General features: G+C 41.6%; 1 protein-coding gene across 3 annotated transcripts; it reads left to right on the top strand.

Annotated features, from left to right (window-relative positions):
* On the top strand, positions 27,463 to 142,906 carry ADRA1A (adrenoceptor alpha 1A). 3 transcript variants are annotated; one of them, XM_018052358.1, is made up of 4 exons: positions 27,463 to 28,785; positions 134,681 to 135,066; positions 136,956 to 137,017; positions 140,168 to 142,906. In XM_018052358.1, exons 1-3 carry the CDS (start codon positions 27,903 to 27,905, stop codon positions 136,983 to 136,985), a joined length of 1,299 nt encoding a protein of 432 aa, XP_017907847.1. In that variant the 5' UTR covers positions 27,463 to 27,902; the 3' UTR covers positions 136,986 to 137,017; positions 140,168 to 142,906. The 3 variants fall into 3 exon arrangements, with proteins under 3 accessions (XP_017907847.1, XP_017907848.1, XP_017907845.1); XM_018052359.1 differs by lacking the exon at positions 136,956 to 137,017; XM_018052356.1 differs by lacking the exons at positions 136,956 to 137,017; positions 140,168 to 142,906 and having other exon boundaries at positions 134,681 to 136,783.

Raw genomic sequence — 144,179 nt, 5'->3', positions numbered from 1 at the left:
AGCCTCTGATAGATGTTTCTACATCTTTTTTTTTTTTTTTGACCATACCACATAATCATGTAGGATCTTGGTTCTCAACCAGGGATCAAACCCACTCCCCCTGCAGTGAAATCAGAGAGTTTTAACCATCAGCCTTCCAGGGAAGTCCTTCTACATCTGTATTGACTGGAAGATAAAAGGTATCAAAAAAGTATACAGTGTGATTTATAGTAAGCATCGAAACATTTGGGCCTATCTCATAGGTTTTCACACATCACATGGACTTTCGTATTCAAATTTACAGTTAAATATCTTATGAATATCACCATCTTATTACTCTCCCTAAAGGAATTACAAATGTGACTCTGACAATATAGCTTACCTATGTCTTTTTAATAGCTGGGGATAACATTAGAATGGTTTGAGAAAGAGCTTAAATATCTTAACAGGTCCTAGAAATGTATCCAATATATGTAAGGTCTGAGAACTGTTGGTTGTAAAGTAATTTTTAAATTTATCCCCTTGGCTCTGAGGCTGAACTGGAAAGTGGCAGTTATTCTTCTATGACAATGAGATAGCTCTGCCCCTAAGCATGGGCTGGGGAGGGACAATGTTGGTAAATTGTAAACCAGCGTCTCACTGCAGTCCTTCAGTTATTAAGAGAGCATTTTTCTTGCAAAGTTGGGCTGTGAATGAAAAGTAAATAAAAAATAAACATTCCCAGAGTACAAGTATATTCCAAGACTGATAGCAATATTACTGAAAGAAGAGTATAAGAACTAAATTAAAAAATGATGATTCTTGAATATTTAAAATGATAATCAGGTGTTAAGAATATAAGGTTTATTGTTACATTTTATTCTGAAACCATTGGTTCAGTTCGCTATATGTAGAAATGGGAACGTGACTTTTAAATTTTTTCAAAGGTATTTATTTGTTTGCTTTGGGCTCTGGGTCTTCGTCGCTGCCCGCAGGCTTTCTCTCGCTGCGGTTCGCGGGCTCCTCGTTGTGTCGGCTTCTCCTGCTGCAGAGCGCAAGCTCCAGGTGCGCATGCTAGTTGCTCCGCAATATGTGGGATCTTCCCAGATCAGGAATCGAACTGCTGTCCTCTGTACTGTAAGGCATTCTTAACCACTGGACCACCCGGGAAGCCCTGGGGACGTCATTTTTAAATTTACACAAAGCCTGAAGAGTTTGCTTCTTAATTTTCTCAGCACATAAAGAATAGAATGAAATCATTTTTTATGTTGTTACTGAACTAGTTTTCATTGCTATGTTTTTTGTGTTTTTTTCTTTTTTTTTAATTTTAATTTTTTATTTTTTTTTAAATTTTAAAATCTTTAATTCTTACATGCGTTCCCAAACATGAACCCCCCTCCCACCTCCCTCCCCACAACATCCCTCTGGGTCATCCCCATGCACCAGCCCCAAGCAAGCTGCACCCTATATTTAGTTATGATGGCTTAGGTGAGTGGTTATATGGAAGTTGTCAGAGACCAGTATTCTGACCATTTACTGATCTCTAGATATTACACTAAAATGGCCATGTCACCTCAGCTTTGGGGAGAAAATATGGCAAAGCAGTAGAGCATAAAGAATATAATGTCAGATTTTTAGCTAGGAGAACAGCAATTTCTGCAATTTAATCTCAAACTGGTCTTTACCAGATCTGTAACTTTAAGAAATAACAAGTTATCTTTGTAGCAGATTTATATGTGTATGTCTCTGTGTATGTGTGTGCTGTGCTTAGTCACTCAGTACTGTCTGACTCTTTACGAGCCCATGGACTACAGTTTGCCAGACTCTTCTGTCCATGGGGATTCTCCAGGCAAGAATACTGGAGTTAGTTGCCATGCCTCCTCCAGAGGATCTTCCCAATCCAGGGATCAAACCCATGTCTCCCGCATTGCAGGTGGGTTCTTTATGAGCTGAGGTACCTGGGAAGTCCATATCTATCTTATGAAGAGAAAAATATATATTTACTACTTTTAAAAAACTAAAAAGAGTTAACATAGTAATGAATATACTTAAATTGACTGTTTATTGGATATAAAGAATAGCACTATGTTAGAAAATAGATTGCAAAGGGGACCAAGATAGTGGGTACCTGGGAAGCCCATATATATGCATATATATATGACAAATATATATTAACTACTTTAAAAAAACTAAAAACAGATAATATAGTAATGAATACACTTATTGATCATGTATTGGATATAAAGAGTAGCACTGTGTTACTTAAGAAAATAGATTGGAAAGGTGACCAAGACAGTGGAGTAGGAAGACCCTGAACTCCTCAACTCTGACAGGCACACCAAAATCACAACAATTTACAGAGCAACCATCTACAAGAACAACCTGAAGACTAGCAGCAAACATTTTCCCACAACTGAAGATATAAAGAAAGAGCCACAGTCAGATGTGAAAGGTGGGGGGCAAGGCGGTAGAGAAGTAATATGACGAAGACCTAGACCTCTGGGTAGGAATCCCACAAATGGGAGGATAATCACAGTTGCAAAGTTTCTCCCCAAGGAGGAAGAAGGTGTGGAGAAGGGGAACACTTGTGCATTGTTGGTGTGAATGTAAATCGGTGCAGCCACTATATAGTATAGAGAGTCCTCAAAAACTTGAAGATAGCAGTGCTATATGACCCAGTAGTTCACCCGTGGATATTACCTGAAGAAAGAGAAAACACCAATTTGAAAGATACGTGCATGCTAATGTTCACTGCAGCACTGTTCACAATAGCCAAGATATGGGAGTGACATAAGTGTCTGTGCGTGTGTGTGTGAACTCAGTCACTCAGTCTTGTCCAACTCTTTGTGACCCCATGGATTGTAGCCTGACAGACTCCTCTGTCCATGGGATTCTCCAGGCCAGAGTGCTACAGTGGGTAGCCATTCCCTTCTACAAGGGATCTTCCCAACACAGGGATGAACCCAGATTTCCTGAATTGCAAGGCAGATTCTTCACCATCTGAGCTACCAGGGAAGCCCCCACCCCCCGCCATTGTCCCTTTAATCCATGCACACCTGCTAGAATTTAAGCTTTGTCAAAGCAGGGAAAACCTCAGCACCTACAATGATACCCAGAGTACAGCAGCCAAAAAAAAAAAAAAAGTGTAGAGTAATTGAATGGATGGATAAATGTGAGATATTCTGAAGGACTAGAGGGCTCTCATTTGACAGTCTGAAAACAGAAAAAGTCCTTCTGGACGTAGTGATGTCTGTGGACAAAGGAACAATGACTAGTCAAGGGTACCCTGCACCTGGAATACACTGATCCACCTGGACAGTCTGGGACATGTCTGATGTTTGTGTGATCCATAAAATCCTGGAGGGTCAAGTCCACAGAAATCTTGTGATTTTTCTGATGCAGTTCCCTCAGAGGAGATAATTAAGATTTGAAAGCTGAAATGACTTGCTGAATTTACATAGCAATCAGGGGAGACAGTAGGCTTTCAGATTCCTGGTTCAGATATCTCCACATATATCCATATCCCCCAGCCTACTTGCTATGGACTAAAATTGTGTTCCCCCAAATTAATATGTTGAAGCCCTAAATCCAATGTGACTGTAATTGGAGACAGAGCCCCTAAGAATGTAATTCAAATAAAATGAGGCCATAGGCTGTTCTGATAAAATTTGTACCCTGATGAGAAGAGACTTTTGTGACCCCATGGACTATACCCCACCAGGCTCCTCTGTCCATGAGGAGTGTTCCAGGCAAGAATACTGGAGTGGGTTGCCATTCCCTTCTCCAGGGGATCTTTCTGACCCAGGGAGTGAACCCAGATCTCCTGCATTGCAGGCAGATTCTTAACCATCTGAACCACAACAGAAGCCCCTATATGAAGAGAGAGCAGAGAGCTTGTTCTCTTGCTCACTTCCCCATACACATTTCGCAAGGACCCTGTGACCACACAGTGAGATGGTGGCTGTCTCCACCAAGAGAGCCTTCACCAAGAACTGAACCCTGAGCACGTTGATCATAAAATTTCCCAGCCTCCAGAGCTCTGAGAAAATAGATTTCTGTCTCTTAAGCCACTCAATTTAGAGTATTCTGTCATGGCACTGAGCTAAGACACTGCCATCCTTTCTCAGTCAGTGCCTTTTGATAAAACCAGCATCAAACTGCTAATCTCCATCTCTAGGTGATTATGTCAATCACTTAGAGGGGAATAAGAAATAAACAGGGAAGTGGGTTATAAATAATATCTTTAGCCAGCTCACATTCTTAAACATAGTCTTCACAGGTGATTCACTCCAATAATTCAGTGGCTTCGACTTGATGTTTATAACAGCCATCAGAACTCTATCTACGTGAACATTTCAGAAGAGATTCAAACTGTCTTCTCCTATTGTCTTGTTCTTTGGGAACAAGCTGCATATGAAGCTGGGGGCCGGGACAGTCAGGGAAAGACAAGCTGCTATTTTCTTTTTCAGTCTATCAGTTTCCCTGGGTAATTCATCCAGCGTGAAAGCAATGAAGCATGGATTCCACTTGTAATGATATAGACCCAAGCATATTAACCCAATTATTTTATTAAATTACTTACAGAAAATTTCTCTTATCTGGTGCTCTAATATCACCTTTTTCTTCCTAGAACTCAAAAAGAAAACTGGAGACTTAAGTCTTATTTTAGAAGAATCCCTGCCAGCAAAAATATTGATATTTAAAGCCTGAGTTTGGAGGCAAGAAAGGGGGAGAAATTGAATTAGAATTCAATTCATTTCACCCATGGTTCATAAAATGTAAATGATATGCAAAGCACTGGTTATGGTGTTGAAAATGCAAGAAAATCTAAGACTTGCTCTGTGGTCTGGTTAGAGATATGTATAAGATTCAACAGAAAGCATTCAGAAGCAATGTGGAGACCAGACAAGATGAGATATGTGTACAAATATCAAATGGCTTCTCCCCAATTCCTATCTAAATGACCTAAATGATGATAAAGACTATGAAAAGATATTCAGTGCTGTAGTTCCAGGAATGATTTTATATACCAGAAACCTTGAGGAAATCATTCAGATATAGCAAGATAGGGAGATAGGATTAGATTAAAATAAAGACTCATCGGGCTTCCCTGGCAGCCCAGTGGTGTAAAGTCCATCTGGCAGTGCTGGAGACATGGGTTCCATCCCCGGTCCAGGAAGACCCCACATGCCACAAAGCAGTGAAGCCTGTGAGCCGTAACTGCTGAAACTTGTGTGTCTAGAGCCCATGCTCTGCAACAAGAGAAGCCAGCCTCAGTGAGAAGCCCACACACCACAGCTAGAGAGTAGTCCTCTCTTGCCACAACTAGAGAAGAGCCCACACAGCAACTGAGATCCAGGACAGCCCAAAATAAATAAATAAATTAATTTTTTTAAAAGCAAGAATCATTGACTACAACGCTGTCTGCCCAGAAAGTAAGAGGAAGAGAATCCAGCAAAACTGCCTTAATATCTTAGGATGCAAAGGAGCAAAGGAGTGAGGATTCATACCAACAGGCTGTAGGGTAATGTGGAGAGAGACAGTGATGTCTTATCACCGCCATTCAATATCCAATGTCATGTTGAAGAGCTGGGTGAATCATCTCCATTCTACCAGCACATGTGGAACATCCTTCTGATCTGGAACCAGGTAGAAGGTACATACTAGGGGCAAGCATCAGGGGATCGGGTTCTCTAGGGATTCAACACAGGGAAGGTTCCTGCTGAGATGCCTTCCAGGACCGGGTCAGGCTTCCACATGCTGTTTGGTGCCTGACATTGAAGAGGGAATGGAGATGTGTCAGCAGGCAACTGCTGCAAAGTAAACCAGAGAAAAGCTGAGTTCCCCTGTCTCCCTTCCACTAGACTGAGAGATTGAAGAAGAGATAGAGTCACCTAATCTTAGACAAAGCACGCACACACACACACACAAAATCATGAATTCCTAACTCTACGAGCTAATCTTGAGCAAATGTGGACCTCCCTCCTAAAGGAACAATAAACAGAAAAGCCATTTAAACCATCATATTTCATAGCAAGAGAAACAAATGTCAGCTTCTGAAATCCACAGGTATTATCAGAAGGAGGGACATTTTAAAGCAATTGAGGATTTTTTTTTCTGTTTCTTATGGTCTGTTTTGGCCCTGTGTCCAACTTTAGCATTTAATGCCCTCCACCCCCATCAGAGCTGATTCTTCTTGCATTTTTTCCTTCAATCAGTAATTCATGTGTTCATCTTCACTGATTTCCCAGGAAGCATTCCATAGTGGTTCAGCTCACAGTAGTAGTAACCTTTTTTATTCACATCAAAAGAATAGAAATGTTTAACCAAAGCATTTTATCAAAACAGAGCATTGCATATATGCACCTCTGGTGGTGTTGTCTTATTTCAAAGCAGTAGATGCCACAGGACTTCTTTTTAACAATGACTGAAAATAGAGTTGATTCCCACCTTCACAGCTTATTATTTTCATTGTGAAAAGTAATTAAATATTACATTGGAGATGAACAATGAAGTGTATAATAATATGATACTCCAAACTAATCTTAGTTGAAGATCAACACTGCCCCTTTCAGTTGGCATAAGATCTAAAACCCAGTGACAGAGCACTGAAATAACAAACCAAGTCAGATACTTAAATGCACTGGAATCACCAAACCATTGGATCACCTTCAAAGTCATCTTTAAGCCAAACCTCCCTAGGCAGTCTGCAATCTGCGGCTGATAAACGTTAGTAATTGTACATCCATTCCCTGTGCAGAGCCAGTTGAGGGCTATGCCAAGGTGGACAGCATTTAACAGATGAGAAAACTGAGGTTGAATAGCCTGTTGTTTCTCACACAGTTAATGAATGTTATGCTAGAATTGGGCTTTGTGTGTGTGAGTATACCTTCCCCCAGATCAGCTCTTCATATACCCTGATGGCAGCAAAACATTTTTTCACTTCGGTCAAAACTCTTAAAATATATTTTGTAAACTTTACAATATTCTACCATGCAAAGAGTCCATGATCTGCTCATGCATTCCTGAATCATTGGGTATTTGGTTTTCTAATGTTTTGCTATTAAGTAAATATTGGAAGCAACAGCCTATATAAAATATTTTGCCTGAACTCCCTTCTGGAAAGTAGGATCTGACTAAGGGTTGGCTTTCAGGAGCCAGGGAACAAAAATGAGAACAGTGTAGGGCTAGTCTTTAGCCACTGACCACGGAGTCAGGAGACTGCTGCCAGAGGCAAGCGAGCTTCAAGAACTGAACGGGCTGCCAAACCAAGCATCAGTCCAAAACAGACAGAAAATGTAAAACCACACCCATGACAATGGGGTTGTAAGTGGGAATGTGTGTGTTCTCACTCAGCCGTGTCCAGCTCTTTGGGACCCCATGGACTGTAACCCACCAGGCTGCTCTATCCATGGAATTCTCCAGGCAAGAATACTGGAGTAGATTGCCATTTCCTTCTCCAGGGGATCTTCCCGACTCAGAGACGGAACCTGGGTGAGACAAACCAAGCAGGTACAGGAGAGAGATACCAGGTGGATCCTTGAAACATTATACTGTCTGTAATACCACAGTGGCAGACAGAAGGAACTTGGCAAATCATGTACCTGATGTTAAGTTTCTGTCTGAAATGTCTCGTGCCTTCTCCTAAATTCAAAGGGCAAAGAACTGAAATTATACCCCATGTGGGAAAGGAGGAAAACCAGAAACACAGATCACAGATAATCTATTACAGTGCAGACACCTAGAGGTTTTCAATAGTAAATGTATGTATAAAACACTATACAGTCTTATATGTAAGAATCTCAAACAAGTGAAAATGAGAACAAATATGTTATCATTTTAACAGTAATAACTTAAGATGATCAGATTATTGGTGGCATTTTTCTGCTTCTTTATGTGTTACTAATTTTATATAACACGTCTGCTGCTGCTGCTGCTAAGTCGCTTCAGTCGTGTCCGACTCTGTGCGACCCCATAGACGGCAGCCCACCAGGCTCCCCAGTCCCTGGGATTCTCCAGGCAAGAACACTGGAGTGGGTGGCCATTTCCTTCTCCAATGCATGAAAGTGAAAAGTGGAAGTGAAGTTGCTCAGTTGTGTCTGACTTAGCAACCCCATGCACTGCAGCCTACCAGGCACCTCCGTCCATGGGATTTTCCAGGCAAGAGTACTGGAGTGGGGTGCCATCGCCTTCTCCGTATAACATGTCTAGGTTACTGTTAAAACGAGCAAGACTAATATTTATTGCTGTTTATGCCTAGCTATTTTAATCAAGTTTTAAAATTCTGTTAACCACAGCTTTTGCCTGGAAAATCCCATAGACAGAGGAGCCTGGTGGGCTGCAGTCCATGGAGTTGCTAAGAGTCGGACACGACTGAGCGACTTCACTTTTACTTTTCACTTTCATGCATTGGAGAAGGAAATGGCAACCCACTCCAGTGTTCTTGCCTGGAGAATCCCAGGGATGGGGGAGCCTGGTGGGCTGCCGTCTATGGGGTCGAACAGAGTCGGACACGCCTGAAGTGACTTAGCAAGCAAGCAAGCATGTGTTATTAATTTTATATAACATGTCTAGGTTACTGTTAAAATGAGCAAGACTAATATTTATTGCTGTTTATGCCTAGCTATTTTAATCAAGTTTTAAAATTCTATTAACCACAACTCTGGAAGGTCAGCTGTTTGGATGATGAAATCATAACCAGGGTACAACTAGTAGGGGAACAAAAAGGATATACAAATTGTAAGCAGAAAAACAAGTAAAAAGGTAAGCAGACTATGTATAGCTAGCATTAAAGATATGAATGTTCATTTTGAATTGATGAAACGAATAAAGGGAAAGAAAAACTTTTCTCTTTATTCTGTATATCCATATGACAAAATTAATATCTGCAGAGAGCTGAGTGGCAGGCAGGAGTAACAGTGAGTACAGTGGGTCTCATCAGGAACTTTGAGAAATGGGAAGGCAATTCCTGGGTGTTTCATTTATCTTAAATATAGATGTATTAACCTAAGTGTAAGCTTCCCCAATAAACTGATATATAAACAAAAAAAGATTTAAATGTTCAATTGATTGCAAATGTCAAAATATAGGAGTAACAATGCGTATTGCAAGTAACATCGTCATAAGATACTACTAATGAGACTCTTGTCTAATGAACAACCTATTTTCAAATTGTTTGATCAAAGTTTGAAGTCTTCCCCAAATCTCATCTTCTTCATGTTCAATAAAATCAAAAACATTATAGTCTTTGGTTAAAATATACTTAAGCATATCAAAAATCATAGCTTTTGTAGGGGAAAAAAGTAGCTGTTTTTAAAAATTCTCCTAAGACTGAAGAAAACTCTAAGCTTGTATCTAATAAACTATAAACTCATTTTAATGATATTGCAGATCTAATGTCCTCTGTTAAATTTTCCCCATTCAGCAAAGAAAACATTTTATTTCTGTCTCTTTTTGCAGTTATCAGTCACTGACCTTGCACCCCAGTCTGACTCCCTGAAGAACTGTGACCCCAAAGTCTGGGGATGGGAGCTGGCTGCTTTGAGTCATGCTGTCTGAGCCAAAGATGTCAGTTTTGTGCTGTTTTGTTTCTTACTGAGAATAGGGTTATTGGAGAGAGGATGTTGAGTTAAATGGGGCTTATAAACCAACCCAAGGCAGCATAATATTGTACTTCTGCTATTGAAGACAATGCAGGCTAATAGCTTATTTGCCATCAAGATTTTTATTTTCTTCAACAAATTAATGTCATTAAAAAAATGAAGGAGGTTTCTTGGTATTAAAGAGAATTTTAAAGCACAACCCAGTGAAATGTGTGGACTCCAAGTGCAGTAGAAAATATCTTGGATACACAGGGAAATTTAAAGGCTGAGTATTGCGTGCATGCTGCATACTCAGTCATTCAGTCATGTCCAACTCTTGGGCACATGACCCCATGGACTGTAGTCCAACAGGCTCCTCTGTCCATGGAATTCTCCAGGCAAGAATACTAGAGTGGGTTGCCATGCCCTCTTCCAGGGGATCTTTCCCACCCAGGGATCAAATCTGAGTCTCTTGCATTGCAGGCAGATTCTTTACCACTGAGTCACCAGGGAAGCCTGCGAGCATTTAGGCAGCTTATAAAATTACAAAATGTCTAAAATAGGAGCAATAACATAAAAGTCAAGACTCTGCGAAAGAAAGCCAAGTGTTCTTAGGCCCTTTATTGTTTCAGAGGAGGGTAAAGCGATCAATTAATATTAGACTTTAATATGTATACACGCTGAATTTCTAGAGTAACTACTAAAATAATAGTTTTAAAGTGCATATATTCCAAACTATGGGAAGAAATAAATGGAACAATATAGAGAAGACAAAAGTCAAGAAAAACATACTACCAGTGGGGCAAATGGGAAGTACACACTAAGATCTTTTGAAAATTCACCAACTTGAATGACTTGTCTAAACTCTGGGATTTCAGTAAAAGAAAAAAAAAATTTTTTTTCCTCTCTCTGTCATTTTTTGGTGAGATGTACTTAACTCTTTTTTTCATTTTTATTTTTACTTTATTTTACTTTACAATACTGTATTGTTTTTGCCATACAATGACATGAATCCATCATGAGTGTACATGAGTTCCCAAACATGAACCCCCCTTCCACCTCCCACCCCATATCATCTCTCTGGATCATCCCCGTGCACCAGCCCCAAGCATCCTGTATCCTGCATCAAACAAAAGAGACACAGATGCATAGAGCAGACTTTTGGACTCTGAGGGAGAGGGAGAAGGTGGGATGATTTGGGAGAATGGCATTGAAACATGTATACTACCATGTAAGAAACAAATCGCCAGTCTATGTTTGATGCAGGATAAAAGAAAAGTTTTTGTGACTCAATTTTGGTTGTCAAATGATCTGTGATTATGGGAGAGAAAGAAACAAAATCATCCGGTTATCTCAAGACTTGAACTTGAGGAGTCCTGATGCATTAGACCAAGGTGACCTCAACCAAGTTCTACTTAGCCAGGACAGTGAGGTCTCTGAAATACAATTTCATTGAGAAAAGTGGAGTACAGTCTCAGAAGGAAGATTCAAGATAAGAACCAAAGGTTCCATATAAAAGGATTCGTTTCTTCAGTGGGGCTGATCCTGGAAGATCCTTCAGATCAAATGCACTGTCATAGTGCTTCTAACCTTGGAAAACTAGCTGAGAATGAGAGCTTTATAGGAGCATCATGGAATGAACCTGGTACTCATCTGCCCTCAGAGGACTTTGACAGCATATGTATTAATAGTTATTGCTGGTTATGAATTACTCCCCAAAATTTGTGTCTGAAGGCAACAAATACTTCTTATCTGTTAGTATCTGTGATGAAATTAGGAGGTATGGCATTTGAGATTTAGAGGAGGTCATGCAGGCGGAGCCCTCGTGGTGGGATTCGTGTCCTTAAAAGGAGAGCAGAGCCTCTTCATCTCTTCACCACGTAAGGACACAGCAAGTAGGAGGCTGTGTGCAACTCAAGAAGCGGGGTCTTCCAAGACACTGAATCAGATGGCACTTTGATCTTGGACTTCCCACCCTCTAGAACTGTGAGAAATAAATGTCTGTTTAAACCGCACATCCACGGTGTTTTGTTACAGCAACCCAGACAGACTAAGACTTGTGAATTGACTCATTTGATCCTCACAATGACTCAGTGAAGACGTGTTACTGCTGTACGTTTCACCATGGAAGAAAAAAGAGGCACAGAGAGGTTAAATAACTTATCCAAGATCATAAAGCTAGTAAATAAACTTCCTGGGCATTCAAACCAACGAAGTCTGGTCACAAAGCCCAGGCTTTCATCCACTCATTCCACTGGGTGGACATCAGTGTGAGCAACTGAATGGACACCAGGATCCTCCCTTAAGATTGTATAAGCTGTTGGAGTTTTGGAAAATTTGGAGTGAAGCAAGAAGTCAGATTTATCTGACTTCCTTCCAATACAGCAGATGGGGGCTTGAGCAAGTGTTAACCTGAAAAACAAAAAGATCCAATAACATCTGTAACATCTGTTCCTATAAAGGCAAAGAGTAATGAAGTGCTTTGCTCTGGTTTTTCAGTGATTTGCTGACTCTAGGGGTGTTCATATTCTTTGGATTGAGCTGCAGATTTGGGTAGCTATGGTAGATTTCAGGGACCAGGGAGATTGAAAATCCCAGGAAAGGCATCTGTGGTTCTTACTGAACCCCACAAATACTAGCTCAAAGAAAGTCCTCAGAAGACAGCCGCTTTCCTTAATGGCTTTTGGTGGTGGCAGTTCATCCTTTTCCTGTACTCACCTTGAAAGTATGTAATAGACAAGCCTTGCCTTACACTGACAGCCTACCATAAAAATGAGTTGGGACCAACTGACTTGCGTTGACATAATCTAAAAGCAAAGATTTTTCACTTAGCACCTCTGAATCTCCTCCTCTTCAAAGAATATTGTCTTCCAGATGCCCCCACCCCTGAAGTCATGGTCCATCTGTCAGTGGCCATCGCTGTGTCTCCCCATAGTCCAAGCCGTTTGCAGCACAGCGTGGGATGAGCTTTCTCACAAACTGGGACTTTCTCACAAACTCAGATGGTAAAGAATCTGCCTACATTGCAGGAGATCCAGGTTCAATCCCTGGGTCAGGAAGATCCCCTAGACAAGGGGATGGCAACCCATTCCAGTATTCTTACCTGGAGATGGACAGAAGAGCCTGGTGGGCTACAGTCCATGGCGTCATGATCAGACACGACTGAGTGATTAACACAAGGGAGCCCTCCTCCAGATGCCTTCACATAAACCGAAGTTTTCATTGGCCTGAAAGGAGAATGACTATTTCCATTTGAGCTTGGCCTGGCATCAACACTTTTTGCTTCTCTGGTTTTAAGACCACTGCTTCCTCTGCCAATTTCTCATAATTCATCTGGAAGCCTGGGACAACTCAAAATGCCCTGATAGCCAAAGAAACTCTAGAGCGTGAGAGAGTAATTCTGTAAGCATCAGTCAGCAACATCCAGTTTAGAGGGAAGCAAATGCTCCTTCTGGAATCTCTGAGTACAGAGGGAAAACAAATTGCAATGGGTTGGGTTGGTATTGGTGATTCGTTTGCTCCAGGATAAAGTAGAAGATGTGCCATCTGAAAGGGAGTGAACAAAATGGGGAGGTGAAAAAGCAGAGGCAGTCTGTAATGGCAGGAAATAACACTTATTTTTCTTGGGCTCCAAAATCACTGCAGATGGTGATTGCAACCTTGAAATTAAAAGATGTTTGCTCCTTGAAAGAAAAGCTATGACCAACCTAGACAGCAGATTAAAAGACAGAGGCACTACTTTGCTGACAAAAGTCTATCTAAGTAAAGCTATGCTTTTTCCAGGAGTCATGTATGGATGTGAGAGTTGGACTATAAAGAAAGCTGAGCACCAAAGAATTGATGCTTTTGAACTGTGGTGTTGGAGAAGACTTTTGAGAGTCCCTTGCACTGCAAGGAGATCAAACTAGTCCATCTTAAAGGAAATCAGTCCTGAATATTCATTGGAAGGACTGATGCTGAAACTGAAACTCCAATACTTTGGCCACCTTATGAGAAGAACTGACTCATTGGAAGAGACCCTGATGCTGGGAAAACTGAAGGCAGGAGGAGAAGGGGAAGACAGAGGGTGACATGGTTGGATGGCATTACTGACTCAATGGACATGAGTTTGAGCAAGGTCCTGGAGTTTGTGATGGACAGGGAAGCCTGGGGTACTGCAGTCCATGGGGTCAAAAACATTTGGACACGACTGAACTGAACTGAACTGAAAACTTAGTTGCATGAGTCAGAATAAGGGGCAAAGAGGGGTGGGAGGAATTAGGAGATGGTGACTGACACATATACACTATTGATACCTCATATAAAACAGACAACTATTGAGAACCTACCATTTTGCATGGGAAACTCTACCCAGTGCTCAGTGGTGACCTAAAAGGAAAGGATATCCAAAAAAGAGGGGATATATGTACACATAAAGCTGATTCACTTGGCTGTATAGCAGAAACTAACACAACATTGCAAAACAACAATACTCCATGAAAAGTAATTTTTAAAAAACTAAAAAATTCTTAAGAGTGTATATGTGTGTATGTATAACAGATTCACTTTGTGAACACAACATTGTAAATCAGTTGTACACCAATAAAAATGCTAAAAACTATATTTCAAATAGAAGGAAACTTTTTCAGCCCCCTGATTCCCCCTGCATTCTTTCACACAATTGCTCAGGATGAGAATACGAAAATGAGAAAATGACCTGTTTCTATGTTCATTATTTTAAAATGCTCCTTCAGCTGCCACCATCATGTAGAGTTCTAAGCCAGACGTTTCAGAACATTATTGGATATTCAGAAATAAAGAATGACTCCAAAATTGCTCCTATCCTCACCCAAAAGCACACAGCCAACCTGCCCTTGAGGCAAAAGCCTAGGGAAAAGCTAGCCCCTATTCAGCTGGGGTCTAGTTCCTTAGCCAAGGAAGTTACACGGGTCCATTTCTGGAGACTTTCTGGGAAGTACAGGCCAGAGGGCCCTGAAAATACTCAAGACTATCCTTCTCCCAAATTCTTTTTTTTTTAATATAAATTTATTTATTTTAATTGGAGGCCAATTACTTTACAATATTGTATTGGTTTTGCCATACATCAACATGAATTCGCCACGGGTGTACACATGTTCCCCATCCTGAACCCCCCTCCCTCCTCCCTCCCCATACCATCCCTCTGGGTCATCCCAGTGCACCAGCCCTGAGCATCCTGTATCATGCATCGAACCTGGACTGGCAATTCATTTCACATATAATATACATGTTTCAGTGCCATTCTCCCAAATCATCCCACCCTCTCCCTCTCCCACAGAGTCCGAAAGACTGTTCTATACATCCGTGTCTCTTTTGCTGTCTCGCATACAGGGTTATCATTACCATCTTTCTAAATTCCGTATATATGCATTAGTATACTGTACTGGTGTTTTTCTTTCTGGCTTACTTCACTCAGTATAATAGGCTCCAGTTTCATCCATCTCATTAGAACTGATTCAAATGTATTCTTTTTAATGGCTGAGTAATACTCCATTGTGTATATGTACCACAACTTCCTTATCCATTCATCTGCTGACGGATATCTAGGTTATTTCCATGTCCTGGCTATTGTAAACAGTGCTGCAATGAACATTGGGGTACACATGTCTCTTTCAATTCTGGTTTCCTCGGTGTGTATGCCCAGCAGTGGGATTTCCGGGTCATATGGCAGTTCTATTTCCAGTTTTTTAAGGAATCTCCAAACTCTTCTCCATAGTGGCTGTACTAGTTTGCATTCCCACCAACAGCGTAAGAGGGTTCCCTTTTTCCACAACCTCTCCAGCATTTATTGCTTGTAGACTTTTTGATAGCAGCCATTCTGACTGGTGTGAAATGGTACCTCATTGTGATTTTGATTTGCATTTCTTTGATAATGAGTGATGTTGAGCATCTTTTCATGTGTTTGTTAGCCATCCGTATGTCTTCTTTGGAGAAATGTTTGTTTAGGTCTTTGGCCCATTTTTTGATTGAGTCATTTATTTTTCTGGAATTGAGCTGCAGGGGTTGCTTGTATATTTTTGAGATGTAATACATTCAAATTAAAAAATAAAAGCCATATGATTATCTCAACAGATGGAGAGAAAGCCTTTGACAAAATTCAACATCCATTTACAAAAAATCCTCCCAAACTCCAAACTCTTAAACCTAGAGAAACATTTGACAGAAAAGCAGGAGCCTCCGGGCATGTCTAATACCAACCATACCATAAAATAGGGATCAGCACAGTTTGTTGTAAAGGACCAAATAAATAGTTTAAGCTTTGCAGGTCACATAACAGTTGCAATTTTTTCTCTGATTACTTGTTTTTACAAACCTTAAAAATATAAAAACATTCTTAGCAGGAGGGCACCTACAAAAAATCAGTGTGGGAACAAGATGTAGGTCATGGGTCACAGTTCACCAGTCCTTGCAAAAGGTCAAATGGATGCTCTTTTACTTTGATGATACCTCCAAACCAACAGTAAGTTTATTTTTTGTGGACCTTTTCTTATTAAAATGTGTTAAGGATTTAGGTTCTGAAAACCTAGGTTTCTATTGCTAAGACACTGTGTGATTGGGTCAGCTCATTTGACTTCTTAAATTGCAGTTACATCATCTTAAAAATATGAGCAATAAATGAGTATCTTATATTTGGCTGTTCAGATTCCCCAGCGACAAAACATATGTCAAAGTTCTTTGTAAACTATAAACTCTATTTAAATTTTAGCTGTTATTACTCGATGTTATTGAACTCCTAGGAAACAGAATCACTCTGCTGACATTATGGTTTAGTTTGTATATATACAGCCCCAATGATAGAGTGTGGGAAAAGTCCCAAAAAAGTATTTGGTTTGAATCATAAATTATTAGAAAGCTTCAAACTTTTCTTAGAAGCTATTATTTTGTTTATGTGGGAAGTTACTTGTATAGAAAAGAAGCTGTGGTTTTTTAAACCTTCCACATTCAAAGGAGAAAAACCACAAAAGAAAAACAAAATATTTTTCTAAAAACTATTTGCAGAGATTTGTTTTCAAATGCCAAAAATTCTATCCTCCAGAAGTTAAAATGAGCAAGGATCTGTTTCTTTAGAAAAAGAGAAATTCAAAATTTTGCTACAAATTAATATAGTATATTATATGATATATAAGGAGACAAATAGACATATTATATATGAAGACATATATAAGGATGTAATGTATAAGGAGAAAAGACAGATTTAAGTAAATGGTGTTGGCTGATTGTAACCACAATGCTACCTTGTCTAATACATTGAGGAATTGAACAGCTAGTAAATGTTACCAAATTTGGCAACAAACAAAACAAAAAGTGAATTTATGTTCTACCCATGTGCCTCCTAAGGTATTTCTCCCCCAACAAAAGTTTTAAAAGAACATCAACAAACTCATAAATAGTGATAGCAAATAGTGTGTCCATTTACAAAATGTGTATAGCAGATGATCTGTAATGCTTCAGTCTTTCTTTTCAATTCTTTGTACTTGACTCTAGATCACACTTTAAAAAAAAAAAAAAGCCTCAAACTTTTGGTATTTTATTCTCCCAGCTCTTTGTTAGTTTCTAGCTCCTCTTCCATGTCCCACCTTGAAAACATGAGCATTTGCCAACATTTTTTGATTGACCCAACTGTCTTCTCAGCTCCATCCTCCAGACATCAAAATCACTCATAAATAGTTGCCTAAAACACTTATTCCTGTTAGATTATAAGGTCCATGAAGCAGGAACTTTCTTTCCTGCTAATATCTCTGTAAGGAATTTGGAACCCAGCTCATGATAATAACGTTCAGTGTTTTAATCACTGCTGTTAACCACTATACTCTGTAGAACTGTATTCTGCCACAAAGCTCACTAGCAACATCAACTTCATCATATTCAAACCACATTTCCAACATTTATCAGCCATCTCATAAATCTTCTCCTCCTGATTTCATAAATGTCACCAACTATTTTCTCAGTGACTTAGAGGTACTTCTTTTCATCAAGTGGCAATTTAATTGCTATGATATGGTTAATTCTGTCTTTTGCAGAGGACGCTTCTAATATGCATAGGGTGACCAAATAGTGCCACATATAAACTAGACAATGTTTCTATTAAAGTATTGTTGATTTACTCTGTTGTGTTAATTAATGCTGTACAGCAAAGTGAATCAATTATATACACATACACTCTTATTTTTTAGTATTCTCTTCCATTATGGAAATTTCTATTGTTGCAGAGGTTTATTGGAAAGCACTAGTCTAGAAGCTTGAGAAGAAATAAACTAATGCTATATGCAATAATAAGGTGACTCTCATAATGTACAATTGATATTAAATACAAATAAATATATATATATATATATATATATGCTTAGGACTCCAATCATATAAATATAAAAAATAGGCAAAATTAACTTCTGGTCTTAGAAGCCAGTATAGTTGTTAATTTTGGGAAGGAAAGAGATGATAATAATTGGGAGTGAGCATGAAAGGTCCTCCTGGGATTCATGCTATATATATATTTGTATCAGGGACGGAGGAGCCTGGTGGGCTGCCGTCTATGGGGTAGCACAGAGTTGGACACGACTGAAGCAACTTAGCAGCAGCAGCAGCATGAAAGGTCCTCCTGGGATTCTGGTAAGGATGGATTTCTTAATCAGGATGTTTCCTTTGTGAGTATTCTAGCTAGCTGTACAGTAATGATTTTATTGGTTTTCTTTTTCACATTTTATCCCTCAATGAAAAATTTATTTAAAAAATAACTAAGAAAACAATATCAGATAACTCAATAGGAATTTCAAAAACAGACCTGAACACTTCAAAAAAAAGATAGTCAACCAATAAATATATAAAAAGTTTCTCAAATTCATTAGTAATCAGGAAAAATGCAAACTAAAGCCACAATAAGCTATTTCTACATACACACCAAGGTGTTTAAAATTAAGAAGACTGACAATAGACATGCTTGTACCTCTGATAGGAATGTAACTGGTACAACTACTTTGCAAAAGTATGCATCAATATATACTAAAGTAGAACATCTTTAATTTATACTTTGACCTAAGATCCAGTAATTCCACTTCTAGGACATATATCCAATGGAAATTCTGGCCATGTGCACCAAAAATCTTCACACGAAGTTCATTGCAAGATTATTGATAATAGTTGAACACCTGTGGCAGATTCATGTTGATGTATGGCAAAACCAATACAATATTGTAAAGTAATTAGCCTCCAATTAAAATAAATAAATTTAAATTAAAAAAAGAAAAGATAATAAAATATTAGCTTATTTATACACTTAAATACTATTATATAAAGCAGCATCAATAAATGATCCATATGATATATATGAAAAGCATGATTGAATCCCATAAATGTAATCCTGAACTAAAGAAGCTAGACATGATTGAATATATATTGTATGATTTAAATAAAATTCAAAAATAGATATAAGCATAAAGTTAGACATTGAGATAGTGATTACCTTTAGGAAAGAATGTAATTACCGATGAAAGAGACTGTGAGGAATTGGAAGTGTTCTTGTTCAAAATCTGGGTGATTGTGATAATCCATCAAGTTGCCCATTTACAGTCGGTGCACTTTTCTGCACCTGTGTTTTATTTCAATTTTTAAATTTTAAATGAAGAATAACAGATGGAAATTGTTCAGAAATAATCACTCTGAAAAGACACCATAGTACTCAACAGAATGGAAACAAATTCACATTTTTATGAAAATGCAGAACATAAAAGGTAAAAATAAAAACTACTAGGGAGATAAAAGATTACACACAAATGCCAGTTAGACTGATAGCAAAATTATCAGCAGCAAAAAGTGAATAATAGCATAAAAGAATTAATCTTCTAAATACTAAAGAGAAAAATCAATGTTAACTTAGAATTTTATCACCAATAAAACTATCTTTCAATAGTAAATATAAAATAAAAATGTACGTGAATTCGCACAATCTTCAAATAACAGATTTTCTAATTTATTTATACTGTCCCAGAGAACAGAAAAAGAGGGAGAGCCAGATATCATTTTTTTGGTGAGTACAATTATAATTTCAAAGCAGAATAGATAAAATATTAGAAAAGAAAATCATAGTCCAATCTTACTGGTAAATAACACTAGAAAAAATTATAAATAAATTACCAAAAAATGGAATTTAAAGTATATAAAAGAAAGTATTATATTAGAACTAAGTAGTATTCATAAATTAAAAGCAGAAAAATATTCAATATAAATCAATCTATGTAATTCACCATATTAATAAATTAAAAATGAAAAATCATCAAACCTTAAAAGTGGGAAGAATTTTAAAAAGCCACTTAGCAAATTAGAAATAGATGGGAACCAATTTAACAAATTATTAACAAAAGATATACAGACATCATCCTAACTATTGGAAGTCTAGAAGCATTCCCATTAAAGTAAGTATTAAGGCAAGAATGTTTATAATTATCCCTAAAATTCAATATTATACTGGGGCTACAATTAAATGTAAAAGCGGTAAGAAGAGGTATAAGCATTTGAAAGAAAGACATAAAGTTGTTAACTAAATATAAATAATTGTCTTTGTAGGAAATACAAGATGATACAGAAATTTTAAAAATCAATATTAATTTTTGAAAGGAAAAAGAAATTAAAGAAATTCAGTACATAAGATCAGTGTACAAAAATTAAGGCCATTTCCATATATCAGCAAATCAAATAAGGAAAAAACATTATTTATAATAAGAACAAGAAATATAAGTTATCTAAAAATTACTAACCAAAGTCAGGCCAGATGCTTATGAAAAAAAATTTTTTTCAATTATTAAAAAATATATTTTGAGTAAGAGGAGAAATAGAACTATTATAAATATGTTAATTCTCTACAATCTAACTCTTGCAATTACAACTAAGATTCTGGTAAGATTTTTGTTGAAAATCAATGAACTCATTAAAATTCAAGTGACATTTCTAGCTTCTGGAAATAGTGGAGTATTTTGTCATAGCAATCCTGCATATAACAATTATAAATTCTGGATTATCTATATATACATGTGCATACGCACACTGTGTGTGTGTGTGTACAGACATACCCAGACAGACATACACAGTTTATTCACATTGATGGTAGTTATGTTCTATACAGTCACTGCAAACACTGAGTTAGTGAGTATGGAACCATTTCAGGGTCAGGAAATTCAGGGTTAGGTTCCTGCAAGCCTCTGGTCACATTTTCATCAGCTGACCAATGTGAATCAGCTGGAAAACAAAAACTATATATTATCTACAGTGACAAAATAATATAAATCTGTCTGACTTTTCAGAAACAACAAAGATTAGACAGTAGAACATATATACTCCAGAAAATAATTTGTGTTACACATTTTACAATATTTGCTCCCATTTAAAGTTATACTTTAATCTTGCCCTTTTGTATCTTTTATCAAACTGCAAAGTATTGAATATTGATGGAAATTTGTCAATTTTTTTCAAAAATTCTATTCTTTATGTTTTATTTAAGAATTCATGTGTATATAAAAATTCATGAGGTGTTTTCCTTTAAATATCTGTGACTGGAAGAAATGACAACATATATCACAAAGGGCTGCAACCTTAATATATATGTCAATTTTGTACCCAGTAAACAGACACCACAGTTCAAAAGCATCAGTTCTTCGGTGCTCAGCCTTCTTCACAGTCCAACTCTCACATCCGTACATGACCACTGGAAAAACCATAGCCTTGACTAGATGGACCTTTGTTGGCAAAGTAATGTCTCTGCTTTTGAATATGCTGTCTAGGTTGGTCATAACTTTCTTTCCAAGGAGTAAGGGTCTTTTAATTTCATGGCCGCAGTCACCATCTGCAGTGATTCTGGAGCCCAAAGAAATAAAGTCTGACACTGTTTCCACTGTTTCCCCATCTATTTCCCATGAAGTGATGGGACCAGATGCCATGATCTTCGCTTTCTGAATGTTGAACTTTAAGCCAACCTTTTAACTCTCCTCTTTCACTTTCATCAAGAGGCTTTTTAGTTCCTCTTCACTTTCTGCCATAAGGATAGTGTCATCTGCATATCTGAGGTTATTGATATTTCTCCTGGCAGTCTTGATTCCAGCTTGTGCTTCTTCCAGCCCAGTGTTTTCCATGATGTACTCGGCATAAAAGTTAAATAAGCAGGGTGACAATATGCAGTCTTGACGTACTCCTTTTCCTATTTGGAACCAGTCTGTTGTTCCATGTGCAGTTCTAACTGTTGCTTCCTGACCTGCATATGGGTTTCTCAAGAGGCAGGTCAGGTGGTCTGGTATTCCCATCTCTCTCAGAATTTTCCACAGTTTATTGTGATCCACACAGTCAAAGTCTTTGGCATAGTTCATAAAGCAGAAATGTTGGACTGTGAAGAAAGCTGAGCACCGAAGAATTGATGCTTTTGAACTGTGGCATTGGAGAAGACTCTTGAGAGTCCCTTGGACTGCAAGGAGATTCAACGAGTCCATCCTAAAGGAGGTCAGTCCTGGGTATTCACTGGAAGGACTGATGGTGAAGCTGAAACTCCAATGCTTTGGCCACCTCATTAGAAGAGTTGACTCATTGGAAAAGACCCTGATGCTGGGAGGGATTGAGGGCAAGAGGAGAAGGGGATGACAGAGGATGAGATGGCTGGATGGCATCACTGACTAGATGGACATGAGTTTGGGTAAACTCCAGGAGTTGGTGATGGACAGGGAGGCCTGGCGTGCTGCGATTCATGGAGTAGCAAAGAGTCGGACACGACTAAGCGACTGCACTGAACTGAACTGAAACAGACACAGAGACATGATTAACCATGCAAAAGATATAAGGGGGAAATTCTTATGAAGGAAAAAGGGAAAGTTGGAGAAAGAGAGCCTTCAAACTATGATCTAAGTCAGAATCCTGTGAAGAAGAGAGGAAGGAAGAAGTACTGGGAAAGAAATATATCAGACTGTTGCACAGTTAGAAGAAAGTTTTGGCCAGCCAATGAGGAGTGCATGAGACAAAGTCCCCCATTCAGGAAATCCCAGGTCTTATAGTAACAGGCTTGCAGTAGAACCTCTTCCATGCTTAGCCATTGGTTGGGAGTAGCCCATAGGAAGTATAGCATAAGCACAGGGATGGATCCAGAAGGACAAAATGTGGGACTGTCAGTCAGTTATGCATCAGGAGATCTTGATGGCACGTTCTCATGGCTGCCATAATATGTAAAGAGTACTTAAAACCAATAAGACAAAAAGGGGAAATACCACTATAAAAATACCAGTGGACATTATACCAAATTACCCATCAGCCACTTAGAATTATTTTCCCTTCTCTATGTTCCTCTCTGCATTCCAGTGGATGGAAGAATCTCTGCCAGCCATATTTGGGGTTATAATCTACCAATGAGAGGAATTCCTGTGGAAGTTCTGAAAGGAAAAGAAAAGCAGAAGGCATCGTGCACTGTGTACCACTGTTGCATAGGAATGAAGGCTTCAGCCCACAGCACATGTGAAGATTTGCGAGGAGATTTTTTTTTCTGGATATGCTGCACATTATTGATGCTTGAGGCAGCCAAATGCACTATTGCAATGTCCTGATATTCCTGTACTTACAGATTTCCTGTAAGCAAATAGCAGTTTTCCCTGATCTGTTTTCCAAACTTTCTTGTCTCCAGAGTGAAAAAGTGAAAGTGAGTTTCATCCTGGTCTCACAGGAGGGCAGGAACAGACCTTTACCACTTCACAGCCTACTCTGACCTCACTGCCCCTTCTCATGGATCTCACTGAACATCTTCTGGGGCATCCGTGTCAACCATTCTTTAAGGAGATGAATAGTTTCCTATTAGCCAGTCTGTGATTAGCTACGGAAAGATTGGTTCTGAGAGTTAGTTTAGCAAATGTTGATGTTCACAGGTTTAGAAGCAGATTTGAAAGACCTACCTGGCACCATCCGGGGGCCAAGCTGGAAATAAAGAGCTGGCTCGGGTTTCTCTTTTGAGGGGGCTGGGATTGTAAGTATGCTTGTTAGTTAGGGATGGGAGATGGAGAGTTTCAGAGTCTTTGTACATTTTGACTCTACAGAGTTGAGCAATTTTTACTTGCTCTTCTTGATTATTCTATTTCCTTATCTACCATGGAACAGATCTTACTAGAAAGCTTGTATTCATGCTAAAAAGTTAATGGATAAGAAACTAAAGAGTAATGTAGTCCTCTGGTGGGTGGGATTTCTGAAGAACAGACCTTGTATACATATTGGATGATAAGATGTAGGAGTCTCAGGGAACTAATACAGCCTTTCCAACCCAGGGGACTACATCTCAGAGCAAGTGACTTAAGGATGAGAGCAAACCCAGATTTCCTGCCTCCTCTCACGTCTGCTTCTCCTTCAACACAGAATTCAGTTTATGAATAAAAAAGCCATTTGTGTATTTATTTTTAAAATAATATTAAAGTCAAGTCAAAAAATTAATCAAATAGTATTGAAGTCTAATTAAACATGATAAGTGTCAATTGTTGTTTGTTGTTGTTGTTCAGCCTCTAAGTTGTGTCCAACTCTGCAACCTCATGGATTTTTAGTCCGCCAGGCTCCTCTGTCCATGGGATTCTCCAGGCAAGAATACTGGAGGGGGTTGCCGTTTCCTTCTCCAGCTAAGTGTCGGTACCACTCCTATAGATGTGGGGGTAGAATGGCATTGTTTTTAAGAAAGAGGTCATCTATACACTAGGTCTTGGATGAAGCAAAAAAATCCCTTCTCCCTGCTTCCTCCTCCCCTGATCTTCCTGAGGGCATTTCTATGAGATATTTTGAGGTATATTGCTATGATAAAAGCCTTCCAAACATTTCTCTTGAAAAAGGTAATAATAAACTTCTGTTAAGGGGAGGGAATTCAAGTACTTACCTCTCTGTTACTATTTAACAGAACCTACTATATTCTACAAACAGAGTGTTTTGCCTGAATCAATAAAAATGAAAGGAGGGGACTTAGGAGATGGGAATCAAGAATGGAGAAAATTCTGGCATTTCCCCAATATTCCAAAACACAGATGACATTTATTCAACTGTAAGGTAAAAAGCACATGGGATTTATCAAAAAAAAAAAAAAAGTAAATAAGACTGGCAATGTCAACTATTCAAGCTCTAATTATTCATTCATTAAGAAAATTAAAGAGAAGTAATACTCTTTTGTGGGGCGGGGGGGCACGGGGCGGAGGGGGGAGGGAGTGGAGGGGGTCATACTTCCCAGGTGACACCAGTGGTAAAGAATCTCCCTGCCAATACAGGAGACACAAGAGACATGGATTTGATTCCTGAGTCAGGAAGATCCCTTGGAGGAGGAGGAAATAGCAACCCACTTTAGCACTCTTGCCTGGGAAATCCTACGGACAGAGTAGCCTGTCAGGCTACAGTCCATGGAGTGACAAAAGAGACACCACTTAGTGACTAGACAACAGCACTCTTTTAAAGGATATATTTTCTTATGGAAACTGGAAAATAATAAATAGCGCTTTAAAAACACTAAGCTGTGTAAGAAACTGCAGTGGAACCAACATGCTTTCTTAATCCATTTATCTGCAGAAATGAGAAGTGAATCATATTTCAAAAGGTTTAGATATGCTCACTTTATTCTTCTGGAGTTATAATTTTATTACAATCAGATTTATTGAGACTTATCTGATTTTACATTCTTCTTAAAACATCTGCAAATAATATAATTCACCTGCATATTTGGCATAACAATATGCTTCTTTTCGATTTTAACAGAACCTAGTCCAAGCGTTAATTGAATCAAGCTGTTCAAAAGTAAATCTCCTGGGCATTTCTTTGAGCACATCATACGCACTGTAATACTTGTCTGGCAAATGTCTATTTTTCTTTATTTTTAAAATCAGGATCATGTAAAGAAGTTATTTACTACAAATAAAAAAATTCCTTCTCCCCGCTTCCTCCTCTCCTCTCACACACTTTCTTAAAGTAAAGCGAGAACCTAATTCACTCAAGGTAAAAGGCAAAAGCCAAAAATTAAAAAACAAAACAAAAAATCTAGTGGGCGCGTAGGGCCTATTACCGCCGAGTAATACGGTAACAGCAGGAGATTACGGTACTAGCCGGGGCTACTGACTGTGTTACGTCAGCGAGAGCCGCAAAGTTCCTTGCCAGTCTTTGCTGATGTAGGGGAGCTGAATATTAAAAGGGGGAAGGTGGAGTTACTGCTTGACTGTGTTTTTTTTTTTTCTTTTTCTGTTTTCTTTATTGTTAAAATCTCCAGGTAAAGCGTCTGTGAGCCAGGATCTTAAAGACGTCTCTGGTAAAGGGGTGAGTCAGAGGGTGCAAAACGACCGGGAACTGTTTGGTGGGAGAGACGGGCCCCTCTCCCCGCAGGGAGGAGGCAGCGGAGTTGCTCGGGGGACCGCGGGCCGCTCCACTTCTCTCGGCGCGCGCGCACCAGTGGCTCTGCATCCGCGCTCCAGGTGAGTGCGCTGCAGGGCCGGGCGGGTGAGGGCAAACCTCCCGGGGCCTTCAGGCGAGACCCTACTCCCACTTTCCCTAAGCTCCTGCTCCGTCTTTCACCCCCTTCCCCACCCGACCGCGTTTCCCTCTTGTATTCTGGGAACTTATCTCCTAGTTAACAAGTGTGTTTTTAACAGCGTATTTATCGCTCCGCGGGTAAGGGGAAACGGGTTTCTGCAGTTGCTTGCGTTCTGTTATCACCTGTGAGCTCTAGAACTTGGGATTTTCACAGAAGCCTTTGCTGAGGGAATCCCGCCTCGGGGCCCAGCCGCAAGGTGGGTCCCCACTCCCCCGCATTCCCACCGGAGTCCCTGTGGTCTGCTCGCAGCTATGGAAATCTATCTTTCTTACGCAGACGGTGACCCCCGGCTCGGAAAATAAATACGAGGCGCTCCTGGCCGCCGGCTCGCGGACTTGATTTTTACTCCTACAAAATCCGCAGTGACTGCCGCCAGCAAAGCCCCTTAGGCTTAGCCATGCTCCCTGCTCCCACTCCTCCCCGGAACCCTCAGGGCCCTCCTGGGCGTGGCTAGAGGCTCGAGTCCTCCGGGACCCCTGATCCTGTGGCTCGGAAAGGACTCTCGGACCTTTCCTAGAGTCGGGTTCAGCCCTCGTTGTGTCCCGAGGGCTTTGCTCTGGACCCGGCTTTCAGGCCGGCTTGGCTGGTCGACAGACCGGCGCGCTCCGCACGTTCAAGTGTGAATTCCTCTGGCGTGAGCTTGCGCGTGGCACTGCCTCTGCGGTCCCCGGGTCTAGGCGACTCCCTCTTCCCAGGCCGCCCCCTCCAGGTGACTGCGAAGCAACCTGTGCAAGTGGCCACCGGATAGATCCTCCGGGTTTCCATCAGCTTGGCTCGGCGCGGCATACCCTTCAGCCTCAAATCGCGCCACTCGAGCTAGATTTTAATTTCAAGCTAGGTTTAAATTAATTTATTTTCAGATTTTAATTTCACGCCTGCCGTGCTGGAGCTTGGGGTGTGTTTGCCTCGGTCCTTGAACACCGCCAGAGGCCGCGAGGAGGAGCGCTCCAGGGCAGGTGCCCAGCGGCTGGGCACGGCTCGCGGTCCCCTCCCGTGCGCTGGGCTGCGGCAGGACGGTCGCTTCGGGATCTGAGTCGGCGGGGCTCCCGGCCGGGTCAGACCCCGCATCTAGCACGGCCTTGCTCCCCGAGGCGGCTGGTTTACACTCTGCATTTCTTTGCGCTCTTTCAGGACAAAGCTGGCAAACTACGCTCCGCAGCCATCTCGCTCTTGGTGAACATTTCACATCCGCGTTTCCCCTTGGCCTGCGCGATCTGTCATGAATGCAGCCACACCGAGTGTAACTGCGGGTGGGGAGAAGCGCCCAGATGCCAACGGTCCCCGCCTTTGAGAGTCGACGGCAGACCAATACTTGCTTGTGGTTTGTTGAGGGGAGACTGAAGTTTTGAATTCCAATTATGTGCAGAATGCTCAAACTTCTCACTCGGACGGAGCGGACAGTGCAGGAAAGGGGACTCCCATAATTTCGGGATTGCATTTTGCATCGAGTCTCGCTGAGTTCCGTGCTAAAGCTCAGATAGGGAGGGAGCCGGGGCCCCGGGCCAGCGCTACTGGTGGAGAGGGTCGGCTGGCAGCTCCGCGCGCCCCTGGCCATGTCGCCTTTAAAGCCCTACCCCTTTGCGTGGCCTACTGAGGGTTTCCCGGGCTGGCCGGAGTTGCTTCCTCCCTGCACGTTCTCTCTTACCCCCAGACAACCCCAGCAGACGAGGCTCCTGGGAGCCGAGAGCTTTTGACTCCCCGCTCCCTCGCTCCCCTCCCCCGCGCCCGCCGAGGGGTGGCCCTCAAGAGCCGGACTTTGCCGGCCCCGGCCCCGGGGGGCTGGGACCATGGTGTTTCTCTCCGGAAATGCCTCCGACAGCTCCAACTGCACCCACCCGCCGCCACCGGTGAACATTTCCAAGGCCATTCTGCTCGGGGTGATCTTGGGGGGCCTCATCCTTTTCGGGGTGCTGGGGAACATCCTCGTGATCCTTTCCGTGGCCTGCCACCGGCACCTGCACTCGGTCACACACTACTACATCGTCAACCTGGCGGTGGCCGACCTTCTCCTCACTTCTACGGTGCTGCCCTTCTCCGCTATCTTCGAGATCTTGGGCTACTGGGCCTTCGGCAGGGTCTTCTGCAATGTCTGGGCGGCAGTGGACGTCCTGTGCTGCACGGCTTCCATCATGGGACTCTGTATCATCTCCATCGACCGCTACATCGGCGTGAGCTATCCTCTGCGCTACCCCACCATCGTCACCCAGAAGAGGGGCCTCATGGCCCTGCTCTGCGTCTGGGCGCTCTCTTTGGTCATCTCCATCGGGCCACTCTTCGGCTGGAGGCAGCCGGCCCCGGAGGACGAGACCATCTGCCAGATCAACGAGGAGCCGGGCTATGTGCTCTTTTCGGCCCTGGGGTCCTTCTACGTGCCGCTGACCATCATCCTGGTCATGTACTGCCGGGTCTACGTGGTGGCCAAGAGAGAGAGCCGGGGCCTCAAGTCGGGCCTCAAGACCGACAAGTCAGACTCGGAGCAGGTGACGCTCCGCATCCATCGCAAAAACGTCCCGGTAGGAGGCAGCGGGGTGACCAGCGCCAAGAACAAGACGCACTTCTCCGTGAGACTGCTCAAATTTTCGCGCGAGAAGAAAGCGGCCAAAACGCTGGGCATCGTGGTCGGCTGCTTCGTCCTCTGCTGGCTGCCTTTTTTCTTAGTGATGCCCATTGGTAAGTCTTTACATCAGCTCTTCCCCTTCTGCTATCCTAGACTCACAGTCATGGGTGGATGAGAAAGGATCTGCATTTCAAACGGCAAATCTAGGAGGGCAGTTAGGAAAGACTTCCCTGTAGAAAAGTAAAATTTCATTCCCTTTCTGCTCCAGTCTCACTTATATTCAGTCCTAGGGCACTTTTTCTCGACTACTGCAAAGTGGTTTCCCACCGATGCAGATTAATTGGTCTTCTTAATAAGAACATTAACTTCTGCTAATGCTTTTAAGCCTGTGTTTAACTTAAAAACATCCATCCTTGGATTTCGAGTCTCTGAGTCTCCTCCACCAGGCACTAGGCAGGGGCAATGGAATGTCACTTTCATCTCTGCTGCTGTGGACTGCAAATTCTCTTGGCCTAAAAATAAGCACGATGCTTATCCTGAACAAACTTGTGCAATTTGATTATTAGATTAGATTATTCCTAAGGGTTAGTGAAAATGGTCTGCTTGTGTTCTATATCTGTGTTCATGTTGTTTTCTGGATTCTGTGTGGAAGAAACTGTAACGAGCTACTGGCAAGAAAAAATATATCTCCAAAACAATTTAACCTTTAAAGAATTCAATATACTGTTTCCAATAAGTAAATACATTGCCCTTTATTTTAATGCTAAGTATTAAACCAAACAGTAATGTTACAGATCCAGTTTTCACAAATGCTGAATGAGCTGTTGTCAAAACTAATTAGTTCATTATAAGTGTCAGCAAGCTGATGCACTTGGATTCATCATTTACCTCCGGAAGGCCTTCCTGACAACCTAGAATGGTTGTTTACTATTTTTAGTTTGTGAGCTCAGATGTAGACCCACACACATTGGTTATCCACTAGCTCAAGCACACAAAAAATTACAATAAAAAGTCATAGACATCTGTACTTTAGGGTCAATTTACGTGGCATGTACTGAAAGTCCTTTTATTGGCAACACCGAGTGGTCATTGCAGCTATTATTTTTTGAGGGCTAACTATGTTTCAGACATTAACAATTTGATATCATTAGTCCTCTCAATAGCTAAGTGAGGTATATGTAATTATTCCAAAATCACAAGTCAGGGGAAGGAATTCTTCAAGTTCTAAAGCTTTGCTGTCTACTATCATAACCACTAGCCCCATGTGTCTATTGAATGTAAGTTAAAATTAAAGAAAATTAGTATTCAGTTGCTTAGTCCCACTGGACCATTTCAAGCGTTCGGCAGCCACATGTGGCCAGCGGCTACTGCCTTGTACAGCAGAGATATAGAGTATTTTGATCATTGCAGAAATTTCTACCCAACACGGCTGCTTGATAGGCCCTTCCAAATTCATTCCCTGGCCTTTCATCATTATTGCATTCTCTGCTTCTAGAACGACATCGCAGCTTTGATTGTATTTATACAACCTTCTTTACCTGAGCCACTGCCTCCTTACCTATCATCTGCATCCCATCCCTTCCTCTTGAAGTTTGCACATTTACCTATGCATCTGTTCACCTGTCAATTATTGTGTTTATTAAACACTTGTTCTAGACACTTAGGGTGAACAAGACAGAAAAGTCCTTGCACTGAGATGTTTGCAATCTTTGGGGGGAAATAGACAAAAACAAACAAATATACCTTTAAAAGTCAAGGATTAACAAGCACTATTTTAAAAGTAAACAGGATAATAAGATAGAGACTGGGATGATAATGTGATGAGTGGCATGGAAAGTCCTCTCTGAAGAGGTGATGTTTGAGCAGAGACCTGACTGAAGTGAGGAGCAAGCTTTGCAAATTCTAGGAGGAAGAGTTTTCTGGGCAGAGGCAATAGCCAGTGCAGAGCTGGCAAGGAACCTGACCTGTCTTTTAGGCCAAAGTCGAATTTGCATATTATTCTAATTGTGATGGGAAGTCATCCAATCAGAGAGGCTTTAGCACGTGAGTGGCTGGTCTTATATTTTTAAAGGATGCTTCTGGCAGCTGGGAGGAGTGAAGACTGTTTCCCAGATAAGAGTTGAAACAGGGAGACCACTTAGGTGACTGCTGGAGACATCAAGAAGGGAAAAGTGGGGAAGCCCTGTACTCAGGTAAAACAGGTGGACATGGTTCAAAGTGATCCCAGTTCAGTTCAGTTGGTCAGTCATGTCCGACTCTTTTTAACCCCATGAACTGCAGCACGCCAGGCCTCCCTGTCCATCACCAACCCCGAAACTCATGTCCATTGAGTCAGTGATGCCATTCAACCATCTCATCCTCTGTCATCCCCTTCTCCTCCTGCCCTCAATGTTTCCCAGCATCCGGGTCTTTTCAAATGAATCAGCTCTTCGCATCAGATGGCCAAAGTATTGGAGTTTCAGCTTCAACATCAGTCCTTCCAGTGAACAGGACTGATCTCCTTTAGGATGGACTGGTTGGATCTCCTTGCAGTCCAAGGCACTCTCAAGAGTCTTCTCCAACACCACAGTTCAAAAGCATCAATTCTTCAGCACTCAGCTTTCTTTACAGTCCAACTCTCACATCCATACATGACCACTGGAAAAACCATAGTCTTGACTAGACGGACCTTTGTTGACAAAGTAATGTCTCTGCTTTTTAATATGTTGTCTAGGTTGGTCATAACTTTCTTTCCAAGGAGTAAGCGTCTTTTAATTTCATGGCTGCAATCACCATCTGCAGTGATTTTGGAGCTAAAAAAAAATAGAGTCAGCCACTGTTTCCAGTGTTTCCCCATCTATTTGCCATGAAGTGATGGGACCAGATGCCATGATCTTAGTTTTCTGAATGTTTAGCTTTAAGCCAACATTAAATTTGGACATAGCGTATGAATAAAAGAGAGGAATAGAGATAACTTTTGGGTTTTAGGCCCTAACAACTGGGTAAATAGTAGTATTTTCTGAGATTGGAGAAACTAAAGAATCATGGAGTGGTAAGGGGCTGGCAAGAATGTGAAGCACAAGTGCTTATTTTATACAGTCCATGCTGAGAAGTGTCTATTAGATGCACAAGTAGGTATGTCAAGTAGGCAGTTACATGCATGTATTTGGAGCTAAGAGGGGAAGCTGTTTATGTTTATCCAAGTTTATGATATAAACTTGGGACACATCAACATATTTCCACAGAAATGGAAGGATATGCAAGTGAGAAAGTGTGGAGAGAAAAGAGAGATGAAGACTGAGCCTTGGACCCTGATATTTGAGGGTCAGGAGAAGGAAGAGAAATGATCTGCAAAAGAAACTGAGAAGGAGTGGCCAGGGAGGTAGAAGAAGGTGATGTCCCGGAAACTGAATGGAGATGTTTCATGAAGGCAGGAGTCACATGCAGTTGCTAGACCAAGTCAGAGGACTGGGAATCCACACTGGACTTGGCCTTGTAGAGGTCTTTGGTGATATGAGGAAGTCCTGAAGGAAATGGCAACCCACCCCAGTATTCTTGCCTGGTAAGAATCCCATGGACAGAGGAGCCTGGCGGGCTACAGTCCATTGGGTCGCAAAGAGTTGGACACAACTGAGCAACTAACACTTTCTCTGAGGACAGTAGTTTCAGTGGAGTTATGGAGACGAAAGCCTGATTGTGCACTTTTTTGAGAGAATGAAAGGTGACGTGGAAGGGTTTTACTAGACTGTGGGACAGGGAAAGGCAGTGTAGCTACAAGGATCTAGGGAAAATTTTCAAAGGTGGAGATAGGATATCATGTTTATTTTCTGATGGAAATTATGGCCTAGAGAGATCCTGATGGTACAGGCAAGGGAGGACACAAGAGGGTTTGAAAATGATGGGGAAGCCAGAGTGTGTGAGCACAGAGGCAGTAGGTAAGGAGGGGAAAGGTCAAGATCACTTCCAAATACGTGCATGTTCTCCATGAAATAAGACTCATGGTCATCTCAAAATTTGATGAAATTTATGTATTTTTAAAACTAAGCTGATTTTAATTTCAGAATGACTAAGAGAATAGAAAACATTCATTTTTAAAAAGCAAATGTTCCTACCAAGCCGAAAGCATCATTGTGAGAGTTAAATCTTAGATGTAGATAATGCTGATGGCTTCAGCCTGGCTTTATACATTAGGAGTAAATTGTAGTCAGATGAAAGTACACATCAGCTTAATTTCTCTTTCTTTGGGTTCCCTTCTATATAATTCTGCTCATCATTAAAAAGAAATGAACCAAATATCTAAGTGTTTATGAAAATGTCCTATGGCATCTCTATTCCCTATTTTTAATAAATTGAGTTGGAAAGAAAAAAATAATTAAGATCATCAACTAAAAGTGAGGAAGGAATAGGAAGTGATGGTAGTTTGAGGAGTAAAAGAAAATGTGAAAGATCAGTCTTCGAGGTGAGAGAGTAAATAGATGATGGAAATTTTCTAGAGTTACCAGAAGGTCCTGAGGACATGTTTGAGACTTAAGTTCATATATTTAAAGGAAGACCAATCAAGAAGGCTGAATGCTGGTCTTTCACAGCTAAGAGGCTGAGAATGATAGGGAATGTCGCTGATGACTGATTATATCTAGGGGCTGAAGTAAAGAAGGGGAGACTGTGAAGGAACATAGGCTAGATCAGATTGTGCTGTTTGTGTGCTCACTCAGTCGTGTCTGACTCTTTGTGACCCTGCAGACTGTGGCCCATTAGGATCCTCTGTCCATGGGATTATCCAAGAAAGAATACTGGAGTGAGTTGACATTTCCTCTTTCAGGATCTTTTCGACCCAGGAATTGAACCACATCTCCTGAGGCTCCTAGATTGGATTAGGGGTCATACAGAGCCAGATGGTGGGAACAGCTCAGATAAGGATGGGTGACTGGGAGTTTGAGACTTCCAATGGTGGCTTAGCTATCCAAGAAGAGGAGCGTGACAGACTGGCTCTTGAGTCCCTCTAGGGAAAAGGAGACTCTGGTCTTAGAGCTTCTCTTGTGGATCTGCTGTCTTGGGAAGCTGGTAACATTGAAGTGAAAATGGGCACAAGATCACCAAACCTACCAAATCTATGATCCACAGTTTCTTTTTGACACCAAACTAGAACCCATGCTCCACAACAAGAGAAGCCAATGCAAAGGGAAGCCCACTTACTGGAACTAGAGAAAGCCCCTGCACAGCAGAAAAGACCAAGCACAACCAAAAATAATAAAAATAAATATGCAAAAATAAATTTTAAAAAATTCACTCTAAGGTATAAATGACTGATTATTACATCAAGTGTGATCTCCCTCCCCTGAAGGGGTTCTTGGTTTCAGGAAAATATTTAGGATATGGGAAGAAGACAAGGCTTGTTTCTTCCCAGAGTGATTGGCTGTAGAATAAGTGCCAGGCACTGTGTTGGAACAAAAAGTTGACCAAAGCACAGACTCTGCCCTCAAGGGTCTCACAGTCTAGTTAAGGAGACAAATTGAAAACAATGGTCACAAATCTATGAGATTGGTCCTCAGAGTGATATTACAAATGCTAAGGAATAGAATAGTGAACAATGTCTGGAAATCACTACAGAAGCATCTAGACGTATCGCAGTTAACTAAGCAGAGGCTTGAAGACTGCACTACATCTCATGAGCCATCAGTGAGACGTTGTTTGTTTTTAGTAACTATCTTAAGTACATTTTTCATGCAAAATGTGGAGAGAAGAATAAATATGCCATTATGTTATTATACCCAAGGGACATGAGCTCTTAAGTAGGACAAGTAGTCTCTTGGGAAGAGAGCTTATGGGTTTGCCCTCAGCTGCCAGAGGACAGAGGGCTTGGAAACTGAAACCAAAGCAGGGGTGGGCGTACTGTGCAAAGCTGAGGGATGAAGTACCCACCTGTGCAGGAATCAGACCAGGATAATCAGGTGAGGGGGGACCTCCCATCTCATTGTGAAGGCCCCTCTGGATTTGTGAGAAGGCTCTGTCTCCCCATGGACTCCACACTTCACTCTCTCCCCGGTTCTTCCCCACCAGGGCTGGGTTGGTTGGTGGGCTGAATAGCCTGATTACAGGTAGAAATCTGACTTTTCTGCCTTCAAGTCTAAGTCTTGCTAGCCTTGTCTTCTTCCCATATCCTAAATATTTTCCTGAAACCGAGAACCCCTTCAGGGGAGGGAGATCACACTTGACGTAATGACCAGTCATTTATACCTTAGAGTGAATTTTTAAAATTTTATTTTTGCTTATTTGTTTTTATTATTTTTGGTTGTGCTTGGTCCTTTCTGCTGTGCAGGGTCTTTCTCTAGTTCCAGAAAGCGGGCTTCCCTTTGCATTCGCTTCTCTTTGTTGTGGAGCATGGGCTCTAGGGCATACAGTCTTCAGTAGTTGCAGCTCATCGGGTCTTGAGCAAGAGCTCAGTTGCTCCAAGGCGTGTGGGATCTTCCTGGACCAGTTTGAACCCATGTCCCCTGCATTGGCAGGTGGATTCTTAACCACTGAACCACCAGGGAAGTCCTAGAGTGAATGTTCTTAGAAAACAAGTTTTGATCAAGAAGCTAAATAAAGAGAATTTGAAGCTGTTAGATTTCAACATTGGAGAAGGCAATGGCACCCCACTCCAGTACTCTTGCCTGGAAAATCCCATGGATGGAGGAGCCTGGTAGACTGCAGTCCATGGGGTCGCAAAGAGTTGGACATGACTGAGCGACTTAACCTTCACTTTTCACTTTCATGCATTGGAGAAGGAAAATGGCAACCCACTCCAGTGTTCTTGCCTGGAGAATCCCAGGGACAGAGGAGCCTGATGGGCTGCCGTCTATGGGATCGCAGAGTCGGACACAACTGAAGTGACTTAGCAGCAGCAGCAGCCTTCAACATATGAAAGAAGGAAGGGTATAAACTGTGCCTCAAGGAACATTGGGACCTGGAGTGTGTGTTTCATCTTTGCCTATTACATTCTTTTGTCTAGAGCCGACTGGTACCAAAAGCAGTGTGCTGGATGGAGAAAGTATTGACCTGAGATTTCAACCTAGGCTTTCTTTTTTCATAAAATATGGGATGTTATATGGGTCAGCTGCCTAGTATAGCACCTAGCACAGAGCAAATGGCAATAAATGTTAATCTTATCTGAATTCATACGTTTCACAGATCATTACTGACATATGTTGATGTGGGATGTTGCCATGAAGAGTGGATGCCTTTGGAGGTCTGGGCAAAAGAAAGCATTAGAAAGAAGGGGATTGGGAGGAGGAAGCATTTACTGAACACTTGGTTATATGCATCAGAACTCTGGACACATCTGATTTACATTCAAAATAAGTATTATTATTGTACCGAGCCATTGCCATCATCTCTGAATGAAAGGAGAGAGCACTGGGCTGAGCTGTGGTTCAGATGGACATTACTACTTGAGAATTATTTTAAAATAAAAAAAGACAGCACAGCAACTTCCCTGGCAGTCCACTGGTTAAGATGCCTTGCTTCCACTGTAGAGTCTGTGGGTTTGATCCCTGGTCAGGGAACTAAGATCTCACATGCCACATGGTATGGCCAATTAAAAAATAATTTTTTAAAAAGTTTATAGATGTTTTTTAAAAAGACAGCACATGGTAAGGAGGGAGAATGTTTTAAGATGCAGTGTCCAGGAGAAGGCAATGCAGGCAAGATGATTACCAGGTGGAAGCAGTGAGGCATAGTCATTTATTCATTCAGCAAAATTTCATTGAGCATCTCCTATGTGCCAGGTAGCTAGAGACTCCCTGGAGATAAAGACAAATCCTTGCCCTCGTGGAGCTGAAAATCTGCACAATTCAATACATAGCAAGTTTCAGATGGTGATATGTGAAAAGTAGCAAGAAAAAGGGGTGAGTGCACATAATGACATAGAATGATGCTTGTGGATGCCCAGGCCAGTTAGAAATTGCATTTCTTTGCTGCAGGTACAAAAGAACAGGCCCCTGATTCTTATGGAAAAGGCTGACTTCTGAGAGATTATGGTGTGGAGAGAATCTAAGGACCACTTTGACTTTAAGATAAGAGACAGTTTTTCAGTTACTCTAGCTGCATCACATAGGTAGGTGTGTGTGTGAAGTCGTGTCCAACTCTTGCGACCTCGTAGACTGTGGCCCCCAGGCTCCTCTGTCCATGGGATTTCCCAGGCAAGAATACTGGAGTGAGTTGCTATTTGCTTCTCCAAGGATTATCATTTCCTTCTCCAGGGGATCTTCTTGACCCAGGGATTGAACCCACATCTCTTGCATCTCCTACATCGGCAGGCAGATTCTTTACCAGCTGACCCATGGGGGACGCCCCTTGCTACACCACAAATCATCTCAAAACTTGGTAACTTAAGGCAACAATCCTGCTAGGGCTTGCAATTGTAGGGCAGTTATGAGTCAAGGTCTAGTTTATTGGGCTTTCGGGATGTTAGACTTGGTGGCCGCTCTTCCCCCAGTAGTTGAAGCCAGCTCTCCTGCAGTGTGGCACTTCTCTTCAAGAGAATCGGGGCAGAAACTGCCAGGCTTCTGAAGCACAAGACCCAGACCTGGCCCAGGGTCACTTCTGCCTTGTTCTGCAGGAAAACCAAGTCACCAAGGCCAGTATACCTTCAAGGGGAGGAAAACAGACTCACCTCCTGGTGAGAGAGCAGATTCGCAAAGGGATAAGGGTATTATTGCAACCATCTCCCAGTACATTTTCCTCACAACTGTATCAGGCAGCATTTCTCATTCATCTTCCAGTTACTTATCGAGAATGTCCCATATATCAGGCTTTATGAAATGTAACCATGTAAAAACAACCTGGGTGTTTGCCTTCCTGCAGGCTTCTAATCTCCATGAGAAGATAGACATGAATCAGATAACCACATAAAAATGCCAGAACTGTGTACAAGGAAGAGGATGGAGTGGTACCTTGGAAACATGGCCTGTGGACAAGAGTGACCCTGGGCAAGAGGGTAGAATAGGCTTGCTGGGAAGGAGAGCTTGACTTTCTTGACCTTGATCTTTGGGGCTGAGATCTGTAGACCAAGGAGCTGTTCATTGGTTAAAAGGAGACTAGAGGGAATGAGATGGATAAAGACTCTGATAAGACTGGACTGAAGCTGGAGAAAAAGGGAGCTAACTGAATAAGCCTTTAGGGTCATTTTTATGAGTTTGTGTTTTTATTTGAAGATGACCAGGAATAAGAATGACATGATCAAGTTTATATTTTAAATTATCAGAGGCTTAACAAAAAGAAGACTGGCTTCACCAGTTGGGAGACATTGACCCAGGACAGGTGAGAGATACCTTGCCAAATAGGATCCTTCTCACTCGAGGCTGAAAATATTTATTTCCACGAGCTGCCACAGAGTTCTCAAATGCCTCTTGTTGTCATTGCCTCCAGAGCAGATTTATGAGAAAAGCTTTCCCTGATCACAAATAGTCTAACCAGACTTGGCTTTAAATTAATTGTGGCTCTTTCCACAAGACGAATCTGTCGTTGGAGATTTACCATCATATTCCAAAGAATGTGCCTCAGGCTCAGAAGACGTCTACAATGAGTTCTAACAAAGCTTTGAACAATAACTGACTCTTTTAAACCAGCTGCATACAGGCAAGTCAGTACTCTGAAAGAGACACCACTTAGTGACCCAGGTATTGCTGTGTTTTCTTAATTCGTGGTTTCAGGTTCAGGCGGGAGGATTTTTCCTAAGGCATTTTCCTCATTGGACAGGTTCACCGTCTTAGTCCTTTAACTTGGTTTTCCATCTGGACATGTGTATAGTGACTTTTCATCTTGAAACTGCATTTTTCTTTACTAATTGAAATCCCCTCCATATTTTTATATTTGAAATCCACTCCGCCCGTATCAGTCATTTCTATTTCAATTTTGTATTGTGAAATTGCTCATCTGTGCTCTTTGGCCACTTTTTTGTTAAGCCACTGAGTTTTACTTCTTTTCCATTTGTAAGTTTATTGTATACATTGAGCATATTAATCACTTATTACTGTATATCCTGGGTTGCCAGTTTTCTCATGCTGTATTCAGACATGCTGAGAAAATATAGCTTCTTTATTTTTCAAAAACTGATGTGATCTTTTTCATGAACTCCCAGGGGACACACACACACACACACACACACACACACACACACACACACACACACACACTTTTAGTTAAACCCAGTAAGTTCAGTCAAATCCAATCATTTAAGCAGAATCTTTATATACTCTGCATCTCTTAGATAACTCAGCATTGCAAGTTTGCCTGCTAAATTGTTAATCAGGGGCACACATTATGGTTATTGGGGTAGCGGATGATAGGAAATTATCAGGTCCTAGGTTGATCTCTCCAGAGAAAGGCAATGGCAACCCACTCCAGTATTCTTGCCTGGAGAATCCCAGGGACAGGGAAGCCTGGTGGGCTGCCATTTATGGGGTCACACAGAGTCAGACATGACTGAAGCGACTTAGCAGCAGCAGCAGCAGCAGGTTGATCTCTCATGGTGATTTTTAGTTTCTGGCTCTGGGGATGTTGTTTTAGTCTAGTGGCTGGCCCCAGGTGCCAGTCCCTAGCCATCACACAGCTGTCCCCGATGAGTCTGAGGGTACTCACCCATGGACAGTTGCCCCACTTGATGACCCAGCCCTCTTAAGTCACAATAGGTTTATCTGTTTTGCCTCCATTTGGTTCCTGGCTGGGGTAATACTTGTTCTATTGCCATTGGCCAAGGAGTCACTTCGTCTGTAACAGCCCACATGATCACTGTTCACAGGCTCCTGAGCTAAATTCTCGATGATGTTTCATCATTGTCTGAAGGCATAGAGAGCCCTATGGGTTCCTCCAAGTCCACACCACTCACACCACACCTCACCCTACCTCACCACACCACTCCACACCACACCAAACATTCGTGCCAATCCACACCTACTCTTCTGCACCCAGCCACACGGGCTGTCACTTTAGCAGATGTAATAGCCCTCTTGTGTCATCTCCCAGTTGCCAGGATGAAGAGTGGGAAAAGGACCTTCATTTCTACCTCTGCAGTGCTTGTCAAGAGGGCAGTTCGGGAACACCAGGCTTTCTCTTTTCACTTCCTCCTTCCCCGCTTCCCCCCACTGTCCACCTGTGGAGAGCAGATACAGAAAGCTTTCCCTTCCTTTTTCTGGCTAAAAGGGACCCTCCTTTGAACCACATTCTCCTCCTTCTCCATGCAGGCAGAGAGAGATATAGGTTTGCTAAAAAGGGAATAAAGATGAGGGATATTTAACAATTTTATAATCTTTATACATATTTAGCAACTATTCTTCTCATTGATTTTTTTTTTGCATTTTACCCTTTTTGTCCTTTTACAAATACATAGACTTTTAAAATTTTTATGTAGTCTCATATTTTAATGTTTCTTCATGGATTGTGCCTTCTAAGGGACCCTTGGAGAGATCTTCCCCCATGTAACTCAGATAACCTCTATTTTCTCCTAGTTCTTTTAGAGCATCATTTATCATCTCCCTGGAATTTAGTTTTGTATTTTGATAGGTGATGTCTAACTGTATTTATGTCGAAATGGCTAGCCAGATATTCTTTTTTTAAAAGATTTTTACATGGACCATTTTTAAAGTCTTTATTGAATTTGTTACAATATTGCTCCTGTCTATGTTTTGGTTTCTTGGCCCTGAGGTTTGTAGGATCATTGCTCCCGGGCCAGATTGAACCCACACCCCCTGCATTCAAAGGTGAAATCTTAACCACTGGACCGCCAAGGAAGTCCCTAGCTAGATACTCATGAAAGACTTTTTGAGTAATCTATCCTTTCCCATCTTCTTTGGGAAACTACCTTTGTTACATTACGAAGAATCTTGAATCTATTTTGGAACTCCCACTTCTGTTACATTTATCTGTCTCTCTGCTATTAGTGCTACATTATTTTAGTTTCTGTGGTTTCATAATGCACTTTCATATTTTAGGGGTGAAGGCACCTAGATGAATATTATTTTTCAACATTATTTTGTCTCTTTGGACGTTCATTCTTCCAGGAAAAGTCTGAGCTCATTTTGTCAAGTTACATCTCCTACTCCACCAATACCACTGTACACATACATGCTCTCACACATACATACACAAATCCTGTCACATGTTGTTCATAATTTTTGGATGCTGCTAAATCACTTCAGTCATGTCCAACTCTGTGCGACCCCATAGATGGCAGCCCACCAGGCTCCCCAGTCCCTGGGATTCTCTAGGCAAGAACACTGGAGTGGGCTGCCATTTCCTTCTCCAATGCATGAAAGTGAAAAGTGAAAGGGAAGTCGCTCAGTCATGTCCGACTCTTCGAGACCCCATGGACTGTAGCCTACCAGGCTCCTCTGTCCATGGGACTTTCCAGGTAAGAGTACTGAAGTGGGGTGCCATTGCCTTCTCTGGATTTTTGGATATATAGATCAATTTGAAAGGCACCCATCTTTATCACACTGAGACCTCCTGTTAAGAAATATGACTATGTAAGTCAACTGTACTTCAATAAAAAACATAACATTTCTCCATTTACTTCCCAAATTATTTTTTTTACTATTGTTTACACTTTCCTTTTAATCACACTTACTAACATGTTCTTGAAAAATGATTGTTACAAAGAAGTTGGGGAATGCTGCTTTGGTATTTCATCATTAGATATGACACTGTTGGTTGTTAGATCAATATCCTTCATCGTATCAAGGAATTATCTTTCTACAGTTTATAGAACAATTTTATCAAATGAATTTTTAATTTTATCAAATGTTGCCTTTTTTATATGCATCAATATACTATTTTTCATTGACATTGAGTTGATAAATTTTATTTCCTAATAATAACCAATCATGTATTCTTGGGTTAAATTCTAGCTGATCAGTGGTATTATTCTTTTTTATGTTGCCACATTCTACTAAATATTTTATTTCTGGTTTCCATCTATATTTCTATGTGAAATGAATATATTTTTTATTTTACAGTGGTGTTTTTGTTGCCTTTTTGGTTTCAAGATTATGTTAGCTTTATAAAATGAATTGCGACACTTTTCTTTTTTTTCCTACTATCTGTAACAATTTAAATAGCATAAGAATTATGTGTTCCTTGAAGGTCTGAAAGAACTTGCCCATAAAACATCTGGCTATAGCACCTTTTATGGAAGCAGCTCTTGGAGACTGTTTTCTATTTCTTCCATGGATAGTGGTCTATTCTGATTGTCAGATTTGATAATCTTTGTTTTCTTTTCTATTTTCCTTATTGAGGTCCTACATTTTAGCACAGAATTCTACATGAAATTCTGTTATTTTTTCATTTCTTTTCAATCTTTCTCATTTTGCACACCATCTACTTATGTTTTCTCACTTTTTGTCTTCACTGAGGTGTCTTGAAAGATTGTTCATTTCATTAGTTTTTTTCAGAGAACCCACATCCTGAATTTATTAATCATTTTTCTCTGTTTTCCAGGGCACTAATTTAAGCTCTAGACATTTCCTTTGTTTTTCTGGTTATATTTTGTTCTTTTATGTTAACGAGCAGAATGTTTGGTTCACGTATTTTAATTTTTCTTGTCTAAGATTAAAAATGACCAAAGTTGTTCATTTTCTTCCCTGCAACTTGAGTTTCTTGCCTTATAGTTTGCTAGGCAGTGCTCTCATCCAGTTTTTTTTTTTTTTTTTCCTGTTTGTAGCTCCTTAGTCCTATATGAACGGAAGAGGATTTCTTATATTTTTGTTGTTGTTGCTTGTTAATTTGAACAGTAATTGGTGCTTTTATCCCCTACTTTTTTGGTTGTTGTTGTATCATTTTTATCGCAAAATTTCACTTATGTGATTGTGATTATCAAAACTGTTATATTATTTATTGTCACTGTTTTTTAAAAAACATTAAAACAAACATTATCTAGAGTTCTATGTTTCAAAAGAGTAGAAACTATTTAGAAGATAAAAATATATAAATCTGTAGACTGTTTGAACAATAGACCTAAGGAGGATATTGTTTATTTTTTCTTCTTTTAAAGTTTATTTATTTTTAATTGGAGAATAATTTACAATATTATGTTGGTTTCTGCCATACATCAACATGAATCAGCCATAAGTATACATATGTCCCCTCCCTCTTGTACCTCCTTCCCACCTCCCACCCCATCCCACCCCTCTAGGTCATCACAGAGCACCAGGTTTGAGCTCCTTGTGTCATACAGCAAATTCCCACTGGTTATCTGTTTTGCATATGGGACTGTATATATCTCAGTGCTACTCTCTCAATTCATCCCACCCTCTCCTGCCCCCACTGTGTCCACAGATCTGTTCTCCATCTCTGCATAGAGAACAGATGCTGCTCCGCAAATAGGCTCATCAGTACCATCTTTCTAGATTCCATGTCTATGTGTTAGTATGCATTTGTTTATATATTCACTGTGTATAATAGGCTTTAGTTTCATCTACCTCATTAGAACTGACTCAAATGTGTTCGTTTTTATGGCTGAGTAATATTCCACTGTGTATATGTACCACAATTTCTTTATCCATTCATCTCTCAGTGGACATCCAGGTTGCTTCCATGTCCTAGCTATTGTAAATAGTTCTGCAGTGAACATTAGGGTACATGTTTCATTATCAGTCAATTATAATTGATAACAATACATGTACCCTAATGTAGTGGGATTGTTGGGTCATATAGTAGTTTTTTTATCCCCTACTTTTAAAAACCAATTTCAGATTTACTGCATTGTGGTCAAAGAAAGTAAACCCAATAATTTCTAGCTTATGAAATGTATTAGCTTTTTTGATTACTTGATATATGATCAATAATTAGCACATTAATAGATTGAATGTTGCTAAGATATATTTTAATGTTAGCAGTGGTGTTCTTGAGATCTTTATCCATTATTTATTATCTTTATCTCTATTTTGTCAGTCAAGAGAGGTGTGATAAACCTTCCTATTGCTACTGTGAATAATTCTTCCAATTCTTTCTTATATTTTTAACAAGTTTTGCTTTAAATATGTTGATGTAGATGCCTAATACTAGAAAGATTAATTCAATAATACCTTTATTTAAAGAGAGGCTTTTGTCCTGTTTATTTTTCCTTGATTTGTACATTTTTAAAAATTAACATTGAAGTCTCAAACATATCTTTGTTTGCATTGTCAACATACCTTTGCCCATATTTTTATATATCAGATTGTGTATCTTGCATCAAATGGATTTTTCAGAGTCTGCGTGTCTAATCTGGATGTTATTCTCTTAGTAAATATTTAACTAATTTCCATTGATTATAACAGATACATTTGGATTGATTTTGTCTTCTGCTTTGTCTTTTTGGCTTTATGCTTCCTTCTCTTGGTTTTCTGCCTCTTGAAAACTAGGGCCATTTTACTTGCTTTTTAAATTCTGCAGTATTTTGGAATTTTTAATTCTACTACCAGATCATCTGAGCTTTTGAAAAACATTTTTTAAGCCTTCATTTCTTAAACAGCCATTTCCATCACCCACATTTGCCCATATAAGGGAGGAAGCTTATCACCCCTATTTTCCCTTCTTCCAGAAACCTGCATACGATTTTGTGTTTTAAATGTAGTTTATTGCTACTAAATGTTTGCATTTTCTATCCGGTCTTTTGTATCTTTCTATAATTTAGTTTAGTAATACAAATAGTTCTCCTACTATACACTATGATTTACTCACTCAGAGCTCTGGATTTTGCTTTATCTACCATGTGGAACAGGGACCAGCAAACTATAGCCTATTTTTGTAAATAAAGCTTTATTGCAACACAGCCATGTACATTTGTTTACAAATCATCCATGTTGCTTCCATGCTATAGTGGCAGAGTTAAGTAGCTGCTGACGAGACTGCTTGGCCCACAGGGTTTAAAATACTTGCTGTTATATTAAAGAAGAGTATAAGGCCAAATAAATTTTGATCAATAAAGATGTTGGAGAAGGAAATGGTAACCCACTCCAGTATTCTTGCCTGGAAAATCCCAGGGACAAAGAACCCTGGTGGGCTACAGTCCATGGGGTCGCAAAAGAGTCGGACATAACTTAGCAACTGAATAATAAGGTTGTAAGCCAAACACATTTTTTAAGCCCATATATGTCTGAACCTAAACACATAAAAGACAACCACTCTGAGTACAGAACTTGAATTATGTATTTTTTTTAATTTCAAAATACTATTGTTTACTCTTTTGTCTCTTGGTATTCAGTGCTTTATAAGTAATTTGAGGCCAACTTGATTATTTGTTTTTTTTTCCTCAAGTGTTCTTTTTATTTATGTGTTTATTTTCTAACCAAGGTATTTATAGATTTTTTTCCCTAATCAAATTTATAAATGTCTCCTGGACATTTCTGGTACGGTGGTAACTTACTCATTGTTGTTGCCTGAATCCCCATGCTCTTTTTTTTTTTTTTTTTTTTTTTTTTAGGTTCTGAAGCTAAAGATAGAATCTTTTGGTGATTACTTCGTCTGCTTTATTCTTTCTCTTGGAGTGAATATTAGCTCTGTTTTGGATCTCCTCTGTCTGCCCCCTTTTCTTTTGCTTTTTTGCTCATCTTAGGCATCTTTTCGCTATTTTCCTCTGACTTCCAAGTTTCTCAAGTCTGTGCTCTATTATATCTAGTTAGCCTTAGTAACAAGCTACCTCTACCTCCTTCCCTCAAATTCAATCCATTTTATTGGCACATTGTTCCGTCTTCGTTATTGCCTACACTTGTAAACCCAATAGCTCCTTAAATCTCATTTCAGCACAGCACAGAGATTTCCTTCCCTATCACTGTTTTTTCCTTAATTTTTATTGGAATATAGTTGATTTACAGTGTTGTACTACTTTCTGCTGTACAGCAAAGTGAAACAGTTATACATGTATCCACTCTTTTTAAAATTCTTTTCTCATATAGGTCATTACAGAGTAATGAGTAGAGTTCTCTGTGCTATATAGTAGGTCCTTTTTAGTTATCCATTTTAAATATAGTAGTGGGTATGTGTTAATCCCAATCTCCCAGTTTATCCCTCTCCCACTTACTCCCTAGTAATCATATGTTATTTTCTACACCTGTAACTCTATTTTTGTTTTGTAGATAAGTTCATTGGTACCCTTTCTTTGATTCTACATATAAGTGATATCACATGATATTTGTCTTTGTCTGACTTAGTATAGCACTCTCTAGGTCTATCCACATTGCTGCAAATGGCATTATTTTGGTCTCTTAATGGCTGTGTAATATTCCATTGTATATATGTAGCACATCTTTATCCATTCCTTTGTTGATGGACATTTAGGTTGCTTCCATGCTGACTGAGCAACTAACACTTTCTTTCTGGGCTTCCTTGGTGGTGCAGATGGTGAAGAATCTGCCTGCAGTGCAGGAAACCCAGATTCTTGGGATTTCCCAGGCAAGAATAGTGAAGTGGGTTGCCATTCCCTTCTCCAGGGGATCTTCTCAACCCAGGGATCAAATCTGGGTCTCCTGCACTGCAGGCAGATTCTTTACCATCTGCACCACCAGGGAAGCCCAGAAAGAAAGAGTTAGTTGCTCAGTCAGCATGGAAGAAACCTAAATGTCCATCAACAAAGGAATGGATAAAGAAGATGTGGTACATATATACAATGGAATATTACACAGCCGTTAAAAGACCAAAATGATGCCATTTGCAGCAATGTGGATAGACCTAGAGATTGCTATACTAAGACAGAGAAAGACAAATATCATGTGATATCCCTTATATGTGGAATCTAAAAAAAGGGTACCAATGAACTTATATACAAAACAAAAATAGCTCCAGTCCATGGGATCTCAAAGAGTCAGACACGACTAAGCGACTACTAACTGGATATTGTAAATAGTGCTGCAGTGAACTTTGAGGTGCATGTATCTTTTTGAGTTATGGTTTTCTCAGGGTATATGCCCAGTAGTGGGATTGCTGGATCATATGATAACTCTATTTTCAGGCTTTTAAGGAACCTCCGTTCTGTTCTTCATAGTAACTATACTATTTTACATTCCCACCAGCAATGTAGGAAGATTCTCTTTCCTCCACACCCTCCCTAGCATTTATTATTTGTAGATTTCTTTGATGGTGACCATTCTGACCAATGTGAAGTGATACCTTATTGTGGTTTTGATTTGCACTTCTCTAATAATTAGTGATGTTGAGCATCATTTCCTGTGCTTTTTAACCATTTGTTTTCTTTGAAGAGATATCTATTTTGGTTCTTCTGCCCATTTCTTGATTGATTTGTTTGTTTTTGTGATATTGAGCTGCACAAGCTCTTTGTATATTTTGGCAATTAATCCCATGTTGGTTGCTTCATTTGCAAATATTTTCTCCCATTCTGAGAGTTGTCTTTTCATTTTGTTCCCTGTCAATGTTTTAAAAGTGAAGTTTTATACCTGAAAATCTCTGATTCCTCAGATCAATCTCATCTACTGAACAGCTGAATCTTTTCACATAAACAGTAATTCTCTTTTTGTTCAGCCTCACGAGGGTGAGGCTCTGTTTGGAATTGCTTGGGTCCCAGTCCAAACCTTTCAGACTCAGATTAAGGGACTTTCAGGTGGTGCTAGTGGTAAAGAACCTGCCTGCCAATACAGGAGACATAAGAAATAAAGTTCAATCCCTGGGTCAGGAAGATCCCCTGAAGGAAATGGCAGCCCACTCCAGTATTCTTGCCTGAAGAATCCTATGGACTGAGGAGCCTGGTGGGCTACAGTCCATGGGGTCACAGAGAGTCGGACATGACTGAAGCCACTCCACACGCACATGAGGGGCGAAGGAAAAGAATTGTCTTTGTTGTAGTTCACATTTGCCAGACTCTTGCTCTGTTTATCCACAGGGAGCAGAGGAGACAGAAGGGCCAGTGTTCACTTTTGCCCAGCAGAGGACAAGAGTCCTTGTCCTGTTTGGTTGACACAGTGAGTGCCATGGCCTCTCCTCCATGTGGCATGACCGGCTCCCTGGGATCAATGTCCCAAGAGCCTCCCTTTAGTTGTTGGCTGGCCTTGATGGGAAAACTGAGAGATTTCCCATCTTGTGTGGACCTCAGCATCAGTACTCTAATTAGACACTCAAGTGCAGTTGACATCTGTCTTTGAAAAGCTACCCTGACTCTGCCTAGGTCTCCAGGATCTACTATTCCAAGCTTCTGGGGTTGTCACCCAGCAGCAACTGGGAGCCATCTTCCCTTCAACCTGTTTTTTGAGATAAACTGAGGACTCCATCCTTCAGCAGGCTGATGGCGACCAAACTAGTTTCCAGAAATCTCTCAGAGGTTCTGCCTTATGTGTATGACCCTTTCTTAGTGTTTTCAGTAGTGATGCAAAAATTCACCCATTTGTGTATTGTTTTAGATTTTTTTAAATATTTATTTATTTGACTGCGTTGAATCTTAATTGTGCCACACAGGCTCTTGGATTTATAAAGAATTTAGAAAGGGGATCAGGAGGTTCATTGTGAGCCACACATCCCTGCCTCAGCCCTGGCACCTTTTCAGGTTGATATTGAATTGTGCAGCAGAAATGAAAATCAATGGACCTGTGATCATTTCCTTTGGTTTCATGTAAGTTTGTGGTTCAAGGCAGAGCAGTCAGAGGGAGATACCTATGGGGTCAGGCAGGGGCGGAGTCTGTGTAGGTCAGCAGGCTGAGCTTTCACTTTATCACAAGAGGAGGAGATGAAATCATGTGAAGGGCTCTTGTCTGTGTGTGTATGTGCTGTCAACTCAGTCGTGTCCAGTTCTTTGCAATCCCATGGACTGTAGCCCACCAGGTTCCTCTGTCCATGGAATTCTCCAGGCAAGAATAGTAAAGTGGGTTGCCATGTCCTTCTCCAGGAGATCTTCCCAACCCAGGGATCAAACCTATGTCTCCTACATTGTCAGGTGGATTCTGTAACACTAGCGCCACCTAGGAAGCAAGAAATGGAGTTTATGTAAGGGATATGAAGAGTGCTTGCCATAGGCAGTTCAAGCTGTTGAAATAGAACACCGTAGACCAGGTGTCTTAAACAACAGATATTTACATCTTACAGTTTTGAAGACTGGGAAATTCGAGATCAGGGTGCACCATAGTCAGGTTCTCCTGAGGGCTCTCATCCTGGTTCACTGATAGCCAGGTTCTTGCTCTGTGTCGCAGGACAGAGGGCGAGCTGGCTCCAGTCCCTTCAATTCCTTTTAAGAACCCGGATCCCGTCACAGGAGCTCTGCCCTCATGACCTCATCCAAACCTAGTTACTCCCAAAGCGGAGGCCCCACCTCCAAATGCCATCACAGTGAGGGTTAGGGCTTCAATAGATGAAGTTGAGGGGAGGGAAAAGGACACAAGGATTCAGTCCATGATAGAGGTGCTTGTGGCCACTTCCTGACTCTAGTTGAATTTCTAGAACAAGCCTGTAAGCTAGAAGCCACTGGGCTCATGTAGAGAAGTAGAAACCAAGGCATGGCAGGGAGGAAGTGACCTCTCACTGGAGTTGTCTGGCTGCCCTCCTGGAATAGAGGAAAGTGCTCTGGCCATGAGTTTAAAAGCCCTGGGTTCCATCTCCTCGTCTGTAGAAAATGGGGCTTGCATGGGACCAGTAGCTTTCTAGCTCCTCAGCTTCACAATTCCTGGTTCCAATGAAATCCTTCTCAGACACCCAAGATATAAAATGGTTAAAAGTGGCACTGAGCCCATGAAAGTGGTCAGGGGACCCCGAGTCCTGGACCCTGAACCCTCACCTTCCCACCAGGAGTGGCCGGTGGGGCGTCTGGAGCACTGATTGCTCTCTGTTCTAATGGATCTGATTCCAGGCTCAGTAAATGGTATCAGAAGAAGTTCTGGAAAGAGTTCAGTCTGCATTTTCAAACGAGCAGGAGGGAAAGTTGACAAAGGGCACATCAGCTGTCATTATTCTGGAATGCTGGCAGAGCCTTCGTCTTTGCCCAAAAAGGGTTTGAGAAGAGAACATTGCACGCTAACTTTGTTTCTTTTTTTTTTATGCTCTCCGCATTTAGCTTATCGTTGGGGCATTTAGTTGCCAGTGAGAAGCCTGCTGTTTACAAATTGGCTGTGTGGTTTGAGCCAATGTGATGAGAAATGTTTTAAAGGTTACCTGCCATCTGCAGTCATTCACTTTGTAAAATGATATCACTGTCATCATAACTGAACGACAATCTCAGAAATGGATTTTTTTCCCCAAAGGAAACTCTAGGAGCGGACAGAACCCCAGAGTAACAAATTACTCCTAAAGAAGTTATTGGAGAAGGAAATGTCAACCCATTCTAGTATTCTTGACTGGGAAATCCCATGGACAGAGGAACCTGGCAGGCTACAGTCCATGGGGTCCCAAAATAGTCAGATGTGACATAGCAGCTAAACAGCAGTGAAGTTACAGCAGTTGTTCTCAACCAGAGGTGATTTTGACTCCCAGGAAACGTTTGGCAATGTGTGGAGACATTTTTAATTGTCACAATGTCTCAGCTAGAGTGAGAGATGCTATTGGCATCTTCTGGATAGAGGCCAGGGATGCCGCTTAACATGGTACAATGTACAGGACAGCCCTACAACAAAAAGGTATCCAGCCCTAAATGAAAACGTTGCCAAGACTGATTAGTTCAGTTCAGTTCGTTTCAGTCACTCAGTTGTGTCCGACTCTTTGCGACCCCATGAATCGCAGCACACCATGCTTACCTGTCCATTACCAACTCCCGGAGTTTACCCAACTCATGTCCATCGCGTCAGTGATGCCATCCAGCCATCTTATCCTCTGTTGTCCCCTTCTCCTCCTGCCCCAATCCCTCCCAGCATCAGGGTCTTTTACAATGAGTCAACTCTTCTCATGAGGTGGCCAAAGTATTGAAGTTTCAGCTTCAGCATCAGTCCTTCCAATGAAAACCCAGGACTTATCTCTGTTAGGGTGGACTGGTTGGATCTCCTTGAAGTCCAAGGGACTCTCAAGAGTCTTCTCCAACACCACAGTTAAAAAACATCAATTCTTCAGCACTCAGCTTTCTTCACAGTCCAACTCTCACATCCATACATGACCACTGGAAAAACCATAGCCTTGACTAGATGGACCTTTGCTGACAAAGTAATGTCTCTGCTTTTCAATATGCTATCTAGGTTGGTCATAACTTTCCTTCCAAGGAGTAAGCGTCTTTTAATTTCATGGCTGCATTTACCATATGCAGTGATTTTGGAGCCCACAAAAATAAAGTCTGACACTATTTCCACTGTTTCCCCATCTGTTTCCCATGAAGTGATGGGACCAGATGCCATGATCTTCATTTTCTGAATGTTGAGCTTTAAGCCAACTTTTTCACTCTCCTCTTTCACTTTCATCAAGAGACTTTTTAGTTTTTCTTCACTTTCTGCCATAAGGGTGGTGTCATCTGCATATCTGAGGTTATTGATATTTCTCCCGGCAATCTTGATTCCAGCTTGTGCTTCTTCCAGCCCAGCGTTTTTCATGATGTACTCTGCATATAAGTTAAATAAGCAGAGTGACAATATACAGCCTTGACATACTCCTTTTCCTATATGGAACAAGTCGATTGTTCCATGTCCAGTTCTAACTGTTGCTTCCTGACCTGCATATAGGTTTCTCAAGAGGCAGGTAAGATGGTCTGGTATTCCCATCTCTTTCAGAATTTTCCACAGTTTATTGTGATCTACACAGTCAAAGGCTTTGGCATAGTCAATAAAGCAGAAGTAGATGTTTTTCCGGAGAAGGCAATGGCACCCCACTCCAGTACTCTTGCCTGGAAAATCCCATGGGTGGAGGAGCCTCATAGGCTGCAGTCCATGGGGTTGCGAAGTCGGGCACAACTGAGCGACTTAACTTTCACTTTTCACTTTCATGCATTGGAGAAGGAAATGGCAACCTACTCCAGTGTTCTTGCCTGGAGAATCCCAGGGATGGGGGAGCCTGGTGGGCTCCCGTCTCAGGTCGCACAGAGTCAGACACGACTGAAGTGACTTAGCAGCAGCAGCACCAGCAGATGTTTTTCTGGAATTCTCTTGCTTTTTCGATGATCCAGCAGATGTTGGCAGGTTGATCTCTGGTTCCTCTGCCTTTTCTAAAACCAGCTTGAACATCTGGAAGTTCACAGTTCATGTACTGTTGAAGCCTGGCTTGGAGAATTTTGAGCATTACTTTACTAGCGTGTGAAATGAGTGCAATTGTGCAGTAGTTTGAGCATTCTTTGGCATTGTCTTTCTTTGGGATTGGAATGAAAACTGACCTTTTCCAGTCCTGTGGCCACTGCTGAGTTTTCCAAATTTGCTGGCATATTGAGTGCAGCATTTTCACAGCATTATCTTTCAGGATCTGAAATAGCTCAACTGAAATTCCATCACCTCCACTAGCTTTGTTCGTAGTGATGCTTCCTAAGGCCCACTTGACTTCACATTCCAGGATGTCTGGCTCTAGGTGAGTGATCACAGCATCGTGATTATCTGGGTCGTGAAGATCTTTTTTGTACAGTTCTTCTGTGTATTCTTGCCACCTCTTAATATCTTCTGCTTCTGTTAGGTCCCTACCATTTCTGTCCTTTATTGAACCCATCTTTGCATGAAATGTCCTCTTGGTATCTCTAATTTTCTTGAAGACATCTCTAGTCCTTCCCATTCTATTGTTTTCCTCTTTCTTTGTATTGATCGCTGAGGAAGGCTTTCTTATCTCTCCTTGCTATTCTTTGGAACTCTGCATTCAGATGCTTATATCTTTCCTTTTCTCCTTTGCTTTTCACTTCTCTGCTTTTCATAGCTATCTGTAAGGCCTCCTCAGACAGCTATTTTGCTTTTTTGCATTTCTTTTCCATGGGCATGATCTTGATCCCTGTCTACTGTATAATGTCATGAACCTCCTTCCGTAGTTCATCAGACACTCTGTTTATCAGATCTAGGCCCTTAAATCTATTTCTCACTTCCACTGTATAATCATAAGGGATTTGATTGAGGTCATACCTGAATGGTCTAGTGGTTTTCCCTACTTTCTTCAATTTAAGTCTGAATTTGGCAATAAGGAGTTGATGATCTGAGCCACAGTCAGGTCCTGGTATTGTTTTTGCTGACTGTATAGAGCTTCTCCATCTTTGGCTGCAAAGAATATAATCAATCTGATCTCGGTGTTGACCATCTGGTGATGTCCATGTGTAGAGTCTTCTCTTGTGTTGTTGGAAGAGAGTGTTTGCTATGACCAGTGCATTCTCTTGGCAAAACTCTATTAGCCTTTGCCCTGCTTCATTCCGTACTCCGAGACCAAATTTGCCTGTTACTCCAGGTGTTTCTTGACTTTCTACTTTTTCATTCCAGTCCGCTGTAATGAAAAAGACATCTTTTTTGAGTGTTAGTTCTAAAAGGTCTTGTAGGTCTTCATAGAACCATTCAACTTCTTCATTGTTACCGGTTGGGGTATAGGCTTGGATTACCATGATATTGAATGGTTTACCTTGGAAAAAAACAGAGATCATTCTGTCATTTTTGAGATTGCATCCAAGTATTGCATTTCAGACTCTTTTGTTGACCATGATGGCTACTCCATTTCTTCTAAGGTATTCTTGCCCACAGTAGTAGATATAATGGACATCTGAGTTAAATTCACCCATTCCAGTCCATTTTAGTTCACTGATTCCTAGAATGTCGATGTTCACTCTTGCCATCTCCTGTTTGACCACTTCCAATTTGCCTTGATTCACGGACCCGACATTCCAAGTTCCTATGCAATATTGCTCTTTACAGCATCAGACCTTGCTTCTATCACCAGTCACATCCACAGCTGGGTATTGTTTTTGCTCTGGCTCCATCCCTTCATTCTTTCTGGAGTTATTTCTCCACTGATCTCCAGTAGCATATTGGGCACTTACCGACCTGGGGAGTTCCTCCTTCAGTATCCTATCATTTTGTCTTTTCATACTGTTCATGGGGTTCTCAAGGCAAGAATACTGAAGTGGTTTGCCATTCCCTTCTCCAGTGGACCACATTCTGTCAGACCGCTCCACCATGACCTGTCCAACTTGGGTGGCCCCACAGGGCACGGCTTATTTTCATTGAGTTAGACAAGGCTGTGGTCCATGTGATCAGATTGGCTAGTTTTCAGTGTGTCTGTCCTCTGATGCCCTCTCACAAACCCTACCATCTTACTTGGGTTTCTCTTACCTTGGACATGGAGTATCTCTTCACGGCTGCTCCAGCCAAGCGCAGCTGCTGCTTCTTACCTTGGATGAGGCCGCCCCTCCTGACCTTGAATGTGGAGTAGTTCTTCTTGGCCCTCCTGCTCCGGCGCAGCCACCGCTCCTCGGACGTGGGGTAGCTCGGCTCGGCCTCTGCCCCTGACCTTGGGCGTGGGGTAGCTCCTCTCGACTGTGCTTCTGCTGAGACTGATTAGTTTATATTAAAATAATTCCTAAATATCAATCAAAATCTTTAGAAACACTGCATTTAAAGCAAAAAATTTTTTTATTATGATTCAGACTTTTAATTATATTTCCAATATCTTGGCTAGTGATTTAAAACAAAGCAAGCAAAAAAGGTTTCATGTACCTACCAACAATATATGGAGCTTTCAATTTCTCTACATACTCACATTGGTAGGATTTCTCACATCCTTATATCCTTCTTTCCTTTTTTCAATCTTTTAATTATAACCATCCTAGTGGACACAAAGTAGTATCTCATTGTGGTTTTGATTTGCATTTCTCTAATGACAAAAGAAGTTGAACATCTTTTCATGTGCTTGTTGGCCATTTGTGTATATTCTTTGACATAAAGTCTATTCAAGTCCCTTGCCCATTTTTCAATTAGAATTTGTCTTTTTGTAGTTGAGTAGTAGGAATTCTTTATATATTTAGGATACTAGAATCTTATGAGATATATTTCTCTCATTCTGTAGGTTTTCCTTTCACTTTCTTGATAGTATCCTTTGATGCACAAATGTCTAATTTTTATGAAATCCAATTTGCCTAATTTTCCTTTTGTTGCTTGTGCTTTTAGTGCCATATCTAAGAAATCATTGTCTGATCCAGGTCACAAAGAATTATTCCTAACTTTCTAAGAGTTTCTCATTTTAGCACTTACAAGTAAGCCTTTGATCCATTTTGAGTTAATTTTTATGTATGGCATGAGATAAGGTTCCAGCTTTATTCTTTTGCATGTGGAAATCCAGTTGTCCAAGTACCACTTGCTGGAGAGACTATCCTTTTCCTAATGAAATGGTCTTGATGTCCTTGTTGAAATTCAATTGACTGTAGAATATGGGTCATTTCTGGACTCTGTTACATATTTCATGTGCCTGTTAATCTTATGCCAATACCAAACTGTTTTGATTACTGTATCTTTGTAATAGTTTTGAGATTGCTCAGTTCAGTTCAGTTCAGTCACTCAGTCATGTCCGACTATTTGCGAACCCATGGACTGCAGCCTGCTAGGCTTCCCTGTCTATCACCAACTCCCTGAATTTACTCAAACTCATGTCCATTGAGTTGGTGATGCAATCCAACCATCTCATCCTCTGTCATCCCCTTCTCCTCCTGCCTTCAATTGTTCCCAGAATCAGGATTTTTCCTAGTAAGTCAGTTCTTCACATCAGGTGACCAAAGTATTGGAGTTTCATCTTCAGCATCCGTCCTTCCAATGAATATTCAGGACTGATTTCCTTTAGGGTGGACTGGTTGGATCTCCTTGCTGTTCAAGCTGTCTAAGGGACTCTCAACAGTCTTCTCCAACACCACAGTTTAAAAGTATCAGTTCTTCAGTCCTCAGCTTTCTTCATAGTCCAGCTCTCACATCCATACATAACTACTGGAAAAACCATAGCTCTGAGTAGACAGACCTTGGTCAGCAAAGTAATGTCTCTGTTTTTTAATATACTGTCTAGGTTGGTCATAGCTTTTCTTCCAGGGAGCAAGCATCTTTTAATTTTATGGCTGCAGTCACCATCTGCAGTGATCTTGGAGCCCACAAAAATAAAGTCTGACACTGATTCCATTGTTTCTCCATCTATTTGCCATGAAGTGATGGGACAAGATGCCATGATCTTAGTTTTCTGAATGTTGAGCTTTAAGCCAACTTTTTCACTCTCCTCTTTCACTTTCATCAAGAAGCTTTCTAGTTCCTCTTCACTTTCTACCATAAGGGTGGTGTCATCTGCATATCTGAGGTTATTGATATTTCTCCCAGCAATCTTGATTCCAGCTTGTGATTCATCCAGCCCAGCATTTCTTATGATGTACTCTGCATATAAGTTAAATAAGCAGGGTGACAGTATACAACCTTGACGTACTCCTTTCCCTGTTTGGAACCAGTCTGTTGTTCCATGTCCAGTTCTAACTGTTGCTCCTGCATACAGATTTCTCAGGAGGCAGGTCAGGTGGTCTGGTATTCCCATCTCTTTGTGAATTTTCCGTAGTTTATCGTGATCCGCACAGTCAATAAAGCAGAAGTAGATGTTTTTTTCTGGAACTCTGTTGCTTTTTTGACAATCCAGCGGATGTTGGCAATTTGATCTCTGGTTCCTCTGCCTTCTCTAAAACCAGCTTGAACATCTGGAAGTTCACAGTTCATGTACTGTTGAAGCCTGACTTGGAGAATTTTGAGCATTACTTTGCTAGTGTGTGAGATGAGTGCAATTGTGCAGTAGTTTGCGCATTCTTTGGCATTGCCTTTCTTTGGGATTGGAATGAGAACTGACCTTGTCCAGTCCTATGGCCACTGCTGAGTTTTCCAGATTTGCTGGCATACTGAGTGCAGCACTTTTACAGCATCATCTTTTAAGATTTGAAATAGCCCAACTTGAATTCCATCACCTCCACTAGCTTTGTTTGTAGATATGCTTCCTAAAGCCCACTTGACTTCCCATTCTAGGATGTCTGGCTCTAGGTGATTGATCACACCATCGTGATTATCTTGGTTGTGAAGATCTTTTTTATATAGTTCTTCTGTGTATTCCTGCCACCTCTTCTTAATATCTTCTGCTTCTGTTAAGTCCATATCATTTGTGTCCTTTATTGTGCCCATCTTGGTATTTCTAATTTTCTGGAAGAGATTTCTAGTCTTTCCTGTTCTATTTTATTCCTCTATTTCTTTGCATTGATCACTGAGGAAGGCTTTCTTTTCTCTCCTTGCTATTCTTTGGAACTCTTCATTCAAATGGATATATCTTTCCTTTTCTCCTTTGCCTTTCACTTCTCTTCTTTTCACAGCTATTTGTAAGGCCTCCTCAGACAACCATTTTGCCTTTTTGCATTTCTTTTTCTTGGGGATGGTCTTGATCACTGCCTCCTGTACAATGTCACAAACCTCCATCCCTTGATCTACCCAAACTGAGATTGCTACCCAGTGTTTTTTACATTTCCTAAAGCTTAATGGAAGATTTAAAAGATACTACTTCTTTTTTTAAAATATTACATAGAATAGCATAGGTACATGATTTCTTAAATTCAAAAACTCTGAAGATTGAAACGTCTGTATTATTAATTTGAGGCTAAGACCTGACCTGATCAGAACTCACTTGGCAGTGAATACAATCTGAACTCACGGGGATCTATAGAAACCATAAGATGTATGAAAATATAGATTTCAGAATATAGAGTTTATAGAATATAAAAATCTATATTTTAAATAAATTTCATATAACATTTATATTTTATCTAGATTTTATATTCACATATCAAGTTGCAAAAAGATTTATCTGTTTGATTATGGGATGCTGCCCCATGCCTCTCTGGTGGTCTTATTTAATGCATAACATATGATCTGTGTTGCTTTTACAAAATCTGAGACATCCTAGGTTCCAAAATGTATAACTCCCAAAGTTTTGGGAAAAGAATGGTGGACCCATGCCATTCTATTAGAGCAACACTGTTTATCCCATGATGCTCAAAACTCTGATGATTTTCTATCTTTGGGTAGAAAAACACAAGGAGAAACAAATAATCACAATGTATTTTCTGTACTAACATTGATGGCACAAATGATCTGTGTTAGTCAATATTTACGTGTGCTATCTCATTTTATATCTTTCAAAACAGAGGTTCTGACAGTTCACTTTAGTTCAGTCACTTAGTCGTGCCTGACTCTTTGTTACCCCATGGACTGCAGCATGCCAGGCTTCCCTGTCCATCACCAACTCCCAGAGCTTACTGAAACTCATGTCCATCAAGTCAGTGATGCCATCCAACCATCTCATCCTTTGATTGTGGGGAAACATAATAAAGTGACCCTTATTAGTCAAAAGTTGGGAGTGATTTTTCTGAGCCTCTTTTAATATATCAAGAGAAACTGAAAAGGAAAACGCTTTCACAAATTTCAGTTCCTGCTTAGCTCCCCATGGGTGGGAAACCAAAAGCAAGTTTTCCTCCTGATGTCTGATCTGGCTCCTGTGTGGGGACTGTTCCTCTCCTGTTTACAGTCTGTTCTGCTTCATCACTCCTGAAAGGCAGCAGACCTGCCCAGATTCCCCTGCACCTCATCATGGGCTGTTGGTGATTTCTAGATGACTCTCCTTCTTCAGATTAGTTTACATAGCCTGGAATTTTGCACCTTTATGAGTTCTTTTAGCTTAAACATTGCCCTTCTGGAACATTCTTTTTTTTATATAAGTAATTTATTCTAAGATTTTTTGATGTGGACTATTTTTAAAAATCTTTATTGAATGTGTTACAATGTTTCATGTTTTTTGTTTTGATTTTTTGGCCATGAGACATGTGGGAATCCCCAACCAGGGATTGAACTCTCACTCCATGTATTGGAAGGTAAAGTTCCAACCACTGGACTATCAGGGAAGTCCCTTCTGGAGCATTCTTTAAAATGAAAATGCCCCAGCCAATCACAAGGCCTCTGGTACCTCCAAATCTATAGCCCATTATTAAAGTGTTATTTTACTTAACTACATGATTTCCCTATATAGTTGCAAGGAGATATTTTAATCCTTGTTTTACCTGCCTAAGAAATGCAACTCATAGGTGTTAAATAGTGTAACCAGTGCCACCAAGGTAGTAACAGAAGGGCCATTGTGATTTTTTCCTCTGCAGTGTGTTAACTTCCTCAGTAGAACCATGTCAATCATATGGCAAACAAGACCTTAGCTTTGGCCACCATCTCCAGGAGAAAACAGAAGACCCGACACTGTCTACCCTGACTCTGTTGAGATTAGCTCTTAAAATTTCCTGGATGAACAGTAGTTGTTATACAAGAGGAACTGAAGTTGGAGAAACCCAGGATAAGCAGGAGGATCAGCAGAAATGAGAGCGTGTGAGGACTAACTTATTTACATTGTGAGTCTAATGTTCGCTGAGTTCTCAGATGTTTTCACATCCAGTCCTTCTCCTAAACTTGCTTAGTAGTCAGAAGTGTTTACAGAGCATCCAGCGTCTGCTATGTGCTCAGTTCTAAGTCTAATGAAGGAGACTGGAGAAGGTGACCCACTGCCTCCAAGTCTGATTGGGAAGAAAAGGATAACATCCATAAAACAATAGTTATCAGGAAAAGCTCTAGGATTCAGAGGCAAGATAGGTCAGGCAGGGCTTAGATGCTCATGGAAATTTCTGTGGAGGGAGTTTTCAATTGGATCTTGAAAGGCAGGTATGAAAAGTCAAGCTGCAAGGCAGAAGTGAACATGGCATGGTTATGGGCTAGTGAATTCATCCTCTAGAGAGGGTGCTTGAGTGTGTGGGTATGAGCACATGTGTGTGCATGCAGGGGACAGCCATCAAGACAACACTGACCAGGTTTGGTTACACCATTCTCCTGGGTGTCTTTTTGAAAACCAGTCAAGGATTTTGATCTTAAAGTAAGAGAGCCTGGGGAGCCACTGTGGGTACAAAGAAGGTAGGTGACATAGTGTGATAGGTGACATCCTTCTCCTGTGAAGAAATGGAGTGGGGTAAACAAAAGACAGCATTTTGCTTTGAGTGTGAAGTGGAATGGTGGTGCCAAGGACTGATGCGGGGAGGAAGAATACCTTCTGGAAAGCTATCAGTTTTGACCATATTCCACCTGAAATCATGGTGCATAAGTGAAACTGTGAAAAACTGCTATTCAATGTGAATATGGTAAACTCTAGCCATATGTGGTGCATTAAAGTTAAAATTCATTGACATTGCAGTCACTCAGTCATGTCTGATTCTTTGTGACCCCATGAACAGCAGCATGCCAGGCTCCCCTGTCCTTCACCATCTCCCAGAGTTTGCTCAAACTCATATCTATGGAGTCAATGGACCAACCATCCATGGAGTCCATAGAGTCAACCATCCGACCATCTTGTCCTCTCTCATCCCCTATAACATTAAAAACTTAGTTCCTATAAAAAACATACATAACATTTTTCCTACGTGGTTCCACTGTAAATCCCACTTCATCTATCCCCTCTCCCCTAGGTTTCTCAATGCCCTGGAGATACCCCATACCAGTCAAAAATGCCATGTGGCTCACTGGGAAAGAATCTGCCTGCCAGCGCAGGAGACATGAGTTCAGTCCTTGATCTGGAAAGATCTTCTGGAGAAGGAAATGGCAACCCACTCCAGTATTCTTGCAGCTGCAAAAACAATTCTATCAAAATAAAAATTAAAGAAATAAAATAAAAACTTATCTCCTCATTCAAGCTCACCACGTTTCAAGCACTCACTAGTGACATATGGCTAATGGCTACCATACAGAAAAATTTGCATCATCTTGGGATGTTCAGTGGCACCAGATCTAGAAATCAGTAGCAAATATCAGCATTTTGGTAATGAAGGAGCTCCTGGGATGGAAATGAGAACTGGTGATGCTAAGTCAAGGGTCATCTCTCAAGGAGGAGACTGTAGGGGTGAATTTTAGGACATGCATGAAGTTTAGGGGAAAAGGCATAAGGAGAGCAAACAAAAATTTCCCTGAAGTTTTGAAAAAGTGGGAGACATAGGATAGCATAAATCCTGCAACAGAACAGGAAGAAAATGTCAATTAGGAGGGAGTGGAGTCAATATCAATTGCCAATGTCGAGGAGAAAGAGAACCAGAAAAGAAATTGTGTTTAGTAATTTGAGGTCATTGGTGACCTATCAGACTTGATGCTGATCTCTGAGACTGCGATAGGAGTTTGGGACTAGGAACAGTTTCAGGAGACTGGTGGGACCAGGGCTTGGTTCAGAGGATGGAGGTGGGGGAGGAAGTGGAGGTGGGGAGCAGAGCCAGACAGTAGGAGAAGCAAAAGAAAGAGAGGGAATTGTCACCACCCAGGGCAACCCAGTCAAGTATTCTTTCTTTTTCCAAGAAAAGGAAGCAAAAAGATGAGAGACTCTTCAAGGATTGTTTGAGAGGATTAGAAGATACTTGTGAAAAACAGATGGATGCCTTTATGGTTGGGATTGAATGAGAAAGGGGGCGCTGGGAGAGGGTTTAAACTTTCAGGGGGCCCGGGGGATGGGGGATCAGGAGAGTTATGGGTGGGCTTGTGGCCATTGTCCTCTGAGATCAGAAGACTTGTGTGAAGCCAGGGAATGCCTCTGCTTGGTCTGCTGGCTCTCCTGTCTTCCCCACTTCCCTTCCACTGGATTATTCCTTTAAATTGATTTAATTCTGATTTTTTTCTAATGCATTAGACCTTAACAGTTATGCCTAGTATGACTCCCTAGCTCTAGATTTCTCTAAAACTGTTGCAACTCTACATGCACACTGTGTCAGTGTCATCTGTCTTATTTATTTATTTACTTTTTAGCCACCCCATGTGGCACAGGAGATCTTAGTTCCCTGACCAGGGATCAAAACTGCACCCCTTCACATTGAAAGGCAGACTCTTAACCACTGGACCACCAGGGAAGTCCTAGCATCACTTGATTTAGATTGTAAGGATAAGGACAGGGTCTGTTTAACTCTTGTTATACAGGGTTCATCACACTACTGTGAACACAGAAGCAATTAATTCAATACCATTTACTTATAAAGTCAGTAATTACATTTAAATTTGAAGAGCTGCTTTTAAAAAAATAGATGTATACAGTTAATTAGGTATGCATGCATGCATACGTATGTGTTGACAACTCTATTGACCAGATAAAGATTATTTGTCCTCCTTGCCTTTAGGGTAAAGAGTTGTTAGAGACTGATTTAATTTTGGATTTTAGTTTATTGGGCACTGATGCTGAATGCTTTGTGGACATTATTTGATTGAGTCCTTGCAAACATGTGGAGCCATAGGTATTCTTAGTCTCATTTCAGAGATGAGGAAATTGTGGCAGAGGCTGGTTCTGTAACTTGCCCAGCGTCACACCATTAAGTACAAGTGGAAGAGTAGGAATTGGAACCTGGTTCTCCCTGGTGCCCAGTCTCATGCCCTTAACATCCTCTGTGTCCTCAGGCCAGCGCACTAAAGTGATGGGTCTATTCCTGCTATCATGACCGAGTTTGCCACAGCTGTGATCATGCCCACATAAGGATGTGTTTGTTCTCTAGAGCCATAATTCTCCTCTCATTACTGAGAGGCAGGAAAATGGTTATGGGGAAATAACAAAAATAACACCTCCTGGTGTCAACCCAGCCTCCACGGAGGACAGAATGCTTAGCAACTCTTTCAAAGTATCCAAGACAAAACTTGACCTTTCCATATTTTCTCCATTTAGAATTAAATTTGTCTTTAATGAATATGGTTTGAATAAATCAAGACATCCTGTTTTAGCTATGTAACTGGGAAGGTAATATTTTCAATCTGATTTAAAATTTTTCTTTTACCAAATTCCACAGGGCAAGGAGGGGGAATGTTAAAGTTAAGGATAAAGAGAAACTTCTCAGGAAGTGCACTGATACAAACCATATCTGTGGTCATTGTAAATATCTTTCCAAACTGAAGTCCAGGGTTCCCATGGTAACCGCTTTTACCCTAACTGGCTTGCATCATGTTTTTTTGTCTAGAAGCCAGTGGAGCAGGACCCAGCTGTGTCACAAAGTTCAGGTGTCAATAGCAGATGGATCTCCTGGGACAAACACCAGACAGGAAAATATTGCATGCACCCAGCCGCTACCTTCCCACACCCTTGCACTTTGCTACTGTGCTGACCAGGTGCCCAGAGCTCCCCAGGGTTGGCCGTCCTCTCAAAGTCAAACCATCAACTATATCCGAATGTGACTTTTCTCTTTCTCTAGTGAGCATTGGACAGAAATTAGAGCCACATGCTTTGATCTACCAGTGTTGCGTCCATCAGTGATCTTGAGCAATCGTGTTTCATAAGGGTCAGAACATGGATTCAATAATCCAGGCCAATTGCCAGCTGGAAAAATTGTGTCTTGGTTCCTATGACTCACTCCAGCCTCCAGATGGAAGTGATTTCCCAAGGTCACTGCAAAACCCAGTTCAAAGGTGTCTTGTGTGGAGAACGTACGGCATGACAGTACAAGGGAAATTGTACTGAGGGTCAGGAATGTCTTTCCTGTTCTTGCTCTTGACCTCGGCAGATCTGAGAACTTCCGCCCAATCATGAGAGCATCATAGGGACAGCGAATGACTTTCCTCTTCCCCACGCCCTTCTCACCACCCTGCCCTATGCCCTTTCTCCTATATTTTAGGCCAAATGAAGGGACCGAGGAAGAAATGTGCCTTCTTTCACCGAATCATTTCCATTTCTTAAAATAAATCCTTGTTTTCCTCCTTTGGGAAGCCACCCCAGGACTAGGATCTCAAAATATCTTGTATTTACTTTCTGTGAGAAACATATTGAGAGCCTACTAGGTGGCAGATACAGCAGACCCTGACTTCAAGGTGGAAACCAACATATAACTGAGCCTATTAAAGGGCTGTGATTATTACGTAGGCACTGTTAGAAGAGGTTGCTTTTCCAATTTTGGATATGTATGTGTGTGTGTGTTAGTTGCTCAGTCATGTCCAACTCTTTGAAACCCCACTGACTATAGCCCACCAGGCTCCTCTGTCCATGGAATTCTCCAGGTAAGAATACTTGAGTGGATAACCATTCCCTTCTCCAGGGGATCTTCCTGACCCGGGATCTTCTGCTTTACAGGTAGATTCTTTACCGTCTGAGCCAAGGAAGCCCAATTTGGGGGGCAGGGCAGAGTGTCAAAAGTCTTCATAAAAGAAGATTGGTGTGATCTTCATATAAGTAGCATTCACATTTCATGATTAGGACATAGGTTTAAATACACACATCAACATGCAAGGTTGTCTTGATGTCTCCTTGTTGTTGTTCAGTCATTCGGTTGTGTCCGACTCTTTGTGACCCCATGGACTGCAGTATGCCAGGCTTCCTTGTCCTCACCATCTCCCAGAGTTTGCCCAAGTTCATGTCCACTGCATTGGTGATTCCATCCAGCCATCTCATCCTCTGACTCCATCTTTTCCTTCTGCCCTCAATGTCTCCTTAGATCACAAAAATCTTCAATATGAAAACCTGGTCTTTCTTATTATAGGTGAAATATCTGACTTACCTAGAATAGAGCTGAGAAACCAATGAGGGTCATCGTGGCCTCCAAAACTGAGGTAACAGATTGGAGAATCTATAGGCTGTCTATGTGAATTGGGTGGCCTGTGCAGCTGAGTATACAGTGTCCAGTGGGAAATGGATTGATAAGCCCCAAAGCTATAGAGTGGCGCTAGTGGTAAAGAACCTGCCTGCCAATGCAGGAATCATAAGATCGAAACATAACATTTAATCCCTGGGTGGGGAGGACACCCCAGAGGAGGGCATGGCAACCCACTCCAGTTTTCTTGCCTGGAGAATCCCATGGACACAAGAGCCTGGTGGGCTACAGTCCATAGGGTCACACAGAGTCAGACACCACAGAAGCTACTTAGCATGCGTGCATGCACTACACTACTTTTATTATTTTCAACCACTTCTTTTACTTTTACCATTTCTTTTTTTTAAATCTCCTCCCTCTTGAGCCTCCCTCACCCCGCCCCACCCCCGCATCCTGCCCCTTTACATCTCACAGAGCGCCAGACTGGGCTCCCTATATTAACAGCAGCTTCCCACTAGCTAACTGTTTTACACATGGAGGCGTATATATTCTACCATTTCTTTAAAAGTAATGGCACCTACATTTTAATCATAACTTCATGCTTTGGATTACCTTGATTCAGGAGCACAACTTTTCTTTTAAATTAGAGTATACTTGTTTTTCAGTGTTGTGTTGGTTTCTACTGTACAGACAGCAAAGTGAATCAGCTGCATGTGGGCATATATCCCCTCTTTTTTGTATTTCCTTCCCATTTAGGTCACCACGGAGCATCGAGTAGAGTTCCTTGTGCTATAACAGTAGGTTCTCATTAGTTATCTGGTTTTTTTCCCTTTCCCCATTTTTATTTATTTATTACAATTTTATTGTACTGGGGTGTAGCCGATTAATAAACAATGTCGTGATGGTTTTAGGTGAACAGCAAAGGAACTCAGTTGTCCATATGCTGCGTACAGTCTCCCCCCAAGCCCCCTCCCATCCAGGCTGCCACATAACGTTAAGCGGAGTTCCCTGTGCTATACAGTAGGTCCTTGTTTGCTATCCACTTTATTTTTTTTTTAATTTTAAAATCTTTAATTCTTACATGCGTTCCCAAACATGAACCCCCCTCCCACCTCCCTCCCCACAACATCTATCTGGGTCATCCCCATGCACCAGCCCCAAGCAAGCTGCACCCTACGTCAGACATGGACTGGCGATTCAATTCTTACATGACAGTATACATGTTAGAATTCCCATTCTCCCAAATCATCCCACCCTCTCCCTCTCCCTCTGAGTCCAAAAGTCCGTTATACACATCTGTGTCTTTTTTCCTGTCTTGCATACAGGGTCGTCATTGCCATCTTCCTAAATTCCATATATATGTGTTAGTATACTGTATTGGTGTTTTTCTTTCTGGCTTACTTCACTCTGTATAATTGGCTCCAGTTTCATCCATCTCATCAGAACTGATTCAAATGAATTCTTTTTAACGGCTGAGTAATACTCCATTGTGTATATGTACCACAGCTTTCTTATCCATTCATCTGCTGATTGCTATCCACTTTAAATATAGCAGTGTGTACATGTCCATCCCAAACTACCTAACTATCCCTTCTCCTAGTCCTTCCTCCCAGCAAGTATACGCTCATAGTAGTGGATATATGTCAATCCCATCTCCCAATTCATCCCACCTCCCTATCCCCCTTTGCTGTCCATATGTTTTTTCTCCATGTCTGTAACTCTATTTCAGAAGCGTGACTTTTAAAGATTCACACTTGCTACTATGTGACTCTGGGAAGGTTCGTTCTCTCCAGGCCTCACTTCTTCTTTTAATTAATTAAGCTGTATTGAAGTATAGTTGATTTATAATGTTGTGTTAGTTTCAGTTGCATAGGAAAGTGATTCAGTTATACATATACATATATATTCTCCCTTATAGATAAGTACAAAATACTGAGCATATTCCCTTGTGCTATACTGTAGTAGGTCCTTGTTGGTTATCCATTTTATATATAGTAGTGTGTATCGGTTAATCCCAAACTCCTTATTTATCCCTCCCCCTACTTTCTGCTTTGGTAACCATGTTTGTTTCTATGTTGAGTGTGCATTCTCAGTCATGTCTGACTCTTTGTGACCCCATTGACTGTGATCCATCCTCTGTTCATGGGATTATCCTAGCAAGAATACTCGAGTTGGTTGCCATTTCCTCCTCCAGGGGATCTTCCCGACCCAGGGATCGAACCCAAGTCTTCTGCACTGAAGGTAGATTCTTTAACACTCAGCCACCTGCGAAGCCCATTGTTGCTATGTCTTTAGACCTCAATTGATGAGGTGATGTTTCTTAAGCTCTGCATTATATTCTACAGGCCTTGCCTAAAGCAGTCTTAGTAGTAGTAGTCATCGCTCAGTCAAGTCTGACTCTTCGCGACCCCACGGACTCTAGCCTGCCAGGCTCCTCTGTCCATGGGATTCTCCAGGCAAGAATACTGGAGTGGATTACCATTCCCTTCCCCAGAGGGTCTTCTCAACCCAGGGATTGAACCCTGGTCTTCTGCACTGCAGGCAGATTCTTTACCATCTGAGCTACAGGGAAGATCCAAACAGTCATAGTCAGCTTTGAATCCCCAGATATAATGTACAGTACCTATCCCTTGTGAGGCTGACAGGAAGTGGAAAATACCAGAGGCTGCCCCAGCTGAATGTGTCACTTCCTTCGAAGATGTCTGGGGTCTTGTCAACACAACCAGAGGACATGCTCTGATGTCCCAATTTGTTGAATTAAATTAAAAGGACTCAAGGTCCAGTTCTACTTGTGAGATGATAAAATGAATCTTCCTGTGGAGTTCAGATATCCTGATCAGCTGTGCCATATATAAATAGCAGAACTAAGAGTTTGGACTTTCTCCATGTGGAGGTGACTTGGCTCTTTAAGTTAGTACAACTTTAATCTTCAGATGTACATTCAGGCAAAGATTTGCCCAGGTTTCATGCTGTTAAACATTTACATTTAAAAGGAAAAATGTCAATTATCCAAAACACTTAAATGTGATCTCATAAACTAAAAAAGTTTCCAAATTCCTTCTGGTGCCAGAAAAGTAAACTCAGTGAGAAACAGATGTATGATTGAAAGCCTGTCCTGGTTTGTGCTCAGTTACTTGGCTTAACTACACAGCCTTGAGAAACAGGAGTCTTGTGATCAGTGTAGACGGCCAACGGGAAAAACTCAAGCCAAAAAGAAAAAATCTGAATTGTCCTAATTATATGTTGCAAAGCTTCCAGTAACTTAAAGATGATTCCATTTCCCTGTCCTGAATTGCCTTGTAAAGAATAAAGTCTTAGGATAGAAATCAAAGCCAGAAAAGCAGGGAATACTGAGCCGTAGAAGATGCATCTTCTCAGTTTGTGTTAGGCCACCAGGGTGGGTGTCAGAATGTGTATGTGTGTACTTAGTTGTGTCTGACTCTTTTGCGACCCCAGGGACTGTAGTCCACCAGGCTGCTCTGTCCATTCGATTCTCTGGGGAAGAATACTGGAGTGGGTCCTTCTCCAGGGGATCTTCCCAACCCAGGGCTCGAACCCACGTCTCCTGCATCTCCTGCATTGGCAGGTGGATTCTTTACCATTTTGAAAGCCTGAGTGTCAAAACAGCCACTGCAAGCAAAGCATCCTCGTTACGGACTTCAGTCAGCTCTCTGGCCATTTGCTTGAGTACCAATGGCTACTGAAGACTTCAGCACAACTCTTACTACTTCTCCTTTGAACTGTGTAATGTCCTGTAGATTCCGCACTCCAGATGAAGCTATTTTAATACAATAGAATCTTTGTGGGTCCAGAATAAATAAAACATCTTTTCATAAGGGGCTTTTGGAAAAGATTCAGGCAGATGCCTGGTGGAGGAAGTGAACTTTGTCTGCTTTATTTTTTTCTATTTACAAAGACAGGTATTTTCCAGCATGTATCTGCTAAGCCATTTACACAAACTTCTTTTGATAATTGCTATCCTATAGGTGGGCTTCTCACATGGCTCAGTGGTAAAGAATCTGTCTGCCAATTCAGGAGACTTGGGAGACATGGGTTTGAGCCCCAGGTTAGGAAGATTCCCTGGAGGAGGAAATGGCAACTCACTCAAGTATTTTTGCCTGGAGAATCCCATGGACAGAGGAGCTTGGCAGACTGTAGTCCATGGGGCTTTAAAAAGTCAGACATAGAGAGTGTGAGCACACATGTGGACGCAAAGACACACAGAGTGTTTGAAATTTATCTCCTAACACACCAGTGTAGTGTGAGGACAATGTCATTGGCCCCAGGGCCCTGGACAATTTGACGGGCTTTCTGTTCAAGGATATGGGGTCAAGGAAGGTGGAAAGGGACTTTTGCAGTCCGAGCACTTAACATGCTTTGTGAGCCAGGCCTTTGAGATTAGACTCTTCACAGACCAGTATCTGGGTCCTTGCCACATATGTGGCTCCTTTAAGGAATGGGAAGAACTCAGGGTCACGAATCAGAACATTTCAGGTGAGTGAGTGCAGCTCTAGCACTCACTACTTTGGCCATGTTGCTGTCTCTGCCAGGATCTGGGTTTGTTGCCTGAAAAATGGGATTTGTTTGAAAGCTGCCCCAATTACCTCAGAATAATATCACTGGGGAGTCATGCGAGGGATAAGATTCGAGTGCCATAAATAGTTGTGCTGTACAGATGTAAGACTGTAGTATTACACTGACTGCAGGACATGAAGAATCCTTGTCTAAAGTGGCAGTCAGTTTGTTGGTGACAAGATTTAGAACCTTTAGTCAGTGGATGGGTGCTTGGCTGATTTTGTTGCTGGTTTATGGACAGAGGAAGTGTTTAGAGGTGTTTATAGCAAGATGACCGATAAATTCTGTTAAATGTGATAATAAAAATCAGGCCTTGTATTTGCTTGTCCTTTGCAGTTTCTTTCTCTTTTTTGTAATTTATTTTTCTTACATTTAACAAAAGGACTGGTATTGATATATGTTGTATTTGGAAAAAGACTGGCCTCTCACAGAGATTGGAGAAACTGTAGTGTGGTGGTGGTTTAGTTATTAAGTTTTGTCCAACTCTTTGCAACCCCATGGACTGTAGCCCACCAGTCTCCTCTGTCCATGGAATCTTCCAGACAAGAATACTGGAGTGGGTTGCCATTCCTTCTACAGGAGATCTTTCCAACCCAGAGATTAAACCCAGGTCTCCTGCATTGCAGGCAGATTCTTTACCAACTGAGCCATCAGGATGTGTGGGGCATCAAAACTCCAGAAGACAAGTGAAAAACTAAAATGAGAGTTGCATGTTTTACCTATCCCTTGAGAGGCTGACAGGAAGTGGAAAATACCAGAAACTGACCCAGCTGGATGTGTCACTTCCTTCAAAGATGTCTGGTATCTTGTCAACACAACCAGAGGACATGCTCTGATGTCCCAACCTGAGAATCTGCTCCAGTATCATCAAAAGGAATAAAGGCCCCAAGAGTAGGACTATAAGCACTTTTCCTAAGGTGGTGCTGCTGATGAAATCTGGCCATCCACAGAAGGTCATGGTCAGCTGAGCAAGGAGAGGATGCTAATTTCCATGTCCAGACCATCAGAAGTGGCTGAATGATCTGAAGACAGCCTGCTTTCTGTTTTGGTACTGATATTTATAAATTGGTGTACAGTTGATCCTTGAACAACAGGAATCTGAACTGCATAGGTCCACTGATAGGCAGATTTTTTTAAATTGTGTACAGTACTACACAATCAGAGGCTGATTGAATCTGCAGATGCCAGCTGCATATGCAGAGGGCTGACTGTGAAGTTATTCTTGGATTTTTCCACTATGAAGGCATTCATACCCTTAACCTTCATGTTGTTTGACACTCAACTGTGACTTTAAAATATATTTTAATATCAAATAAGACAATCCTCATCCTTTTGGCTTTTCATACATATTTATTCTTCCAGATGAAATGTGGAATTATTTAGTTCTCTAATTTGGAAGTCTGTTAACTTGTACATTAAAATGAATAAAAGTGATATCTTCACATGATAAAGAAGCCTCATCCAGGCATCTATCACTTCATTTAAGTCAGTTAAGCTTTGTAACTTTCCCTTTGTGTCTTCTATATACTTCTTATTAAATGAATCCCTAGATATTTTATTTTTTAATTTTTTTAAATTTTCTTTTTTTAATTATTTTTTTAAATTTACAATACTGTATTTGTTTTGCCATACATCAACATGAATCCGTCACAGGTGTACATAAGTTCCCACTCCTGAACCCCCCTCCCACCTCCCTCCCCATACCATCCCTCTGGGTTATCCCAGTGCACCAACCCCAAGCATCCTGTATCCTGCATCGAACCTAGACTGGCAGTTCATTTCTTATATGATATTATACATGTTTCAATGCCATTCTCCCAAATCATCCTGCCCTCTCCCTCTCCCACAGAGTCAAAAAGTCTGTTTGCACATCTGCGTCTCTTTTGCTATCTCACATACAGGGTTATTGTTGCCATCTTTCTAAATTCCATATATATGAGTTAGTATTCTATATTGGTGTTTTTCTTTCTGGCTTACTTCACTCTGTATAATCGGCTCCAGTTTCATCCACTTCATTAGAACTGATTCAAATGTATTCTTTTTAATGGCTGAGTAATACTCCATTGTGCATATGTACCACAGCTTTCTTATCCATTCATCTGCTGATGGACATCTAGGTTGTTTCCATGTCCTGGCTATTATAAACAGTGCTGCAATGAACATTGGGGTACATGTGTCTCTTTCAATTCTAGTTTCTTTGATGTGTATGCCCAGCAGTGGGATTGCTGGGTCATAAGGCAGTTCTATTTGCAGTTTTTAAAGGAATCTCCACACTGTTCTCCATAGTGGCTGTACTAGTTTGCATTCCCACCAACAGTGTAAGAGGGTTCCCTTTTCTCCACACCCTCTCCAGCATTTATTGCTTGCAGACTTTTGGATCACAGCCATTCTGACTGATGTGAAATGGTACCTCATTGTGGTCTTGATTTGCATTTCTCTGATAATGAGTGATGTTGAGCATCTTTTCATGTGTTTGTTAGCCATCTGTATGTCTTCTTTGGAGAAATGTCTATTTAATTCTTTGGCCCATATTTTGACTGGGTCGTTTATTTTTCTGGAATTGAGCTGCATGAGTTGCTTGTATATTTTTGAGATTAGTTGTTTGTCAGTTGCTTCATTTGCTATTATTTTCTCCCATTCAGAAGGCTGTCTTTTCACCTTGCTTATAGTTTCCTTTGTTGTGCAGAAGCTTTTAAGTTTAATTAGGTCCCATTTGTTTATTTTTGCTTTATTTCCAGTATTCTGGGAGGTGGGTCATAGAGGATCCTGCTGTGATTTATGTCGGAGAGTGTTTTGCCTATGTTCTCCCCTAGGACTTTTATAGTTTCTGGTCTTACATTTAGATCTTTAATCCATTTTGAGTTTATTTTTGTGTTGGGTGTTAGAAAGTGATCTAGTTTCATTCTTTTACAAGTGGTTGACCAGTTTTCCCAGCACCACTTGTTAAAGAGACTGTCTTTAAGTTCAGTTCAGTTCAGTTCAGTTCAGTCACTCAGTAGTGTCCGACTCTTTGCGACCCCATGAATCGCAGCATGCCAGGCCTCCCTGTCCATCACCAACTCCTGGAGTTCACTCAGAGTCATATCCATCGAGTCAGTGATGCCATCCAGCCATCTCATCCTCGGTCGTCCCCTTCTCCTCCTGCCCCCAATCCCTCCCAGCATCAGAGTCTTTTCCAATGAGTCAACTCTTCGCATGAGGTGGCCAAAGTACTGGAGCTTCAGCTTTAGCATCATTCCTTCCAAAGAAATCCCAGGGCTGATCTCCTTCAGAATGAACTGGTTGGATCTCCTTGCAGTCCAAGGCACTCTCAAGAGTCTTCTCCAACACCACAGTTCAAAAGCATCAATTCTTCAGCGCTCAGCCTTCACAGTCCAACTCTCACATCCATACATGACCACTGGAAAAACCATAGCCTTGACTAGACAGACCTTAGTCGGGGAAGCAATGTCTCTGCTTTTGAATATGCTATCTAGGTTGGTCATAACTTTCCTTCCAAGGAGTAAGCGTCTTTTAATTTCATGGCTGCAATCACCATCTGCAGTGATTTTGAAGCCCACAAAAATAAAGTCTGACACTGTTTCCACTGTTCCCCCATCTATTTCCCATGGAGTGATGGGACCGCATGCCATGATCTTCATTTTCTGAATGTTGGGCTTTAAGCCAACTTTTTGACTCTCCTCTTTCACTTTAATCAAGAGGCTTTTTAGTTCCTCTTCACTTTCTGCCATAAGGGTGGTGTCATCTGCATATCTGAGGTTATTGATATTTCTCCCAGCAATCTTGATTCCAGCTTGTGTTTCTTCCAGTCCAGCATTTCTCATGATGTACTCTGCATATAAGTTAAATCCATTGTATATTCTTGCCTCCTTTGTCAAAGATAAGGTGTCCATAGGTGTGTGGATTTATCTCTGGGCTTTCTATTTTGTTCCATTTATCTATATTTCTGTCTTTGTGCCAGTACTATACTGTCTTGATGACTGTGGCTTTGTAGTAGATCCTGAAGTCAGGCAGGTTGATTCCTCCAGTTCCATTCTTCTTTCTCAAGATTGCTTTGGCTATTTGAGGTTTTTTGTATTTCCATAGAAATTGTGAAATTATTTGTTCTAGCTCTGTGAAAAATACCGCTGGTAGCTTGATAGGGATTGCATTGAATCTGTAGATTGCTTTGGGTAGTATACTCATTTTCACTATATTGATTCTTCCAATTGTTTTACAATGTTATGTTAGTTTCTGCTGTACAATAACATGAATCAGCCATATGTATGCATATATCCCCTCCCTCTTAAGCCTCCCTCCCACCCACCTCCCATACCCCTCTTATAGTTCCTCACAGAGCACTGAACTTAGATTCCTGTGCTATACAGCAGCTTCTAGCTAGCTAGCTATTTTACACATGATAGTGTATATATGTCAATGCTAGTCTCTCAATTTTATTGTTACTGTGAATGAAGTCCTGACCCCCATTACATTCTAACTCTAATGATTACTGGTAGATAAGAAAGCTTTAAGGTTTTGGGTTTAACCAGCCACCATCCTGCTGTCTCATTATGGTTCCAGTAACTTTTTAGCTAATTCTTTGGACTATTTCTGGTCTACAAAAATCATCTGCATCTATCAACTCTGGTCCTCTTTCCAATATGTATAACTTACCCTTTTCTTTGGCTAATTGTGTTGGCTATTATTTCTAGAACGATGTTAAGTAAGTAAAGATGTCCTGTTGAGATAACAGGCTTCCAGAACTTTCTTTCTTATCAGTAGAAACATGGAACTTTAAAGTTCTGTGTCAGCCTCCTCTTCCTCTCCATTGTTGCTCAAACACTTGCTGATAAAAGTAAAATCTCATCCAGATGACTGTGAAAGGCAATTTTGGGAGAAATACACAATTGAGTACTTTCCCTTGGCTTTGCCTTAATAATATGGGGCTAGAAAGAGAATGTGGGATTGAAGGACTGATTCCAGTCTAATTATGAGGTGCCTACATTTTGTAACATCTTAATTAGCCTCAAGAGGGTGCTTACCTGAGTCACTGCTGGGTTCCTTAGTGAGGACCCAGTCAGATCAATTGTTCAATCTATAAGGCTCTGCCTTTCAAGGAGATGGTAGGGGTACTTCTGAGGTCTTTGCTTTGCATTTTGTGCTTAATTTCAATTCAAACCCGTATTCAAGGTACCCACCCCTGACAAGCAAAAGGAAGACAAAATTTATCCCTTGCTTCTATTTCCAACCCATTCAAAAATAGAAGGCAGGCAGAGTTCTCAGGAGTGGACGTTGGTTCAGCTGGGAGACTGGTCATCTGGTCTCCACTGTGACAAGGTCAGGGGAAATCACCAGAATTGCCCGGGCTGGGCATCTCTTCTGTTTCCCCCTAGTATAGAGTCTGGTTAGGCTTCAGAATTGTCAATGTTCAGAGTAAATGAAAAATCTGGGAATCAAGCAAGCTGCTGTTTACTTCTGCTTACTCCCTTACTTTATGCATTGGCACAGACAGTATATATGCGTGTGTGCATACTCAGTCCCTCAGTCATGTCCAACTCTTTGCAACCCCATGGGCTGTAGTACACCAGGCTCCTCTGTCCATGGGATTCTCCAGGCAAGGATACTGGAGTGGCTGCCATTTCCTTCGCCAGGGGATCTTCCCAATCCAGGGATCAAACCTGTGTCTCCTGCTTTGGCAGGCAGGTTCTTTACTGCTGAGCCACCTGGGAAGCCATGAGTAGTAGTTTCTTAACTACACATAAATGTGATCATGTCCAGTGCAGTGGATGCTGTGCTGTGCTGTCGGGGCCCTTCCCTCCAGGACCAAAGCAGTGGATGACACCCAGTGCTGGGAGTGCTGACCTCCCAGCTCACAGCTCAGTCTCACCTCTCCTGGTGGGAGCTGCCCCCTCTCTGGAAGCAGCCTGCATACAATGACAGTCTGTCCTAATTCAGCGCAGCTGTTCAGCACGCTCCAGCTCCATTGGGATTGGCTTCACTCCCCAACAGGTGTGATCCCAAGGTTACATCCCATAAACCTCCCACAGACAAACCTCCATCTTAGGGTCAACTTCCCAAGTAGAGCCTACTGCCCAGAGCCTGTCCCTCAGTCCACTTCCCTGACCTATACAATCTGCTGGAATTTGTAGTGTCATTCTTTTTGTGTGTGTGCCAACACCTCCCTTACAGAGGGAGACCCAGTGGGAAATGAAGGAAGGTTTGGTGAGGGGAGGGCAAGACTGATGAGCTTGTGGAAGTCCTAAGGTCTCCTGGTGACTCCTTCCTCTAAATGGATGAAATACAGAGTAGAAAACTTCAGGACTTCTTCTGCTCTGGCCCTCCAGCCTGGAGCACTTGGGGCTGGGACGCCAACTGGGAGCTGTGGAGCACAGCACAGAGGCTGCTGCTGCTGGCCCGGGGCTGAAAAAGGAGGACCTCAGAGCGAAGGTGGGCAGAATGGGCATAGGAGGAACTGCAGAAGCATACTCCCCATCCCAGACCAAAAATGGTGTTTAGCTAGCCCCCATGAGTGGATTTATGCTCCTCTTATCCCTAAAAAACAAGCAGGATGTGAACTGGCATGTGGCTGATATACCCAAGAGGATGGGGGAAGATTAAGGTGTCACTGTTATTGTTTAATCACTAAGGCTGATATACCCAAGAGGATGGGGGAAGATTAAGGTGTCATTGTTGTTTAATCACTAAGTCGTGTCCAACTCTTTGTGACCCCATGGACTGTAGTCCTCTAGACTCCTCTGTCCATGGGATTCTCCAGGCAAGAATACTGGAGTGGGTTGCCATTTCCTTCTCCAGAGAATCTTCCTGACCCAGGGATCAAACCCTCATCTCCTCCATTGGCAGGTAAATCCTTTACCACTGAGCCACCAGTGAAGCCCAAGATTGAGGTGACTGTCCTTAAATTGGGGAAAATCTATTTAGAATATTTGAGCACAGATGTACCTCCTCTTATGTCTAAGATGTTGGATGTGATCAGGCGCCTCCATGACCTCTGCATCCTCTGCAAACTGGCCATCGTCAGTGATGGAGTGGGGTGGGAGAGCTCGGCAGGTATGTCTCTATGTGGTCAGGCACCAGACGTGAAGTATCTTACTGGGCTGGTCATCACTGGCGCCTCCTCTCCTCTTTTCGGTGTGTGTTGAAATGAGCTGACCCTCTATGCTACTATTGTGATACAGACTCATTATCCCTAATAAGCATTTCATAGCTCCATCTATTTTTGCCAATTGTTTTAAGTCTCTCTGATTAGCTATGTGAGGCATGCTGTTATCTTAATCTTCTTAACGTCCATGTGAGAGTTTGACAAGTCAGCAGGGGATCTTGCCTTAGCTGCCAAGGATACACGATTAGGTTACAGCTCCTGTGACCCATGCTTCAGAGCCTCCCTGCCCATCCCCCTCCTTGTCAAGGATTCATCTCCAGAGCATTCTTCTTTTAAAAGACCTGTTTCCTAAAGTCTGGGAAGTCATTGTGCATCAATGAGAACAAAGCTGTTAGGAAGACCAATATCTTGGGCTTCCAACAAATCATTTAATCTTGTGAAAATAAGTAAATAAAGAGGGGGAAAGGTGTATGTGAGAGAGAGAGCGAAAGAAAGACCTTAACCAATTCCAGTTGGGAGGCTATGCAACAAGCAGCCTCAAAGTTTCAGAATCAAAAGTGTATGTATATATATGGGACTTCATAGTGGTTTCCCTGGTGGCTCAGTGGTAGAGAATCTGCCTGCCAATGCAGGAGATGCAGGTTTGATCCCTGGGTTGGGAGGATCCCTTGGAGGAGGAAATAACAACCCACTCCAGTATTCTTGCCAGGAAAACCCCATGGACAGATGAGCCTGGCAGGCTACGGTTCATGGAGTCACAAAGAGTCAGCACAACTTAGCGACTGAGCAAGCATGCACATGTCTGTATGTATATTTTTTCACTTAAAAAAATTTTTATTGAAGTATAATATGCTGATAGAAAAGTGCACCTAAGTATCCATCTTGATGAATCTTTACAAAGTGAGCCCACCTGGGTATCCAGCACCCAGTTTAAGAACTAACATCACCCAGACCCAGAGGCCCGTTATACCCCCCTCCACTCAGCCCAAGTAACCACTCTCTCAGCCTCTAACCTATAGATTCCTTCTGCCAGGCTTTGACCTTCACATAGATGGAATCACACAGGATGTAGTGTCTTAGGCATTTGTTAGCTTTTTCCCTTGCAGTCGAGGTCCTTTTAGTCTCATTATGCAGATTCATATTTTAACCTTCTGCAAGGGTTAATACAGAGTCCAAAGGGAGTAGTTAACATTGTGGCAGAGCTTGAGTGCTTCGTTTCCTCAGATCATTTCAGGGTAGGAAAATAATTGAGGTTTTGGCAGCTGAGATGACTGTGGGCGGAACAGCTTATTTCTCAGTTAATTCCTTAAGTAAACCATCATTTCTGCCAAATATTGCCATAGCCACTCTGAGGAAGGTCCGACTCTGCTATCCCTCCAGCCACACCATTTTTGTTTCTACTTTCTATTAACCTTCCCACTTTTTGTGTTGAAAGAATACTGTCAGATATCAGAGCCTCATCCTTTCTAGGCCATTTCCCTGTGGTCCAGATGTGGGTTCTGATAACTAAGTTGGTTCTGGAGATAGAAGAAGAAAGCAGAGGTTGGAACTGGGTTGACAAGAGTGAGTGAGCATCTTCATTTCATAGCCATGTTCCTCTAGGTCCTCCCCTTTCTTTGTGAGCAGGGTATCCATGGCTGCCTCCAAGGATCAAGTGTGGGTGTGGATGGAATAGGTCATGAAGCATCTTCTGCTAACCATGGTCTTGGGTGTTGACCCAGCCTCCTGCTCCCACCCCCACACCCCAGGGCACCACTGTTCCCTGCCCCAAAGTAGCCAGGTGCTAAAGTGGTGGTTCTATTTTTTTTTTCACTGGGTTGGGCTGAAGGGGAAGCTCCAATACTGTGGCCACCTGATGCGAAGAGCCAACTCTTTGGAAAAGACTCTGATGCTGGGAAAGATTGAGGGCAAGAGAAGAGAACAGCAGAGAATGAGATAGTTGGATGACATCACTGACTCGATAGACATGAGTTTGAGCAAACTCTGGGAGATGGTGAAGGACAGAGAGGCCTGGCATGCTGCAGTCCATGTGATCACAAAGAGTTGGACACGACTGAACGGCTGAACAGCAAACCAGGTCTTAGTCTTGGCACATGGGATCTCTGCAGTGTCATGTGGGATCTTTCTCTGTGGCTCCGGGACTCTCTAGTTGTGGCTCGCAGGCTCCAGAGCACAGGCTCAGTAGTTGTGGCACACCGATTGCTTCACAGCTTGTGGGATCTTAGTTCCCCAACAAGGGATCAAACTTACATCCACTGCATTGCACAGTGAATTCTTTAACCTGTGGACCACCAGGGAAGTCCCAAATTGTGGTTCTCATTGGTGAGCATGACCTAGAAACTTATTAAATGTGTAGATTGCTAGTCCCACTTCCAGAAATCCTGCCTCATGCAGGCTAAGGTGGGTCCTTGTGGTTCTGACACAAATAGTTGAAATATTTGTTTTCTGCAAGCATTTGGCATTTCTTCTCTCTGCAGTACCCAGTCCAGCCTCCTCTGCATTTAGAACATAGAGTCACTATTTCCCTAGTGAATCTGCTTCCACTCAGCTTGTCTGCACCTTAGATTAGGGTTTTCAGCATTTCCTCTAGAGACACTTACCAGGAGCATGTGTGGTTTTCCACAAGTGGAATACGTGTTGTGGAATTACAGTAAGTCTTCTACATAGGAACCTTCAAGTTGAAAATTTTCAAAGGTGCAAACCTGGAGCTTACTAATGAAGACCTGATGGAATGGGAGGCCCAGAGAAAGGATGAAGAGAGACAAGAGGAAGAAGTAACTAAAGAATGAAGAGATTTACGACACACTAAGTGGCAAGAGGATTTTCTTTATTTGAGGAGGCACTGTTAGTTTTGGAAGCACAGGACTTGAATGGAGAATGGTACATGCAGGTTTCAGCAGCCGTTCAGAATGCAACCTAGTGCTACTGTGTCATCTATGATGAGAGAAAAAGAGCTACTACCCAGACATCACTGGATTGTCTTTTTCAAGAGGGTAGATGATAGACTTGAATCCAGCAAGGAACCAGGATTGTCAGGTTCCTTCAATGTCAGGTGTGAGTGTAATTACAGCTTGCCCTCTGTCTCCTATTGCTGATGGTCCTTCAGCTCTGCCATCTCTCACCTCCTCTCCCTCTTCCAGTCAGTAACTTTTCTTGCCTGTTCGCTCAATGCCAGCCTCTGTATGCCAGCTGTTGTACTGTACTACTGTACTTTTCAAGGTACTGTACCACAAGATTAAGTGTTTTCTTAATCTTTTGTGTTTGTTTTTATTATTATTACTTGTGTGAAGAGTATTATAGAGCTGTTACAGTATAGCACTATATAGCTGATTGTGTTAGTTGGGTGGGTACCTGGGCTAACTTTGTTGAACTAATGAACAAACTGGACTTGTAAACATGCTCTCGGAACGGAACTCGTTCATATTTAGAGAACTTACTGTACTTATCTAGGTTTCCATTTTATGTGAGGTAGTCTTCTAAACTCCAATACTAGCTCTTTGCCCACATTCATGAAAAACCCAAGACTCAGGCTCTGTGTGTTCAGAGGTGGAGTCAAGGATTGTGTGTGTGTGTGTGTGTGTGTGTGTGTGTGTGCGCACTAAGTCACTCAGTCATGTCCAACTCTGTGCGACCCTATGGACTGTAGTCTGCCAGGCTCTTCTGTCCATGGGATTCTCCAGGCAAGAATACTGCCTGGAGTTGCCATGCCCTCCTCCAGGGGATCTTCATGACCCAGGGATCGAACTCGTGTCTCTTATGTCTCCTACATTGGGAGGCTGGTTCTTTACCACTGGCACCACTTGGGAAGCATGGAATCAAGGATTACGTAGCTGCATTTCTTTGCTCTGTGATTGAGCCTTTTATCCTTCTGCCTAGTGCTCATTTTTTCCTGTTGTTCTCTTTTTCCGCTTACTGAATTGTCATTTCTTCCTTGCCACTTTTTCTCTTGTGGATAAAATTTCATTGGCACATAATTTTAAGTGCCATTTAAAGTCCTATTTAAATTTATTAAGAATATGGGGTGAATTGGAATTCTTGCAACATGGCTCTTTGCTTTAAAAGACATGCATATCCCTTCATTTTATCCTTTCTTAGAATATTGTTCTGGAACTCTTGCCTTTGTGTTGCTTGCTCCCAGGCAGCTGTTATAGGGGGTACTACTAGTAGCCATTAATTAGAATTTGCCTTATTTTGTGGTCGGTTTCTTGTCAGCCCTGTATTTACCCTCCTGTCATGTGGTCTTGAGTCCAGCAGGGTTTATCCAGACCCTGGCTTTGTCAGCAGGTGTGGCAGGCAGGTTACATGTGGCTCTATGGGTCAGGGTAGGTGATGGTTCAATACCCGGGCCAGGTGACAGCAAGAAGATGCCATAGCCCCTAGTGTGTTTCTCAGCTTCCAGAAATTGCTTGTGTACTGTGACTCTGCTCTACTGAGATGTGATACTTTTGCAAAATTATGTGCCAGCCACCTTAAACTTGATGTGAACTTCCTCATGCATACAGCCCTGCCTGTAGGTTTAAAGGAAGAAGCAGTGGAGGAATCCTGAGATTAAGTGATATGGCTTATATATGACAAATGCAGAGTGGGCATCCTGCCCTGGGCTCTAACTCAGGATGCCCTGTGTGTGGTTATGATGTGTCCCCGGCAAATATTAGTGCTTCCTAAGTCACAGGCATGACTGTTGTTTCCAGAATTTAGGTCAGCTGACTCTTGGTCACTGACCATGAAGACATGAAAGAATTGAAATGCACATCCTACAACTTCATTTATTAGAGAAGCAGTCTACAGGGAGCATGTGTGTGAGCATGCTCAGTTGCTTCAGTCGGGTCCGACTCTTTGCAACTCTATGGACTATAGTCCACCAGGCTCTTTTGCCCATGGGATTCTCCAGGCAAGAATACTGGAGTGGGTTGCCGTGCCCTCCTCCAGGGGATCTTCCCTACCCAGGGATTGAACCCGAGTCTCCTGTGTCTCCTGCATTGCAGGCAGTTTCCTTACTGCTGAGTCACCAGGGAAACCCTACAGGGAACATTCAGTTCAGTTCAGTTCAGTTGCTCAGTTGTGTCCAACTTTTTGTGTCCCCATGGACTACAGCATGCCAGGCTTCCCTGTCTATCACCAACTCCCAGAGTTTGCTCACACTCATGTGCATTGAGTCAGTGATGCCATCCAACCATCTCATCTTCTGTTGTCCCCTTCTCCTCCTGCCTTCAGGGTCAAGAGGGTCTTTTCCCAGCATCAGGGTCTTTTCCAGTAAGTCAGTTCTTTTCATCAGATGGCCAAAGTATAGAGCTTCAGCCTCAGCATCAGTCCTTCCAATGAATTTTCAGAACTGATTTCCTTTAGAATTGACTGGTTGGATCTCCTTGCAGTCCAAGGAACTCTCAAGAGTCTTCTCCAGCACCACGGTTCAAAAGCATCAATTCTTCCATGCTCATCTTTATGGTCCAACTATCACATCTATACATGACTACTGGAAAAACTGTAGCTTTGACTAGATGGACCTTTACCAGCAAAGTAATGTGTCTGCTTTTTTTTTTTTTTTTAGTTTTTTATTTTTTTAATTTTAAAATCTTTAATTCTTACATGCGTTCCCAAACATGAACCCCCCTCCCACCTCCCTCCCCATAACATCTCTCTGCTTTTTAATATGCTGTCTAGGCTTGTCATAGCATTTCTTCCAAGGAGCAAGGGTCTTTTAATTTCACGGCTGCAGTCACCATCTGGGAGCATACAGAGAGCATAGTCACCCTAAAACCAAGAGAATTTCATCATATTGTGGTCATGCCAGTATCACAGAATATATATAAAGAACAAATAAATAAAGAAAGAAACACTGTGAGTTCTCAGTATTCCAGGCCTTTGCCCTCAGCCCTGTGTTCTGAAATCGTCCCTCCTTTCAGCAGCTGCTGAAGTTTCTCTCTGGCGACAACAAGCGCCTTTATGTTAAGGTGTTGATGACTAATGAAGGACTTGGGCATCACCCTTTCCAGGCATATGGTGTTATTTATTTAAACATGGATGGAATGGGGGAAAGAATCTAGCATTATTAAGCTTAGTACCAAATCTCCTGGTCTCCCATAAGGACTTGGAGGCTTTCATGACCATAGGCAAGTGGAAGGGATTTGTGTACAGTGATCCTCTTCCTCAACAAAAAGGAAAGGCAACCTGTGACAAGGAGACCCGGGATTTTTTTTTTTTTCTTTTTTAACTTTTCATTTTGTATTGGGTATAGCTGATTAACAAAGTTGTGATAGCTTCCAGTGAACAGCAAAGGGACTCAGCCATATGTACATATGTTTCCATTCTCTCCCAAACTCCCCTCCCATCCAGGCTGCCACATAATGTTGAACAGAGTTCCCTGTGCTGTACAGTAGGTCTTTGTTGATTATCTATTTTAAATATAGCAGTGTGTACATGATCGGTATGGTTGTTTTCTAATTGAACAGCAGCATGAACTAACTTGAAAGCAGAAAAACATCTACTTCTGCTTTATTGACTATATCAAAGCCTTTGACTGTGTGGATCACAACAAAATGTGGAAAATTCACAAAGAGATGGGAATACCAGACCACTTGACCTGCCTTCTGAGAAATCTGTATGCAGGTCAAATAGCAGCAGTTAGAACCGGACATGGAACAAGAGACTGGTTCCAAATTGGGAAAGGAGTATGTCAAGGCTGTATATTGTCACCCTGTTTATTTAACTTATATGCAGAAGTACATCATGCAAAATGCCAGGCTGGATGAAGCACAAGCTGGAATCAAGATTGCCAGGAGAAACATCAATAACCTCATATATGCAGATGACACCACCCTTATGGCAGAAAGCGAAGAACTAAAGAGCCTCTTGATGAAAGTGAAACTGGAGAGTGAAAAAGTTGGCTTAAAACTCAACATTCAGGAAACCAAGATCATGGCATCTGGTCCCATCACTTCATGGCAAATAGGTGGGGAAACAATGGAAACAGTGACAGACTTTATTTTCTTGGGCTCCAAAATCACTGCAGGCAGTGACTGCAACCATGAAATTAAAAGACACTTGTTCCAAATAGAAAGCCCAGGGATAAATCCATGCACCTATGGACACCTTATCTTTGACAAAGGAGGCAAGAAATATACAATGGAGAAAAGAAAATCTCTTTAACAAGTGCTGCTGGGAAAACTGGTCAATCACTTGTAAAAGAATGAAATTAGAACACTTTGTAACACCATACACAAAAATTAACTCAAAATGGATTAAAGATCTAAATGTAAAACCAGAAACTATAAAACTCCTAGAGGAAAACATAGGCAAAACACTCTCTGACATAAATCACAGAAGGATCCTCTATGACCCACCCCCCAGAGTAATGGAAATAAAAGCAAAAATAAACAAATGGGACCTAATTAAATTTAAAAGATTTTGCACAATGAAGGAAACTATAAGCAAAGTGAAAAGACAGCCTTCAGAATGGGAGAAAATAATAACAAACGAAGCAACTGACAAAGAATTAATCTCAGAAATATGCAAGTAACGCCTGCAGCTCAATGTCAGAAAAATAAACGACCCAATCAAAAAATGGGCCAAAGAACTAAATAGACATTTCTCCAAAGAAGACATACAGATGACTAACAAACACATGAAAAGATGCTCAACATCACTCATTATCAGAGAAATGCAAATCAAGACCACAGTGTGGTACCATCTTACATCGGTCAGAATGGCTGCTATCCAAAAATCTACGAACAATAAATGCTGGAGAGGGTGTGGAGAAAAGGGAACCCTCTTACACTGTTGGTGGGAATGCAAACTAGTACAGTCACTATGGAGAACAGTGTGGAGATTCCTTTAAAAAATTGCAAATAGAACTACCTTATGACCCAGCAATCCCACTGCTGGGCATACACACTGAGGAAACCAGAATTGAAAGAGACACATGTACCCCAATGTTCATCGCAGCACTGTTTATAATAGCCAGGACATGGAAACAACCTAGATGTCCATCAGCAGATGAATGGATAAGAAAGCTGTGGTACATATACACAATGGAGTATTACTCAGCCGTTAAAAAGAATTCATTTGAATCAGTTCTGATGAGATGGATGAAACTGGAGCCAATTATACAGAGTGAAGTAAGCCAGAAAGAAAAACACCAATACAGTATACTAACACATATATATGGAATTTAGGAAGATGGCAATGACGACCCTGTATGCAAGACAGGAAAAAAGACACAGATGTGTATAACGGACTTTTGGACTCAGAGGGAGAGGGAGAGGGCGGGATGATTTGGGAGAATGGGAATTCTAACATGTATACTGTCATGTAAGAATTGAATCGCCAGTCCATGTCTGACGTAGCTTGCTTGGGGCTGGTGCATGGGGATAACCCAGAGAGATGTTGTGGGGAGGGAGGTGGGAGGGGGGTTCATGTTTGGGAACGCATGTAAGAATTAAAGATTTTAAAATTTAAAAAAAAAAAAGAAAAAAGAAAAATACCAATACAGTATACTAATGCATATGTATGGAATTTAGAAAGATGGTAATGGTGACTCTATACGTGAGACAGCAAAAGAGACACAGGTGTAGAGAACAGTCTTTTGGACTCTGTGGGGGAAGGCGAGGGTGGGATGATTTGAAAGAACAGCATTGAAACATGTATAATATCGTATGTGAAACAAATTGCCAGTCCAGGTTCAATGCATGAGATAGGGTGCTCAGGGCTGGTGCACTGGGATGACCCAGAGGGATAGGATGGGGAGTGAGGAGAGAGGCGGTTTCAGGATGGGGAACACACGTAAACCCATGGCTGAATCACGTCATTGTATGGCAAAAACCACTACAATATTGTAAAGTAATTAGCCTCCAATTAAAATAAATAAATAAAAGACACTTGTTCCTTGGAAGAAAAGCTATGACCAACCTAGACAGCATATTCAAAAGCAGAGACATTACTTTGCTGACAAAGGTCTGTCTAGGCAAAGCTATGGTTTTTCCAGTAGTCATGAATGGATGTGAGAGTTGGACTTTATAGAAAGCTGATCACCAAAGAATTGATGCTTTTGAACTGTGGTGTTGGAGAAGACCCTTGAGAGTCCCTTGGACTGCAAGGAGCTCAAAGCAGTGAATCCTAAAAGAAATCAGTCCTGAATATTCATGGGAAGGACTGATGCTGAAGCTGAAACTCCAATACTTTGGCCACCTGATGCGAAGAACTGAGTCATTGGAAAAGACCCTGATGCTGGGAAAGATTGAAGACAGGAGGAGAAGGGGACAACAGAGGATGAGATGGTTGGATGGCATCACCAACTCTATGGACATGAGTTTGAGCAAGGTCTGGAAGTTGGTGATGGACAGACATGCTGCAGTCCATGGGATTGCAAAGAGTTGAACACAGCTGAGAGACTGAACTAAACTGATGAACTAAGTGGGTTTATTTTTTTAACTTTTAATTTCATATTGGAGTATTGTTAATTAACAATGTTGTATTAGTTTCAGGTATACAGCAAAGGGATTCAGTTATACATTTACATGTATTTATTCTTTTTCAAATTCTTTTCCCATTTAGGTTATCATAGAACATTGAGTAGAGTTTCTTGTACAGTAGGTCTTTGTTGGTTATCTGTTTTGAAGCTGATAACTTAGCTTCTTGTGAAGCAACTGCTGTTATGATTTGATTTTACAGATGAGAAAACAAAGTCTCACATGTAAATATGTATCACATGTCATCCTGCTGATGAGTGGCAGAATGGAATTCAAATCCACACCAGTTCTATTCTAAAATCTTTCCATTAAATCTCAACATTTTCCATAAACCAACTTTGGCTGCAGTGAGATGTGAAAACTATAGCCATGGTATCATCCTGTGGCGGTTCTTTGAAAACTCTAGCATTCTATAATTGTGAGATATTGTCATATTAAATCATAAGAATGAAAAATTAACATTTATGCAGTGCTTACCACACGCCAGATTCTGTATTAAGCATGAATTACCTCACTTTGTCCCCTCAGCAATACCATGAGAAAGATTCAAATCTTGTGCTCCATTTTACAGATGAGGAAACAGAGGTTTACTGAGTCTAAGAAATTGTCCAATTGTGCACAACTGTGTCATTGATACTCACAGAGCTCTAGCTCTGGGCAGAGCACTGACCCGTGTGCTAGGGAGCTAACAAGAGGCCCAAGACCCTGCTGTCTGTTTGATGTGTACACATCATGTGGGCAAAGCAAAGCCCATGCACTGGTTGCCAAGGAAACAGGTGGACCAGCACCATGGAGGTTGAGACCAGGGAGAGATGATCACAGACTGGATAAGAACAGTACCTAGGAACCATGATGATTTTAAGGGCTCATGGAAAGTTTTCATGTCTTTAAAATCAGCATCAAAAGCTAAACTTTTATGTCAATGAAAATGTAATCTTACAAAATATCTTTATACCAACACAGTCATAAAATATAATTTTTAATATTGTGTAATGAAAAGGAAACCCATGAAGGCAAACAAAACTAGAACTTGAAAATCATAATGTGGCCCTTTATTATTATGTGCAGAACACAGGTGACCCCAAGGCCATCAGAAGTGGCAGAGCACAGGTAGAAGGAGCCTCCTGAAGAGCTGCCTGTCAGTCAAAGCAGCCAACTACCAATAGGAACAGGTTCAAAGGATCATCCCATGGAGCGATCATCTTGGTCCATGATTCTGTTGTTGTTGTTTAGTCGATGTCGTGTCCATCTCTTTGCGACCCCATGGACTGTAGCCTGCCAGGCTCCTCTGTCCATGGCATTTCTCAGGCAAGAATACTGAAGTGGGTTGCCATTTCCTTCTCCAGGGGATCTTCCCAGTCCAGGGATCGAACCTGCATCTCCTGCATTGACAGGAAGATTCTTTACTCCTGAGCCACCTGGGAAGCCCCAGTCAATGACTCTAGCATTCCTCATTTCATTTCCTTGGGAAAACTGAAAGGACTTAAGGTTATACAGTCTGAGGAAGGTCACAGAAGGAAATCCAACTTGAGCTAGGTCTTGACAGGCATGAAGTATTGGCTCAACTGTCAGGCACCCTGTCTTCATCATCTCTGTGATAAGAATAATGTCAGCTTGCAGGAGGGCTGGCCATCTCCTGAGAAAGAAGGGGTGAAGACAGTACTGGACAGAGTGTATTTCTGATACAGCCAGTTGCCAGCTCAGTGCCTGGAACACTGGAGGAATGTAAAAAAAAAAAAAAAGTTCTGTGTTGAACTGAACCCTAGCACCATGGGAAGCTATTTCTGTGGCTTACTGAGTTTGTGCCCTCATGTAAACACAAGCATGTGGAAGTTGAAAGTAGCTTCCCTCTTTTAAGCAGGAGTCAAATAGGCAACCAGGTCTGTGCCTGGCATTGAACCAGGACACCCATGGTGGATACAAGAGTGATGGGAGATTTGGTCTCCCTCCTTCAGGACCATTAAATCAAGTCATGGAGTCCACATCATATAACAATCAAATTTGGACATAATTATGAAGAACACTTTGTGTTTTTCTAAAGAAGCAAGGGGAATTGTATAAAGTCTGAAGTAGTTAAGGAAGAATTTTTGAGGAGGTGGCACTTGACCTGGACTTAGGGAATAAGGAAGACTTATGTAGGAGGGATGAGGACATTTTGACAAAAATGGCTGATGGTTTGCAGGTGGGGTAAACACAGCTTCTGGGGCATGAGAGACCAAGGCTGACCAGTGGGAAGTGCTCACAATCTCCTTGCAGGTGAGGAAGTAGGGCAGACTGAGGAAATGAAGGAAATGTGTCCTCCTCCCTGCTTGCCTTATACCTCTTGTAATGAAACCCAACTCTCTCACCTTGATGTTGGATGGATGTATGGTTAAAAGCAAAAAGAGAGAAGAGAGGAAGTGAAGGCACAGTTGGAAGGTGGAAAGCCAGCTAGGGGGTAGGGAGTGATGATTCACAGTAGCCCTCAGTGATGAGAGCTCATTAAACCCTCCTAAAGAAGGGGCTGTCTCCTTTCTCTGTCTCAGAACACCAGTGGGCACCGAGCCCTGGAAGGTTGAGCAAACTCAAGGTGAGACATGTGGGTGTGTGGCTGTCTTCTCGGCAGCATGCAGGCATCGTTGTTCCATGCACTGCTTGAATTCAGAAAAATCAAACGCTCACAGAATGGAGCTGGCACATTATTAGGATGGTAATTTAGTTCCGCGCTGTAAATCTGTCCACTTGCTTTAGAACAATTACCATTGCAATCAAAATCTTATGTCCAGTTGGAAACGGAAGCCTCCCTCTTCCTGTAGAGTAGGAAGCAGGCATACTCATGGATCTGAGAGGCTTTCCATCCTTTTTCCCAGAAATAAAGTTGGGCTCATTTAACATGATTTCTACCTGTTTTCCTGCAATTAGTGTTTAAGTGACCGTCTCTGGGTATTAGTCACTCCCAGGAAATGAAATGATGCTATGGTAATTGGCCGTGTGGGTTTGTTCACATCCCTGGAGATTTCACTTGGCTCGGATAGCATTTATACATAGACCCTGTCTGCACTCTTTATTTAGCTAATTAGAGAGCTTGAGGGAATGAGCTGGCATTGGGGTAGGAGAGACGGAAGGGGAGGGGTAACATATTATAACAGGAAGATCACTTGATTGAAACAGTATCTGGGTTCTAGTCCAAACTAATAAATATTCTCTCCTATTACCTTCTTATCTAGGACAGCTGTGTTGCATATATTATCTTGTTTAATCCTCACAATAACTCTGTAAAGCTGGTATCACGACCCGCCCCCCTTAAAAAGATGAGAAAAATAAAGTTCAGAAAAGCTGCCCTAACTGAGGCTTCCCAGCTGGAGTGTGGCTGAGCTGAGATTGGAACTCTAGCTGACCTTAGTTCCCAGGCTCTGCTGTCCATTATTAGTGTCTGCTTACTAAATGAACCTGTGTTCCCTGGAACAAGTCACTTTACCCTCCTGCTTCACTTTCTCTAACTGTTTATGATTCTATGAGGATGCTGGCTCTCATGGAAACTCTTGAGTGCCTTTGTTTCTGAACTGATGTAAACTATGGGGCTTCCTTTCAGTTTTTGGTTCCCTACTTCTTTCTTTGGTTCTGTTTTTATCCTCTTTTCTACATATCTGAACCAGGGCTGGTGTTAACAGATGTGGAAGTGAGCAAGGAAATGGAGAGAGAAGCAGGTATAGTCACTAGGCGTTCTGTTTTCCGGGCCTGAATAATACTTTCTTCTTTTTTTTTTTTTAATACTTTCTTCTAAATGAGCTCAGAACACCATGATATATGGAAAAGACCCAAGGGCTTAGAGTTTGAGGATTTTGTTTTCAGTTTTGCCACCATCTTATTGTGAAAAGTGAAAGTGTTAGTCGCTAAGTCACATCTGACTCTTTGTGACCCTATGGGCTGTAGTCTGATAGGCTCCTCTGTCCATGGAATTCTCCAGGCAAGAATACTGGAGTGGGTTGCTATGCCCTTCTCTGGGGGATCTTCCCATCCCAGGGATTGAACCTAGGTCTCATGCATTGCAGGCAGATTCTTTACCATCTGAGCTACCAGGGAAGCCCAATCTTATTGTGAGGCTTTGACCAAATCACTGTCTCATCATAACACTGGTTTCTTCTCTTTGCAGCTGTAATTGTAATATACATGAGGGAGTGGCGTTTCCTTAGCATCACAAAAATGTACACATCAGGGGGAAATAATGGAATCATAGTCTTTATAGGGGTCTTAAGCCATAGAGTTCTGATCCTCCCTCGGAATTTCCTGGTGGCACATACATAGTTGGTGGCACAAATATGTCAAGTATTTAGGCAACCTCTTAGCATTCCCAGTGCTTCTGGAGCCAGGCCACTTGTCCTCATTTCCAAAATGGAAGAAATGAGGGAATAATGAACTATCTGTCAATGAATATCATCTACGTCCATTGTACAACTTTTTTTTTTTTGAATTGTGGACGTATGCTAACAGATTTACAGGAAACTTGGAAAATACAGAGCAAGGTTACATATTGTTCCACTATATATTCCAATTTTTTAAGTAGATAAATTAAGATTTTTAGTTGGAGTTTCAATATCAAACTGTACAATTTTTTGAGAGGTGAAAGCAGAGATAAAGTTCATCAGGGACCAGTTTTGGTTTTCTTCTTTTTTTTTTAAATAAAATGTACTTATTTATGTGGTTGTGCCAGGTCTTAGTTGCGGCATGTGGGCTGTTTTAGTTGTGGCACAGGAACTTTTAACCAAGGCATGTGGGATCTAGTTCCCCGACGAAGGATCGAACCCAGGCCCCCTGTGTTGGGAGTGCAGAGCCTTAACCCCTGAACCACCAGGGAAATCCTAGGGACAAGTTTTTCATGCCAGAGCACATCCCTACTGGTGACCTGTCTCCATAACGAATTCTGTGAGATTTTGCTTTGTGAGGAAGCAGAAAGGAAATTGCTACCCACACCCAGCCCCCAGCACAGAGCCACCATGTAGGGTGGAGCTCACCAGGTGACACTGTAGACAGCAGATGCCGGGCTGTATGACTGTCTGAGTGTATCACAGAGAGGGGCACAGTTTGAAGAAACACTGGCCACCCATTTTGCTCCCATTGACATCTTCCTTCACATTGTCCATATTTTGTTGGTATTTCTTTTTCTTTTGAAGTATAGTTGATTTACAATGTTGTGTTAATTTCTGCTGTAAAACAGCAACTCTTTAATACATACATATATATATATTTTCATATTCTTTTTCATATTCTTTTCCTATGGTTTATCACAGGATATTGAGTATAGTTTTCCATGCTATAAAGTAGGAGAGAGAGGAAGTAAGGGAAAGAAAGAGCAGAAAAAGGAAGGAAGAAGGAAGGAAGAAAAGAGACAGAGAGGAAAAGAGGGGAAGAAGGAAGGAGAAAAAGAAAACTACAGTCTAATATCTTTCATGAATATAATGCTGAAATCCTTAAAAAATGATTAAAAAAAATACTTCAGCAATATACAAAAGTAGTTGTATATCATTGCCAAGTGGGATTTATTCCAAAGATGTAAGGTGAGTTTAATATTTGAAAATCAATGTGTAATTTGTCATATTAACACACTAAAGAAAAATCACTTGATCATATCAATTGATGTAGAAAAAGCATTTGACAAAAGCTAATGTGCAGATAATATGAAAACTCTTAGAAAACTGGGAGTACATGGGGAACTTCCTCACCTTGATAGAGATTATCTAGAACAAACCTACAGATAACACTCAACATAATCGTGAAAGAGTAAATACTTTCTCTCTAAAATCAGGAACAAGGCAATGATCTTCACTCTCACTACTCTTATTCAACATATTCCCTGGAAGTTCTAGTCCATGCTGTAAGGCAAGAAAAGGAAAGAAAAGACATACAAGTTAGATAGGAAGAAATGAAGCTGTCATTATTTGTAGATGATGTTATATATATGTTGAAAAAGCAAAGGAATCTATTTTTTTAAAATCTTCTAGAACTAATAAGTTCAGCAAAGTCTCAGAATACAAGTTAAATGAAACAAAAAATTATATATTTACATATTCATAATGAGCACATGACATCAAATTTAAATATACTATACCATTTACAATTGCTCATAAAAATGAAAGACGTAGGTTTAAATCTAACAGTGTATTATACAGTGTCTGTAAGCTGAAAACAATAAAGTGATGATGAAAGAAATCAAAGAAGATATAAATAAATGGAGAGATATATTGTGTTCATGGGCTTAATATAGCAAAGATATCAATTCTCCCCAAATTGAAATAGAGATCTAACACAGTCACTATCAAAATTCTAGCCTGTTTTTTTTGTGTGTGTGTGTGTGATTATGCATAAGATTCTTCTACAATTTATATGAAAGAGAAAGGAACTAAAATAGCTAAAACCACCTGGACACAAGTTTAAAACAAGAGGAATCACTTTTTCAGATTTCAAATTTTATTATATAGTGATGGAAACCAAGCAGAGAAACAGACACACATATCAATGGAACAAAATGGAAAAGCCAGACATGGATTCATACAAATACACTCAACTGATTTCTGATGAAGAGGCGAAAACAGTTAAGTGAAGGAGAGATAGCTTGTTCAACAGCTGATGCCAGAGCAATTGGACATCCAGAGGTAAAAACTGAACCTCAACTTAAACCTTACACATTAAACAAAAATTAGCTCAAAATGTATCACATACTTAAATGTAAAACACAAAACTATATGATTTTTAGAAAAATAAAGGAGAAAATTGTTGGCATCTGGGTTTAGACAAAACTGTTCATTCCCCCTGCTTTATTTTGTACTCCAAAGTCAAATTTGCCTGTTACTCCAGGTATCTCTTGACTTCCTACTTTTGTATTCCAATTCCCTATAATGAAGAGGACATCTTTTTTGGGTGTTAGTTCTAGAAGGTCTTGTAGGTCTTCATAGAACCATTCAACTTCAGCTTCTTCAGCATTACTGGTTTGGGCATAGACTTGGATTATTGTAATATTGAATGGTTTGCCTTGGAAACAAACAGAGATCATTCTGTCATTTTTGAGGTTGCACACAAGTACTGAATTTCAGACTCTTTTGTTGACTAAACAGTCAGCAAAAACAAGACCGGGAACTGACTGTGGCTCAGATCATGAACTCCTTGTTGCAAAATTCAGACTTAAATTGATTAAAGTAGGGAAAACCACTAGACCATTCAGGTATGACCTAAATCGAATCCCTTACAATTATACAGTGGAAGTGACAAATAGATTCCATGGATTAGATCTGATAGACAGAGTGCCTGAAGAACTATGGACAGGGGTTTGTGACATTGTACAGTAGGCAGTGATCAAGATCATCCCCAAGAAAAAGAAATGCAAAAAGGCAAAATGGTTTTCTGACAAGGCCTTGCAAATAGCTGAGAAAAGAAGAGAAGTGAAAGGCAAAGGAGAAGAGGAAAGATATACCCATTTGAATGCAGAGTTCCGAAGGATCACAAGGAGAGATAACAAAGCCTTCCTCAGTGATCAAAGCAAAGAAATAGAGGGAAACAACAGAATGGGAAAGACTAGAGATCTCAAGAAAATTAGAGATACCAAGGGAACATTTCATGCAAAGATGAACACAATAAAGGATAGAAGTGGTATGGACCTAGTAGAAGCAGAAGATATTAAGAAGAGGTGGCAAGAATACACAGAATAACTATACAGAAAAGATCTTCATGACCCAGATAACCATGATGGTGTGATCACTCACCTAAAGCCAGACATCCCAGAATGCAAAGTCAAGTGGGCCTTAGGAAGCATCACTATGAACAAAGCTAATGGAGGTGATGTAATTCCAGTTGAGCTATTTCAAATCCTAAAAGATGATCCTGTGAAACTGCTGCACTCAATATGCCAGCAAATCTGGAAAACTCAGCAGTGGCCAAAGGATTGGAAAAGATCAATTTTCATTCCAACCCCAAAGAAAGGCAATGCCAAAGAATGTTTAAACTACTGCACAGTTGCACTCATCTCACATGCTAGCAAAGTAATGCTCAAAATTCTCCAAGCCAGGCTTCAACAGTACATGAACTTCCAGACATTCAAGCTGGATTTAGAAAAGGCAGAGGAACCAGAGGTCAAATTGCCAACATCTGCTGGATCATCAAAAAACCAAGAAAGTTCCAGAAAAACATCTGCTTCTGCGCCATTGACAATGCCAAAGTCTTTGACTGTATGGATCACAACAAACTGGAAAATTCTTAAAGAGATGGGAATACCAGACCATCTTACCTGCCTCCTGAGAAATCTGTATGCAAGTCAAGAAGCAACAGTTAGAACCGCACATGGAACAAGGGACTGGTTCCAAATCAGGAAAGTAGTACGTCAAGGCCGTATAATGTCAAGGCTGCTTATTTAACTTATATGCAGAGTACATCATACAAAATGCCGGGCTGGATGAAGCACAAGCTGGAATCAAGATTGCCAGGAGAAACATCAATAACTTCAGATACTCAGATGACGCCACCCTTATGGCAGAAAGCGAAGAACTAAAGAGTCTCTTGATGAAAGTGAAAGAGAAGAGTGAAAAAGTTGGCTTAAAACTCAACATTCAGAAAACTAACGTCATGGCATCCGGTTCCATCACTTCATGGCAAATAGATGGGGAAACAACGGAAACAGTGAGAGACTTTATTTTCTTTGGCTCCAAAATTACTGCAGGCGGTGACTGTAGCCATGAAATTAAAAGACACTTGCTCCTTGGCAGAAAAGCTATGACCAACCTAGACAGCATATTCAAAAGCAGAGACATTGCTTTGCCAACAAATGTCCATCTAGTCAAAGCTATGGTTTTTCTAATAGTCACGTGTGGATGTGAGAGTTGGATTATAAAGAAAGCTGAGTGCCAAAGAATTGATGCTTTTGAACTGTGGTGTTGGAGAAGACTCTTGAGAGTCCCTTGGACTGCAAGGAGATCCAACCAGTCAATCCTAAAGGAAACCAGTCCTGAATATTCCTTGGAAGGACTGATGTTGAAGCTGATACTTTGGCCAAAGTCCAATACTTTGGCCACCTGATGTGAAGAGCTGATTCAATGGAAAAGACCCCGATGCTGGGAAAGATTGAAGACAGAAGGAGAGGGGACAACAGAGGATGAGGTGATTGGATAGCATCACCGACTCTATGGACATGAGTTTGATCAAGGTCTGGGAGTTGGTGATAGACAGGGTAGCCTGGCATGCTGCAGTCCACGGGATCGCAAAGAGTCGGACACGACTGAGCCACTGAAATGAACTGAACTGAAGGTTTAGACATGACTTGACACCAGAAATGAAAATGAATATTTGTTACACTGGGCTTGATAAAAATTGAATTTTTTTGCTCTACAAAAGACCTAGTTAAGAAGATGAAAGGACATTACATACTGGGAGAAAATGTATTCAAATTCCATATTCAGTAGAAGACTGTTGTCTAAACTATTTGAGGGACTTTCCTGGTGATATAGGGGATAAGAGTTCACCTGCCAATGCAGGGGACACAGGTTTGATCCCTAGTCCGGGAAGATTCCACATGCCACGGAGCAGCTAAGCCCGTGTGCTGTAACTGCTGAAGCCCATGTGCTAAAAGCCTGTGCTCTGCAACTAGAGAATCCACTTCAGCGAGAAGTCTGTGCACTGCAAAAAAGAACAGCTGCCCTCACCACAACTAGAAAACGCCCACAGACATCAGGGAAGACCTAGAGCAACCAAAAATTAATTAGACTAATTAATTATAATTTCTTAAAAAATAAAAATATTTGAGGACCTCTCAAAACTCAACAGTAAAAAAAAAAAGAACAATCCAAGTAGAAATGAGCAGAAGACAGGAACAGATATCTCAATAAGTATATAAAAAGATATACTTTTGAATGATAATGAAAAGCATCATTACCTGTTAAGGAAATGCAAATGAAAACCATTGTTAGATATTATTACACAACTATAAGGGTGGCTAAAATTAAAAAATAATGGCAATATCAGATAAACTGGATAACTCATAAATTGCTGGTGGCAATGTAAAATGATTCAGACTCAGGAAAAGTTTGACACTTAAAAAAAAAAAATCTAAACACAAAACTATCACACAACCCAGTAATTGCATTCCTGGGCATTTATCCCAGAGAAGTGAAAATTTGTGCTCACACAAAAACCTGTACAGAAATATTTATAGCAGCTTTATTTGTAGTAGTCCCAAACCAGACACAACGCAGATGTTCTTTAGTGAGTGAATGGTTAAACAAACCATGATCTATTTCTATTCAGCAATATAAAAAGAAAGAACTATTAGTAAATGCAACATTCTTTGGATCAATTTCCAGAGACTTATGCTAAGTGAAAAAAACAACCCTCAAATGATTACATAATGTATGACTCCATTTATATAACACTTTTAATTGAAAAATTATAGAAACAGAGAACAGATTAATGGTAGCCAGAAGTGAAGGAGAAAATGGAGTTGGAAACTATGTAGGTGTGTTATACTAGTTAGTGATGAAAATGTTCTGTATCTTGGCTGTATCAGTGTCGATATCCTGGTTGTGATATGGTCCTATAGTTTTGCAAGATGTTAACCATTGAAGGGAGGGTTTCCCAAGTGTCTCAGTGGTAAAAAAAAAAAAAAAAAAAAAAAAAAAAGCCTGCCAATGCAGGAAACCCAGGTTCAATCCCTGGGTTGGAAAGATCCCCCAGAGTTGGAAATGGCAACCCACTCCATTATTCTTGCCTGGAGAATCCCAGGGACAAAGGAGCCTGGTGGGCTACAGTCCATGGGGTCCCAAAGAGTTGGACGTGACTTAAGTGACTAAACAGCAACAACCACTGGAGGAAACCTGGCAATAAGAGATCTCTCTGTATATTTCTTACAGCAGTATGTGAATCTACAGTTACCACAAAAGAAATTTTAATTTTTAAAAAATGTGTCTATTTCTATACACCTATTACTTATAGAAGTTTCATCATTCCAGAATCTCAGTGTAATCAAGCCAGTTCTGTTTATAGCAGTGTTCATATACTGGTGTGTGCATGTGAGCATATGTGTGCATTTGTGTCTGCAAATGTGTGGCTTGGTTGGGTGGTAGGCAGTAGCAGAGAAGCAGAGAAGGTGATTCATGCCTTCGGGAAGGTGGTGAAAGGTCTCACACAGAAAGGAATGCTTGTACTCTCCAGCTGAACATATATGAAGTTTTAGGTGGATGTTTGTGTGCTAAGTCAATTCAGTTCTTTCCAACTCTTTGTGACCCTGTGGACCATAGCCCACCAGCCTCCTCTGTCCATGGTATTTCCCAGGCTAGAATACTGGAATGGGTTGCCATACTCTCCTCCAGGAGATCTTCCCAATCCAGGGATCGAACCCAGGTCTCTTTATATCTCCTGCATTGTTCGGCGGGTTTCTTTTTCTTTTTCTTTTTCTTTTTTTTACCACTAATGCCACCTGGGAAGCCCAAAATTGCTCCTCAAGAGGAGATTTAAAGAATTTTTTGAAAAGAATTTAGGCATCTTTATAGAATGAATGGAACAGTGAATGAATCTGTCTCTACTAATCTTTTTCGCTTAATTATAGTATCTATTTCACAATATGATTGTGAACTATTAAATGAAAGGATGAATGTAGAAATGAGGACCACAGTATCTGGAACATGCTAAGAGATTAATAATGGTTGTTATGTTTTTAACAGGAAATTCCCTATTTGTATTTGATTGAGGCATAATTTATACAGTATAATTTATTCTTTTTTGCTGCACAGTTCTATGAGTTTTTACAAACATGTACAGTTGTGTAACCATCAGTATAGTTAAGGTATTGAAAGGTTAGAACATCCCAAAAACTTTCTTTTTGCCCCCTCTGCAGTCAGCCTCTCTCCCCAGCCTCAGCCCCAGGCAATCATTGGTCCGTTTTCTGTCTCTGTAGCTTTGCCACTTTGAGAATGTCATGTCAACATTAAAGGAAAGACATAGTATGTAGCCTTTTGAGTCTGGCTTCTTTCATTTAATAGGGTACATTTGAGAGTCATTCATTTTATTGCCTGAATTAATAGTATGTGGATGTAAAACAAGATCCTTGATCCACCCGGAATTTGTGAAACTGCTTAAATTCTTTTGAAAAATACATTTACAAGTATGTTTGTAGCTGCTTTATTGATAGTATCCTAACAAGAAACAACACAAATGCCCATTACCTATGAAGCTAAATTGTTATGTTCATGTGGAATGCATGCATGCTAAGTCGCTTCAGTTGTGTCTGACTCTTTGTAACTCTATGGACTAGCCAGCCAGGCTCCTCTGGCCATGGGATTCTCCAGGCAAGAAGACTGGAGTGGGTTGCCATGCCCTCTTCCAGGGGATCACATGATGAATCACTCAGACAAGAGTGAACAAAGCAAGACATAAAAAAGAGCTGACAGCGTGATTCGGTTTATATGAAGTTCAAAAGCAGGTAAAACTAAGCTATAGAGTTAGAGGTTGGAATAGTCATTACTTTGTGGGGAGTATTGACTGGGAGCAGGCATAAGGGAGCCTTCTGAGGTTCTGAAGATGTTCTGGATCTGGATCTGGGTAGCAGTTTCCTGTGTATGTACATACATATAAAACCATTGAGCTGGATACTGAAGATTTAGACCCTTTATAAATCTTAAGTTAAATCTCAAATTTTTTAAGTGCAAGAAATTAAGAGTAGATTCCCACTTCCATAGTCTCATGTGTTGATGACAAGTTTTGTGAGTGGGCTCTGAGTGAACTGGAATTTAGTGGCAATGACTGAAGAGAGATTGATGTAAAGACCAGTTTGTCTTTAGACAGCTAGATGGTGACTCTCTTTCTGGCAAGATCCAACCTCTATCTCTGTTTCTCTCACAAAGGCCTCACACACGACGATGAACAAATAAATGCACCTAGAGTGAGTTTCTGTTTGTTAATGGATTCAATGATTAATATAGAATGTCCTGCGTGGATTCAAGGTGTTTCATTTCCATTCATATTATTGAACTCTAAAAGCTTACCCAGAAGTACATTTGAAGGATATCCTGAAAGAGTAAAATGCCATGCTGGATGAATCTTGATTTTTTTTTTAATTTTCAGATAATTTTTCAAATAACTGATTAATCCTAGCTTAAATTAGGCAATATTTTTGTTTGTTTTTACTTTCAAACTCTTTGGGGTCAGTCAAAGAAGAAGCGTATAAATTAAAAATAATTGTAGGGAATTCCCTGGTGATCTAATGATTAGAACTCCACGCTTTCACTGTCAAGGGTGCAGGTTCGATCCCTGGCTGGGGAACTAAGATTACAAGAGCCATGTGGTGGGGCCAAAAAAGTGCAAAACCTGCCATTCAATGAACAAAGATGTGTCATCCATGCATGATTCTACAGGAGTGGATATGTGAGACTTGGAAGATAGACATGAAATACTCATTCTGGTCTCTGCTAGAGCTTCCATTCCATCTCTCTAATGAAGCAGTTGGTTTTTCGCAAAGAAAAAAAAAAATCACTGTGTTTATTTTAAGCTGGAATATGCCAGGTCTGCCTTGCCTGTGTGACTCAGGAATAGGATAATAAGGGTTTGCCTTCTTATTTAAAGTGGGAGATTAAGTTTGACATATATACACTATCATGTACAAAATAGATAGCTAGTAGGAACCTGCTGTATAGCACAGGGAGCTCAGCTTGGTGCTCTGTGGTGACCTAGAGGGGTGGGAGGGAGAGGATATATGTATACATATAGCTGATTCATTTTGTTGTACAGTAGAAACTAACACAGGATTGTAAAGCAATTATACTCCAATTAAATAAATAAAATGCTTTAGATCACCTAACCTTTAACTGAGCTTCTTGAAATATTCTCCACAATTTCCTTAATACACTGCTAGAAAATTCTAACATATGGTTTCATTCAGAGTACATATGCAGCCTCTCTCCCTAATGAAACAGAGCAGCTGTTTTAAGGTTGTTGCCTGTCACCAACTCTTAGAATGTAGCAAGTAAAAATATCTGCAGTTATGATTACATCAAATAGAAATTGCAGTGGGAATTCAGAAGTCCAATGTGAAATTAAACCACGGTGGAAACTGCTTGATTTACTAGAATCTGCATAACTACTCTTTTGTTAAAAAATATATATATTACTCTGGTACTTGAGATAGCCACATTACAAATTGGTCGATTTGTTGGCTTTTATTGACTTGATCTCTGAATTTAAAAGATTAATCATTAACAACATAAAAACATGTCCACAAGCCAGTGTAGCTTAGCTGAGAGAAGGGCAGCCAGTTTTCAAGGGAAGATCTCCTTCTTAGAACCTGAGTTCCACTGCTATGATAAAATTTGCAAGCTGAGACACAGGAGTTTAATAATCTATGGAAGAAATTCTGTTAACCATCTAGGAAATCTGAGGACCAAATTACTAGAGAGACTTTGTCAAAATTATACAACAAGCCTTTTACAGAGGCAAGCCTAGTTCAAGATTGTCACTCTTCCATCTCCCTTTGAGAAGGTGACATCATTTTGCATTTTATGAGGCTAACTCAGTGGCCACGACTGTCTCTCAACTCTTTGAGGGAACAGACCACCCCTGCATTCCACACAGAGCCCAGTGCCCAGTGCCTATTCAGTAGAAGCTGAATATATGTTTGTTTATTTAAGTGTCCTTTGGGCATCACTAAAGTAGACAAGATTTTGTGTTTTTTACAAATGGTTGCTAATTATTATTTAATGGGATTCCCCTTGTTGTTCTTGTTCAGTCTCTAAGTCCTGTCCAACTCTTTGCAATCCCTTAGACTGCAGCCTGCCAGTCCTTCACTATCTCCCTGGCAGGCCATACACCTTGTAGTGTCGCAAAGCATCAGACATGACCAAAAGACTAACATTTCACTTTCATAAATTATCACTACAGATGAGGAAACAAGCACAAGATGCTAAGTAACCTGCCTGACACCATACAAGAAGGAAATGGAGGAAGTGGATTTAAACTCCCGCAACCCAGTGATCAGGAACCTACACTCTCAGCATCCACCCCTTGCCCTTGCCACGTGTGGTCACATCGTTTTTGTTTGAAGAAAGTGCTGGCATATTTATCTAATAGATTTCTTCCTTGGAAAGAAGAAAGAGAATCTATCATGCCCCTGCTTCTGCCCCGTCTTTGCTGTCCTCCCCCCTTCCCAGGCATGACCCCCTGTGGGGAATTATTACTATCCTATTTTTTACTGGGCTGCGATTCATTTAGCCTCCTGTGTTTGTATCAAAATAATTTCCACCACGGCCTGCCTTCAGATATGGTGAAACCAGCCCCAGAAGCTGAGTGTTTACACATGAGTTTATTTCTTAAATTGAAACCAGGCTTCTGCTTTGCTCCTCTTTTATACTATAATAGCTAAGACGGTGTAAAAAGCTCTTTATCAGTTAATACAGTGGCCCTAGGTAGGAAAAAAAGCACAACTCAAGTTTTCTATGGCTTCTGACTCAGTTTTAATGGAATGTAAGTGCGATGCCAGAGCCTGGTTAAAAATAGAAGCTCTCTGGTGTCCAGGCTCTCCTACAGACAGTGCATGGGAATCCAGATAGTAACTCATCACTGAGAGGGTCGCTATTAATTAGTAGGAAGATGTCAAGCTTCACACAGGGCAGTAAGTGAAAATGGCTTAGAGTTTATAGAGTAGAGCTGCTGCTATTGCCAGAGAATCAGGGTTACTCCCTAAGTCTCTCTGGGGGCAAGTCTCTGGATTAACTGAGAGCTCAATCACTATATACAGCAGCCACACGCCTTGAAGGATGAAACCGGAAGAGCTAGTGTGGTTGGCCCTGTTTAGAAATGGCCTGCAGGACAGTCTTGGAAAAGGAGGAAGAACTTGCCAGGTAGCCACAGAAAGGAAAGTGACTTTCTAGACCCAACTTAAGAGAAGTAATGGGAGAACAAGGCCGAGCCCATCACCTCAGGTCCCCAAGAGTGGATGGGGAGGGAGCAGACCTTAGTGAGCATTGAGAAAGGATGGATAAGTGGGAGGAGGGCCTCAGGCTCGGGTTTGTGTGGACAATCTCCTTCTTTGAAAGTGTTAGTTGCTCAGTTGTGTCTACTCTTTGCAACCGCATGGACTGTAACCCGACAGGCTCCTCTGTCCATGGGATTCTCCAGGCAAGAATACTGCAGTGGGTTGCCATTTCCTACTCCAGGAGATCTTTCCGACTGAGGATCGAGCCTGCATCTCCTGCTTTGCATGAAGATTCTTTACTGAGTCACCATCTGCTTCTTTACTGAGGGCCTTCTGAGCTTGACTTTGGCCTTGTTCGTAATGTAACTTGTAGGGGAAAATGCTAACAAGAAAATGTGTTCAATGAATGAGTTTTAAATTCCAAAAACCCATGGCTCAACAAGGTCCTGTAACCAGATGCAATCAATATAAAAAGAGAGAGCCTTATAATAATTTTCACAACAATAACTATTTTCCACCCTAAAGATGACAAACTTACCCCCCTCCCATTAAGCATACCTCCTAAGAGGAATTAGTTTCCAGCCTTGAGCGGGCCCCTTACCTCTCCAAGCTTTCCTTCTTTATCTGTACAATAGCTGTATTACTGTTGTTGTTTAGTCCCTAAGTCATATCCAGTTCTTTGTGACCCCATGGGCTGCAGCATGCCATGCTTCCCTGTCCTTCGCCATCTCCCAGAGTTTGCTCAAACTCCGGTTCATTGAGTCGGTGATGCCATCCAACCATTTCATCCTCTGTCGCCCCCTTTTCCTGCTGCCCTCAGTCTTTCCCAGCATCAGGGTCTTTTCTGATGAGTCAGCTCTTCATATCAGATGACCAAAGTATTGGAGCTTCAACTTCAGCATCAGTCCTTCTAATGAATCTTCAGAGTTAATTTTCTTTAGGATTGACTGGTTTGATCTCTTTGCAGTCCAAGGAACTCTCAAGAGTCTTCTCCAGTACCACAGTTCAAAAGCATCAATTCTTTGGTGCTCAGCCTTCTTTATGCTCCAACTCTCACATCCATACATGACTACTAGAAAAACTATAGTAGCTTTGACTATATTTGACTGTATAGCTGTATAATCATAGCTGTTTTCACAGGATTTCTTTTAACAATGAAATAACATGTATGTGCAAGAATTAGGGAGGGTGATTTAGCATATAGCTTATTAAAATATTAATTTAACTTTTAAAATGTTTTTTATTATAAAAGTCATATAAAATAAAACATACTATTGTAACCATATTTAACTGTACAGTTCAATGGCACTAAGGGTATTCACATTGTTGTACAACTCTCACCATCATCCATTTCCTGAATTTTTCACCTTCCTAAACTGAAACTCTGTCCCCATTAAACACTAACTCCCATCCTTTCTCCCCAGCCCCTCACCCCTTGGTCCTTGGCATCTACCAATGTAATTGCTAACTCTATGAATTCAACTATTCTAGGTATCTCGTATAAGTGGAATCAAACAGTATTTGTCTGCACTTAACAATAAAGGTCCATTTAGTCAAGGCTATGGTTTTTCCAGTGGTCATGTATGGATGCGAGAGTTGGACTGTGAAGAAAGCTGAGCGCCGAAAAATTGATGCTTTTGAACTGTGGTGTAGGAGGAGACTCTTGAGAGTCCCTTTGACTGCAAGGAGATCCAACCAGTCCATTCTAAAGGAGATCAGCCCTGGGATTTCTTTGGAAGGAATGATGCTAAAGCTGAAACTCCAGTACTTTGGCCACCTCATGCGAAGTGTTGACTCATTGGAAAAGACTGATGCTGGGAGGGATTGGGGGCAGGAGGAAAAGGGAACAACAGAGGATGAGATGGCTGGATGGCATCACCAATTCGATGGATGTGAGTTTGAGTGAACTCCGGGAGATGGTGATGGACAGGGAGGCCTGGCGTGCTGCGATTCATGGGGTCGCAAAGAGTCGGACACAACTGAGTGACTGAACTGAACTGAATGTATATTAGGGGCTTCCCAGGTGGAGCTAGTGATAAAGAACCCCCTGCCAGTGCAGGGGACATAAGAGACCAGGTTCGATCCCTGGTTGAGAAGATCCCCTGGAGGAGGGCATGGCAACCACCTCCAGTATTCTTGCCTGGAGAATCTCGTGCCGAATCTGGCAGGCTACAGTCCATAGGGCCGCAAAGAGTTGGATGTGACTGAAGCAACTTAGCATGACTTAGCATGACATGACAATGTTTATTAGGATGCATTTTTAAGGTTTAACTTAAGATATAAATATTAATTTGAGAAATGAAAGTAATACAAATGATTAGTATCACTTTTCTTTCTGATTTGACTGTAGGGTATTTCTCCCCTAGTCAATTCTTACTAATTTTCACTATTAAGAATCAGAGTTACCTCTCTGAGAAGCTGTGCTGCAATGCCATGCTGCATCATTAATCTCAGTGTCTGTCCATCTTAATAGGCAGTGGACCCCTTCAAGAGAGGGAATGTGCCCCATTCAGGTCTGGGGTCTACCACCATGTTTAGAGGATGAAGGTGCTTGGATATTTAGTAAATAACTGAATGAATGAAGATTTGTGTTGGTGAGAAACATTGGGAAGGATGTTCACTTTGGCAGGAATATGGCATGAACAAAAGCAGGAACATATTTAGAATATTTAGGAAGATGCAGAGGAGGATAGCCTGGCTAGAGAACAGGAGTTGGGGAGTACTGGGGAACAGATCTGCCATAGAGACCAAGTAGTGGTTTAGTCACTCAGTCGTTTCCCACTCTGCAATCCTATGGACTGTAGCCCACAGGGCTCCTCTGTCCATAGAATTCTCCAGGCAAGAATACTGGAGTTGGTTGCCATTTCTTCTCCAGGGGATCTTCCAAATCCAGGAATCAAACCTGGGTTTCCTGCATTGCAGGAAGATTCTTTACCAACTGAGCTATCTGGATTCTTGACCCACCTGCTTTTGTTCCTTACCTGTAAATTCTGTTCCCTCCTTCCAGTTCACAGCTTCACAAGATGACTAAATCTTTCCATCATCACCTCCTGCTCCCCTCTGGACATAGAACCAGCTCCCAAGCCCCTTGTGCCATGACCTCTGCAATTCCTTATTCAAAAAAAAAAAAATTTACCTTTGAATGCTAAGACATTGATTTGGTTCAAAAATTGAGCAATATAGCAAAGTATGTATGAAGAACCTATAACCCTAGGCGATTTTGAATGGCCCTATTGGGAAACGATTGCTAAAGAACACAATAAAGATTCAGAAACCCCTGGGATGTCTCTGACAGTCCAGTGGTTTAGGGGCTTCCCTTGTCGTACACTAGTTAAGAATTCACCTTCGAATGCAGAGGATGCAGGTTTGATCCCTGGTCAGGGAACTAAGATCCCACATGCCCTGGGGAAACTAACCCTGTGTGCTGCAACTAGGACCCCATTCAGGCAAATAAATAAATAGCTATTTTTTTAAAGAATGAAAGAGAGCGCTATAAATAATTATGGCAAGACAATAGGCATAAATTGGTTCTGCCCTGGGCAAACCAGGAAGGTGACTTTGAGTAAAAGAGATAGGTATATTGACTCCCTCACTTCCCCCATTTTCAGTGGTCACAATGAAGTTCATCTAACTGATATTTTAGAATTTGATTCCTAGCCTAAAATGAGCATCCAAATCACCAATAGCATTAGAAAAAATTTCAAAGTGATGCTCTAGATCTCCAGAATCAACATGTATGGGACCTGGGTGGTGTGTATTTATGTGTGTGTGGCTATGGCTCCAAAGTTGACTTACACCCATTGTTGATGCTGGCTGATGAGCTATGAAATCCCAATTTTATGACTTCTCTCTAGCTGTTAATAACAAAACAATAAGAATAAATTAAATTTCTATCAGATATTATAATTGCTATTATTGTTCACAAGTCATCTCATCTGATCTCTTAGACAACCAACTTCTAAGGCAGAAGGATTCTGTGTAGCCTCTGATAGGATACACAGAAGTTACTTGACTCTGGAATTAGACCCCAAACTTTTAGTTTCAAAATTCTCCACTTTCTGTGACCATTTATTCATTAAACAATCAGTGGCATATGTTAGAAGAATTCAGAACACCATTCTGGAGTAGTGAATCTGTGCCCCAGACAAGCACTTATCTGTTTTCTGATACTATGTACTAGCTTGAAATTTCTAGAATCTTATGAATGGCATTGTATAGTATTTAGTCTTTTTTTTTTTTTTTTGCCTCTTTCATTCAGCATGATTTTGAAGTGTGTCTATGTTGTGTATCAAGTTAGTTCCTTTTTATTGCTGAGTGCACACTCAGTCCCTTCAGTCATGCCTGACTCTTTGCAATTTCATGGACTGTAGCCCGCCAGGCTCCTCTGTCCGTGGGATTGTCCAGGCAAGAATACTGGAGTGGGTTGCCATTTCCTTCTCCAGAAGATCTCCCTTAAGCCAGAGACTGAACCTACATCTCCTGCATTGGCAGGAGGATTCTTTACTGTTGAGTCACCAGAGAAGCCCATTGCTGAGTACTATGTATATTATAACATGTTTATACTTTCAACCATTGCTGAACATTTGGACTTTTGAAGTTTGGGACTATTACAAACAAAGCTGCTTTAAATATTCTTATATAAGCCTTTGTGTGGATATGTGTTTTCATTTCTCCTGGGTAAATAGAACTGACTGGGTCATGTGCTAGGTGTATGTTTTAACTTTTTAACTCCTAAAATCTTTTGCAAAATGATTTGGTTATTTTACATTTCCACCATCAATGTATGAAATTTCCAATTGCTTTTTACCAGCATGTGCTATTATCAGGTTTTTGTCTGTTATAATGAGAATACAATGGGCTTCCAGGGTGGCACGGTTGTAGAGAATCTGCCTACCAATGCAGGAGACCCTGGTTTGATCCCTGGGTGGGGAAGAACCCCTGTAGAAGGAAATGGCAACCCATCCTAGTATTCTTGCCTGGAAAATCCCATGGACAGAGGAGTCTGGTGGGCTGCTGTTCATGGGGTCACAAAGAGTCAGACACGACTTAGTGACTCAACCACCACCACACTCAGGCATTAAATGATATGTCAAGATAAATAACCTACTATCTCTGTCTGGAAAAATAATTGGGGAATGAAAAATGTCCTTGTAACAAAAATAAATGAGAATAAGCAGAAGGTAGGTGAGCGTTGACAGTGTTTATGATATATAAGCAAATGGGTAAGTGGTTTCGGATCTGCTGAATGTACTAGGAGTCCTTTTTAGAACAGACTCTTTCTCCATGGTTTAATAAAGCTATGCTTTTCTTAGTGAAGTTCAAAACTTTTCCCATCTACTCAGCTAGAAGAGAAAATAATTTGGAGCATCTCTAGGCGTTATTGAAAACTAACTCACTTGTCAATGCAGATAACAATTTGTAACAATTTGTATTCGAGTCAGTCAGCCTGCTTGACAGCCTGAAGATAATTTTTATCCCTCTAGCTTCTTTTTCGGAGAAGGCAATGGCACCCCACTCCAGTACTCTTGCCTGGAAAATCCTATGGACAGAGGAGCCTGGTAGGCAGCAGTCCGCGGGGTCGCTAGGAGTTGGACACGACTGAACGACTTCACTTTCACTTTTCACTTTCATGCATTGGAGAAGGAAATGGCAACCCACTCCAGTATTCTTGCCTGGAGAATCCCAGGGATGGGGGAGCCTAGTGGACTGCCTTCTATGGGGTCGCACAGAGTTGGACATGACTGAAGGAGATCAGCCCTGGGATTTCTTTGGAAGGAATGATGCTAAAGCTGAAACTCCAGTACTTCGGCCACCTCATGCGAAGAGTTGACTCATTGGAAAAGACTCTGATGCTGGGAGGGATTGGGGGCAGGAGGAGAAGGGGATGACAGAGGATGAGATGGCTGGATGGCATCACTGACTCGATGGACGTGAGTCTGAGTGAACTCCGGGAGATGGTGATGGACAGGGAGGCCTGGGGTGCTGCGATTCATGGGGTCGCAAAGAGTCAGACACGACTGAGCGACTGAACTGAACTGAACTTCACTTGAAATGCAAAACTCACTTAAGAAAGTTTTAAGAAACTTTAGAACTGCAGATAAAAGTACAAAAACCAGGAAATAAGTGAATTTTTGATAGCCATGAGCTTTCATTCCTTTTTAAATTTTAAAAATTTTATCAGGGAAATTATCAAATATAAATACAAAAGTGAAAAGAACTGTGTAATGAGGCTGCTCTACCCATTACCCAATTTTAACAATTTTAAATAGGTATGTAAACACTTCTGTTTCACTCAAATTCCCCACTCCATGGAGATTCTTTTGAAGCAAATTCTAGACAGTGCATTGCTTCATCTGAAAATTTTTCACTGGGTACCTCTATATAGAACTCGTTTTTGAAATGCGTAACCATAATATCTGGAGGACAAAATGTCAACACACTCCAGTATTCTTGCCTGGAGAATCCCATGGACAGAGGAGCCTGGCAGGCTACAGTCCAACATAAGAGTCGAACACAATTGTAGCGACTTTGCACACACGCAACCATAATATCATTATCATCTCTAAGAGGAAAGTCAACAATAATTATTTTCAAATATCCACCCAGGGTTCACATTTCTTCAGTTTTCTTGTAACGCTATTAGAATCTCTTTGCTTCAATCAAGATCCAAGTAAGATTCATATATTATGGTTGGTTTTATGTCTGTAAATTTTTTTGACCCCCTTCATCTTTCATTTTTCCTTACTTTGAAAATTTTATTGTTATTTTATTTGAACGAGAAGTTTTCTATAGATTAGATTTTGCTGTGTTCTCTGGGTTGTCATGTTCCTTTTCTCCTTGTGTTTCCTGGAAATTGGTCATTAGAACTGAAAGATTTTCTCATGTTTTTTGTTTTTAAAATCAATGTTTAGATGATGTACTTCCATCAGGAGGTACATAATGTTTATGGACTCTATCAATCATGATGACCGCTGTCTTGATTCATCAATTTGCTTTTATTAGGACTGTAAAATAGTTACATTCTATTCTATTCTCTATCACTCTTATCTTCATTTATTATTATCTGGAAAACATCTGAAAGGACCAACTTTCACTCATCAGCTATTTGATTAATTGAGGTATAGATTTTACAAGAGAGGTAGGTTAAATTCTTGATTCAGACTTATAGATTGAAACCCATTATTAATCCTTATTGTGATGATTAATACTTTTTATTATCCTTATCAAGCTTCAAACCATGCCAGCTTTGGCCAGTGGCAGTTTCTTCAGATTAGTTTCTCACTCCTCTTGCCAAAATCCCATGGTCTCTTGTGACTACCATTCTTATAGCTAATACATTTCCTGCCCACATCTGATTTCTCCAAGAATTCTTCATTCTTTTCAGTGATAAACAGTGTTTGAGGCCACCATCTAGTCAGAGGCTTAATTCAGCTGCACTGATGACAGTTTCTAGGTCTTTTTAGTAGTCTAAGCTAGGAAATGTGATTTTTAAGATAAATACACTATTTGTTTTCCAAGCAACAAATAATAGTAAGTTGTCTTTTCCATTATATTAATATCCCTGTTTCTTTTCTTCTGTCATTGCATTGTCTAAGCCATCTAGAACATTGTTCATTAATTATACTTTTAGACATCTTTATTCATTAAAAACATTTTTGATAATCAAGGAAGGAACAGAAAAAAATATTTCTGATATCAGACAAATTCCCCTTAAAGTAAGGGGAAAATCCTTTAGGTATTAGCAAACTGTGGCCCAAAGGCCAAATACAACTGCTTCTTTTCTTTAATGACTATGAATTAACAGTGACTTTTACCTTTGGAGAAGGCAATGGCACCCCACTCCAGTGCTCTTGCCTGGAAAATCCCATGGACGGAGGAGCCTGGTGGGCTGCAGTCCGTGGGGTTGCCAAGAGTTGGACACGACTGAGTGACTTCACTTTCTCTTTTCACTTTCATACATTGGAGAAGGAAATGGCAGCCCACTCCAGTGTTCTTGCTTGGAGAATCCCAGGGACAGGGGAGCCTGGTGGGCTGCCGTCTATGGGGTCCCACAGAGTCAGACACGACTGAAGTGACTTAGCAGTAGCAGTTTACCTTTATTAAATGATTGAAAAAAATCAAAAGAAAAGTATTTTGTAATACATAAAAATTATACAAAATTCAATTTTAGTGTTTTCTAAGTTGTCTGTCACTAGTTTTTATTTACTCTTCAACTGAAAAATTATCAGTAGATATTTTGCTGAGTTTATAGTTTAGTCATTCTACTATGACTATAGCTTTATCAATTTTTTTCCAAGAACATTTTAATGTATATGTGTGTGTGTGTGTGTGTGCACGCACGCATGCTAAGTCATTTTTGTTTTATCTGACTCTTTTCTACCCTATGGACTGTAGCCCACCTGGCTCCTCTGTCCATGGGATTCTCCAGGCAAGAATACTGGAGTGGGTTGCCATTTCCTACTCCAGGGGATCTTCCCAACCCAGGGATCAAACCTGCTTCTGTTCCATCTCCTACATTGGCAGGCAGGTTCTTTACCCCTAGTGCCACCTAGGAAGCCCTGTGTGTGTGTATAATATACATATTTGTGTGTGTGTGTGTATATATATATATATGTATGATATCTTTTGGTGTATAAAATACAATAAATATAGCTCTATTGGGAAGTATGCCTTTTATCAACATAAAGTAAGATCGTTATCCCATGAAATGCCTTGTGCCTTGGATTCTATTTTATTTAATACTTATATTGCTGCTCCAGGTTGGGTTTTTTGTATCATTTTTTGTTCATTTTGTTTAATTTATTTTTAATTAGAGAATAATTGCTTTACATTTTGTGTTGGTTTCTGCCATGCACCAACATGAATCAGCCATAGTTATACGTATGTCCCCTCCCTCTTGAACATCCCACCCACCTCCCACCCCATCCCAGCCAGAGCACCTGGTTTGATCTCTGAGTCAGGAAGATCCCCTGGAGAAGAAAATGGCAATCCAATCCAGTATTTTTGCCTGGAGAATCCCATGGACAGAGGAGCCTGGTAGGCTATAGTCCATGGGGTCGCAAAGAGTCAGACACGACTGAAGTGACTTAGCACGAACACACAGCCAGTGCTTACAGCCAGACAGTATGCTTACCAGTAAGAGGAAATTGAGGCACAAAGAAAGTGAGAAACCTGCCCTCACCAGTGGACCTATCAGTGGAAGGATTTCCTTTCTAGGAACAAGGAGTAGCTCTGAAAAGTTGGTAGCAGGCCCTAGTATGTTTGTGCAGCACAATAAATGTGGTAACTATTGAGTTGACCAAACAGTTCAGGTTTTCCATAACATAGTTTGGAAAAACCTGAACAAACTTTTGCCAACCCAATATTTTCATTTTCCTCTCCTAAGGAACTCTGTATTCACAGATTCCAGTTCTCCTTTTAGGCCTGAACTCTGATTTTTTAATAAGTGACAAGTCATACGTTCTGACCTAGTCTAACCTGATTGTTTTTTAAGCCGACCTTATTAACAGAGTTTTGTCAAAGGTTTTTTTTTTTTTTTTGAAAGAATACAATCTTCATAGTTTTTCACATGGCCAATCATGTCCAACTTGAACAAACAAAATTATTAACTTGGAAGAATTTATTGTTCTTTCAGTGATTTGAATTATACATTTCTCTGCTTTCTGAAAAATAGAGCATAAGATGTGTGATTAATTTCCTTGGCCACTCAGATGACTGTTTTTGTTTCGAACGTTGAGCATTGTAGCAGTGAACACTATTTTCATTATAAGACCAGCAAAGCAGAGATTGACTCTTAGCATGATCTGAAGGTTAAAAGCATATGCTTTGGTGTCAAACAGGGCTGGGTTTGAATCTGAGCTCAGCCATGTCCTTTAGTTATGAATTAAACTCCTTAAGTCTCAGTTTCTTCATCTGCAAAATGAGAGTGAGAGTATATTCACATAGGGTCATAAGGAAGAATTAAATGGGATAGGTTAGTGAAATATCTTGCATAAAATAAGTATCTTCTAGTAAAACAAGTCTGGCATAAAATAAGTGTTCGGTGAAATGTCAGTATGATCCATGAATATTTACTAAGCATGTACACTGAACCAGGCTTCCCTGGTGGCTCAGATGGTAAAGAATCTACCTGCAATGTGGAACATCTGGGTTCGATCCCTGGGTTTGATACTGTGCCAGGCACAATCCCTATTTGGATGAAATTTACTTTTTTAATGTTATTTATTTTAAATTAACTTTTATTGGAGTATAGTTGCTTTATAATGTTGTGTTAGTTTTTGCTGTACAGCATAGTGACTCAGTTATACATATATCCCCCTTTTTTGGATTTTCTTCCCAGTTAGATCACCAGAGAGCACTGAGTAGAGTTCCGTAAGCCATACAGTGGGTTCTCATTAGTTATTTACTTTATACATAACATCAATAACGTATATATTTCATATCCAAATCCTCTATTGATGAAATGTATATATATAGAGAGGAGATTCCTAGGTGGCAGAGGAGCCTGGTGGGCTATGATCCATAGGATCTCAGAGTCTGACACAACTCTATTGACTTAGCATGCATGCACGCATATAGGAAGAGACATTAAGCAAGTCATCACACACATTATCATATGAGAACAATTGTGGCAAAAAGTTATGCAAGTAGAGCAGAGGATGCTGTGGTCACGTTTAACAAAAGAATTCCTAGGTGAAATCTGGAGTGTGCAGATGGGAGGAGAAAGATCACAGACAGTTTTCTTAAGGAAGTAGAGTTTAATCTAAGACCGAAAGGATGAAGAAGGGGTGGAGGTGGAGAAAACATTAAATGTAAATGAAACAACAGGTGTGAGGGTCCCGGGGTGAAAAGTGGAGAGAAGAACAGTGATTGGAGGAGTTGTGGAAGGTCTGCAAGGCAGAGTAGGAGAGGCAAGACGAGATCGAATGGCCTGATGGGTCAGTCCAGTTCAGTCACTCAGTCATGTCTGACTGTTTGCGACCCCATGAATTGCAACACGCCAGGCCTCCCTGTCCATCACCAACTCCCAGAGTTCACACAGAGTCGCGTCCATCGAGTCAGTGATGCCATCCAGCCATCTCATCCTCTGTCGTCCTCTTCTTCCCATGCCCCCAATCCCTCCCAGCATCAAAGTCTCCAATGAGTCAACTCTTCGCATGAGGTGGCCAAAGTACTGGAGCTTCAGCTTTAGCATCATTCCTTCCAAAGAAATCCCAGGGTTGATCTCCTTCAGAATGGACTGGTTGGATCTCCTTGCAGTCCAAGGCACCTCAAGAGTCTTCTCCAACACCACAGTTCAAAAACATCAGTTCTTCAGTGCTCAGCCTTCTTCACAGTCCAACTCTCAAATCCATACATGACTGCTAGAAAAACCATAGCCTTGACTAGACAGACATTTGTTGGCAAAGTAATGTCTCTGCTTTTCAATATACTATCTAGGTTGGTCATAACTTTTCTTCCAAGGAGTAAGCGTCTTTTAATTTCATGGCTGCAGTCACCATCTACAGTGATTTTAGAGCCTCCCAAAATAAAGTCTCACACTGTTTCCACTGTTTCCCCATCTATTTCCCATGAAGTGATGGGACCAGATGCCATGATCTTCGTTTTCTGAATGATGAGCTTTAAGCCAACTTTTTCACTCTCCTTTTACTTTCATCAAGAGGCTTTTTAGTTTGTCTTCACTTTCTGCCATAAGGGTGGTGTCATCTGCATATCTGAGGTTATTGATATTTCTCCTGGCAATCTTGATTCCAGCTTGTGTTTCTTCTAGTCCAGCGTTTCTCATGATGTACTCTGCATATAAGTTAAATAAGCAGGGTGACAATATACAGCCTTGATATACTGCTTTTCCTATTTGGAACCAGTCTGTTGTTCCATGTCCAGTTCTAACTGTTGCTTCCTGACCTGCATACAGATTTCTCAAGAGGCAGGTTAGCTGGTCTGGTATTCCCATCTCTTTCAGGATTTTCCACAGTTTATTGTGATCCACACAGTCAAAGGCTTTGACATAGTCAATAAAGCAGAAATAGATGTTTTTCGGGAACTCTCTTGCTTTTTCAATGATCCAGCGGATGTTGGCAATTTGATCTCTGGTTCCTCTGCCTTTTCTAAAACTAGCTTGAACATCAGGAAGTTCACGGTTCATGTATTGCTGAAGCCTGGCTTGGAGAATTTTGAGCATTAATTCACTAGCGTGTGAGATGAGTGCAATTGTGCGATAGTTTGAGCATTCTTTGGCATTGCCTTTCTTTGGGATTGGAATGAAAACTGACCTTTTCCAGTCCTGTGGCCATTGCTGAGTTTTCCAAATTTGCTGGCATATTGCGTGCAGCACTTTCACAGCATCATCTTTCAGGATTTGAAATAGCTCCACTGGAATTCCATCACCTCCACTAGCTTTGTTCATAGTGATGCTTTCTAAGGCCCACTTGACTTCACATTCCAAGATGTGTGGCTCTAGATGAGTGATCACACCATCGTGATTATCCGGGTCATCAAGATCCTTTTTGTACAGTTCTTCTGTGTATTCTTGCCATCTCTTCTTAATATCTTCTGCTTCTTTTAGGTCCATACCATTTCTGTCCTTTATCGAGCCCGTCTTTGCATGAAACGTTCCCTTGGTATCTCTAATTTTCTTGAAGAGATCTCTAGTCTTTTCCAGTCTGTTCTTTTCCTCTATTTCTTTGCATTGATTGCTGAAGAAGGCTTTCTTATCTCTTCTTGCTATTCTTTGAAACTCTGCATTCAGATGCTTATATCTTTCCTTTTCTCCTTGGCTTTTCACTTCTCTTCTTTTCACAGCTATTTGTAAGGCTTCCCCAGACAGCCATTTTGCTTTTTTGCATTTCTTTTCCATGGGGATGGTCTTGATCCATGTCTCCTGTACAATGTCACGAACCTCATTCCATAGTTCATCAGGCACTCTATCTATCAGATCTAGGCCCTTAAATCTATTTCTCACTTCCACTCTATAATCATAAGGGATTTGACTGAGGTCATACCTGAATGGTCTAGCGGTTTTCCCTACTTTCTTCAATTTCAGTCTGAATTTGGCAATAAGGAGTTCATGATCTGAGCCACAGTCAGCTCCTGGTCTTGTTTTTGTTGACTGTATAGAGGTTCTCCATCTTTTGCTGCAGAGAATATAATCAATCTGATTTCGGTGTTGACCATCTGGTGATGTCCATGTGTAGAGTCTTCTCTTGTGTTGTTGGAAGAGGCCTGATGGGTAGTGTTAGTGAATTTCATCCAAGTGCACTCGAGACATATAGGCAGAGATGTCACAGAATAAGAGTTAGTTGAATTTCATAAAGACCATCCTAGAGAAAAGACATGATACATGCATGCAGGAGACCAATGAGTAGAGTCATGCGGATGATAAATAACGGTAGTTTGGATTAGGCCATGACCCATGACAGTGGAGACAGAGATGTACAAAGACTTGGACAATGTTAGGAGGCATAATCCACTGGAGATATCAATAAGGTATCAGAATTGACTGCCATGTTTTTGTCACAAACACATAAATGAATGTTAAATATTCTTTATAGAGATGAGGAATACTAGAAGACAAGCAAGTTAGAGTGTCATTTGGGACATATTAATACTGAGATTCGTACAAGATATCTAAGTATAGATGCATGTATGGGTCATAAGCTCAAAAAATACGCACTGACTCAAGCTATATGTGTGTATGCTAAGTCTATTCGGTTGTGTCCAACTCTTGGCTACCCTATGGACTGTAGTCTGCCAAGCTCTTCTGTCCATGGGGATTCTCCAGGCAAGAATACTGGTGTGGGTTGCCATTTCCTTCTCCAGAGGATCTTCCTGACTCAGGGATCAAGGCCAAGTCTCATTATGTCTCCTGCATTCTTAGGTGGGTTCTTTACCACTAACCACACCTGGGAAGCCCAGGCGATATACTTGATAGCTAAATGCTACCCACAGATATTAATCTTGATGGCATCCATACTTTTAGAGCAGATTTTCTGAGCACTCCCAGATAATCAGAGATATTTCTACTCTTGCTATGGAAAATTTCAGTGTATTGATTAGCAGAAAGGTTTCTGAACTGGGAGTCTGAAGACCAGAGTTTTAATCTAATCCTTCTGCTCGCCAGCTGTGTAACCCTGAGCAAGTGCTTCACCCTTTTGCATGTTCATATCCTTATCTGTTTGTAACTCAGATGTCTGCTTGACTCTTGGTGTTTCAGGGGCTTATAGGAAGAAGTTATAAATAATTTCCACAACAATTTAGATCAAAATATGCATGCTGGATCCCAAATAGACTACCAAGAAAATCTACAATGTATTGAAATACATGTCGATTAGTACCACTCCCAGAAAAAAGCTAAATCGTGCTGAGTATATTATTGGTGAGATTTAATAATATGTCCATATTCTTATATCTGTGGGCCTCCTAAAATGCTTCCAATGCACTGTTTCTTTTTTTATATTTTATTTTTGGCTGCACTGGGTCTTAATTGCTGCTCGTGAGCTTTCTCTAGTTGCGGCAAACAGGGGCTACTCTCTAGTTGAGGTATGTGAACTTCTCATTGCAGCGACTCCTTGTTTTTTATTTACTTTTTAATTGGAGGAAAACTGGTTTACAATGTTGTGTTGGTTTCTGCCATACAACATTGTGAATCAGCCATAAGTATGTGTGTGTGTGTGTGTGTGTGTGTGTGTGTGTATGTATGTATGTATATATGCACGCTAAGTCGCTTCAGTCATGTCTGACTCTTTGCGACCCCATGGACTGTAGCCACCAGGCTCCTCTGTCCATGGGATGCTGCAGTCCAGAATACTGGAGTAGGTTGCCTTGCCCTGCTTCAAGGGATCTTCCTGACCCAGGGATCAAACCCACATCTCCAGTGGCTCCTGCATTGCAGGCAGATTCTTTACAGCTGAGGTGCCCAGCTGCTCCCCTCCCCCACCCCACCCCTCTAGGTCATCACAGAGCACCGAGCTGAGCTCCCTGTGTTCTATAGCAACTTATACAGAGTGAGGTAAGTCAGAAAGAGAGAAACAAATACCGTATGTTAACACATATATATGGAATCTAGAAAAAATGATATAGATGAACCTATTTGCAGGGCAAGAATGGAGATGCAGATGTATAGAATGAACTTGCAGTGGCTTCTTTTGCTTTGGAGCACAGACCCTAGAGCGTGGGCTTCAGTAGTTGCAGCACGTGGGCTCAACAGTTGCAGCTCCCAGGTTTTAAAGCACAGATTCAATAGTTGTGGCACATTGACTTAGTTGCTCTGAGGCATGTGGGATCCTCCCAGATGAGGGATCGAACCCATGTCTCTTGCATTTGCAGATGGATTCTTCACCACTGAGCCACCAGGGAAGCCCAGTCCAGTTCAGTCACTCAGTTGTGTCCGACTCTTTGTGACCCCATGGACTGCAGCACACCAGGCGTCCCTGTCCATCACCAACTCCCGGAGTTTGCTCAAACTCATGTCCATCATGTTGGTGATGCCATCCAGCCATCTCATCCTCTGTCATCCCCTTCTCCTCCAGAAGCCAGGAGTTAACTTCTAACTCACCAGAATCAAATCAGAATAAGCAAAAACAATGAGTATTACGATTTCATGTTAACAGACTGTCTAAACTTTCTTCTCTTCCAATGATAATTTTTCTGAGAATGAGAGAGACAGATTGACAACTAAGCCAGGTAAAAGTTAAGCTGCTTCAACACTTGCCTGGAAACTGAAGTCAGCTGGGCTGAAGGTGCTGAAGGAAATTCCTGTCCCAAACAAAACATCTAGAAAAATATTGCTTGTGATTATCTGATGTGTCCTGAATGAATCACTTAATTTGAGCAGATATTGGGTGGGCATTTCAGAAGTGAATAGCCACAGTGGGAAACAACCTTTCTTAGAAACATGACTCGTTTGGGTAACAGAAAGTCACACCATACACCAGGGATTAGTTCTTTTCAGGAAGAAAGGCGTTTGTCTCTGTCTTTGCTTTTTCAACTTTTTATTTTGTATTGGAATATAGCTGATTAACAATGTTGTGATAGTTTCAGGTGGACAGCACAGGGACTCAGCCATATGTATACATTCTATTCTCCCCCAGACCCCCCTCCCATCCACGATGCCACATGGCATTGAGCAGAGTTCCATGTGCTATACAGTAGGATGTCCTTGCTTTTTCTTCACCATTTTCCATGTTTATCCTTCAGGCATCTTTTTTTATTAATTAATTTATTTATTTTAATTGGAGGCTAATTACAATATTATTGTGGTTTTTTCCATACACTGACATGAATCAGCCATGGGCGTGTACATGTGTTCCCCATCCTGAACCCCCTTCTCACCTCCCTCCCCATCCTGAACCCCCCTCCCACCTCCCTCCCCATCCTGAACCCCGCTCCCACCTCCCTCCCCATCCTGAACCCCCCTCCCACCTCCCTCTCCATCCCATCCCTCAGGATCATCCCAGTGTACCAGCCCTGAGCACCCTGTCTCATGTATCAGGCCTGGACTGGCGATCTATTTCACATATGATAATATACATGTTTCAATGCTGTTCTCTCAAATCATCCCACCCTTGCCTTCTCCAAAGAGACCAAAAGTCTGTTCTTTATATCTGTGTCTCTTTTGCTGTCTCACATACAGGGTCATCGTTACCATCTTTCTAAATTCCATATATATGCATTAATATACTGTATTGCTGTTTTTCTTTCTGACTTACTTCACTCTGTATAATAGGCTCCAGTTTCATCTACCTCATTAGAACTGATTCAAATGCATTTTTTAAATAGCTGAGTAATAGTCCATTGTGTATATATACCACAGCTTTCTTATCCATTTGTCTGCCAATGGATATCTAGGTTGCTTCCATGTCCTGGCTATTGTAAACAGTGCTGCGATGAACATTGGGGAACACGTGTCTCTTTCAATTCTGGTTTCCTCGGTCAGTGTGTATGCCCAGCAGTGGGATTGCTGGGTTGTATGGCAGTTCTATTTCCAGGTTTTTAAGGAGTCTCCACACTGTTCTCCATAGTGGCTATACTAGTTTGCATTCTCACCAACAGTGTAAGACGGTTCCCTTTTCTCTGCACTCTCTCCAGCATTTATTGTATGTAGATTTTTTGAAAGCAGCCATTCTGACCAGCATCAGATGGTACCTCATTGTGGTTTTGATTTGCATTTCTCTGATAACGAGTGATGTTGAGCATCTTTTCATGTGTTTGTTAGCCATCTGTACGTCTTCTTTGGAGAAATGTCTGTTTAGTTCTTTGGCCCATTTTTTGATTGGGTCATTTATTTTTATGACATTGAGCTGCAGGAGTTGCTTGTATATTTTTGAGATTAATTCTTTGTCAGTTACTTCGTTTGTTATTATTTTCTCCCATTCTGAAAGCTGTCTTTTCACCTTGCTTATAGTTTCCTTCGTTGTGCAAAATCTTTTAAGTTTAATTAGGTCACATTTGTTTATTTTTGCTTTTATTTCTATTACTCTGAGAGGTGGGTCATAGAGGATCCTGCTGTGATTTATGTCAGAGAGTGTTTTGCCTATGTTTTCCTCTAGGAGTTTTATACTTTCTGGTCTTACGTTTAGATCTTTAATCCATTTTGAGTTTATTTTTATATATGGTGTTAGAAAGTTTTCTGCTAATTGATAAGTCACTTCAGTCGTGTTCAACTCTGTGCGACCCCATAGATGGCAGCCCACCAGGCTTCCCCGTCCCTGGGATTCTCCAGGCAAGAACACTGGAGTGGGGTGCCATTTCCTTCTCCAATGCATGAAAGTGAAAAGTGAAAGTGAAGTTGCTCAGTCGTGTCCAACTCTTAGCGACCCCATGGACTGCAGCCTACCAGGCCCCTCCATCCATGGGATTTTCCAGGCAAGAGTACTGGAGTGGGGTGCCATTGCCTTCTGGTTGACCAGTTTTCCCAGCAGCACTTATTAAAGAGACTGTCTTTTCTCCATTGTATATTCTTGCCTCCTTTGTCAAAGATTAGGTGTTCATAGGTGCATGGATTTATCTCTGGTCTTTCTATTTTGTTCCATTTATCTATATTTCTGTCCTTGTGCCAGTACCATACTCTCTTGATGACTGTAGCTTTGTAGTAGAGCCTGAAGTCAGGCAGGTTGATTCCTCCAGTTCCATTCTTCTTTCTCAAGATTGCTTTGGCTATTCAAGGTTTTTTGTATTTCCATACAAATTGTGAAATTATTTGTTCTAGTTCTCTGAAAAATACCTTTGGAAGCTTGATAGGGATTGCATTGAATCTATAGATTGCTTTGGATAGTATACTCATTTTCACTATATTGATTCTTCCAGTCCATGAACATGGTATATTTCTCCATCTATTTGTGTTATCTTTGATTTCTTTCATCAGAGTTTTATAGTTTTCTATACATAGGTCTTTTGTTTCCTTAGGTAGATTTATTCCTAAGTATTCTTTCAAGCATCTTTATTCTCAACTCAGGCCTTCTAGATTTTGCAAATCTATCTGAACCATTGTCATCAATACCACAGGAATGGCTGGAAATTCTTGAGTGGTTTCTGTTCCTTGGCCTTGAAAAGCCATTTTAGTGGGCATGCTGCCTTCTAGACACCATATCTTTGCTCCTTAGGATTAAGCCATCATATATCAACCACAATAACCCCAAACCACATCCTCAGGAACAAAAATGCCCTATCACTCACTTGAGTTAACAATTACACACTGTTATTCCTGTTGTTTATTATTTTCTACTTTAGGTGGCACAGTGGCAAAGACTCACCTGCCAGTTCAGGAGTCTCTGACCCAGGGTTTGATCCCTGGGTCAGAAAGATCCCCTGGAGGAGAAAATGGCAACCCATTCCAACATTCTCACCAGGGAAATCCCATGGACAGAGGAGCCTGGTAGGCTACAGTCCATGGAGTCACAAAGAGTGAGACAAAACTGAGCAGGCACACAAGACATAGTACTAACTAGAGACTTTGAATGGGCACTTGGATCATTTTACTCTAGTAACTAGTTATCTAGCAAAGTGGATTTTTGCTCTCCCAGACCCATGAACGTAATAAGTCCTAGTTCAAAATTTGTGCTTGATCTTGAATTCATTGAAGAGGCACTGAGATGATTTAATCAAGGAAGGTAAAATCAGGTTTGTTTTCTCAGTCTCTCTCTGGCTATACTTTGAAGGTAGGTTATAAGGCAATGAGACAAGAATCAGGAAGCTTAGTTAGTAGGCTGATATGGGGTCCTAGCTAGAAATGATGATGGCTTGAATAGGATGGATGGTGACAAGGAGAATGAAGTTTCTGTGGTCTGCACTGGGTGAGTGGATGGAGTGGAAGAGTTGAGAGAGTGAAGAATTGAGGCTGACAGTGGGTGTCTGGCTGGGACAACTCAGGAGGAGGGGTGCCATCTGCTGAGGATGGAGCAGAGAAGAAAGAGTAGGTTTTGTGAGAAATAATGAGTTCAGTTTGTTTGTGTTAAGGATGCGATGGTTTGGGAAAACCAAGAAAGATGCCTGGGGACTTCCTTAGTGCTCCAGTGGTTAAGACTTCACCTTCTAATGCAGGGGGTGCAGTTTTTACCCCTGGTTGGGGAGCTAAGATCTCACATGCCTACATGTGGCCAAAAAAACCAAAACATAAAACAAAAGTGACACTGTAAAAAATTTCAATAAAGCCTATAAAAATGCTCCACATCACACACACACAAAAGAAAGATATCTGTTAATAGTTATGTATGCAGAACTTGAGTTCAGGAGCCAGATACGGTCTCAGGATAGAGATTGGAGAATTCATCAAAGCAAAAAAGAAACTGAAGCCATGGAAATGCATGAATGTCCCTGACCTCCATCTTCCCCCTTAGAATATCAGACAGTTCTCAGTTAAGACTGCAAAGGCTTGGGTAACATTTGAAAAGAATGAGCATGTCCCCTTGCAAGCAAAACTGAGTTTTCTCAATGTTGCGTTTATTATGAAAGATGGAGACATGGTCAGTACTTTTTTTTTCAAGGAGATCTCTAATCAAAGCAATGTCATACTCTATTGCCTTTTAAAATTAAAAAGTAAAGTTTCCCAGGAAAAAGTAAAGCTTTCCTGCATTTTAAAGTTGGTTTTCTTCTAGCTGTGTTTAGAAGCCATATAACAGGTTCCATGAAATCACCTTTTATTTTGAAAAATAAGCTATCAAAATGCCTATGCATATATGTTACGTCAGTTTGACTAACATCTGCTTTGAATGGAGGTCAGGCACTCTGCTGGCCTGGCCCAACTTGAGTCTAGGGCTAGAAGCAGTAACAGGGGCTTCAAAGACCACCTGCACCCCTGTCATAGCCCAGGCAGTGGAGGGGAACGTTCAGGAGCTGTGAGTGGAGACCAAAGTGCTAGTCATATTCTACCTTGAGCAGAGTTAGATGATACTCCTGGAGGATGGCTACAGTATTAGTGGACATGGCTCTGAGTTACCTGGTAGACAGTGAGAGGACCTGGCGTTGTCATTTCCAAGTAAGGACTTGTCTAAAGAACTTAGATTCCATATCTTTGTGTGTGTGTGTGCTGGGTCTTCGTTGCTGTGCACACACTTTCTCTAGTTGTGGCCATTGAGGCTACTTTTCATTGCAGTGCATGGGCTTCTCACTGTAGTGGCTTTTCTGGTTGCAGAGCATGGGCTCTAGGTGCACATACTTCAGTAGTTGTGGTGCACCGGCTGAGTTGCTCTGAGGCATGTGGGATCTTCCTGGGCCAGGTATCGAACCCATGTCTCCTGCACTAGCAGGCAGATTCTTATCCACCAGGTTACCAGGGAAGTCCCCAGATTCTATAGCTTTACTGTCAGTCCTTGCCGGCTCCCTTGTCCACCTCTTACTATATAACCACCAGCCAGCTCCCACGTCCCTGATGGAATGGAGCCTGCTGTAGCCTGTAAGCTGAGAGGGAAGAGATACCACCCCAATAAGCTCCTGTGCTTCCTCCCTGGGTGACCGATTTTGGTTGTTTCTGTCACTGCTTTGGATTTGTAGTGTTTGGCCTGCAAACATCGCAAATATGAGAGACTGCTGATGACTATCACATATTAATTACAGGCTCCGACCTTTCCTACAGGACCCTATAAAATGTCTTTATAAGTACTGGAAGTAATCATTTTACGAAGTGCCTGCAACTTAGCTGTATCCAATTATTTGTAGAATGGTTTTATTTTCATGTAAATATGAGTGTCCTAAAGATCAGGAAGATATAAAGTGTTGGAATGTGAGTTAAGACAGGCTCTCTTTCTCCATTTAAAAGCGTATTTCCAGCTGTAAGCAGTTGAAGCCCAAGTTAATGTCATTTTTTTCCATTGGCAAATGTCATCTATTGATTCCATACACATTTATAGAGGATGCGTTCGACACTGATGGAGATTAAATGAAGGATAAGAAGTATGTGTCCTTAAAGAGACGCTGAAAATAAAAATCGAATGTCTTATCTATTCAACATATATTTGTTGTGAGCCTACAAACTATTGGCATTGAGGACTTAGCAGTGAAATGTAAAGATAAAAACCTATGCCTTTGAGGAGTTCATGTTCAAAGAAAGGGACCAAAAAAAAGGAAAAGTATAGAAGATGGTGATGAGTGCTATTAGATTGACTCATTAGGGGAGACGGTGAGAAGACAGGTTAGACTATGAAGAAGGAGGGGCTTGTGGATGAGCTGGATTTTGAACACACATTTTTTCTTCAATTTTTTATTGATATTTGCTTTACAGTATTGTGTTAGCTTCTGCCATTCATCAACATGAATCAGCCACAGGTATACATATGTCCCCTCCCTCTTGAACCTCCCTCCCATCTCCCACCTATCCCATCCCTCCAGGTTGTCACAGAGCACTAGGTTGAGCTCCCTGTGTAACACAGCAAATTCCCACTGGCTCTCTATTTTACATATGGTAATGTTTACATTTCCACGCCACTCTCTCAATTCATCCCACCCTCTCCTTCCCCCACTGTGTCCACAAGTCTATTGTCTGTCTGCGTCTTCATTGCTACCCTGCAGGTAGGTTTATCAGCACCATCTTTCTAGATTCCATATATATGTGTTACTATACAATATATGTCTTTCTCTTTCTGACTTACTTCACTCTTTACAATAGGCTCTAGCTTCATCCACCTCATTAGTACTGACTCAAATGTGTTGAATGCAAAGTTGAAGATTTTTTTTAATCAATTTTTATTGAAGTGTAGTTGCCTTACAATGTTGTATTAGTTTCTACTGCACAGCAAAGTGAATCAGCTCTCTGTATACATATAACCCCTCTTTTTGGATTTCCTTCCTATTTAGGTCACCACAAAGCTTTGAGTAGAATTCCCTGAGCTATACAGTAGGTCATGGATATCTGTCATACAGAGTGAAATAAGTCAGAAAGAGAAAAACAAATATATTTTAATACATATATGTAGAATCTAGAAAAATGGTATAGATGATCTTACTTGCAAAACAGAGCCCAGGAGCCGCAACTACTTAAGCCTGTGTGCCCTAGAGCCCGTCCTCTACAACAAGAGAAGCCACCGCAATAAGAAGCCTGTGCAATAGAACTGGAGAGTAGCTCCTGGTCACAGCAATGAAGACCCAGCACAGCCCAAAATAAATAAATATATATTTAAAAACCAGAACAGACTTAATTACTGTTCTTTTCCTGAATCAAAATATATTTCACTAAGTAAAGGAGAAGAAAAAATCTTGCCATCTGTTGACAGTGCTTAAATTACGTATTAATTTTAAACAGACAATAACAAGGAGATTTTTGAAGGAAATGTACCTGATGAGTCTAGCCCTAGTCTAGCTGGTCATTCTTTCCTGAGTTATCTTGGGACAAGCATGCATGTTCTGGGAGACACGGTACTCTTTTCTACAAGGAGAAATGCTGTTTGGGGCTTTGATAACTGGTGAGGGACACCTTTAAAGAGCTTTACTTCGAGCCGCTTGGATTCATCCAGGATAAAACCCCTGATTCTGCAGAGCTACACACTACACAGCCAGAAGGATTCCATAAAGAATGTCTTCCACTTGCAGAAGTATGAAGTATGAAATATGAGAAAACGTCTCCCCAGGTGACCTCTTTACCCATCAGTGTTGGGTGGAGCAGTGGTTCTTGACAACAGTGTGCATGCTAAGTCAGTCTTGTCCCACTGTTTGTGACCCCATGGACTGTATGTAGCCCGCCAAGCTTCTCTGTCCACGGGGATTCTCCGGGCAAAAATTCCAGAATGGGTTGCCATTTCCTCCTTCAGGGAATCTTCCCCACTCAGGGACTGAACTCACGTCTCTTAGTCTCCTGCATTGGCAGGTGGGTCCTTTACCACTAGCACTACCTGGGAAGCCCTTGACAATAGCAACCATGGCCGATATACACTGGTCCCCAGAAAATGAGAAAAAGAGCAACTCTCCCATCCACAGTTGGTCCCCACAGTGCTCCAGGTTTGTTCTGTTCCATTTGTACCCTGCGCACAATGTGCGTCTTTTCCCCTACTCACTGCACCTTCCCACACTGCCATCCTTCCTCACCCTGACTACTATTTAAGCTTCCTCCAGAAAGCTCAGAAAAGGCCAGCAGTTAACTCTTTCCAGGGAGCAATCATGTGACTGTCCTTAAAGGCAATTTTAAGTCCCAATTAACTAGGAGAAGAAAAGAGCAAGTCCTTCTAAAGAGGAGTTGAACTGACATCTTTTTGTCATGATTATAAGCTGGATGCTCTTATCAGGATGTATAGGCTAAGTGGGGGTTTCCCCAGTGGCTCAGTGGTAAAGAATCTGCCTGCCAATGCAGGAGATGCAAGAGATGGGGATTAAATCCCTGGATGGAAAAGATTCCCTGGTAGGAAATGGTAACCCATTTCAGTATTTCTGCCTGGAAAAATCCATGGACGGAGGAGCCTGGCGGGCTACTGTCCATGGGGTGGCAAAGAGTCAAACATGACTGAGCATGCACAAATATAGGCTAAGTGAAGTGCACCAGGCAGAGGTACCACTTTTGCTCAGCACCTGGGAGGTAGGCTTGGCCATACCTTGGGTCTCCAAGACCACTGTGAGTAGCTGATAGAAGCTGAAGTCTTCTTCTCCAGAAAATGAATCTCTGTTCATACAAAGACTGCATTTCATTTCATGGGAAGTCTATTCATGGATCTTGGGTCAAGAGCCCAGGGTTCCAGTTTGCAGTTAATCTGGCAGTATTCTTAGAGATTTCTATCCACTATTCCAGGGAGCTAACTTAAAGATTCTTGTCTGGCTGAGAATTGCACAAGGGTGGCCCCTGGATGAACCTCAGAAGGGCTCAGGCAAGTCACTGTGACACAGCCAAATCAGCCACCCAATGTGGAGCACCTGGTGGACTCCAGGTGACAAAGAGCTTGAGTCTGTGCTTATACGCTGATTCCAACAACTTTTCTTTCAGACTTAGTTCAATGGGGCAAGAACTGTCTTCGTAGCCAGAAGATGCCAACCCATCTGGCTTGAATACTGCTTGGCACTGAAGCTCCTTGGCCTAGGGAATTGGCCACCTATTTATGTAACAGCTTGTGTCTCTCCCCTATTCATTGAATGTATACCAGCCACACTGGACTGGTACCACACACATGGAGAGACCGCTGGTTGGACAAAGAGAAACAATTAAGGGTTATTTTCTCCCATGGCCACCTAACATTAGCTTCTCCTTGGGTATCCATGTTTTTTTAATTGAAGTCATTTAAACTCCAGTTTTCAAAATGTGATACCCTTCATGAGCCCTTCCAAGACCATCACCCACTGTTCTACTTTCCAGTGTCTGAACATTGCAACTTTTAAATTGTGTAGTTATTGATGACACTGCTCTTGTCCCCCTTCTCTCTCATTATCTCTGCAAAACCTGTTGTCATTCTATGACCACAGCTGGACATATCGCCATCAATACTTCCTATGCCATCATGCAGTTGCCAAATGGCCCAGCAAATCAGGAGAAGAAACTGAGCACAGTCTGGGTCTCTGGACCACAGATGAGCAGACAGTTTTATGGAAACCACTTTCCCTTCTCATCCGTACACTCTTCATCTGTTATGGAGGGGTTGACAGTGCCTGCTAGGTTTCCTAGTTTCTGCCACTCTTCACATTCTAACATCCTGTGACTCCAGCTAATTAAAGCTTGTCATAACCTGATATCTCTCAAAGTTGTCATTAAGATGTCAAGTTTTCAGGTAGGTGAAACTAAGTGTAGAAGTTGGAAGGCTAGAACCAAGAAGACTGACTCATGGCTTCCAACTTCTATACCGAGTCCCCCTGATTCGACAGGAGCTGAACTCAAGAGGCACCTTCTAATTATCAGTGCTGGGTTAGAATTTGAGAACTTCTGGGTTTTTTTAATTTTTTAATTGAAGGAAAATTGCTTTACAGTGTTGTGTTAGTTGCTGCTGTACTACAGTGTGAATCAGCCCTATGTATATATGTACATCTTTCCTCCTTCTTGGACAGCCAAGAGTTCAAACCAGTCAATCCTAAAGGAATCAACCTTGAATATTCATTACAAGGACTGATGCTGAAGCTGAAGCTTCATTTGGCCACCTGATGTGAAGAGCCGACTCACTGGAAATGACTCTGATGCTGGGAAAGACTGAGGGCAAGAGGAAAAGGGGGTGACAGAGGATGAGATGATTGGATGGCATTACCAACTCAACAGACATGAGTTTGAGCAAATTCTGGGAGATAGTGAAGGACAGGGAAGCCTGATATACTGCAGTCCATGGGGTCACAAAGAGTCAGATGAGACTGAGCAACTGAACAACAACCTCCTTCTTGAGCCTGTCTCTCTCTCCCTGCCCCCCTCATCCCACCCCTTCTAGGTCATCACAGAGCACCAGGCTGGGTTCCCTGTGCTATACAGCAGCTTCCCACTAGCTATCTGTTTTACACTTGATAGTGTATATATGTCAATGCTACTTTTTCAGTTCATCCCACCCTCTCCTGAGAACTCCATTTTTATCCTCATGTACTTTAGAGAGAACTGGAACACTGGTGGATAAAACACACTTAGGAATCCAGTATTGGCAGGAAAATAGTTTTCTTTCTATGGAGACCATTGAGAGCAAACTTTGCTGTAACTTTGTAATTAAAATGTGACTATAGTGTAGCCTTCACTGGGATGGGTCCTGGTATCTTCTGCAATAAGCCTACAGATGAGTCCCAGATCAGAAACCATAAGTGAAATGCTTCCAATGGAGAGGACATCGAGTGAGACTTAAGTGCATCTTTTGAAATCATCAGTTTCAATTACTTCTTGGTATCTAGAGCCCTCAACAATGGAAGGAAGGATAGTGAATCTCCAAGGGTAAAGATGTAGATGGTGTTGAGGGGATAAACTCAGGCTCTTCCTGTCTCAGTCTGGCCAAGTTTTAGTCAATCAGAATGTTTGGAGGGACCTGAAAATAGTCAGAAATTCTGCAGAAGGACCTAATTGTGGAGGAAACTCAGTGCATGGAAGAGTCTCTAGAGGCTTGGGGATTTTCCAAAGCTTGGGAATTCAGTGAAGCAAATTCACATGCAAGGGATGACCCAACCTGCAGGGGGAGGAGTTCTGGGAATTAAGCCGGAAGCTGTTTGTGTTTCTTGCAGCAGAGTCTGAACAGAAATTGTTGAAGTGCCCAGCATACCTACGATGACAAGAGAAATAGGAGACCCCGTGCTGTTATGGGTAATTCAAATGTCTGGCTCCTCCTGTGGATCATGGTGAGAAAAACTAGAGTATTAGATACCATGTATGCTTAAAGCTCAACATTCAGAAAACAAAGATCATGGCATCTGGTCCCATCACCTCATGGGAAATAGATGGGGAAACAGTGGAAACAGTGTCAGACTTTATTTTGGGGGGCTCCAAAATCACTGCAGATGGTGATTGCAGCCATGAAATTAAAAGATGCTTACTCCTTGGAAGAAAAGCTATGACCAACCTAGATAGTATATTGAAAAGCAGAGACATTACTTTACCAACAAATGTCCATCTAGTCAAGGCTATGGTTTTTCCTGTGGTCATGTGTGAATGTGAGAGTTGGACTGTGAAGAAAGCTGAGCACTGAAGAATTGATGCTTTTGAACTGTGGTGTTGGAGAAGACTCTTGAGAGTGCCTTGGACTGCAAGGAGATCCAACCAGTCCATTCTGAAGATCAGCCCTGGGTGTTCTTTGGAAGGACTGATGCTAAAGCTGAAACTCCAGTACTTTGGCCACCTCATGCGAAGAGTTGACTCATTGGAAAAGACTCTGATGTTGGGAGGGATTGGGGGCAGGAGGAAAAGGGGATGACAGAGGATGAGATGGCTGGATGGCATCACCGACTTGATGAACGTGAGTTTGAGTGAACCCTGGGAGTTGGTGATGGACAGGGAGGCCTGGCGTGCTGCAATTCATGGGGTCGCAAAGAGTTAAACACGACTGAGCAACTGAACTGAACTGACTGAATGCAGTAAGGTAAAGCAGATAGTGGAGAAAGCCATGGCAACACGCTCCAGTATCCTTGCCTGGAGAAACCCATGCACAGAGGAGTCTGGTGGGCTACAGTTCATGGAGTTGCAAAGAGCTGGACACGACTGAGTGACGAACACACAAATCAGATAGTGGAAGAACAGCCCAGAGAACACCAGAGTTTTGAGCAGAAACTCTGCCAAAATATAAGAAAGAGACAGCAGAAGGAAGGCAGAAGCATGATGAGAAATAAGGGCCGTGGCTGTGAGGCAGAGAAGAAGCCAGGCCACACTATGAAGCAGTGATGGGGAGGACAGAGAGGATTATTCAGTCAGTTAGTCAAGAAATTCATTCAGCCATTCATTCAGCAAAAATTAGGAGGATGCTTTCCTCGGTGGTTCTGTGGTAAATAATCCACCTGACAATGCAAGAGGCACCGATTCAATCCCTGGGTGGGGAGGATCCCCTGGAGGGGGAAATGGCAACCCATTCCAGTGTTCTTGCCTGGGGAATCCCATGGACAGAGGAGCCTGGCAAGCTACAGTTCATGGAGTTGCCAAGATTTGGACACAGTTTAGTGACTAAACAACAACTTTGAAACACCAGCATTGTGCTGGGTTCTGGAGCTCTATGAGCAAGAACTGACATGGTTCCCACTAAAAGGGAGTTTTCATGCTAGTGACTGGATCCAGAGACGTCTGTCCCTAAACCAGGCAGATTGAACCCTGGTGCTCCATGCCATGATGGGAGGACAACAAAGAGAATCATGATCAAACTTCCTGGTCTAAAAAACATCATCATAATCAAGAAGAAAGTGAGGTTGGGAAAAGAAATTGTGAGGAATTCAGAAAAAGATGATCCCTCAGCAGAAAGCTCTGAGCAGAGGAAGGGATCCTGAGATGAGAGCACCCTGACGGGGACCACGAAACAACAGCTCTTTCCAAGCCTGATGACACAGCTCAATCTTCTCTTCCTAGAGAGGAAAAATGAAGGGAAGAAAGAGATCTAAAGATGTGAATAAGGGACTTCCCAGTGGTACAGTGGCTTAGAATCTGCCTAGCAACACAGGAGACTCAGGTTGGATCCCTGGTCAGGAAACTAAGATCCCACATGCCTTTGGAGCAACTAAGCCCATGTGCCACAACTAGAGAGTCCATGGGGTGCAACGAAAGATCCCACATGATGCAATGAAGATCCTGAGTGCCATGACTAAGACTCAACACAGCCAAATAAATAAATAAATGCATTAAAAATATGTGAATAATATGAAGAAGTTTGGAAAGAAGACTGTACTGTCTTCTTTTAACTTTTGGAAAGCATTTGAAGGAAATACAGTTAGGAGTCTTTCTCCAAACCCCAATTCAGTTCAATTCAGTCATTCAGTCATGTCCAACTCTCTGAGACCCCATGAACTGCAGCACGCCAGGCCTCCTTGTCCACCATCAACTCCCGGAGTCTACCTAAACTCATGTCCATTGAGTTGGTGATGCCATCCAACCATCTCATCCTCTGTCGTCCCCTTCTCCTCCCACCCTCAATCTTTCCCGGCATCATGGTCTTTTTAAATGAGTTAGCTCTTCACATCAGGTGGCCAAAGTATTGGAGTTTCAGCTTCAACATCAGTCCTTCAAATGAACACCCAGGACTGATCTCCTTTAGGATGGACTGGTTGGATCTCTTTGCAGTCCAAGGGATTCTCAAGAGTCTTCTCCAACACCACAGTTCAAAAGCATCAATTCTTCAGCACTCAGCTTTCTTTATAGTCCAACTCTCACATCCACACATGACTACTGAAGAAACCATAGCCTTGACTAGACAGACATTTTTTGGCAAAGTAATGTCTCTGCTTTTTAGTATGCTGTCTAGGTTGGTCATAGCTTTCCTTCCAAGGAGTAAGCGTCTTTTAATTTCATGGCTGCAATCACCATCTGCAATGATTTTGGAGCCCCCCAAAATAAAGTCTGACACTGTTTCCACTGTTTCCCCACCTATTTGCCATGAAGTGATGGGACCAGATGCCATGATCTTCGTTTTCTGAATGTTGAGCTTTAAGCCAACTTTTTCACTCTCCTCTTTCACTTTCATCAAGAGGCTCTTTAGTTTTCTTCACTTTCTGCCTTAAGGGTGGTGTCATCTGTGTATCTGAGGTTATTGATATTTCTCCTGGTGATCTTGATTCCAGCTTGTGCTTCTTCCAGCCCAGCATCTCTCATGATATACTCTGCATAGAAGTAAAATAAGCAAGGTGACAATATACAGCCTTGATGTATTCCTCTCCTGATTTGGAACCAGTCTGTTCTTCCAAGTCCAGTTCTAACTGTTGCTTCTTGACCTGCATACAGATTTCTCAAGAGGCAAGTCAGGTGGTCTGGTATTCCTATCTCTTTCAGAATTTTCCACAGTTTATTGTGATCCACACAGTCAAAGGCTTTGGCATAGTCAATAAGGCAGAAATAGATGTTTCTCTGGAACTCTCTTGCTTTTTCGATGATCCAGCGGATGTTGGCAATTTGATCTCTGGTTCCTCTGCCTTTTCTAAAACCCCAGTTGGAAGCTAACAAAAGAGAATCACCTGAAAGAGAGGATGAAAGACTGCAGGGACGAGAAATGGGTCCCATGACCTGCCTCTGTGGAATTGTCAGATTGGGCATTGGTACATCATGCTAGGTTTAGACACATATAGGTGTTGCCACACACCTGATGGGATAAACCAAATGGTTCATTTATGGGAGAGCCTCTGATCCAGAAGAATCTCCCATTCACTGTCTTAAAAGCCAATATCAAGAGATTTGCTATAATTAGCAAGACAGTATTTCTGCATGGTTAAAACAGGACTGTCTTTAAAATCTAGGTGAAAATTCATTTTAACTATCTACTTTCTCATCTTACGGGTTTTCCTGGTGGCTCAGATGGTAAAGAATCAGCCTGCAATGCAGGAGACCCGGGTTCAATTCCTGGGTCAGGAAGATGCCCTAGAGAAAGGAATGGCTACCCACTCCAGTATCCTTGCCTGGAGAATTCCGTGGACAGAGGAGCTTGGTCAGCTGCAGTCCATGGGGTCGCAAAGAGTCTGACGTGACTAAGCAACTAACACATTTACACTTTCACCTTTCTCATCCTATGCCTCAGCTGCCACCAGGAAATGGGTATTTTGAGCAGGGCACCTGAGGGAAAGGACCGATATTTATCTCTAAAGCTGTGGACACAACAGGAAGGCCAGAGTAGCTTGGCTCTGTAAGGAGACTTCAAAGGAGCGAAGACGAATAGGAGGAAATGGACTGAAAGGAAATGTTGAGATGTCTTTATGCAGAACAGGACTCTGTGAATACAAAGAGTGTCCCTGAAGGAATTATGGGAAACTCCAAGGATCTGAAATCATCTCAATAGCATTAGTGTTCAGAATTCACATATTTTTTTCTTTTTCTCTTAAATTCTTCAAATAAGGGACACACACTCCCCTCTCTAGCTGATTTACAGAAGAATAAAATTCCCAGACAAGATAATTTGGGGCATGCCCTGCTCATATATCCTCATTAAGCCCAACCCAAGGCCTGCCTTGAGAAGAGAGTCCCCTTAATCCTGTCACTGTTGCTATTTGGAAGAAATATGGAACAACATATAGGCATCATAATTAAGATGGATTTTTCTGGAACTGACCGCATTCACAAGAATCACCATTCATGTTCACATTAGCTGCTTTTTTTCACCACTCAGATTAAGTTTGAGAAACCATCTTTCTAGTTTAACTCCCCCAACTGTACCCTTTTTCATTCTCCATATATCATCCTCATTTCCTAGATATGCATTATTCTAAAGTATTTTCAGATATGATAAAGGAACATAGCCCTAAAGTCAGACTTCCCAATTTCAAATCCCAGCTAACCTTCTGCCTGTGTGACTTCAGTTGAATTATTTAATCTCATTAAATCAGTTTCTTAATTTGTAAAATGGGGATGTTGATATGAATCATATAACTTTTATTTTTATTAGAATACATTAATAGTTGATTTATAGTGTGTTAGTTTCAAATGTACAGCAAAGTGAATCAGTTTTACATAGATCCACTCTTTTGTAAATTCTTTTCCTATATAGGTATTTTCCCATACAGAGTATTAAGTAGACTTCCCTGTGCTATACAGTAAGAATCATATGACTCTTGATGTTACTAATGATGATTAAATTTATGTAGACTGTTTAGTACAGAGCCTGGCTCAAACCAGACACTCAATATGAGTACATTGTATTATAACTATAGGAAAATGTTCAAAGCTTTGGAGATAAAGGATAATACTTTCCCACTTAACAACCATCATCTCTGTATGTGCCTGTATGTGTTTTAATTTCTTTGAGACACATTGAATTTAACAGGGAATATGCTTCAGAGACAAAAAATACCCTCATCAATCATTGTACCATTTTGCCTTCTTTGGTTCTACAATATTTAACTTTACTCTTTGTTTATATTTATGAGCTTCTCTGCTAAATTTCAGGGCAGTGTTTGCCAGAGTAGATTTTTAAGCCTATCCATCAGTTTGTCATGACTCTGACGGGTCTCTAGAGCAGAGAGAAAAAGAAAGACAAAATATCAAGATCTTTATGAGGCTGAGGCAAAAGAAAGAAATTGTGCAGAAAATAAATAACACTGGGCTAGCAGTTCTATATCTCTTTATCTATCACTGTATTAGTACATAGCTATTAAGTTTGTGACAACCACTTCAATCATTGTTTTTTTCCTTTGGAAATTGAGTAATTGAATACAATAACCTCTAAGACTGTTCGCATGGTGCTTCCCTGGTGGCTCAGGTGGTAAAGAATCTGCCTGAAATGCAGGAGACACTGGTTCAATCCCAGGGTCAGGAAGATCCCCTGGAGAAGGAAATGGCAGCCCACTCCAGTATTCTTGCCTGGAGAATTCCATGGACAGAGGAGCCTGGTGGGCTACAGTCTGTGGGATCGCAAACAGTAGGATACGACTGAGCGACTAACACTGTAACACTGTTCCCACTTTAAGATAACTTGGTTTCACCATTTTGCCTCCAGGAGCTATGAGAGAGTTATTATGTAAGACGTAAAGAGACCTGAAACTTGATTTCTGCTGGGTAAGTTAAAGGGTGACTTGAGTAGGTAAAGAGGACACTAAAGGTCATTTTGGACATCTGGACCCAAAAAAAATGAGCAGTGACTTGGAGAAAATTTTGTAGTGTGTCTGTTTACAGTGGAAGTATTAATGTTAGAAAGCTAGAGTAGGTTAGCACTGGAAAAGACCCTGCATGTCAAGCTCTTAAGAAGCATTTGGCTGCTATTGGAGTATTTTGAACAGGTGAGTATATTGCAATGTCAAAAGGCATCATCAGAGAAAAAAATCACTGGTCAAAGTTGACAAAGCCAATAAATAGTTTGTAAATTTGAAATTCTCATTAGAAAATACTACTCCAACATTCAGGAGAGAAAAAGATTCAAATTATTAGTATTTAGGCTGTATTTGTATAATACTGCATATATGCTCAGTTGCTCACTCATGTCCGACTCTTTGCGACCCTATGGACTGCCGTCTGCCAGGCTCCCCTGTCCGTGGGATTCTCCACACAAGAATACTGGATTGGGTTGCCATGCCTTCTTCCTCTCTTTTGTCTCCTCCTTTGGCAGACAGGTTCTTTACCACTAGCGCCACCTGGGAAGCCCATATAATACTGCATCAAAGAACAAAAGAACAATTCAGGCGACCTTATTTTAATAGGAATGTTTGGATGAATTTCAACTTAGTTTTAAATTCAGGCAAAACAATTTGCATCTGTAGACTCAGCCTCCATCTCATGTTTTCATGATTTAAAGCTTCCTAGTGGACATCAAGTGATATTTCATCACTAAGAACCAGTGCAGCCCTATCCTTTGGGTCTTTTCCCGTAAATGATATTGCTCATGTGGACCAAGTATGAATGGCTTTTGAGGATATTAACAAGGATGTAATCAGTCAAATGTGAAAACTCAAACGCATTTGGGATCATTTGGAGCTTTTTCGAGATACGATAAAGGTATTTGTTGGAGAGTTTGCTTTATTTTCCTAGCCAAGTGGCCCATTGACTTGCAAATAACATGTATGAATCTCTTGTGTTTTCTTCCAGGGTCTTTCTTTCCTGATTTCAGGCCCTCAGAAACCGTTTTTAAAATAGCATTTTGGCTTGGTTACCTAAACAGCTGTATCAACCCCATTATATACCCATGCTCCAGTCAAGAGTTTAAAAAGGCCTTTCAGAATGTCTTGAGAATCCAGTGTCTGCGACGAAAGCAGTCCTCCAAACATACCCTGGGCTACACGCTGCATGCACCCAGCCACGCCCTGGAGGGACAGCACAAGGACCTGGTTCGCATTCCGGTGGGATCTGCAGAGACCTTCTATAAGATCTCCAAGACAGATGGGGTCTGTGAATGGAAAATTTTCTCTTCCCTACCCCGCGGATCTGCCAGGATGGCGGTGGCCAGAGACCCATCAGCCTGCACCACTGCCCGGGTGAGAAGTAAAAGCTTTTTGCAAGTGTGCTGTTGCCTGGGGCCCTCGACACCCAGTCATGGAGAGAATCATCAGATTCCGACCATTAAGATCCACACCATCTCCCTCAGTGAAAATGGGGAGGAAGTCTAAAGGACAGGAAAGGTCAGAAGGACGGGAGGGTGATCTTAAGCACCCACTCTCCACTTCCTTCTAGGAAGGCCAGTTCATGTTCCGTGGATGCTGAGACACAGCCAGTAAACCAGGGACCATCTGGGAATGGGCTGGGGAGGAGAGCTGACTCTGGGGCAGAGGTAGGGCTTAGAGACGAGAGACGATGTCCTACCACCATCCAGTTCACTATGATGAGAAACAGCATTTCCTTGAGGCTAATGCTCTCTGGGTCATTCTCTGAGCCTGCTTTCTACGCCTGCCCCTTTCAACGACAAACACCATGGGAAACAGAATTTCATACACAATCCAAAAGACGATAAATATAGGATTATGATTTCATCATGAATATTTTGAGCATGCACTCTAAGTTTGGAGCTATTTCTTGATGGAGTGAGGGGATTTTATTTCCAGGCTAAACTTGCTGAAAGCCACGTTGGATTTTTATGGGGCGAAGGCCTGGAGAGGAAGAGCCTTAAGATGGTGGCCAATATCCAGACACATTATTTTTAGAGCAAGTTTTACAATCCACCCTTTCTCAGTTTGGGTGAAACTTGACAGTGAGATTTTATTTACCTTTTGCTGCTGCTTGACAGGATACTGCTCCCAATTCCCTAAGGATGAGGGTGAGGGGCACTCATTATGTCAATGGTCATCTGCTCTTGGGTCTAGAGAGTGTTGAAAGAACCAATTGGGAAAAGGATGGCTTTTCCTAATGGAAGACAGTAAGGATGAGAGTCAGTTCTTCAACTTCTGTGGACAGAATTCCATTAAGTGGTTCCAAGATCAGGTGGAGGAAGGCTTCTTGTGTAACATACTTAAAGATCAAGAGTTTGGGGTGGGGTGGGTGCTACTTTCAAGCTAAGGAAGAGGCTACAAAATTACTCCACAGCCTTTTCAACATGGCATAGAAAGGCTTTTCTTGGCAAATCACTTACCTTTTCCAGAATTCCATTATGAAAATCCAGGGCATATAATATTTTGAATGGCATATCACCACTGCCGTTTTTTCTCAGCTGCTTCACTACTGCATAATGAGTGAGGTCCATGGTCCCCAGGGCACATGGGACATGCCAGAATAAGCCTGATGATTCAAGTACCTCCTTCCTGAACTCTGAAAGATACACGTAGGAAGATGCTTTCTGGTCACTTTAAGCCCATCAAAAACAGAAGTTTGCAAATTGTTTTTGACAGAAGCCTATTTATGCTGAGAAAAGATCCAGTCCCCCATTTATTGAACCTATTCCCACTTTTTACAAGAACTTGGGGGAGGAGCTATGTTTTGCTTTCTGTATATCAAATTTTGGTAAACCTCAAGAATTCAATATATTACAGAGATACAGATGGTGACTATCTGTAAAAACTAAAATATTTTCACATTCCACAATAGGAATTTAAAAGAAGATTTATGTTTTTGAAATAATGCTTGACTAGAATCACGGGTCTAAAACTTCTAACCATTTCTATGGTCTATTTCCCCTATTTGAGGTAATTCCCTCTAAGAATTTTAAAACAGATTATTGCCATTTTAAAATGTTCATTTATTTATTTATTTATTTTTGCCACCTCACATGGCCTGCAGGATCTTAGTTCCCTGACCAGGGATTGAACCCAGGTCCTCGGCAGTGAGTGTGCAGAGTCTTAACCACTGGACCACCAGGGAATTTTCCATTACAGACATTATTTAACCTTCACTGCAAAGGTAGTGGCACCATCATCTTTTCCTTCTTTCCTTGCAGCAAAGTGATAATTTCCTGAAATCCTTCTGAAAGGCTAATTTGTTTGCATACTGCCATGGAAGGTATGTTTGCACATCAGTTGGAGTTTGGTTGTTGGTTGTGTTTTGACATAGAATGTTACTGCTTTCTCGGTCCTTTCTGGAAAGTGTCTCCTTGTTATCCAGTTAGACACTCTGCCTTTTGCTTGTAACTTAGACTCTGGCAGTAGATGCTGGCTGTATTTCTAGACTCTTCTGTCTGTTTGCACGTCTCACGATGGCTCTTCCAGATGTGGGTGTCATATTGTGCATGGAGGCACGCGGGAAGGACTTGACTACGTACACCTTGCTTCAGTTTCATTGTTGAGAAGAACTTCTTTTAGGATCTGAATTTTTAAAACTACTTAGACCAGGCTCACCCTTATAGGAAGAACAACTCCATGAAAAGAAGAGTAACAGTTTTTCTTCACCAGAATATGACTCCATGTTTGAGCTCGTCTTTAAACACCTTAGAGACAAATTTAAATTTTAAATACTAAAAAGCTTAGGATCACCGGAAAACTAGCCTTAACGCCACTTCTAAGCAAAGACAACAATTTGAAAACCTTCCGGTCATCAGATAAAATCCATGACAATTGTATTCATGTAAAACTATCCATAAATAATTGTCTGCTACGCGGTTCTCCATCCCCAGGCCCTCCAGGGAGGCAAACTTTAACATTTTTTTCCTTTCCCATGACTTGATATTAGGTACAAACACACCAGTTTTACGAAAAATTGATAATGTCACCCAAGACTTAGTCAAAGCGGGATAAACAATACACGAGTTATTTTTTTCACTCATCCACAAAAATCTCTGTACCTTGGAGCATGCCAAAAACTCTCTAAAATTGTCACAGTTAAACAAATGATCGTCATATTTATACTCACATGTTTACTGCTTCTATTTGGAGTTTGGAGAATGTACCCAGAGTAACAGTGATCAAAATATCTTCTCTAATGTGTTATAAAAAGCAGTTGCTTTCAGGATTGTCTAAACATCAGCAAAAAATCAACTTGACATTATGGGATAGGTGAAACTTGAGTTTCTGCTGCAATTCAAATCGCATGCATTAAGAGAGACCTTGAATCTCTTTATTCAGGAATTTCGCCAGAGCTTTGCAAGGATTTCAGAAAAGCATTTTATGTGTTACGCTTTCTTCATTTTACCTCCCATAAGGGAGGTCTCAGCCAACACTGCTTCTGCCTAAAATCACTTGGGGTCTGCCGCTGCTGCTGCTGCTAAGTCGCTTCAGTCGTGTCCGACTCTGTGTGATCCCATAGACGGCAGCCCATCAGGCTCCACCATCCCTGGGATTCTCTAGGCAAGAACACTGGAGTGGGTTGCCATTTCCTTCTCCAATGCATGAAAGTGAAAAGTGAAAGTGAAGTTGCTCAGTCGTGTCCGACTCTTAGCAACCCCATGGGCTGCAGCATACCAGGCTCCTCCGTCCATGGGATTTTCCAGGCAAGAGTACTGGAGTGGGCTGCCATTGCCTTCTCGGGCTTCTAATGCTCTTGCCAGCTACTTGGATTGGTCCATCCATAGTGGACTGTGTCATTTGGGTAAATAAATATTTTCTTAAGGTTTTCTTCTTAGGTGTTACTATGTGCCAAGCACAAGCAGAACATTTCACATCCATAGTCTCTAAATGTCATAGCAGTTCTACTGTTCTTATTTGAGAGCCAAGAAATTTGATAGTTAAATGTGATTAATGATTCACCCAAGGCCAAGGAGGAACCATGATTTGATCCTGGGTCTTCCAAACCCTAATGTCTACATGTTTTCCACCAACACCTCAGCCTCATAAGTAGTAAACATCAAAGCCCCCAAATTGGAGTTGGATATGCTGATGATACTAAACCATTTTTGTCACTATTATTGTTCAGTTGCTAAGTCGTATATGACTCTTTGCGACCCCGTGGACTAGCCCACCAGGCTCCTTTGTCCAAGGGATTTCCCAGCCAAGAATACTGGAGTGGGTTGCCATTTCCTCCTCCAGAGGATCTTCCTGGATCATGGATGGAATCCATGTCTCCTGCATTGGCAGATGGATTCTTTACCATTTAACCACCAGGGAAGCCACTATACTCAAACTTTGAATGTTTTGTTTCTTTGGGATTTGCTTTCAATTAATCTCAATAAACATGCCGCCAATTTTCCAGCCCAGCCAAACCCAAGAGCAGGTCATAATTGTAAGGGTTTGGCACCTACAGTTCTATCAAGCTGCACCACTTTTGTAGGGTATTGTGACCTGGAATGTTACTGAGGCTTTGCGTGAAGAACAAATTATATCAAACTGGGTGAAGACGGACATGTAAGAGAAGGCTGAAGAGGCTGCCTTGGCTTAGAACAGCAAACACATTTGTGGATTAAAAAAACACATTGTGCAGTGTGTTGAAGTTATTGACAACGAGCCACAGTTCATAAGCACACTTTCAGGAAGTATAGCCCTTCTTAATATAAATAAAAAATAAATACAATATCACTTTCTTTCACCTGTACTCCAAAAATAATTTTTTTGAGTTGGAGAAAGAGAAGGAATTAGAGATACTTCACCAGGAATTATAGAGTCCAGAGAGTATGTCAGACATGTGAATTTCATGTCTGTCACCAGGAGGAAATGGTTCAGAATGCTGGTTTTCAAGTACCAGAGACCTGGGCAATCTTTGAAAATGAAGACTCAGTTGGTAGCTATAGCTACTTCTTAGATGGCATCCTCTTGCTTCTGGATTTCACAAATGAAAACTTTTAAGTCCTGAGCATCTTGGTTACCTCCACCCGTCCCCCAAACCCCCAAAAGGAACCATCACACAGACCTTCTGGCCCCATAAGGTTCATGATTATGGCCTGGGAGTTAGAACATGTTAGAAACTCTTTGCTTGGGCAGGTAATTAATCGCTTTTTAATCACGGCTACTTAATCACAGCTTGACAAACATTCTCACTTGCTTCGGGGGCTGTTTCTGCTCAGATCATCCTGCCAGAAGAGACGCTGCCTCTGTGTATGAGTACTTGTTCACTTAATTAAGGAGAGAGCTCTGCTCATCAGCAAGGGGAGAAGGGAGCCCAAGCGCATGGAAGGTAAACTCTGCAAGCAAAACCAGGGAGACTGGAAAAGAAGGCAACAGTGGTAAATATGGTGGCATCCGAGGTGTGCTCATTTGTCACTCTGATTTCTTTTTACACTACTAGGACTTTTAACCACCAAACTAGCTGCACACAGCTCTGGTGGAGCTCCAGTTGGAACACTGTTGACATCTGCTCCCTGTCTGCAAACTGTACTTTGGAGCAGGGCTGAGCCCAGACTGCTGTGGGGTCCGTCATCTTCCAAAAGCAATGGCAGCAGTGAGAGCCTCTGGCCCTCCAAGTCCCTGCAAGATGAGTGAGTGCAGATGACTGTGATGGGGCTGGGCTGTCAAGAGCAAGCTGGAATTTGAGCAGAGGATGCCGGATCTTGCCAGCGATCCTGTCAGCATTACCTCTTTCCCTCTTACCCAGACCTCAATGTCACAGGGGCTGTGGATGGATCTTGTCTGCTCTGTACAGGAAAAAGTCATGTCTTGGCTACTGCAACATGAACTACTGAGTCTTCTACCTCGAAGGAAGGTCATGGCGTTGGAAGAGGGCTGTGGAGGAGGAGGAAGACTTACCCTGGACATTGCTCAAAGCTGTTCAGTAATGCGTTCCTGCAACTGCTCAACAAGAAACTTCCCTAAAGCTGTTGCTGATTCATTTCCAAAGACAAATCAACTGTCTTTCCTCTACTTGTGGCTCAGGAGTCACTACGTTACTTGCCCTCCATAGCATAGTCAAAGTGCCACATCTTGAGCTATAAATGATTATTGCAAAACTATGAGGAATCCATATTTAATTAGATTATAAAGTCTGAGGACAAATTTGTACTATATTTGGCAGGCGGGGGAGGGGGTGGAATCAAGGCTCTGATCTGTTAGAAAGCTTGAATACAATAACTGCATTCTGATGTGATGGGCTTCCGCTGTAGCTCAGCGGTAAAGAATATGCCTGCAATGCAGGAGACACTGGTTCGATCCCTGGGTCAGGAAGATCCCCTGGAGAAGGGCATGGCAACCCACTCCAGTATTCTTGCCTGGAGAATTCCATGGATAGAGGGATCTGACAGACTATGGTCCATGGGGTCACAAAGAGTTGGAAACAATTGAAGCATGCACGCACATTCTGATGTGATAGAAAAGAAACTACAGACAGTCCCAACAGAAGTTTAATATTTTCTTCTATTTATACATTTCATATGAGTCCAAAGTATATTTGCATGTCTCGAGTCCTACCCCGTGAGGTAGGAAGAGAAAGAAGGAATTATGTTTATTAGCGTATGAAGAGCCAAGGGGAGGAATGAGGTTAAGCCGAGGATTTCTTTAAATATCTTCAAATCCAGCCTCTGACTTCTTTTTCCTAGATGCCTTGAATATCCTCAAGGTCCACTGCATTTCTCAAGACCCTGACATTCACATTTCACTCACTCACCTCTGAGCCGTATTTTCAGCTCCGTTTGTACCTTCTCTCCCGCTGTATCTCTGCTGGTGGCTGGACCGATCAAGATTGTTCTGGGGGCTGAGTGCATATTTGTCTAGGCTTCTCTCATTGGCTAAAAGACAAGCAGATGTTATACTGCTCATTCTCCCTAGATAGGCAGCAGCAGAGCTAAGGAAATAAGCAGGGCAGGAGGGGCTCTTGGCTTGCTCAACGCGGTGACCTGTCAGGCAAAGACAGCAGTGACTGACACCTTAAGGACTTCAGGAATGCAAAAGCCCCAGAGAGAGTTTTGGGAATGTTCATTTCCCTGTGAGCCTGAGAGTTGTATGCACAATGATCATTACCGTCAGCAAGTTGTTCACTTCTCCTGCACCAGGCGCTGCATTTGGCACAAAAAGTAAAAGAAAATACAGGAGGGCACGGACAGTCCCCAGCTTATGATCTGAGTGTGTTCCAAACTCATCTGTTGCATTTTTCCAAGAGGCTTTGTTATAAATGGAGGTGGGGGAGGATGTTCTCAGATGAACCAAAAACAAAAAATAAAAATCTATTTAATATACACCTGGGGTTGGCCAACATTTTCTGCAAATGGCTAGATAGTAAATAATTTCGGCATTGTGGGCCATACAGTCTCTGTCACACATTCTTCTTTGTTTGAATTTTTGTGTGGGGAGGGGAGACCCTCTAAACATGTACAAACCATTCTTAGTCCACAGCCTATACCCAAGAAAAACAAAATAGCAACAGGCCAGGGGCCATAGTTTTCTATCCTTGATCTCTGCCATAACTTGTTTACAGCATAGTACAAACAATGCTAAGCACTGGATTTGGTTGTTCAGCAGCAAGTTTTTTGTTTTTTTTTTTTTTTTAATGTTCAATTGCCACATCTACACTTGATTACATCAGCATCTCCAAACTGTACGAGTTGTTAAGTAAAGTGACAGCGTTCATGTTCAGGACTGGAGCCTGCTCCAGTATGACCTGCCCACCCAAAAGATAAACCCCAGTATGTCACTGTGATTTTCAATCTCCCCTCCCACTGCTGTATTCTGCAGAGCCAGCAGTTCAGCAGAAGCCCAGGCCCATCCACAGGGGTCTTTTTAGCTCTTTCCTTCATTGGAAAAATACTCCAGCACAGTCTGGCCAACTCTGAGAGCAGCAACAGCCAACCACAGCCACTTGACTAAGGCCAATGTGAAGTTCCTCCCAGACTGCTTGAGGCTGCTGTAGGGAGGTCCTCACTTGGCTCCATGGGGAGGCCTCCTGACCATAGCACAAGTACCCGGACAATTAGCTGTCTGCTACTGGAGCTCACCAGGACCTGGGGTCCAGAGGAGGTGCTGGACAGGCAAGAAGGTCAAACCAGTCACTCCTAAAGGAAATAGAACCTGAATATTCATTGGAAGGACTGATGCTGAAGCTGAAGCTCCAATACTTTGGCCACTTGATGTGAAGAGCTAACTCATTGGAAAAGACCCCAATGCTGGGACAGATTGAGGGCAAGGAAAGAAGGGGGCAACAGAGGATGAGATGGCTGGATGGCATCACTGACTCGATGGACATGAGTTTGAGCAACCTCTGGGAGTTGGTGATGGACAGTGAAGCCTGGCGTGCTGCAGTCATGGGGTTACAAAGAGTTGGACACGACTAAACAACTGAACAAGTTACCAACAGGAGCTCTCCTCCTCCTCCTCCTCCTCCTCCTCCTCCTCCTCCTCCTCCTCCTCCTCCTCCTCCTCCTCCCCCCTCCCAAATCCCCTTCCCCTCCCCTCCTCCTCCTCCTTTTCCTCTCTTCCTTTTTGTTTAAGTCTGAAATGACCTAACTAGACTCAAAATGGCGTTACTATGGAAACATATTTAGCCCTCCCCTGGGATAACAGAGCTCTATTTTTCGAGCTGGTGCCTTGTGGGAGGGGTTTCCTTTCCATCCCCTCCAATTCTGATAGGCAGTGGGGGGAGAAAGACAGTCTTAGCTGGAAACAAGGTATGCATTTCCCTTGGTCCAGGACATGGTATGCACAGTGCTAAGAGATGAGACTTGGTGGAGACAGGGATGAGATATGGTGGAGGGCAGGCCTGATGGGGAAGGACCTGGAAGCATGGAGACCTATCAGTCATAAACAACACTGCCAGCGGCAGGCATAGAATGGAGCACTGGACAGACACTGCTCCTGTTTGGCAGCTTCCTTTCCCTCCTCCCAGCGCTGTCTATCTTCACCCTCTCCTTTCTTTGCTTCCCCTGTCCTTCCTCATCACTCCTCTCTCTCCATCATTCCACCCTCCACCTCTTGTGAAATTTACAAGCAGTGATGATGTTGGGGTGGTGCCCTTACTCCAGAGGATGCCACTTCCCATGGGGTACAGTGCTGGCAAGCTGGTGCTTCCCTCAGCTGCTGCACCCCTCCCACGGGAGACCCCCACCTTCCAGTGAGTCCAGGGCAGGAAAGGCCCCCAGTCTGAGAGCACAGGGGAAGCCTCCCCAAGGAGGACCCTTACCCTTTGGCAGGATTGCTGTCTTTGTCTTCTTATACTATTAGTTCCAAAGGAAAGCTACAAGCACCATGTGCAGTCGCATCTCAGAAAAGAGTCAGGAGTGGTATTTGTTCCCCTCCTCCCAGATGTGTGTCTCTTCTTTTACCAGCTGCTGCGTCTCCCTCTCTGATGTTCAGAAGTCTTTATGGACCCTACAATG

The sequence above is a fragment of the Capra hircus genome, chromosome 8 (genome assembly GCF_001704415.2).
Source record: "Capra hircus breed San Clemente chromosome 8, ASM170441v1, whole genome shotgun sequence".
Taxonomy (NCBI): Eukaryota; Metazoa; Chordata; class Mammalia; order Artiodactyla; family Bovidae; genus Capra; species Capra hircus.
The sequence above is the reverse complement of the archived record's forward strand: the minus strand, read 5'-3'. Positions and strand labels throughout refer to the sequence as shown.

Bases quoted from the DNA above. Each gene is read 5' to 3' on its own strand.
- ADRA1A (XM_018052356.1), top strand. From the start codon at position 27,903: ATGGTGTTTCTCTCCGGAAATGCCTCCGACAGCTCCAACTGCACCCAC. The intron at 28,786-134,680 runs GTAAGTCTTTAC...GTTTTCTTCCAG, and splicing joins TTTCTTAGTGATGCCCATTG to GGTCTTTCTTTCCTGATTTC.